A 107,827-nucleotide genomic window follows, 5' to 3' on the forward strand; every position below is an offset into this window, starting at 1 on the left:
GACAACTTTCTTCAAGCTTACAAAGCAATCAAGTGCAACATGTCATTAGAAATCTGCATTAACTCTTGGATTTCTTCCCTGTTAATCTTGGTGCAGTAAGTGATGAACACGGCGAGCGCGTTGACCATGCATTGCCACAATAGAAAAATGTTACCAAGGCTACTGGAATCCGTCAGTGCTGGCTGACTCTTGCTGGACACGAATACGAGATGCACCAGATGTTGAGTACAAATGAAAATCAGCAGCAAAACACTTTCAGCTCATTTGAACTAATGACACTACATTTGTGTTCTGCTCGAATGGGTCTGTCCAGTGATCAGCATGTCTAAGAACAGTGACCTTATTTGCATGAAAACTTGGACTGAATAATACACAACAGTGTGCGATATTCAAGCAGCTGCTAAGGAAGTGGGGAAGGTGCAGAGCCAATAATAAAAAAGGTACAGAAAAAGAAAATTAGTTACATAAAATGTGTGGCATAAAAGATTGTGCGCAGTGTCAGTTCCTCTGTCACTATGTGACCTGTTTTGGTTTGTAAACGCTTTTATATACTTGATTAAACTTGATTTTTCTTATTAACTTCCACCTTCCCCATAAGAAACAAATGTAATATATCATTTCCCTGCTCATTTTTATGCAAAAGTAATTTTATTTGACCAACCTTAATTCTGGTATCATTTTTGCAAATGCCACATTGTGTTTTTGTTTATCTGATGTGTTAAAATCATCAAATGAACAGACATACAAAATGTGCATTAGTTTATGTACAAAATACTGTACATGGTTTAACTATGGGTGCACAAACTTTTGCATAACACCACATATATGGAGGTTCATAGTAAAAGATTTTTCCATCACATTTAAGGTTTAAAGGGGTTAAAAAAAGCATTTTAATACTTTCAAAATCATGTAGTAGTTTGAAACCAGTCACAACTCTGATGCATACTTCTTTACTAAGAAGTATATAAAAATAGTACGCATCTATCACTGCGCTCTATACGCTGCGTACTATCTTACATACTACTAAGTATGGAAGTGTGCGGGCTACGTTTGTGGCGTTACTAAGAATAGACTAGCTAAAAGCAAACTTTACAACTTTTAACCCATTAAAAAGCGAAACCAGTCCCTGTAACCAGATCCAGAGCCCAACCTTCCCGCTACTGTACTATTGTTTACAATTTAACGTGTTTAAAAGCTGCTTAAAACTCATCAATTAGCATTTAATTAGCATATGAGCTAACAAATACGTGTAACGGAATGTTTGTGTACTTGTGTGTGTGTGTGTGTGTGTGTGGCTCACAGCTGCAGATCGTCCACGTTTACACTGAAAGGGGGGCTACGGGAGGACACGGTTGCCAGATTGTGCAAAACCCGCAAAATTAGAGACGCCAGTTTGAATTACTGTACATTGGAACATGTGTAGGTTGGCTGAAATTCTACAATCTGCCAGTCCGATTAGTTCACTAATTGCTTAATCCTGGTCAGGATTCCAGTGGGTCTGGCGCCAGCCGGAACAGTGGGTGCAACACATCCGTAATTGCATGCAAGAATCAAACCTAACTATTCTTAGTCAAGCAAGCTTTACATCTGTATTGGTCTAGAAGTTACCATGCAACACAGAAGCCTCTGCTCTGGCGTTTTATTTGGTAACATAATCAGCATCAAATTAAGTCAAGCCAATTTTGGGGGTAGAGGCATCTTTTTTTGCCCCACAGCCTTCAAGCCCATAGTGATATAATGCTCACTTGACTGTGAGCAGTGTCACAAAACATTTATGTATCCAGTTTATTGCAGAGATGTTTTTTTCTCTGGTGTCTAGATTACATCTACACTTCTGGACATATTTCCATTTAGCCTAAGAGCACAGATTAGGTTTACTTACCGGCCTTGGTAAAAAGACAACTGTTCCATGTACTTTTTACCAGTCACCTGGTATACTACAAGGAATTAGGAGGCCATGCCACGAACCTAAATAACATTATATAACTTCCTGCAGCATCAAATGAATAGTAGTTGTAGCCTAGTGGTTAAGGTACTGGATTAGTAATCGAAAGGTTGCTGGTTCAAGCCCAACCACAATATATAACAGTATAAGGGCATGAATCAGAGAAACTACTACTAAATATTTTAGACATATTTTTATTTTTTGTCTCTAGTAACATAATAAGGCCATTTTATTTTTTATTATTTTTCAACAAAATACTTAACTCCTTCCTTTTAAACCACTGAGTTTTAAAATTTGTCAAAACAACATGCTGTGGCTTGTTCACAGTACACCAGGGCGGAATGTAAAACGGGAATTCCAGATCTGGCAACCTTGCCGGAGGAAAAAATCTCTGCAGCCGATCTCCTCTCTTCCTAAAACACGGCGGCCCGGGCAGATGAGCAACCAACCTTCAGTACTAACAGCACTGTTCTACTGCCAGCTGCGATCCTGTGCATAATGTCTCGTCCGAGGTTGATGCTGAGTGCAGTGTTGGCCCTGTGGGCCTGTGGCTCCTGCAGTCCTGGGCCCGTGGAGGACGTGGTGGTGGACCCATACTCCCGTCCTAAAAACTGCACCAGGGAGGTGAAGAAAGGAGATCTGGTGCGGTATCACTACAACGCCACGTTTACTGACGGGACACAGTTCGACTCCAGGTAGGAGGGGGTTGTTATATTTTTGCATCTGTGTTGTACAGCGTTAGTTTATAAAGTTCAATTACTGACTGTACTGAACGGTAGTCCATCTGTTGCTATGTACAGTGTGTCATCCCCATTTACTCCAATCTATTGATGGTAATCTACCACCAGTAAGCAGATCAGATGTGACTGGTGGACCACTCTCAACGCACTTTTAACACTTTAAGTTTAGTGCTGGTAGGAGTGTATCATGATAGTGTGTATAGTACCACACACACTGCCACGATACACTCATACCAGTAGCAAACACATCACACACACTATCACACTACACTCACAGTACTACAAACACTACCATCATGCAGTTATACCAGCCCCACACACACACTACCACAGTACATTTATACCATTTTACATTTACATTTTCGGCATTTAGCAGACGCTTTTGTCCAAAGTGACTAAGCAACTGAGGGTTAAGGGCCTTGCTCAAGGGCCCAACAGTGGCAACCTGGCAGTAGTGGGGCTTGAACCAGTGACCTTTGGATTACTAGCCCAATACCTTAACCACTAGGCCACAACTGTCCCACAGTACCAGGATGCACCAGTACCACACACACTACAACAGTATCCATATACCAGTATCACACACACTACCACAACACACTTATACCAGTATCACACACACTACCATGATACACTTATACCAGTACCACACACACTACCATGATACACTTATACCAGTACCACACACACTACCATGATACACTTACACCAGTACCACACACACTACCATGATACACTTATACCAGTACCACACACACTACCACGATACACTTACACCAGTACCACACACACTACCATGATACACTTATACCAGTACCACACACACTACCATGATACACTTACACCAGTACCACACACACTACCATGATACACTTATACCAGTACCACACACACTACCACGATACACTTATACCAGTACCACACACACTACCATGATACACTTATACCAGTACCACACACACTACCATGACACACTTATACCAGTACCACACACACTACCATGATACACTTACACCAGTACCACACACACTACCATGATACACTTATACCAGTACCACACACACCACCATAATACACTTACACCAGTACCACACACACTACCACGATACACTTATACCAGTACCACACACACTACCACGATACACTTACACCAGTACCACACACACTACCACGATACACTTATACCAGTACCACACACACTACCATGATACACTTATACCAGTACCACACACACTACCATGATACACTTATACCAGTACCACACACACTACCATGATACACTTATACCAGTACCACACACACTACCATGATACACTTATACCAGTACCACACACACTACCATGATACACTTACACCAGTACCACACACACTACCATGATACACTTACACCAGTACCACACACACTACCATGATACACTTATACCAGTACCACACACACTACCATGATACACTTATACCAGTACCACACACACTACCATGATACACTTACACCAGTACCACACACACTACCATGATACACTTACACCAGTACCACACACACTACCATGATACACTTATACCAGTACCACACACACTACCATGATACACTTATACCAGTACCACACACACTACCATGATACACTTATACCAGTACCACACACACTACCATGATACACTTATACCAGTACCACACACACTACCATGATACACTTATACCAGTACCACACACACTACCATGATACACTTATACCAGTACCACACACACTACCATGATACACTTATACCAGTACCACACACACTACCATGATACACGTACACCAGTACCACACACACCACCATGATACACTTATACCAGTACCACACACACTACCATGATACACTTATACCAGTACCACACACACTACCATGATACACTTATACCAGTACCACACACACTACCACGATACACTTATACCAGTACCACACACACTACCACGATACACTTATACCAGTACCACACACACTACCACGATACACTTATACCAGTACCACACACACTACCACGATACACTTATACCAGTACCACACACACTACCACGATACACTTATACCAGTACCACACACACTACCATGATACACTTATACCAGTACCACACACACTACCATGATACACTTATACCAGTACCACACACACTACCATGATACACTTACACCAGTACCACACACACTACCATGATACACTTATACCAGTACCACACACACTACCATGATACACTTATACCAGTACCACACACACTACCATGATACACTTACACCAGTACTACACACACTACCACGATACACTTATACCAGTACCACACACACTACCACGATACACTTACACCAGTACCACACACACTACCACGATACACTTATACCAGTACCACACACACTACCATGATACACTTATACCAGTACCACACACACTACCATGATACACTTATACCAGTACCACACACACTACCATGATACACTTATACCAGTACCACACACACCACCATAATACACTTACACCAGTACCACACACACTACCATGATACACTTATACCAGTATCACACACACTACCATGATACACTTATACCAGTACCACACACACTACCATGATACACTTACACCAGTACCACACACACTACCATGATACACTTATACCAGTACCACACACACCACCATAATACACTTACACCAGTACCACACACACTACCACGATACACTTATACCAGTACCACACACACTACCACGATACACTTACACCAGTACCACACACACTACCACGATACACTTATACCAGTACCACACACACTACCACGATACACTTATACCAGTACCACACACACACCACCATAATACACTTACACCAGTACCACACACACTACCACGATACACTTATACCAGTACCACACACACTACCACGATACACTTACACCAGTACCACACACACTACCACGATACACTTATACCAGTACCACACACACTACCATGATACACTTATACCAGTACTACACACACTACCACGATACGCTTATACCAGTACCACACACACTACCATGATACACTTATACCAGTACCACACACACTACCATGATACACTTATACCAGTACCACACACACTACCATGATACACTTATACCAGTACCACACACACTACCATGATACACTTACACCAGTACCACACACACTACCATGATACACTTATACCAGTACCACACACACTACCATGATACACTTATACCAGTACCACACACACTACCACGATACACTCAGAGCAGTACCACACACACTACCACGATACACTTATACCAGTACCACACACACTACCACGATACACTCAGAGCAGTACCACACACACTACCACGATACACTTATACCAGTACCACACACACTACCATGATACACTTATACCAGTACCACACACACTACCATGATACACTTATACCAGTACCACACACACTACCATGATACACTTATACCAGTACCACACACACTACCACGATACACTTATACCAGTACCACACACACTACCATGATACACTTATACCAGTACCACACACACTACCATGATACACTTATACCAGTACCACACACACTACCACGATACACTTATACCAGTACCACACACACTACCATGATACACTTATACCAGTACCACACACACTACCACGATACACTCAGAGCAGTACCACACACACTACCACGATACACTTATACCAGTACCACACACACTACCACGATACACTCAGAGCAGTACCACACACACTACCACGATACACTTATACCAGTACCACACACACTACCATGATACACTTATACCAGTACCACACACACTACCATGATACACTTATACCAGTACCACACACACTACCACGATACACTTATACCAGTACCACACACACTACCACGATACACTCAGAGCAGTACCACACACACTACCACGATACACTTATACCAGTACCACGCACACTACCACGATACACTTATACCAGTACCACACACACTACCATGATACCCTTATACCAGTACCACACACACTACCATGATGCACTAACACCAGTACCGCACACACTACCATGATGCACTTACACCAGCACCGCACACACTATCACTCATACTAGTAACATGTGTGCTACCATGATGCACTCACACTAGCAGCACACACTATCACACTACACTCACCAGTACCACAAACACTACCGTAATACACTTATACCAGCCCCACACACACACTACCACGATACACTTATACCAGTACCATGCACAGTACCATGATACACTCATACCAGTAGAACATACAGTGGGGAAAATAAGTATTTGATCCCCTGCTGATTTTGTAAGTTTACCCCCTTACAAAGACTTGAACAGTCTATAATTTTTATGGAAGGTTTATTTTAACAGAGAGAGACAGAATATCAACAAAAAATCCACAAAAAAAAAACATTCAATAAAAGTTATAAATTAATTTGTATTTAATTAAGGGAAATAAGTATTTGATCCCCTACCAGCCAGCAAGAATTCTGACCCCCACAGACCGGTTATGTGCCCATGAGGCACACAAATGAGTCCTGTCCCTGTATAAAAGACTCCTGTCACAGAATCAGTTTCTTCCATTCAAATCTCTCGACCACCATGGGCAAGACCAAAGAGCTATTAAAGGATGTCAGGGACAAGATTGTAGACCTGCACAAGGCTGGAATGGGCTACAAGACCATCAGCAAGAAGCTTGGTGAGAAAGAGACCACTGTTGGTGCGATCATTCGAAAATGGAAGAAATACAAGATCACAGTCAATCACCCTCACTCTGGAGCTCCATGCAAGATCTCACCGGTGGGGTAAGAATGATTCTGAGAAAGGTGAGGTCAGTCCAGAATTACACGGGAGGAGCTTGTTAATGATCTCAAGGGAGCTGGGAGCACAGTCACCAAGAAAACCATTAGTAACACACTTCGCCGTAATGGATTGAGATCCTGCAGTGCCCGCAAAGTCCCTTTGCTCAAGAAGGCTCATGTACAGGCCCGTCTGAAGTTTGCCAATGAACACCTGAATGATTCAGAGAAAGCTTGGGAGAATGTGATATGGTCAGATGAGACCAAAATTGAGCTCTTTGGCATCAACTCCACTCGCCGTGTTTGGAGGCAGAGAAATGCCCGGTGGGGATGGTGTTCTTGGGGTCATATCCAGCATTTCTCTGCTCCCAGCTCCCTTGAGATCATTGACAAGCTCCTCCCGTGTAATTCTGGACTGACCTCACCTTTCTCAGAATCATTCTTATCCCACCAGGTGAGATCTTGCATGGAGCTCCAGAGCGAGGGTGATTGACTGTGATCTTGTATTTCTTCCATTTTCGAATTATCGCGCCAACGGTGGTCTCTTTCTCACCAAGCTTCTTCGCTGATGGTCTTGTAGCCCATTCCAGCCTTGTGCAGGTCTACAATCTTGTCCCTGACATCCTTTGATAGCTCTTTGGTCTTGCCCATGGTGGTCGAGAGATTTGAATGGAAGAAACTGATTCTGTGACAGGAGTCTTTTATACAGGGACAGGACTAATTTGTGTGCCTCATGGGCACATAACCGGTCTGTAGGGGTCAGAATTCTTGCTGGTTGGTAGGGGATCAAATACTTATTTCCCTTAATTAAATACAAATTAATTTATAACCTTTATTTAATGTTTTTTTTCTGGATTTTTTTGTTGATATTCTGTCTCTCTCTGTTAAAATAAACCTTCCATAAAAATTATAGACTGTTCAAGTATTTGTAAGGGGGTAAACTTACAAAATCAGCAGGGGATCAAATACTTATTTTCCTCACTGTACACTACCATGATACTTTCATACCAGTACCACACACACTACCATGATGCACTAATACCAGTACCATGCACAAACACGATACACTCATACCAGTACCACACACACTTAAGATAAGATTCCTTTATTGATCCCCACAGGGGAAAATCCGAGTGTTACAGCAGCTGCAGCACAGAGTAAATACACTATATAGGAGTAAATAAAATATAGTACAATAAAACAAAAATATCGACTATGTGATGCAATTACTGTTATAATTACAACTATAAAGGAAAACACTTTATATACTATATATAAATATATACACTTTCATGACACACTCATATCAGTATCACACACACTACCACGATTTACTCATACCAGTACCACACACACTACCACGATACACTAACACCAGTACCACACACACTACCACGATACACTCAGACCAGTATCACACTCACTACCACAGTACACTCATACTAGCAGCACGTAGTACCATTAGAAGTGCTAATCTTATTCTCTGTGTTTGCAGCTATAAAAGAGACATTGCATTCTTTGTGATGGTGGGTCAGGGCCGTCAGATTGCTGGAGTGGACAAAGGCATTGTGGGAATGTGTGTGAACGAGCACAGAAGGATCACCGTGCCCCCCCACCTGGCCTACGGAAGCCAGGGAGCAGGTAACACTATATTAAATGTATATTAAAGCACCCTGCTTAATTTAGTTAGCATGTTTGTGTAGACCTAATAAAGTCTGTCCTGATGCAATATCACCACATCTTACCTTTCAATCAACAAAGTTTAAATGCAGACGGACATTCTGATCACATTCTGAGTGCAGATTGTGGATAGCTCAGAGATTCAGTGATGTTTGTATGATATTCCAGACTCTGAAACTCACTCTAACTTTTCTGCGGCTCAGGTGAGACCATCCCCCCTGATGCCACCCTGGTGTTTGACCTCCACATGTTGGACATCTTTAACATGGACGACCGTGTGCAGACAGAGGTCATCAAAACTCCCCAGAACTGCACGCGCTCCGTCAAGAAGACCGACTTTGTCCGATTTCACTTTAACGGAAGCCTGTTGGATGGAACCAAGTTCGATTCCAGGTGAGTGGAGCCCCATAGTCACACTAGTCACTACAAAGGCCACCATTATCCTTCAGATGTGGATGTGTCCCAATTGTGTCCCTGAATCTCTGGATCAAATGTGCACTGATCCATGGAGTTCTTTACGCACAACACCATAATGAAAAAACTTTTCAGTGGGAGCAAGGCACACAGTAACACCCTGGACGGGAAGCCAGTTCATCACAGGGCACACACACATACACACGCATACACACACCCATTCACTTATAGGGCAATTCAGTGTCTCCAATTAACCTGACTGCATGTTTTTGGACTGTGGGAGGAAACCGGAGCACCCGGAGGAAACCCACACAGACACGGGTAGTGTATTGAATAATGACACTATATTGAATGTATTGAATAATGACACTATTAATTACAAATAATTAATCTTAAATATTTTTTTCTGCAATATAATCTGTTTCTTTGTTGTGTTAGACCTTTGAAGACAAAATTAGTTAGAAGCTAAAAAATTGGTACGGTGATTGTAAACAACATTTGCTACAGGAATAAATTGTTGGTAATGGAATATAATATTATAATATTATTATTAATATATATATATATAATATTCATATAATGAAATATATGCAGTTCCACGGGAACATGGAACGCATTAACTGGTTTCCCAAACATCCTTATGGGAAAAAATACCTTGAAACTCAACGTCTTTTAGGTACCGCTGTATAGGCCACATAAACACAGTCACCATTATTATTCTTACCATTATTAATCCAATGTTGTCGTGTCCCAAACCACACACATCATTAACCCACCGTGGACATGGACACGTCCTGAATCCCTGACCCTTGGTGCTATTGTGTGATTATGTGTGCCGTTACAGCTACGACCGCTCGCAGACGCAAGACACGTTAGTCGGAGACGGCTGGATGATTAAAGGACTGGATGAGGGAATGCTGGGAATGTGTGTGGGAGAAATCCGGAACTTCGTCATCCCTCCGTTCCTGGGATTCGGAGAGAAAGGATTCGGTAAGACATTTACCAAGCTCATGATGTGTTTTCATTTCTGCTAATAAAAAGAATGGTTAGACTGGTTTTGAGCTGACACGACACATATGGTTATTGAAACAAACACTGTGGTGATCAAAAAGCATCTTGGAATGAACAACAGGTCAGACTCTGATGATATATGAACTACGGCTCAGTCTTGCCAATAACAGGAATCTGAGGCTCAGTGGGCAAAGGCTCACCAAAACTACACAGTTAAATAACATCAGTAAGCTAACGGCATTACGTAGAGCAGGGGTGTCAAACTTATTTTCATCGGGGGCCACATTTGCATCATGGTGGCCCTCAAAGGGCCAATTGCCACATATCCTGCTGTGATTACAGTGGCCTTTTAGGTCTTGGACAATTTGTTCTTTTTCTTGGAGGCTAAATTCTGTGTTTGGTGTCAAAATTCCAAATTTATACTGTATATTTATAATGTATATCTACATTTCTATTGTACTGCTGTACCACAGACACGCCTCATAACACAAGAGACATACCGGTTTCTCTTCTGGAAGGGCAGGTGTCCCATTAAATTATAAGTACGTCTCTGTAACTACACAAACTATCACAACAATCATTCATCTTTTAATCTCTCGCGGACGCATTGACATAAAATGTTCACATTTTTGGATTCCAGATCAGTGTGATGCCACAGTAGCTGTGCTAATGGTTTCAAATGCATGAGGGGTTTAAGCTTAGACATTAATAATGACTGTTACACTTTCCCAACACTGCTGACATCTTGAATCTCAGCAGTGCTATCGGATGGCCAGGCGTCTACACAGACATGATAGGCTGTATCTGTGGGGTTGGATTGGCCCTGTGATGAATTGACACCTTGTCTGCAGAGTCCCTGACCAGTTTAATGTGGCAGAATAAATAAACTAATGTTTATTAAGGTATTAAGGTAACTCTTTACTGTAAATGTTCTCCTGTATAATGTGGTGTTTATTTAGGTAAAGAAATTCCTCCTCACGCTACGCTGGTGTACAAACTCCTGCTGGTGGATCTACACAATCCTAAAGACGACATCAGTGTGGAAGTTCAGACAGTTCCTGACAACTGCAGCCGTAAATCCATAGCGGGAGATTACATCCGCTACCACTACAATGGCACCTTCCTCAACGGAGAAGCTTTTGATAACAGGTGAGCTAACGGGGCTCGTGTGAAACTGCACTTCTGACATTAAAAAAAACAGGGTTTCAAGGTCTCAGGGAAATGAGTTCAATCCTTAACTCTGGTCACTGTAAGCCAGTGTGGCATTTTGTTCCCATGTTGGTTTCCTCAGTAGACTCCCATGTTTCAAAAACATGCAGACAGTGGATTGGTTACTACTTAGTACCCTCTAGGTCAGGGTTTTTTAAACTTGTTTTCAAGCGACCCACATTTTGTCCCAGGCAACCCAAACAAAGCATCAAGTCAAAAAACACTAAAATAAACTTAATTCATAAAAATTGTGGCAATCTGGTCCCACTGTGGTTTACAAGATGTAACATAAAGCCTCCACAAATTGGCTTATTATTTTTCTGTGTCCAAATTTTTTGGCTCATGACCCACTCAAGGGTTTGAAATACTGCTCTAGGTGTGAATGAGTATTCCTGCCTTGTGTACAGTGATCCCGGGTGGTGCCAGACCCACCGCGGTCCTGATCAGGATGAAGCGTTCACTGAAAATGAATGATTAAATAAATAAATGTCAAAATCAATGTGACTCTATTCATGTAGTTCTCACTGCTACTAAGAAAGAATGTAAACAAAAATGATTCATGATTAACACTGATGTTTAAGTTCATGTTATTAATTTAATAAGTATTAAGGTAATAAATCTTTAAATATCGTATAAATTGTGTGTGTGTGTGTTTAATCAGCTATAAGCGTAACGGTACATACAACACGTACATCGGCCAGGGTTACGTGATCTCAGGGATGGATAAAGGACTGCAGGGGGTGTGTATGGGCGAGAGGAGGAGGATCACCATGCCCCCTCATCTTGCGTATGGACAACAAGGAGCAGGTACGCCACCAAGGATAAACAGTGAACACCAGTGTGATGTGATAGTGGTTCCTGAACTGTAGTATAAGCACTATATATGGCAAACCTGCAAGCATCCAAAATATTCTAAACATTTGTTTGCTTACATTGATATTGTTTGAATATAAATAAAGAAAAACATCACAATTAAAACATATTAAATGTGATATTTTGTCAGGTAAGGAAATCCCCGGCTCAGCCGTGCTGGTGTTCGACATTCACGTGATCGACTTCCACAATCCGAAAGACTCGGTGCAGGTGGACGTTGTGTCCAAACCCGAGGTGTGTAACGAGACGAGCGAGCTGAACGATTTCATCCATTATCACTACAACTGCACGCTGATGGACGGCACGCTGCTCTTCACATCGTGAGTTCGCTTCAGCCTCCGTGTTCGACACAGTCACACTGTTCTGGTGCTGCGTATTTCATTTATATCATTACGTACCGTTCCGTCACACTGCGGGTGTATCAGGTGCAGCAGTGTTGTTGGGGTTTTAAAACACCTTTAAAATCAACAGCGCGTTAGCCGAAAATATGAAGCCAGCATAATCATGTGATCAGAAAGTGTCCACTGAGAAAAGACCCCGCGGGACAGTGAGAGCCTAGTTCGAATCCCAGCTCTGCCATGCAGCCTTGAGCAAGGCCCTTAACCTTGTCCGCTCCAGGGGTGCCGTACAATGACCCTGGCACTCTGACCCCGGCATCGGGGATATGCGAAGAGAAAAATTGCATTGTACTGTACACGTGTATCTGTATATATGACAAATAAAGGGATTTTGTTCTCTTCTATAAAAATCCCAACAACACTGCTGCACCTGCTGCACTTATACCAGAAGGCACCAAACCAATTGAATTACTTTTTCTGATCCCCTTGTTCTCCTATATATTTTTATAAATACTAAAGAGCCATTAAACAACATAATCTGACAGATGCAACTTAAATTTACATTTTCGGCATTTAGCAGACGTTTTAATCCAGAGTGACTTACAGTACAGTGACAGTATACTGTCTAAGCAATTAAGGGCCTTGCTCAAGGGCCCAACAGTGACAACCTGGTAGTGGTGGGGCTTGAACAAGCAACCTTTTAATTTCTAGTCCAGAACTTTAACCACTAGGCTACAGCTAGTAGTGTAAGTTTTATTGTTGATAAAATTTTATTGAGTCTCAGCTCTGCCATGCAGCCACTTTTGGGCCCTTGAGCAAGGCCCTTAACACTCAAATAAAGTCACATAAAGTTTGTTTCTATGACTAAATGTGAAACTTTCTTACCCAGTTTGTATTTCGATCAAAGGCTGTGCCCACATAAATAGGGCCTGTCTGACTGCACAGTGGTCTCCTGCCAAGGTAGTGCAGCAGACCCAAACAGTCCAATGTAATCAAATACCACGAAAAATTAAGTGCATTTAGGACCATGTCCAGATAAAGCTCTCTCGACTGTGGACAGTGTCAGTCATGTTTGAGCAGCTTCTAATTCACGGCGGGTGGTTATCGGATTACGTTTATTTAGACGGATGGATGGACGGGTGCATAAGAGACAGAAAACTGGATGGATGATTAAAAATGAGTTTGTTTTGTGCTGTGTTGGATCAGGAGTGATTACGCTGCTCCTCAGGACGTGGTTTTAGGAGGAGATAAAGTGATCGACGGGTTGGACGAAGGACTGAGGGGGATGTGCTCGGGCGAAAAGAGGATCGTCGTCGTGCCGCCGCACCTCGGACACGGAGAGAAAGGAGGTGAGAGACGACCGTGTTTACTATTTGGTAGGGCTGGGTATTTTTTAATATTCTGACCTTATATCACGATATGTTGTTTTGTATTACTGGGACTTTTTATATTTCTGCAGCTTATTTTACTGTCATAAGTACATAGAATTTAAAAAGTTGTAATTTCAGCATGTACAGTGTATCACAAAAGTGAGTACACCCCTCACATTTCTGCAAATATTTGATTATATCTTTTCATGGGACAACACTATAGACATGAAACTTGGATATCACTTAGAGTAGTCAGTGTACAGCTTGTATATCAGTGTAGATTTACTGTCTTCTGAAAATAACTCAACACACAGCCATTAATGTCTAAATAGCTGCAACATAAGTGAGTACACCCCACAGTGAACATGTCCAAATTGTGCCCAAATGTGTCGTTGTCCCTCCCTGGTGTCATGTGTCAAGGTCCCAGGTGTGAATGGGGAGCAGGGCTGTTAAATTTGGTGTTTTGGGTACAATTCTCTCATACTGGCCACTGGGTATTCAACATGGCACCTCATGGCAAAGAACTCTCTGAGGATGTGAGAAATAGAATTGTTGCTCTCCACAAAGATGGCCTGGGCTATAAGAAGATTGCTAACACCCTGAAACTGAGCTACAGCATGGTGGCCAAGGTCATACAGCGGTTTTCCAGGACAGGTTCCACTCGGAACAGGCTTCACCAGAGTCGACCAAAGAAGTTGAGTCCACGTGTTCGGCGTCATATCCAGAGGTTGGCTTTAAAAAATAGACACATGAGTGCTGCCAGCATTGCTGCAGAGGTTGAAGATGTGGGAGGTCAGCCTGTCAGTGCTCAGACCATACGCCGCACACTGCATCAACTCGGTCTGCATGGTCGTCATCCCAGAAGGAAGCTGACGCACAAGAAAGCCAACAAACAGTTTGCTGAAGACAAGCAGTCCAAGAACATGGATTACTGGAATGCCCTGTGGGGAGCTGCAGGTCATTGAGGGAAACATGAATTCCAACATGTACTGTGACATTCTGAAACAGAGCATGATCCCCTTCCTTCGAAAACTGGGCCTCATGGCAGTTTTCCAACAGGATAACGACCCCAAACACAACCTCCAAGATGACAACTGCCTTGCTGAGGAAGCTGAAGGTAAAGGTGATGGACTAAACCCAATTGAGCACCTGTGGCGCATCCTCAAGTGGAAGGTGGAGGAGTTCAAGGTGTCTAACATCCACCAGCTCCGTGATGTCTTCATGGAGGAGTGGAAGAGGATTCCAGTAGCAACCTGTGCAGCTCTGGTGAATTCCATGCCCAGGAGGGTTAAGGCAGTGCTGGATAATAATGGTGGTCACACAAAATATTGACACTTTGGGCACAATTTGGACATGTTCACTGTGGGTGTACTCACTTATGTTGCCAGCTATTTAGACATTAATGGCTGTGTGTTGAGTTATTTTCAGAAGACAGTAAATCTACACTGCTATACAAGTTGTACACTGACTACTCTAAGTTATATCCAAGTTTTATTTCTATAGTGTTGTCCCATGAAAAGATATAATAAAATATTTGCAGAAATGTGAGGGGTGTACTCACTTTTGTGATACACTGTATATAATAATATAAGGTTTTGGGTGCTGTAAGCTTTGCTCGGCCCCACAAAATGACACAATAAATGATGGAATCAGTACGAGTGAAACAGGTGCACGAAATACATTTACATTTTAGGCATCTAGCAGACTCTTTTATCCAAAGCAACTTACAATTATGACATGAACATGATTTTGAGCAGTTGAGGGTTAAGTGTCTTGCTCAGGGGCCCAACAGTGACAACTTAGCAGTGGTGGGGCTTGAACCTTCTGATTACTAGTCCAGTACCACCTTAACCACTGAGCTATTACTGCCCTAATTTTTATTGTTTATTGAATACTTAAGTATTGTACAATTACCACTAGCTCTCCCTTTAACTAATAAAACCATGTTTATAAACTCCACTGTACAACTTGACCACTGGTCTGTTGTAGAAAAGTGGACGACTTTAAATCTCTCCACTTCCAGTTTACATTTACATTTTTGGCATCTCTGGCAGCTCTTATCCAGAGCGACTTACAGAAGAGCTTCCATAGCAAACATTTCATTACTCTAGTTTAAGTAGACAACAGTTCAAGAACACAAATCTGCTAAAACCTTGTTAGAACCAAAGTTTTTTTTTTTTAAAGAAATGAAGTGTTAGTAAGTAAGTACAAGTCCACTTAAGTGTTTAGTAAAAAGGTGGGTTTTTAATTGTTTTTTAAAGAACGATTCACTTATAATGTTGGTTTAGTATTTTCAACCTGGCAAGACAAACCTGGAATCCAGTGTTTTAATTATTTAATTAAGTGGCGAACAATATTATATGATTTGCTGCCTACTGAAGCCTACAGCTGTTGAAATGAACTATGCTGCGATATGGCGATATTGGAAAAATCCATACGGTACGAGGAATCAAAACCGGTATACCGAATGTACCGTCATACCGCTCAGCACTATGTTTGGAAACAGAAAGGTGGCACAGCGCTCTTATGTACCAACTCGGGTTGCAAACGATTTTATTGCTCATTTTAAATTCTCTTTCTCCTGTGTTTTAGCGAAAAACGTTCCGGGCAGTGCTGTTCTGCGCTTCGAGCTGAAGCTCATTTCCATACAGAAGGGGGTTCCTGAAGGTTATTTGTTCATTTGGCTGGGTGAAACACCCACTGAGATCTTCCAGTCCATGGATTTGAATCAGGATAAAGAAGTTCCACTGGAGGAGGTAAAAACTTTAGGAATTCAGAACACACTTACTGTATATGTTAACGTTTATTTCATCTTGTGCTCGGACATGGTGTGTGTGGGTGCTGCACGGTAGCACGGATCCTGGGGGCCACAGACTGAAATGTGAGAACCTCACTCAGCAAGCGCTTTATTAGGAACACTGATCTGCACATACGTTGCTTATTTTACAAGCTACACCAACCATATAGATGGAACTTTGTGGGTATACAATTACTGACTGAGGATCTGTAGTAATCAGATAATGGGTGTTTCAGATCATTCTCAGCGCTGCACCTACACCTAGATGGTAATGACATAGTATGATTGTAGTAGGTACAGCAGTGTTGTTGGGATTTTTCTTTTAATACTTTTTAAACTTATCGGCCTCGTTATCAGGAACACATAGCCTGTTACCCTGTCCTATGAGGTTCCCTTGTGATTGATAGATGGGGTCCTTTGGGGTGGCAAAGTGTATAGAAGCACAGACGTGCTACAGTCAGTAACTGTATCCTACAAAAGTCATCAGTATGTTGGATTATACACTGGTTAGCCATAACCACCTCCTTGTAGCTACACTCAATGTCCATTTTATCAGCTCCACTTACCATATAGGAGCACTTTGTAGTTCTACAATTACTGACCGTAGTCCATCTGTTTCTGTACATACCTTTTTAGCCTGCTTTCACTCTGTTCTTCAATGGTCAGGACCCCCACAGGACCACCACAGAGCAGGTATTATTTAGGTGGTGGATCATTCTCAGCACTGCAGTGACACTGACGCACGTCCTGATATTGTAGAGTGAGATGTGGCCCTGGGTCAACATGGGAGGTGCTTCAATCGAAATTGTTCGACCAATCACAAACTAGCCGCCGCTATGACATCACCACATTTGCCGGGCTTTTCTCGTTTTTCTTTGTTTTATTCTATTTTTCTCCTTTTTTAACCTCAACCAGAGAAAAAGCTCCGTGCCACGCACGCACTGAATCCCCTTGTTATAATACATGCTTAACATATAGTAGTAGCGTTTCTTTTGCTTTACACAGATAATATTTCACATATTGTAGCTAGCCTTGGCTTGGCTAATCTCTCATAGCTTTTTGCTATGTTAGCTAGTAGTAGTTAAGCTAGCTGGCTAACCTAATGGTAAATCTGAGAAATTTATTTCATGCTTTGCACACTGTTAATATTTTGTTTGGCACAATGATTTCCAACATTCTTTCAAATACTGAAAGTAACACAGTTGCCGGATCTTTTAGCTTGCATACTCATTACCTAGCTAGGATTAGCTAGCCCCGGCAAATGTGGCGATGTCATAGCAGCAGCTAGTTTGTGATTGGTCGAACGTTTTCGCTTGAAGCACCTCCCCTGTTGACCCAGGGCCACATCTCACTCTGCAATATCAGGACGTGCCTGCAGGCACACTGACATGGTGGTGGTGTGTTAGTGTGTGTTGTGCTGGTACGAGTGGATCAGACACAGCAGCACTGCTGGAGGTTTTAAATACCGTGTCCACTCACTGTCCACTCTATTAGACACTCCTACCTAGTTGGTCCACCTTGTAGATGTAAAGTCAGAGACGATCGCTCATCTATTGCTGCTGTGAGTCGGTCGTCTTCTAGACCTTCATCAGTGGTCACAGGACGCTGCCCACGGGGCGCTGTTGGCTGGATATTTTTGGTTGGTGGACTATTCTCAGTCCAGCAGTGACAGTGAGGTGTTTAAAAACTCCAGCAGCGCTGCTGTGTCTGATCCACTCATACCAGCACAACACACACTAACACACCACCACCATGTCAGTGTCACTGCAGTGCTGAGAATGATCCACCACCTAAATAATACCTGCTCTGTGGTGGTCCTGTGGGGGTCCTGACCATTGAAGAACAGGGTGAAAGGGGGTAACAAAGCATGCAGAGAAACAGATGGACTACAGTCAGTAATTGTAGAACTACAAAGTGCTTCTATATGGTAAGTGGAGCTGATAAAATGGATAGTGAGAGTAGAAACAAGGAGGTGGTTTTAATGTTATGGCTGATCGGTGTATAGTAAACAGTGTTCCTAATAAAGTGCTCAGTGTAGATTCCTAAGGACAGCTGGAATCTAACCTGGCAGTAACTGATTAGTTAAATCTGGTGAAACTGGTCGGTTAACAATCTCTCGTCTTCTTTCCAGTTCACAGAGTTCATCAAGCATCAGGTAGCAGAGGGCAAAGGTCGACTAAAACCCACCCAGAACGCCGAGACCGTCATCGGAGACATGTTCAAAAACCAGGACAGGAACGGAGACGGGCGCATCACCCCCGACGAACTGAAACTCAAAGTGCAGGAGGACGCCGAGAAGGAAAAAGCTCGACACGAAGAGCTGTGAGAGAAACTCACACCGGTGAGACTGCGGGCGGAGCCCCGGACCAGCATGCACAGCGTTTATACAGTCAGTACAGGCGGTGATGCAGAATTCCTCTCTGAGAACAAACCACTCAGGATTAAAAACAATAGGAACGTTTGCAGCCAAAGTGTATTTGCACTGTAATTCTAGGAATATTTTGTATGAGGTTTGAAACGGGATGAAATAACGCGCCCTTCTTTTTGCATTGCACATGTGGGAAGACGTGACACTTTATATTTTCTTATTTTTATGGTATTATTGGGGTTAGTAAAATGTTTCCTTGTATAAACTGCAATTTTTCATGCTGTACGACGTTCAAATTTATAAAATACGTTTTACGTTATTTAAAAGTGTGATTAAAAGCTGAAACCTTTTTTATTTTGGGGTATTTTTATATATATTTATATGTTTTTTACTCTCTGATCCAGCATGTATGTTTTTAATTCTCGTAAGATGTACACTATATGACCAAAAGTATGTGTACATCTGAAAATAAGCTTGTTGAACATCCTGTTCCAGAACTGTCGTGATGAAGTTTCACATTTATGGGAAACAGCACAAGATTTTAAAGTGTCTCTGTGGAAATTTGTGCCTATCAGACAGGTCAGACAGTGATGTGGCTAATGAAATCCAAAAAAAACATCACTTGTGAGTTTCTAAACAACAAAGGAACTTGTTCAAAATACATTCTGTTGCTTAGAGTTTTAAAAGCAGGGGTGCCCACACGTTCTTGGCTTGAGGTCTAATATTTCAGTCGGCAGGTCACGATCTACATTTTAAAAGAGCTTCAGTTCCTATATTGATGTTCAGCTTTACAGGGCAAGAGAGTGAAAAATCACACTGACCTTATTCTGATTATTTATACTGAATGGTATCAGTCAGGTTTATGTAGTCTGGACAGGAGCTGCTGATACTGATTCTTACTACTTACTTCCAAGTAAGTGTGGAACCATATTTAGACTTTATTATTTTTATGAGGGGAAAATGCTGATTCACACAAGTAGGTTGATCCAAAAATGCTGTAAAATATGTGGCACATACGGAGCCCCTAAGGTGACATCCCCTAAAAAAAAAATTACGTGTGGCCACGACTTATTAACGCGTTCCCACGCCTTAGTAACGCGTGGCCACGACTTACTTAACGCGTTCCCACGCCTTATTAACGCGTGGCCACGACTTAGTAAGGAGTGGGAATGAGATCGTGGCCACGACTTAAAAAGGTTGAAACAGTTGAATATTGTTTACTCTCTTTACTTTCTTGACTATCGTGTCAATAAACAGAATGGACGATTAAAGCATTGTACTTGCTTACTTTATATTTATTACATCTACAACAGTAGCGAACATTAACGTGTGTATAAACATTACTATGACAACCCGCATACATCTGTGTGTGCGTAACAGTTCCGTACTGAAACATAAAACCATCACACGTTCCATACATTAACACGTATTGTTAGCCGTAGATTGTTTGTTTTGGAGCCTTGATGTAATATGCAGTCTCCCTCCTGGGTGTAACAGATGATCACACCATATTCAACTGTTTCCCCTAACAATACGTGTTAATGTATGGAACGTGTGATGGTTTTATGTTTCAGTACGGAACTGTTACGCACACACAGATGTATGCGGGTTGTCATAGTAATGTTTATACACACACGTTAATGTTTTTTTTTTAGGGGATGTCACCTTAGGGGCTCCGTAGGCACATTTTCTCATGTTTGGATATTTTACTTCAGCCAGCAGATTCCAAACTTGTCCAGCAGAGGCGCTTAACTTCATATGAATGTCAGATTGAGGGTTCAATTTTCTCTGCAGCGTTCCTGCCCAAATCGAAGCGTTTTTGGTTCTTTGGGCTTGGTTGTGCTTTTATCTTCACAAACAACAGCAAAAATGGCGCAAACTGGCTACTGATGAATAAAAACTTAATAGATTAGCGGTGCTTTAGGTGGGCTGAGGTGTCATGTCAATCACGCTCACCCGTTCGAATGAGGAGTGATCTACCAGTTGATCGCACAGTGCACGTATTGGGTACCCTGATCTGGAGGTTTTAATATTTGGCATTTGAGACAGATGAGAGAAGAAGCGGATTACTCAGATTAGATTTTTTAATAGAACTTGGGCACATACGAAGCTAAAAACATACAAAACAAGTCTAGAACCACAAACCTGAAACAACTAAACAAGAACCACACTGATAGTGTATTTTAACATCATATTTACACTTTGGTTACATTCATGACAGGAACGGTAGTTACTCATTACACAAGATTCACCAGTTCAAGTTTAATATCAAACACAGTCATGGACAATTTAGTGTCTCCAGTTCACCTCACTTGCATGTGTTTGTACTGTGGGAGGAAACCGGAGCACCCGGAGGAAACCCACACAGACATGGGGAGAACATGCAAACCACACAGAAAGGACCCGGACCGCTCCACCTGGGAATCGAACCCAGGACCTTCTCGGGGTTATTTAGTTCAATCATGTTGGAACAGGAAAGGACCTTCCTCAAACCGTTGCCACAAAGTTAGAAGCTTATTAATGATTTCATATAATTGATGATGTGAACGTTAGGTGGTGGACTTTCTATCTTGTATTTATTTATTCACTGTCTGTTTTACCACCCCTTCAGCCTGGTCAGGGTCACTGTGGGTCTGATTCATTGAGCGAAAGGCAGGAAACAACCAGGACAGGTTGCCAGTCCATCACAGGGCAACACACACACACACACACACACACACACACACACACACACACACACACACACACACACACACACACACACACACACACACACACACACACACACACACACACACACACACACTGGTAGCTCCAATTAACCAGACTGCACGTCTTCGGACTGTGGGAGGAAACCGGAGCACCTGGAGGAAAAATTTAAAATGTAAAATGTCCTACCGAGTCTAATGAGGTGAATTAGGATCTTACTTAATATTTCTGCTCCTGTTTATTAACACAACAAAGTAAATAATGAAAAAATAACAATGAGAAAATAATCGACCCTGTACAGGTCACAATGAACCGAGCTGCACATTTTGAGGCCTCTGCAAAAACAATGTTATATGTTACAGTAGAACATTGTACCTTTTTATTTTTATCAACTGGGTCTGGTTTACCACCTCTCCCAACATCCCCTACTGGCCGATAATGGTCCCAGAAGAGCTCACCTGAGCAATTACCTTTTTTTTTTTTTTTTTTTTTTTTTTTTTTACAAATCTTACAATAAAACTAGGGATGCATCGATACCATTTTTTCCCAACCGAGTACAAGTACATGTATTTTTGTACTCGCCGATACCGATACCTATTTAGAACGATGCAATCTGGAGCATTATGGAATAGTGCAGTTTTTAGTGTCAAATAGTGCAGTGGAACAGCCATCATTGAGAAAGCTTCTGACAAGCTAACGTAAACGTTCATTAATAAACGCACGTAATTAACGTTGTGCACATCATACATGCGATGCGATTCTGCTGATTGAAATATTTACTTTAAAAAGATAATACAGTCCGATCCCATCTGAGCCGATTCTATCAGCACGTACATTCGTGGTTCACCTCGGTAAATCGTAAACGACTCTGAGTCGGCTCCCGCTCTGTGGTAATAACCAGTATAATTAAGCCTGAGCTTTATAAGGTAAGCGAGTCACACAAAATGTTCTGTAGTATTTGGTGTTTATTTACAACCGCATCATTCATTATAACAGTAAACACGGAGAGATGACTGAGAAAAGAAACTTACGCTGAGCTTAAAATGAGTCGACTCCTGAATCACTTGTATCGACACTGTGAACAGAGTATTGAACACAAACACGTCCTATAACAGCGGTCGCTGCTTTTGTAACCGGTTGTCTTCACTGTTAGCTCTATTTTAAAGGGTTTTTTTTTCAAACGGATCTAAATAACATTAAACGTGCGTGTGAGCGTGGTCAGTGAGAATAATTCAATCTGTCTCCCGTGAGTGAAAAATGAATTGCTTTAGTTTTAGTCAGGCACTCGCGCCCCCCCAGACAAGCACTGCCGCCCCACAGGTTGAAAATCCCTGCGTTAACACAGCAACGTGCACTAGGTACAAGGTATCAGATGTTTAGTATCGGAGCCTCGTTTGCGAGTACGAGTACGAGTTAATGAGCGCGGTATTGGGCTAATACCCGATACTAGTATTGGTACTCATGCATCTCTAAATAAGACTAAACCGTACATTATTTGTGGGTAAAATGTTGCTCGTATAAACGTTCATGTTAAAACAGATGCAGTCAATTTGTCCGTCATCCATTCTGTGCCTGAAATGCATCGTTTTCATACAAACTGTAGGAAAACATTCACATTAATACCAGTTCTTCATTGGTCGAGGTCAGTCTGAGGTCCTTTTGTCCTGCGGTGATGTAGTTCAGGATGGCGTTTGGAACGTCCAGGGTTTCGTCTTTCTCCAGGACAATGTCGTAAGACTGGACGTACGATTCCCTCCTTTCATCCACCTTCGGGAAGACAGAAAACCAAAGAATTATGGACGGTGAGGGTATGAACTGTACGACCTGAAGCATGTGGACGTTCCTCATTAGTTCCCAATCCAAGTGTACAAAAATCAAATGATTGGATGGTGATGGGTGAATGGATGGAAGATGGATGGGTGGGTGGATGGATAAAAAGTGGATGGACACATGGGTGGATGGATAAATGAATAGTGGATGGAGATGGATGGATGGATGGAGGTGGATGGGTGGATGAAATGATGAATGGATAAAATGATGGATGGGTTGATGGATGGATGGATGGTGATGGATGGAGATGGATGATGATGGATGGATGGATGAGATGATAAATGGAAGGATGGATAAAATGATGTATGGGTTGATGGATGGATGGATGGATGGGTGGGTGGGATTATGGAAGGATGGGTGGATGGATGGATGAATAGTAGATGGATGGATGGATGGATGGATGGAGGTGGATGGGTGGATGGATGGATGGAGGTGGATGGGTGGATGAAATGATGGATGGATGAGATGATAAATGGAAGGATGGATAAAATGATGGATGGGTTGATGGATGGATGGATGGTGATGGATGGAGATGGATGGATGGATGGATGAGATGATATTATTTAATTAACTATTTTTTATTTATATGTATATATGTGTGTATGTACAGTATATATATATAATTTTTTTTTTTTCTCTCCTTTTGATAATTATTTGTATTGCTTATAAACAGAAATAAAATACTTGTATAAGTATTAAAAAGGGTAGTCAAAATAAGCTAAAGCTTCAGACTACACCTTTTCGGTTAGTACAAATATGGATGTATAAACAATATGGATGGATAAATGTTGAAAAGGAAAAAAAACGAAATAAAATGAAAATGAAATGAAATGATAAATGGAAGGATGGATAAAATGATGGATGGATGGATGGTGGGTGGGATTATGGAAGGATGGGTTGATGGATGGATGGATGGTGGGTGGGATTATGGAAGGATGGGTGGATGGATGGATGAATAGTAGATGGATGGATGAAATGATCAATGGAAGGATAGATAAAATGATGGATGGGTGGGTGTGTGGATGGACGCATGGGTGGATGGATGAATGAATAGTGGATGGATGGATGGTGACTGATGGATGGGTGGATGAATGAATGGTGATGGATGGATGGATGGGTGGATGGATGAGCAGATGGATGGATGGACACCAGGACCTCACACTTAAAAAAAAAAGGGAGGGCAACTCTGTGTTAATCCATTCGTTTTTTTTAATGGGATTATTAAGCAGCTTGTGTCCTGGTGTCCACAAACTTTTGGTCATTTATTATATCCATTTATCCGTGTAATGGTTTTGGGATGTGGATGTAATAAGTGGTCACACCAGACTTTCTGTCCACTCAAATCAGTCAGCTCATTCTCTCCTCTAACCTTTTTTAAGAAGGTGAATCTGCCTCTAAAACTGCTGCTCACTGGATGCTTTTTTGTTTTCCTCTCACATTAAACTTTTTATTTATAAAAAACAGCTGTTTCTGATGCTAGCAGAACACACAGATGTCTGATCAGAACATTAAAGCTCTGGACCGTTGACGCCACACGTGGTCTATTTAGGGGTCGTAGTCCCTCACCTTGTCGTTGAGGTAGCCGATGCGCAGGATGTTCTGGATGTTCTGAACTCCGTCGGCCATGTTCAGATCTCCCAGTGAATCTCCCAGCAGCAGGATGTTGCTGCGAGCGAGCTGGGTGAACTGGTCTCGGTTCAGCAGCGCCCCCTCTCTTTTATTAAAGGTATGAATCATGTCACCCTTAAAGGCGTGGACAACACCCTGAGAAATGAAGAACGGTGCAGAACGTGAGCGAGATCCCATGCTGATACTACAGACCTCTATCTGCTCTACATTAAACCAGATCACAAATACTAGATTACAAAAACCAGATCACAAAAACCAGGTCACAAATACCAGGTCACAAATCTCAGGTCATGAGTGGAGAGTAATGCATGGACATATAAAGTACTGAACAATTTATTATAGACACTGGTGGTCAAAATATGCACACAGATGGAGCGGAGGCTGTTATAGTCGCAGAGGAGGGCAGCTTTGTGTTTGTGTTGTTGATTTAGGGATGATTTAGGGACATACTATGCATATACTGTTGACCATTCAGTTTTTAGTTCATCATTTAGGGAGGAGCGGTAACAATAAAAATCTAAATATACAAAAGTATACGGACACCCCTCTAATTATTAGGTTATTTCAGGTTTATTTGTTTGGATTTTAACGGCATGTTTAACACATATTTGTGTGGCATTATCAGTATTATGTTTGAGTCTGCCTGATTGTATCTTTTTTTTTTTTTATGCATTTTCTCCCCTTTTTCTCCCCCTTTAGCGCGTCCAACGCCCAATTTGCATCACGCATCCTCTCTGCCTCTGCCGATCCCTGCCCTGACCGAGAAGATCGAAGCTAACCCACATCCCCTCCGACACGTGAGCAGCAAGCCGTATGCATCTTGCCCCACACATTGACATTGCACACTGAGACACACCCTAAGAGCACTCCTTCCTCATCTCCGTGTAGGCGCCTCTAATCAGCCAGCAGAGGTCGTAAGCGCACCATTCCGACAGAGAGAGACCCACTTCCGACCTTAGTCCCGCCCATCTGAACAACCGGCCAATCGTTGTTCATATAGCCGCTCAGTCTCGGTCGGTAAGGCAGAGCTGGATTCGATACGACGTACTCGAGATCCAGCTCCGGTTGCAGTGTGTGTTTTTTACCGCTGTGCCACCTGAGCGGCCGCCTGATTGTAACTTGTCTTTATGTTTTGGTTTATATTTTGTGGCACCAACATCTGTGAGCAACAAATCATGTGACCACAGTGGCACTTCTTGTGATTTTTATGTACGTGCAGGTTCTGTGTGCTCACAAACACATCAGATTGTAATGTAGCTGCACTGTTTCATTTCACTGTAATGCGTTTTTGTTTCGTCCGCGACCACAGCCGATTCATTTCCACTGCTTTTGCTGCGGTTCTCTTGCTTATAGTTGAACATGGCGGAAGGGTGGGTAAACAACGTTACTATGGTGATGCTAGGACCCCCTCACAGAATTCTAGGGCCCTATTTGCCTGAGTACCCGAGATTTAGAAATAAAAAAACACTGAACCGTTTCAGAACGGTTGTAGAACCCACTTACATTCTCGTCAAAGTCCATGTAGTTGGAGAAGACACGTACGTTTGGGTGGAAGACTTCATGATGCCGGATCACTTCCTCCAAAATGTCCCCGACTCCAGCTGAGAAGATCAGCAGAGGAACTGAGGTTTGATTCAGCATGTCAAAGAAGCTCTTACAGCCCTCCCTACAACACACACACACACACACACACACACACACACACACACACACACAGAGCAAGATTTCATGTAGGACATCCAGATCTGCTGCTTTACTGAACACCAGAAGCTATTCGTTCACAATGAATGACCAGAAGTATGTGGACACCTGACCATGAGCTTAATCCTGGCCATTAATACTATTTGCATTTTCTGTAGCTACAGAATTTTGGAGTGTTTCTGTAGGATGTTGTTCCCATTAAGTAAAAAAAGAGCATTCCAATTCATCCCAAGGGTGTTCAGAGGGGTTGAGGTCAGGGTCACTAGAGTTCATCCCTACAAGACCTTGTGCACACTGACACACTCATGTTGGAACAGAAAGGATTGTTTTTACAAATCAGTCAAAGCCACTATTGAGATTTCAATCCCGGCTGAATGCTGATAGTGAGATGGTCAAAACAGCCTGGTCTATGAGTCTGGTCTGAAACCAGGATAAAAACAAGAAGGATTACAGCACTTTGGATATTTTTAACAATATATTATCCTTAAAACTGGCAAAATAAACTGGTTGATTAGTTTTGGTCTGATAGAATATGCTGGCAAAGCAGTAGAACAGCAGAGATCACGGCTTTCACTGTGGTTCGGAGGAGTCCTAGAGCTTTACAATCAGCTTTTTCATGCATCATTATGATGCTTGTCTCATCTAAAACACGATGCATTGTGGGTACCAACCTCAACATGGCCCCCGAGTCCTTCACAGCCTGAGCCAGCTGATCTTTTCTGATTTTCTCCTGCACTATAAAATCATGAGCTTTTGTCCACCTGGTATAGAAACAAAAACATCTCAGTGAGACGTGGATGAGACGCTTCTGCAAGACAACTTGTCAGTAAACACACACGGTTCCAGCCACAAACACTAGACGGACAAACACCACATGAACAAACATCAGATGGACAAACACCACATGGATAAACATCAGACAAACAAAAACCACATGGACAAACACCAGACAAACAAAAACCACATGGACAAACACCAGACAGACAAACAGCACATGAACAAACATCAGAATAACACCAGACAAACAAACACTAGACAGACAAACACCACATGAACAAACATCAGAATAACACCAGACAAACAAACACTAGACAGACAAACACCACATGAACAAACATCAGAATAACACCAGACAGACAAACACTAGACAGACAAACACCACATGAACAAACATCAGACAAACACCAGACAGACAAACACCAGACGGACAAACACTAGACAGGCAAACACTAGACAGACAAACACCACATGAACAAACATTAGACAAACACCAGACAGACAAACACCAGACAGACAAACACTAGATGGACAAACACCACATGAACAAACATCAGATGGACAAACACTAGACTGACAAACATCAGACGGACAAACATTAGACAAACAAAAACCACATGAACAAACATCAGACTAACACCAGACAAACAAACACCAGACAGACAAACACCAGACGGACAAACACTAGACAGACAAACATCAGACAAACAAACACTAGACGGACAAACACCACATGAAGAAACATCAGATGGACAAACACCGGACAGACAAACATCAGACAGAGAAACACCATCTGGTCCACTAGACTGACAAACACCAGACGGACAAACACCACATGGACAAACACCAGACGGACAAACACTAGACAGACAAACATCAGACGAACAAACACTAGAAGGACAAACACTAGAAAGACAAACACCAGACAAACAAACACCACACAGACAAACAATAGACGGACAAACATCAGACGAACAAACACCACAAGGACAAACACCACACACACAAACATCAGACAAACATACACTAGACGGACAAACATCAGACGGACAAACACTAGACGGACAAACACCAGACGGACAAACATCAGACGAACAAACACTAGAAAGACAAACACCGGATGAACAAACACCACACAGACAAACACCACACAGACAAACACTAGATGGACAAACATCAGACGAACATACACTAGACAAACACCACATGGACAAACACCAGCTGGCTGTAATCAGAGATTTGTTGTGGTGCGATGACTGACCATTCCACCATTTCGGGAACTTTCTCCTCCACAGATTTGGACTCGTCGATCTCTATGGGGTAATAATGAGCTACTAACCCCGACATCTGAAGAAACCAAAAAGAAAAAACAATAAACGTTTGTTGTTTACAGAAGTTTAAATCAATCAGTTAAATGGTACATCAGCAAAGCATTAAACTACTCTATATGGCCAAAAGTATGTGGACACACCTTTTATTTATTTATTTAGATTTTAACTCCATGTTTAACTCTTCCTCTCTACTGCTTCTGATCTCCACTCCTGACCGTGGAGAGCCGTGACTAACACACGCCCCCTCTGACACGTGCAGTACTGACCACTTCTTTTAACCTGCAAGAGGCGGGTTCATATGGGGCTCAGTATCGCGTACGTACAGTCACGCACTGATCTCCATTATCCCCCGTCTTAGTGCATGCGCCATCGATCAGCCTGCAGCAGTTATGAGGAATCCCCTGACATCCAACCTGATGGACGAGCCAATCATTCTTCCGTCTGTATAGGCACCCAGCCTACTGGTAGCAGAGCTGAGATTCGAACTTACTCACTTTTATATTTGTAATGAATTTGAGGGCTGTTATGCCTCGTCCTGGTTGAATACGTCTTTACTGGTTTTGGTTATGGATACGTACTTGGGGCACTCCATCAGAATGCGTTTCATGATGGTAGGACTCCTTTCTTTTTTTATTAGATGTGAATGTGTCAGTCTGTTATGGTCGATGTGACATCTAATGTATGCGTTTGTTTTATTTGGGGTGTTTGTTATATTAGTATACTAAAATAGTATATTTGTTATTTGATTGTGTGTTAGACCTTTTAACTCAAAATCTGGTGTTTCAACCCTTTACAGTGCTAAGCAGGTCTATAAAATCAATTATAAGCATATAGCAGACAGCATTTACAGAGGAGTAGAGACTGTTAAAGATGAAAAGAGGGGCAGAAATTAATTGCTTACCTTGGCCTTACAGTCTTCACTAATCAGTGAGCTGCTGTGAAGAATATCTGCGAGAAAAAGACAAAGTTCATATTTAACATAAACTTTTTATGGTTGTGATTAGAGAATTTGAGTCTTCCTCTATAATGCTTGATGAGATTGGGAGGAATGTGAAAGCAACTCCTTAATCTGAGATCCTCCGGGCTCCTCTTGTGAACTCTTTTAGGATGATGTTTAATATGTTTCGCCCTGCAAGATCAGACCATCGATCAATTCGAGCTTTTTAAAATCTCCAGGTACTTCATGGAGTCCATGATTATATATTTTATTAATTAAAAAGGGTTTGATGGGAAATCATTTCCAAAGTACACTGTCGAGTCTGGGGAATGTTTTCGTGGCACTCTCAATCAATTTGGGTATGAATCCATCCTTGCAGATCATGTACACCCAAACATGCTGGTCATCTTCCCTGGGGCGGATGGGATCTTCCAGCAAGACGATGTCCCACATTGGTTGGAAGAGCATGACCAAGACTTCCAGGTGCTACCCTGGCCCCCTAATTCCCCAGACTTGAATCCAGTTAAGCATCTGTGGGACCACTTTAATGGTCGTGTTCGCACTGTGGATCCTCCCCCACGCCCCCTCCAGCAGCTGTGGGATGCACTGCAGTCAGCATGGCTCCAGATACCTGTAACGACCTACCAGGACCTTACTGAGTCTCTCCCAGCACGTCTAGCTGCTGTCTGTGCTGCACGCGGCGCTTACTCTGGATATTAGCTGCTGGTCATAATAATGTGACTAAAAAGTGTATTACAGACTTATAATCAGCCGTCACCCCCCACCATCTGGGTTTGTTCTCAAAATGCCTAATTTTTTCCTCAACCGACTATAAAACCAGGTGTCAGTAGGGTCTATTGATCCCTAGGTGCGAACATCTAACATCTGCACTATGATTAAATAGTTTGTCAGCATCTCATTATGTAGATTTTGAGACAGAAATGCTGCCATCTCAGTTTCTTGCAAATCAGTTTCTTAGAGAATTTCTGGCTCACACCGCTAATATCATCCCACAAATGTGTGTGTTCTCTGTGTGAGTGTGTGTATATACTCACTGTGTGTGGTGGGGCAGCGTTTCCCGTTGTGAGCGAACCTGGTGAGGGTCATGTCGAAGTCCGAGATCACCTGAACACACACACACACACACACACACACACAAATTTCACTGACCATAGACATTCAGCTCCACACATCTAAAAATCAAGAACATCAAACACACAGAACAGTCTGAGGCACGTCTGTGTAATCAGAGTGCTATCAGATGCTAGATTGGCCTGTCTGCGGTCAAGACCTGATCCTAATTAACATCTGGATTAATGGATGTCTTTAGTCCTTAAATGGTTAGTTAGATAGATAGTTAGTTGTTGTAGTTGTAGCCTAATGGTTAAGGTACTGGACTAGCAATTAGAAGGTACCACTGCCAGGTTGCCACTGTTGGGTCCTTGAGCAAGGCCCTTAACCCTCATTTGCCAGTAACCCTCTGAATGGACACATGTTACCACAGACAAACACAGGCTCCACATCACAGCCTATGCTTTTGGAATGGTATGTGCATAACAAGTGCATGGTCAGATGTCCATATACTTTTGACCACACAGTCTGTGTGTGTGTGTGTGAGTACCTGAAGTTCACTCGGTCCTGCTGTTTGCATGTTCTGAATTATTTCTTCCACTCGTCCTCTGTCTCTCATCCTGACTGATGCTTTGGCCAGCTCTTCAATCTGAAATTACAACAGGAAAAAAATTAATTAGATTAAATTCTACTCATTTTATTTATTTTATATAAAATTTTAATTGCATTCTAGTCAACTGATGAATCAGGGCTGGATGTACGAAGTTGCTTCTGGTAGTAACTTCTTCATGTTAATTTACTAAAGCTGCAGCTCATCATACAAATTGTGCCTGAAATACTGACTGTTCTGTGATTAACTGCAATAAAACTGGTAAAAATAGCACCGAAACCAAACACAGAACTGAAGAAAAGCTCCAGACAGATTGATTTTAGTGCAATTCACAGCCAACCACGCAATTTCTTCCAGACATCTGATCTCATTAGATATCACAAACGACATCACATGGCCAGTTCAGAATGGACAGCAGATACAGCAGAATTAGGAAACAAATCTAACCTCACACTTAGTCAGCTGATGCCAGATTGCTAGAACATTGCGAACAGGGGCAAAGATCCATGGGGCATGAAAAAGCTGGACACAAAACCAGAGCAGGAAAATTACCAAACTGTCCCAGCACATACAAGGTTCTTCATAAAATGTTCTTCACCTTAAAGCTTCTTTGAGCGTCTTAAAAGGTAGAAATCAGATGAAGCTCTCTCAGTCTCTCAAACACGATCGATTACTCCTCCTCCTACTACACCCTCACCGCTTATAACCACAATATAGTGCAGAAACATTAAGAAAAAAGCCCAGTTTGAAAAAAGTACGTGAAATAACAACAACAACAGAAAGCAGTGATCTTTACATCTACTTTGCCTTAAGTAGAAAATACTCATTAATATCATTTCCTGTATTTTATACAGTCCGGAGCAACAAACTGACTTCTAGGCTGTTTTTGGGACGTCCAGACTTTTATCAAAATGACGACACCAAGCCACATTCTGCATGAGCTACAGCAGCATGTCAGAGTACACCATGCCTGTCTGCGGTCGAGACCCGTCTCCTATTAAAAATCTGGATTAATTTGTCTTTACTCCACTTTATACACATAATTACTTTTAAATTTTCAGCATTTAGCAGACTCTTTTATCCAAAGTGACTTACAATTATGACTGAACACGATTTTGAGCAATTGAGGGTTAAGGGCCTTGCTCAGGGACCCAACAGTGGCAACTTGGTGGTGGCGGAGCTTGAACCGGCAACCTTCTGTTTACTAGTCCAGTACCTTAACCACTGAGCTACCACTGCCCTAATTGTGTTACTTATGGCATGTTCTGTGTTATTTTTAAGTCATTTTTTCCTTGTTTCTATTTCAACTGATTATTAAGTGCTGTTATAACTCAGTAGTAAACATGCTATTGTCCCAACTTCTTTTTCAACAATATCTGCAACCGTTCTTGGGATTTCGACGTTTTTGCACCCATGACTAAATAAGTGGAACATTATGAACATGATCTCTGTCCAAAAAAAGTTTATTGTGGGTTTTCTAAACATATTACTAAATCGGTGTGGTCAAAAATATACATACAGCAACTTATTTGGGTGATTAACTGGGTGACAAAATAGTTTTGTGACAGAGTCTCCTTAATCATTATTATTAATTATAACTGAATACAGTTGGTGACTTCTCTGAGTCCATATAACCAGCTCACCAGCTGACTGCACCCATTAAACTGACTGGAAAACCTTGGAAGCTTTGTACAGATCTTAGAACCCAGATCACAGATTTCTTTTGTCTCTTAGAGTCAATTTAGGTCTGGATGGAACAGTAGTCTCTACATCATCTTACAAATAAACAGACGTTTGTTCAGACAGGGAGATGTAATATAAGAATCACCCACAAACAAAAGCTGCTGACACACTGATCACACTGTCCACAGGTCAAGCTAGTTTTATAGACTGAAAACAAGTAATAAGAAGCAACTCAAAGCTCGACTGAAGTTGTTTTCTGATCACATGGACCAAAATAAGCAAATAAGCAGTAGCAGGAGCTTCTTTCTCAAATTGCAGCACATGATGATGCAAAGCAGACAATAAAGCAACAACCTAATGCATTAATAACTAATATAAACATTATATAACACCAATGAGTTGTCACTGCATGTACATTTCTTGTACAAAACATATAAAAGTAAATGAAACTCTTAACATAAACTGTGTGCTATAAAATGTGTTATATTTGTTTATATTGTTATATTACTACTGTACAGGGCCGGAGTGGGCCCCTTTTTCAGCCCGGGAGTTTCATGCCTAAACCGGCCCACTTTTTCCATGGAGGAGGAATTTAAATAAATGAAACAGCAGCTAGCTCTTACAATGCCTTTTTATTGGGTATATAACAGAAAACACTTCACTTAAACATGTTTAATTAAAATTTAAATCAGATTAAGATTTAAAAGGTAAAAAAATGTGATAAAGATGAAAACGTATTTACATTTCTACAGGAGCGATAAGTTAACAGTTTCATTGTCTATAGACATAAGACATGGTTTATCTACTGCTCTGAGGCAAAAAAACCCCATTTCATTAAGGGTTAGCCTATTTTGCTGAATAACATAACATGCTTGAAGTTTTTTTTTTAACAATTTAGCCTATATTTTGATGGTGTAAAATTGATATTGATTTAGGCTATTTCCCAGCTAACACAGAACGTTCCCGTAACGTTAGATTTTGGTTCCCCTATGGTTATTTTTAGGGAACCATCCCATAACGTTATGGGAACATTCTACTTTCGTTAAAAAAATCAGCGCTGTTCCCGGAACGTTCCGGGAACTATGAAACCTAACGTTCTCTCATGGTTTTATGAAAACTAACAGAGAACGTTATCTAAAAGTTGCCTTAAGGTTTTCTTTCTTATGTGTTTAAAGTAACGTTCCAGTAACGTTCCCGGAAGGTTTTCTTATGATCTTTAAAGTTAGTTTTTTAGTAGGAACTTACCAAAAAAGCAGCCTTTTGCTTGAGACGGTCAATGTAGATCAACCTTTACTTAGTACCAACTATAAAACTATGAAACCTAACGTTCTCTCATGGTTTTATGAGAACTAACAGAGAACGTTAGGTAAACCTTGTATGAGGTTTTATTTCTTATGTGTATAAAGTATCGTTCCAGTAACGTTCCCGGAAGGTTTCTAAGTTAACCCAGCTAGCACAATCATCTGGCCCAGTTCCCACTTTTCTATCGGCACAGTCGGCCGAGTGTCAGAATCGGCCAGAATCAGTGTAGCCAGATCCGGCCCAGTTGTTACCACAGCTGGGTTTGGAACGCGTAGAAACGCGTGCGCGCCGACGCTGGTTGTCCGGCTGTGGTCCAGCGTCCAGTCTCTGATTCAGCGGCGGCAGAACGAGCGTCACCATAGCAACAGTGCGACGCGAGCCGTTGAAGAAGAGGAATCGTTCGTGTGAGGTAAATAAACATTTAATCTTAACAACTTTTTACTTAGTAAAATGTAAGCAGAAAGTCTATTAATGAGTTTTGGATTAAGATAGAGAACAATTTGGAAATGGAAACTGTTAGGTAATGTTATCTAGTGAGTTTCAGGTTAACTGGTAGTCTGAACTGAAACACTTCAGGTAACGTTAGCTAAAAGGCTAACAGTTTCTAGCATTAGACAACAGCTGCTAAATAATTAAAGTTCATTGAATACTGTGGATAATGTAAACTTAAAAGCTACAATAAGCAACAAGAACAACAACAATAATAGTAATACAATAATAAGCAACAGACGACCTACCATCTCTGACTACATCCACAAGGTGGACCAACAAAGCAGGTGTGTATAATTTAAGAGTGGACAGTGAGTGGACACGGTATTTGAAAACTCCAGCAGCGATGCTGTGTCTGATCCAGTCATATAAGCACAACACACACTAACACACCACCACAGTCAGTGTCACTGCAGTGCTGAGAATGATCCACCACCTAAATAATACCTGCTCTGAGGTGGTCCTGGGAGTCCTGGCTATTGAAGAATAAGGTAAAAGGGGGCTAATAAAGTATGCAGAGTAACTGATGGACAACAGTGGAACTGTAGAGCTACAAAGTGCTTCTATAGATAGATAACTTTATTAATCCCATAGGGAAAGTCAGTAAATGGTTAGTAAACTATATGGTTAGTGGAGCTGATAGAAAAAAGAGTATACATACAAAGAGGTGGTTTTAATGTTATGGCTGATCGTATATCATTTTATAACCCAAAGATTGTCGCTTGTATTTTTTGTAGATATTCAAGTGTCCACTACCATCACTGAGCCACATTTGCTTATTCACCTCTCATACATGAGTAAAATCTATGAACACTACTCTGCAGCATCTAACAGCCGGTGTAGATCATCAGCCAAGGCCACAAGATCCAGCAAGAAGGTTCTGGGTTCGATCCCCAGCTGGGTCCTTTCTGTGTTGTTTGCATGTTCTCCCCATGTCCGCGTAGGTTTCACCCGGGTGCTCCGGTTTCCTCCCACAGTACAAACACATGCAAGTGAGGAGAATTGGAGACACTAAATTGTTCATGACTGTGTTTGATATAACCTTGAGAACTGATGAATCTTGTGTTATGAATAACTACCGTTCCTGTCATGAATGTAACCAAAGTGTAAACAGTATACATGTATATATATAGTTTACTTTTATAATTATTATTCTTTTTTGCAATTATATGTTATTTTATAGCATTCATCATTCATATAGCTGTCATTTTGGTTCACTTTTGTAATTGGTCTTATTTATAATATTCTGATTATTATTATTATACTACTTGCTGCAATTATCTTAATAAAATACTTTCTACTGCACAATCTGTAGTTAATCTGTAGCATAAATCTACTATTTTATCTGTGAGGATGTGAAAGGAGAAGAAAATGGTAAATAAATGGTATCGTGGTGCTTTGGGGGCTATTTCGGCCCAGTTATGGGGGAGTCGGCGGAGATCTGGCATCCGGATTTGGGCCAGTGTATTTGGCCCAATTCTGGGCAGTCATTCAAAAAGAGTCAGAGCCGACACGGGCTGCCGGTGTTACCGGAGTGTTATTGCAACGTTGTGTAAAGTTTTCAATAATTTAAAGGTTAGTACAAGGTTCCCTTAAGGTTTCAATAATTTTAAGGTTACGGGAACGTTAGGGGAACGTTCCCACAACTATAATGCACAACCAAACGGGAACGTTCTATTTCCGTAAGGAAAACTTTCCTGGGGAACCAAAGGGCAACCAAAATGATCCGTTCCCGGAACGTTCTGGGAACCAAAAACTAACGTTCCCGGAACGTTCTGGGAACCAAAAATTGTTAGCTGGGTTGTCTCTATTTGTTAAAATAAATTAGACTATCATGCTGACATCTTTCTAAATGTCTAAACAATTTTACATATACCATGTATATTCTCCACATTATATTTTACATTACAAATAACTACCTTAGTTTAAATAACATAATAATGTAAGACTCTCCTCTACCTGTCCCTTCAGTAGTCATGGCCTCCTCGGGATTATCAGTACAGCAGCGTCGGAACAAAAAACATTCCATTAATGAGTTAGGCTATTTAATATATTACACTTCAAATGATGTTTATTATTTTCAGCTTAAAACTGGATATTTGTGATTAATGGTGTGTATTCGGTTTCACAAAATAAACTACGCTAAGTTGACATTGCAAATGTTACGCAATAGCCTTACAGTGACGACACAAAATAATTTCCATATCTCTCTTTACCGGCTGCAGCTGGGGTCTGTCCTCTGGAGAACAGCTCTGTTCATTTGGCACATTTGACAGCTTTCTTTTTTTTAATCTGGCATTTTCGGCTCCACCCGGCCTCTTCCTGCTCGCCATCACCACCGACTGATGGTTGCGCTATTCTGTTTACTTTTACCGGTGTTACGGAGAATTCAGTTCCCCCTGTTTCCCCTTTAACGCGCATGTGCAAAAATCATGACGTCTTTTCAGTCGCTTCGTTGAGCATCGGTTTATTTGGAATATGTGTTTATAGCGGAATATTCTTTTTAAATTTCATGTTGTATGTTAGGTAGTTTGTGATTAAATACATACTTTAAAGTACTGAGTGAACTAGTGTAAGGGGTTTTATTGCTCCACCGCAAGTCAGAGGTTTTCACACTGCTGTATTCAGCCTTGCTGTCAATCAACTAGAATTACCGTGTCAGATTTATTTGTATATAAATCCTAATACAGGACATGCTCTTATTCACACACTAGTTTGTTTCTTCTCGTTTTGTCACACAAGATAAAGTTTTGATGCAGATACAAATAAACTATATCGTACAGGACAATAAGCAGTCTGTGTTATTATTTAAGGTTCCTCATCTCAGCTGCACTACCATTTACTTTCAAGAATAGTTTCATTCATGGTGATCTCTCTTGTTCATTTAAACTTCAGAAACTTCATCCATGTGATTTTAAAATTAACAAACAGTATGTAGAATAAGTTTAACCTATAGATCAGTACATTACACTAACAACACAGGGGGGAACACATTTACCTGGAGACCTGGGGAATATGGTTCCCCACATGTCAAGTCAAGTCAAGTTTATTTATATAGCGCTTTTTACAATAGACATTGTCTCAAAGCAACTTTACAAAATTCAGGACCAACAGATACAAAAACCCCTGTTGAGCAAGCCGAGGGCGACTGTGGCAAGAAAAAACTCCCTGAAAATTACAGGAAGAAACCTTGAGAGGAACCAGACTCAGCAGGGCCCATCCTTCTTGGGTGGCCTGGAGGATACTTTAAATAAATACACGATTTACACAAAGCATACAAACACAAAATTAAATGAACTAAAAGTTATAACTGACAATAGATAGATAAATAAATAAATAATAATAATAGAGTTATTATTCGGTCTAGTTTTCAATAAAGTCTGTAGTGAGTTCTTGTCATTCTTGGTGCAAATACTCCAGACCCGTCACATCCGGCAGGAGCAGCGTCGTTGTCACGGCAGTCTTGACTTTAATCCTTAACCTCGGCGGGTAAACAGGTTTCCATCAGAATGCCCTCGGAGTAAAACAACAGAGAGTGTAGTTAATAAAGTACAATGCTAGTTGAGTAAAACAGTTTTACAGAGAGTTTTAGACTCCGGCATCCCTAATTATTACAGCATAACTAAAAGGGAGAGCGAGCAGGTAACAAGGTCATGAAGGCTTTCATAGGACATCAGCGCCCACCTCCCCTACCCAAACCGGAGTGATCGGACAAGAGAGGCAGAACGACAGCAACCCAACATCCCTGATCACAACAAGTTTCTATGACCAAGAACCCCCAAGCTCTGCTCCTTTGTCTATATTAATCAAAAGCCTGAGAAAATAAATATGTTTTCAGTCTAGACTTAAACATTGAGACTGTGTCCGAATCCCGAACAGTGGCAGGAAGATTATTCCAGAGTTGTGGAGCTTTGTAAGAAAATGCTCTTCCACCAGCTGTGGTCTTTTTAATTCTTGGAACTATAAGTAACCCTGCATCTTGTGAACGAAGTGGACGCGCTGGGTTGTAGTGATTAATAAGTTCACTCAGATACTGTGGTACAGACCATGTAGCGCTTTATAGGTTAGTAAAAGTATTTTGTAATCAATGCGAAATTTAACTGGCAGCCAGTGTAGAGATGATAGAACAGGACTGATATGATCAAATTTTTTAGTTCTAGTTAGCACTCGAGCTGCTGCATTTTGAACTAACTGGAGTTTGTTTATGGATCTACCAGAGCATCCAGTTAGAAGAGCATTACAATAATCTAACCAAGAAGTTATAAACGCATGGATCAGTTTTTCGGCGTCATTAGCAGATAGTATATTTCTTATTTTAGAAATATTACGCAAATGAAAGAAAGCAACTCTAGTAATATTATTGATGTGTGTATCAAAGGAAAGATCTGAATCTATTGTGACACCCAAGTTTTTTACATCTGGGCTGGGAGTAACAGAGAAAGTGTTTAGGTTTAGCACCAGGTTAGACAACTTGTCTCTTGCAGCTTTAGAGCCAACAAGTAAAGAAAATTACACGACATCCAGTTTTTTATGTCGTTTACACTTTAATCTTCTATCTTACTGATTGTGTCAGTATCATTTGGTTTGGCTGATATAAACAGCTGTGTGTCATCTGCATAGCAGTGAAATTTTATGCCATGTTTATGAATAATTTCACCTAGTGGAAGCATATAGAGGGTAAATAATAGTGGTCCCAGTACCGACCCCTGTGGAACACCACACTTTACTTTTGTAGTTTCCGAGCATTTATTATTTACATAAACGAATTGCGAGCGGTCAGTCAAATATGATTGAAACCAAGAGAGTGCGAGTCCTTTAACACCTACTGTATTTTCTAGCCTCTCCAGTAAAATGTTCTGATCGACCGTATCAAACGCTGCACTAAGATCTAATAGAACAAGAAAAGAGACACATCCATTATCAGAAGACATTAACAACTCGTTAACTACTCTAATTAATGCGGTTTCGGTACTATGGTTGGGTCTAAATCCTGATTGAAATTTTTCAGTACAATTTTCATTCAAATAAGAGCATAACTGTTTGGAAACAACTTTTTCTAATATCTTTGATACAAAAGGAAGGTTTGAAATTGGTCTATAATTAGCTAGAACATGTGGATCAAGATTAGGTTTTTTAATCAAGGGTTTAATAACAGCACTTTTAAACAATTTAGGTACGTACCCAAGGCTAAGGGATGCATTGATTAATGTAAGCAGGGGCTCTACAATAGCTGGGAGTAAATCTTTAAGTAGACGAGTTGGAACAGGATTGAGTATACACGATGATGACTTTGATGATTTAATCAACACAGTTCATTTTGGGAGATTGGATTAAAGGAATTTAGTTGGATTACCTTGTTACTATTATCATTACTATTCTCAACAGTGCTGCTCAGAGTGAGTCCAGACTTAACATTGGCAAGTGACACACTCTAGGTTACGCAATACGGTCTCTAGGTTTTGAGTTGCCTGATCTAGTTCTTTAGGTTCTGATGCTGGTATATTTGGTAATTCTGGTAGGCAGTTTATGAATGCTGCTGCAGTTGCAGATGTAATAGTGCGCTTACATTTAAAACGATGTGGTTGCTGTATATTATTGGACAGGGACACTTCATAAATTAGTAGAGAGTGATCAGAAATTAAGTCATTCTGTGGTACAATTTCCAGGTTGTTTATGTTTATACCATAAGTAAGTATTAAATCTAAGGTGTGTTTACAGCGGTGAGTGGGTCCCGTTACATTTTGGGTGATGCCTAAAGATTCTAAAATAGAGTCAAACGCAATTTTGAGTGGATTACATTTATCCTCATAATGAATATTAAAGTCACCAACAATTAAAGCTTTTTTAAAACTAATTTAGAAAGAAAATCGGCAAATTCGTTAAGAAATTCTGAGTAAGGACCAGGGGGTCGATAAACAGTAACCAGCTTAAACATACTAGTTTTATCAGATGAACATTTATTGGCTATGTCAGAGATAAGAACTTCAAACGAGAAATAACAAGGACAGGAACTAGACAAGAGCTTAAACTAGGAAGCAAACCGACATGACAAAGGGAAACCAAAATAGTCTCCAATGCAGGATCCACAGCTGCCTCTTAAATGCCCTAAGCATTACCTCTTAAACAGGGTTGTAACGATACACTCTACCCATGATGCAATGCAATTCACGATACGATTTTTTAAACAAAATGAAATTGAAGACAAATTATGAAGTTTCCTTTTATTATTTCTCTTTAAAAAATAAAATAAACTGTATTTGTGCTTATCTTTTATTTCTCTAAATAATGAACAAACTATGCAAAACAATGCTGCACATTTCCAAAAAAAACCTGAAATAAAATAAATCCAAATTCAATAAATAAATGTATATTACAAATAAAGTATCCTCACATAAATAAATTAGAAAATTCTGAACCTGCAACCCTGTAGTGATGTCAACCATGACAGTTTGACATTTTTCCCAATTTAGTAATTTTCCATTTGCACCTCTCACATGCTGGAGAGGGAGGCTCGCTGACTAGCACCATTTTTAATGACGTGAAGTTGTCAACCGTTTTTTTTACATCAGCCAGTGGTGGATTTTTACAGACAGTGTTGTGTCAAAACCATTTAAACATTGTGAGTAACACCATAACACTGGCACATGCTTAGGTTAAATATCTTCATACCAGTAACAGTGGTAGCCTTGTGGGTAGAATTTTGGGCTATCAACCGGTTCAGTTCATTCAAATCTATGTGTAATGATTAACCTACTGTTTACCGTAGGTTTAACAGTATCATAGAAAGGATTTTAGACTTTTAATCTCTACAATTATTTATTTTATTAAAACTTTTTTTTCTCATTGTTTTTCATCACACACCAAGCCCACATGCCAACATGCAGCTGTGAAATCTCTGCACATAATAATCAGACTGCCATCCAACACCCAACTTCTTACATACAGATAAACAGTCATAGTTTGCCTTGTAGCTGGTCAGACTTTTAGTGTGATATAACAATAATTTAAACTTCTAGTCCAGTTCAATCCATCATAGGTCTTAAAACTCCAATAGCATAGCTCCAATAATAAAAGTAAAGGATAAATGTAAAGATAAACAAAAAAAATGAATAATAATAAATATGGGTCACTTGATAATTGATAACTATGTGAATGTAATGAGTAAAATAACATCAGCAAAATGCTATTAATAACAAAGTAATCAGGTTATTGTCCTTTTATATTGATGAATATGGTGATGAATACGGAGGAGTTTACTTCTTCTGCCCCCTGTGATTTTACACCATGTAGAGAAGCTCGCTGTCTGGCCTGGGAGAAATTTCTAGCACTTCACCAGAACCCACTTTAGTTGTTTTAGGTAATAGGTGTGAAACATCACCCAAAGATGATCTTTTCTGGAAATTGTAGCTTGTTGCACTGGGTACTGTCTGGGTAATGTTGGACATAATTTTCATAATTTATTTATTGTACCAGTGGCACAACACAGCATCCCAGTACAATAATAATCAAACAAGATACCACCAACATTATCCCATTCTAAATAAAATTGTTTTCCATTTGCCAGATAATAGACTACTAAACCATCCCTCATTCTCATGAGCACTTTACAATGTTTAGTTTTTGCTAAATCTGCTCTATATCTACTATATCTATCTACCTGTCTGTCTACCTGTCCGCCTGTCTGTCTATCTACTAATTACACTCATAATAATATCATAGTTTTAGTAGGCGCCGGCATTTACATTTGTGGCATTTGGCAGACGCTCTTATCCAGAGCGACTTACAGAAGTGCTTCCATAGTAAACAACTTAAGTGTTTAGTAAAGAGGTGATTAAGGTTTTTAATAGTTTTTTAAAGACAGCAAGAGTCTTCCTTTAGTCCTAGGTGGAGGATCAAGTCGAGCAAGACTAGTGACTCGGAGGTTGCGCGGTACCGAGTGGGTCGAATCTTCCTGTTGGTTTAGAGGAGGAACCAGCACGATCTTGTCATGTTGGCTATATGAGGAGAAAAGGTCAGCTGGTTATCCAGGACAACACCAAGGCTTCTTACATTATCAGATGGTCTGATCTGGGAGTCATCAAGAGAAATGACTAGGTCCTGGGTTGGAGACTGATCTCCATGAATAATGAGTAACAGCTGGGATTGAGTTTTTGATGATGAGCTGACATCCATTGTGAGATATCTCGCAGACATGCTGAGATGTGAGCTAAAACTTGTGATGAGCTGAGTGTCATCTGCATAGGAGTGGTAGGAGAAGCCATGGGAGGCTATGACCTTACCCAGAGAGCGGGTGCAGATAGAGAAAAGAAGTGGGCCAAGTACAGAGCCCTCAGAAACACTGATTGAGAGAGTTCATGGGAGTTATGGATCCCCTCCATGACACTTGGTAGGAGCGCCCTTCGAGGTAGGAGGCCATCCATTGCCATGCTGAACCTGTTACTCCAAGGTTGGAGAGAGTGGACAGGAGAATGCTGTGATTCACTGTGTCGAAGGCTGCAGAGAGGTCAAGAAGAATGAGGACCGATGACAGTTTGGCTGCTTTGGCTGCATGAAGCTTCTCAGTAACTGCTACAAGTGCTGTTTCCGTAGAATGCGCTGCCTTGAAGCCAGACTGGTACGGATCGTGGAGGTCATTCTGAGTGAGAAAGGCAGATAGTTGGTTATAGACAGCACGTTCAAGAATCTTTGATAGAAAAGAGAGGAGTGAGACAGGTCTGTAGTTGTTAATGTCTGTAGTGTCTAGTGTAGGTTTCTTTAGAAGGGGAATGACCTGAGCCTTCTTAAAAGCAGTAGGGACAACACCTGATGTCAGGGAGTGGTTGATGATGGGTGTGATGAAGGGGATTAGGTCCTGTGAGAGGTATTTGAGGATGGTGGATGGTATAGTGTCGAGTGTGCATGTGGTGGGATTGCTGTGCAACCTCATCCATGGTCAGTGGGGTGAAGCTGGTGAGTGTGTTGGTGGGTTGAGGGTCAGTTGAAAGTGGGTCAGTCAGAGAGAAGGATTGATTGATTTTGTTAATCTTGTCCTGAAAGAATGTTGCAAAGTCAGTAGCAGTAAGAGAGGCAGATGGGGGAGGAGGAGGAGGAGGAGGGTTTAGAAGAGAGGAAAAGATAGCATGAAGCTTACGTGGGTCAGCAGCAGATTGTTCAAGCTTGGCTTTGTTAAAAGATGTTTTTGCAGCAGTCACATCAGATGAGAACCTGGACAGCAGATCGTGGTAGGAGTGAAGATCAACACTGAGCTTAGATTTCCTCCACTTACTCTCAGCTGCCCTTAATTCTCTTCTGTTGCTGCGCAGTGCATCTGAAAGCCAAGGAGCAGGGTGAGAAGGTTTTCCTCGTTTGAGGGTAGGAGGACAGAGCTGATCGAGGGATGTTGAAAGAGAAGAGAGTAGAGTATTGGTAGCAGAGTTGAGTGGAAGGGTAGCAAGCCTGTCAGGGTCGGTAGTGAAGTTAGGATGTTGGAGATCAGCGAGGAGGAAGATAAAGAGTGAAGATTAGGGCGTGTTGTAAGGGTGTAAGTGTGGTTGGAAGTAGAAAGGGTTGGGAGATAGAGCGAGAAGGACACAAAATGATGGTCGGAGAGGTAAAGTGCGGTGACAGTGAGGTCCAGAGCAGAAGCTGGACGGCTGAAGACCAGGTCCAGAAGATTGCCTCCTTTGTGTGTCGGAGGGCTGTGGTTAAAGAGGAGGTCGAAAGAAGAGGAAGAAGACAGGAGGACTGAAGTTTGTCTGTAGGGAGGTTAAAGTCACCAAGAAGAGTCAGAGGAGTTCCATCTGAAGGGAAGAAACTCAGAAGAACATCCAGCTCTTCTATGAAGTCTCCCAGTGCGCCAGGTGGTCTGTAAATGACAATGATATGAAGAGTAATCTGAAAAGTAACAGTAATAGCATGAAATTCAAAAGATGAAATGTTAAGGTGAGAAACATTCACAGGAGTGAATTGCCATTTCCTGGTCAGGAGCAAACCTGTACCTCCACCCCTACCAGATCCTCTCGGTGTATGAGAGAAGGTGTAGGCAGAGGATAAGGCTGCTGGTGTTGCTGAGTTCTCGGTGGTGATCCATGTCTCAGTCAGTGCCAGGAAGTCAAGGCTGTGAGAAAGTGCAAAAGCTGAGATGAAGTCAGCTTTCTGGACGGCTCATTGACAGTTCCAGACCCCACCTACCACCACTGTTTGAGACTGTTGCAACAGTTGGGGGTAGATGAGGTTGCTGGCGTTGCTGTTCCTATAATGTGCCCTCTGATGTCACCTTGTTATGAATTTACACCTTGTCTGCAGAGTCCCTGACCAGTTTAATGTGGCAGAATAAATAAACTAATGTTTATTAAGGTATTAAGGTAACTCTTTACTGTAAATGTTCTCCTGTATAATGTGGTGTTTATTTAGGTAAAGAAATTCCTCCTCACGCTACGCTGGTGTACAAACTCCTGCTGGTGGATCTACACAATCCTAAAGACGACATCAGTGTGGAAGTTCAGACAGTTCCTGACAACTGCAGCCGTAAATCCATAGCGGGAGATTACATCCGCTACCACTACAATGGCACCTTCCTCAACGGAGAAGCTTTTGATAACAGGTGAGCTAACGGGGCTCGTATAAACCATATACGTAAAAATATACTGACATAAAAAAAAATAGGGTTTCAGGGTCTCAGGGAAATGGGTTCAATCCTTAACTCTGGTCACTGTAAGCCAGTGTGGCATTTTGTTCCCATGTTGGTTTCCTCGGTAGACTCCCATGTTCCATAAACCCTCTAGGTCAGGGTTTTTTTTAAACTTGTTTTCAAGCAACCCTCATTTTGTCCAGAATTTTTACCATGACCCAGGCAACCCAAACAAAGCATCAAGTCAAAAAACAATAAAACAAACTTAATTAATAAAAATTGTGGCAAATTGGGGCTTATTATTTTTTTCTGTGTCCCAATTCTTTGGCTCGTGACCCACTCAAGGGTTTGAAATACTGCTCTAGGTGTGAATGAGTATTCCTGCCTTGTGTACAGTGATCCCGGGTGATGCCAGACCCACCTCGGTCCTGATCAGGATGAAGCATTCACTGAAAATGAATGATTAAATAAATAAATGTCAAAATCAATGTGAATCTATTCATGTAGTTCTTACTGCAACTAAGAAAGAATGTAAATAAGACATTGCTGAGTTTATATTATTAATTAGAGTCATAAGGAAGTATTAATTACATCTTTAAATATCGTATAAATTGTGTGTGTGTGTGTTTTATCAGCTATAAGCGTAACAGTACATACAACACGTACATCGGCCAGGGTTACGTGATCTCAGGGATGGATAAAGGACTGCAGGGGGTGTGTATGGGCGAGAGGAGGAGGATCACCATGCCCCCTCATCTTGCGTATGGACAACAAGGAGCAGGTACGCCACCAAGGATAAACAGTGAACACCAGTGTGATGTGATAGTGGTTCCTGAACTGTAGTATAAGCACTATATATGGCAACTCTACTGTCTCGACTACACAGACATCAGACCTACTGTATAGTTTATTACAGAATAATAATTTTAGCTCTGATAGATCAAATACATCTTAAAAATAAGAGGGATGGAATCTCTGCTTGTGTCAGCAAGCATCCAAAATAATTTAAAGACGGTACAATACAATTTCCCAGATTTTCTTTTCAGGGTCTGCTTACATTAAAATTATTTAAATATCAATAAAGAAAAACATCACAATTAAAACATATTAAATGTGATATTTTGTCAGGTAAGGAAATCCCCGGCTCAGCCGTGCTGGTGTTCGACATTCACGTGATCGACTTCCACAATCCGAAAGACTCGGTGCAGGTGGACGTTGTGTCCAAACCCGAGGTGTGTAACGAGACGAGCGAGCTGAACGATTTCATCCATTATCACTACAACTGCACGCTGATGGACGGCACGCTGCTCTTCACATCGTGAGTTCGCTTCAGCCTCCGTGTTCGACACAGTCACACTGTTCTGGTGCTGCGTATTTCATTCATATCATTACGTACCGTTCCGTCACACTGCGGGTGTATCAGGTGCAGCAGTGTTGTTGGGATTTTTAAACACCTCAATGAAGCTGGGAGGAGAACAGTGCACCAGTCAAACATATAATGCCACCAGCACCCGGTGATTAGATAGTGTCCACTGAGAAAATTCCAGTAGAGAATTTAAAAATCCCAACAACACTGCTGCACCTGCTGCACCATTAGTGATCAGCCTCTGTATCACTTTTTTTTTCTGATCTTCTTCGTTCTGCAATATATTTTATACATACTAAAAAACCTTAACAGTACTGTGACAGTATACTGTCTAATAGAGGGTTAAGGGCCTTGCTCAAGGGCCCAACAGTGACAACCTGGTAGTGGTGGGGCTTTAACCAGCACTTTTAATTTCTAGTCCAGTACTTTAACCACTAGGCTACAGCTACCCTTAAAGCATGAAGTTTTATTGTTGATAAAACATGCAGCCACTGTTGGGCCCTTGAGCAAGGCCCTTAACACTCAAATAAAGTCACATGTTTGCTTCTATGACTAAAAGTGCAACTTTCTTACCCAGTTTGTATTTCGATCAAAGGCTGTGCCCACATAAATAGGGCCTGTCTGACTGCACAGTGGTCTCCTGCCAAGGTAGTGCAGCAGACCCAAACGGTCCAATGTAATAAAATACCACGACAAATTAAGTGCATTTAGGAACATGTCCAGATAAAGCTCTCTCGACTGTGGACAGTGTCAGTCATGTTTGAGCAGCTTCTAATTCACGGCGGGTGGTTATCGGATTACGTTTATTTAGACGGATGGATGGACGGGTGCATAAGAGACAGAAAACTGGATGGATGATTAAAAATGAGTTTGTTTTGTGCTGTGTTGGATCAGGAGTGATTACGCTGCTCCTCAGGACGTGGTTTTAGGAGGAGATAAAGTGATCGACGGGTTGGACGAAGGACTGAGGGGGATGTGCTCGGGCGAAAAGAGGATCGTCGTCGTGCCGCCGCACCTCGGACACGGAGAGAAAGGAGGTGAGAGACGACCGTGTTTACTATTTGGTAGGGCTGGGCAGTATGACCCAAATTGTGCATCACGGTATTTTTTAAGATTCTGACCTTATATCACGATATGTTGTTTTGTATTACTGGGACTTTTTATATTTCTGCAGCTGATTTTACTGTCATAAGTAGCATGTATATAATAATATAAGGTTTTGGGTGCTGTAAGCTTTGCTCGGCCCCACAAAATGACACAATAAATGATGGAATCAGTATGAGTGAAACAGGTGCACGAAATACAATTTTTATTGTTTATTGAATACTTAAGTATTGTACAATTACCGCTAGCTCTCTCTTTAACTAATAAAACCACATTTATAAACTTTATTGTACAACTTGACCACTGGTCTGTTGTAGAGAAGTGGACGACTTTAAATCTCTCCACTTTCAGTTCACTTATAACGTTGGTTTAGTATTTTTACCCTGGTAAGACAAACCTGGAATCCAGTGTTTTAATTATTTAATTAAGTGGCGAACAATATTATATGATTTGCTGCCTACTGAAGCCTACAGCTGTTGAAATGAACTATGCTGCGGTATGGCGGTATTGGAAAAATCCATACAGTACGAGGAATCAAAACCGGTATACCGAATGTACCGTCATACCGCTCAGCACTATGTTTGGAAACAGAAAGGTGGCACAGCGCTCTTACGTACCAACTCGGGTTGCAAACGATTTTATTGCTCATTTTAAATTCTCTTTCTCCTGTGTTTTAGCGAAGAACGTTCCCGGCAGTGCTGTTCTGCGCTTCGAGCTGGAGCTCATTTCCATACAGAAGGGGGTTCCTGAAGGTTATTTGTTCATTTGGCTGGGTGAAACACCCACTGAGATCTTCCAGTCCATGGATTTGAATCAGGATAAAGAAGTTCCACTGGAGGAGGTAAAAACTTTAGGAATTCAGAACACACTTACATGTTAACGTTTATTTCATCTTGTGCTCGGACATGGTGTGTGTGGGTGCTGCACGGTAGCACGGATCCTGGGGGCCACAGACTGAAATGTGAGAACCTCACTCAGCAAGCACTTTATTAGGAACACTAATCTGCACATACGTTGCTTATTTTACAAGCTACACCAACCATATAGATAAACGTTAAGGATATACAATTACTGACTGAGGATCTGTAGTAATCAGACGCTGGGTGTTTTAGATCATTTTCAGCACTGTACTTGGTGACATGGTATGAGTGTAGTAGGTGCAGCAGTGTTGTTGGGATTGTTCTTTTAATACTGTTTACATTTATCAGCCTTGTTATCAGGAACACATAGCCTGTTACTCTGTCCTATGGGGTTCCCTTGGGCTTGATATTTGGGGTCCTTTGGGGTGTACAGAAGCACAGACATGCTACAGTCAGTAACTGTATCCTACAAAGTTCATCAATATGTTAGATTATACACTGATCAGCCAAAACATGAAAACCACCTCCTTGTTTCTACACTCACTTACCATATAGCAGCACTTTGTAGTTCTACAATTACTGACTGTAGTCCATCTGTTTCTGTACATACCATTTTAACCTGCTTTCACCCTGTTCTTCAATGGTCAAAACCCCCACAGGACCACCACAGAGCAGGTATTATTTAGGTGGTGGATCATTCTCAGCACTGCAGTGACACTGACATGGTGGTGGTGTGTTAGTGTGTGTTGTGCTGGTATGAGTGGATCAGACACAGCAGCACTGCTGGAGTTTTTAAATACCGTGTCCACTCACTGTCCACTCTATTAGACACTCCTACCTAGTTGGTCCACCTTGTAGATGTAAAGTCAGAGATGATCGCTCATCTATTGCTGCTGTTTGAGTCGCTCATCTTCTAGACCTTCATCAGTGGTCACAGGACGCTGCCCACAGTGAGGTGTTTAAAAACTCCAGCAACACACCACCACCATGTCAGTGTCACTGCAGTGCTGAGAATGATCCACCACCTAAATAATACCTGCTCTGTGGGGGTCCTGACCATTGAAGAACAGCATGAAAGGGGGTAACAAAGCATGCAGAGAAACAGATGGACTACAGTCAGTAATTGCAGAACTACAAGGTGCTTCTATATGGTAAGTGGAGCTGATAAAAAGGACAGTGAGTGTAGAAACAAGGAGGTGGTTTTAATGTTATGGCTGATCAGTATGGGTGGAGCGATATTTAGACTTCATTATTTTTATGAGGGGAAAAAGCTGATTCACACAAGTAGGTCGATCAAAAATGCTGTCAAATATGTGGCACATTTTCTCATGTTTGGATATTTTCCCCTCAGCCAGCAAGTTCCAAAACTGTCCAGCAGAGGCGTTTGACTTCATATAAATGTCAGATTGAGGGTTAAAATTTCTCTTCAGCTTCTTCCACGTATAAATGAAACAGCATCTCTGCGGCGCTCCTGCCTGAATTGAAGCGTTTTTTGGTTTCTTTGTTACTGGTTGCACCCTCATCTTCACAAACAGTGCAGGTTACAAAAGGAAAAATGCAAAAATGGTGCAAACTGGCTACTGATGAATGAAAACTTTCTAACTTTCCTAAGATGGGCTGAGGTGTAGCTATAATAACAAACCTCAAATTGAAGAAACAGTGGCCACATTTCATTTCTACCAGTTGATGGCACAGTGCACGTATTGGGTACCCTGATCTGGAAGTTTTAATATTTGGCATTTGAGACAGATGAGAGAAGAAGCGGATTACTCAGATCAGATTTTTTAATAAAACTTGGGCACATACGAAGCTGAAAACATACAAAACAAGTTTAGAACCTCAAACAACTAAACAAGAACCACACTGATCATGTATTTTAACGTCATATTTACACTTTGGTTACATTCATGACAGGAACGGTAGTTACTCATCACACAAGATTCATCAGTTCAAGTTTAATATCAAACACAGTCATGGACAATTTAGTATCTCCAATTCACCTCACTTGCACATGTTTGGACTGTGGGAGGAAACCGGAGCTCCCGGAGGAAACCCACACAGACACGGGAAGAACATGCAAACTACGCACAGAAAGGACCCAGTCCGCCCCACCTGGGGATTAAACCCGGGACCTTCTTGCTGGGAGGTGACAGTGCTACCCACCGAGCAATGAGTTTGACATTATATAACAACTTTACTTGTTTTCTGTAGAAAATGTGTTTATTTCCAGCAGAACACCGGACACTAAAGGGCATCGAGTCGAGTTTAAAAACTACAACAATGACAAACGATTTGAACAGTTATTCTTTAAAAACCCAGAATAAAACCTGACCTGGTCCTTACTAGGGTGTAAAATGTCCTACTGAGTCTAATGAGGTGAATTTAGATCTTACTTCATATTTCTGCTCCTGTTTATTAACACAACAAAGTAAATAATGAAAAAATAATAATGAGAAAATAATCGACCCTGTACAGGTCACAATGAACCGAGCTGCACATTTTGAGGCCTCTGCAAAAAATTTTTAACAAAAAGGGGAATTGTGTGTAGCTAAAAAATAAAGTAGTCCAAATTATTAGGAAATAACAATGTTATATGTTACAGTAGAACATAGTACGTTTTTATTTTCATCAACTGGGTCTGGTTTACCACCTCCCAACGTCCCCTACTGGCCGATAATGATCCCAGAAGAGCTCACCTGAGCAATTACCTTTTTTTTTTTAAATTTTTTTTAATTTCACAAATCTTACAATAAAACTAAACCGTACATTATTTGTGGGTAAAATGTTGCTCGTATAAACGTTCATGTTAAAATAAACACAGTCAATTTGTCCGTCATCCATTCTGTGCCTGAAATGCATCGTTTTCATACAAACTGTAGGAAAACATTTACATTAATACCAGTTCCTCATTGGTCGAGATCAGTCTGAGGAGGTCCTATTTTCCTGCGGTGATGTACTTCAGGATGGCGTTTGGAACGTTCAGGGTTTCGTCTTTCTCCAGGACAATGTCGTAAGACTGGACGTATGATTCCCTCCTTTCATCCACCTTCGGGAAGACAGAAAACCAAAGAATTATAGACGGTGAGGGTATGAACTGTACGACCTGAAGCATGTGGACGTTCCTCATTAGTTCCCAATCCAATTAAGTGTACAAAAATCAAATGGCTGGATGGTGATGGGTGAATGAATGGAAGACGAATAGATGGATGGGTGGATGGATAAAAAGTGGATGGACACATGGGTGGATGGATAAATGAATAGTGGATGGATGGTGATGGATGGTGATGGATGGATGGAGATGGATGGAGGTGGATGGGTGAATGAAATGATGAATGGAAGGATGGATAAAATGATGGATGGGTTGATGGATGAATGGATGGGTGGGATTATGGAAGGATGGGTGGATGGATGGATGAATAGTGGATGGATGGATGGAGATGGATGGATGGAGATGGATGATGGTGATGGATGGATGGATGGGTGGGATTATGGAAGGATGGGTGGATGAATAGTGGATGGATGGATGGAGATGGATGGAGATGGATGATGGTGATGGATGGATGGATGGGTGGGATTATGGAAGGATGGGTGGATGGATGGATGGATGATGGTGATGGATGAATGGATGGGTGGGATTATGGAAGGATGGGTGGATGGATGGATGAATAGCGGACGGATGGATGGATGGAGATGGATGGATGGATGGATGGGTGGGATTATTGAAGGATGGATGGATGAATAGTGGATGGATGGATGGATGGATGGATGGAGATGGATGATGGTGATGGATGGATGGATGGGTGGGATTATGGAAGGATGGATGGATGAATAGTGGATGGATGGATGGAGATGGATGGATGGATGGAGATGGATGGAGATGGATGATGGTGATGGATGGATGGATGGGTGGGATTATGGAAGGATGGGTGGATGGATGGATGGTGATGGATGGATGGAGATGGATGATGGTGATGGATGGATGGTGATGGATGGATGGAGGTGGATGGGTGGATGAAATGATGGATGGATGAGATGATAAATGGAAGGATGGATAAAATGATGGATGGGTTGATGGATGGATGGATGGTGGGATTATGGAAGGATGGGTGGATGGATGGATGAATAGTGGATGGATGGATGGAGATGGATGGATGAAATGAAATTTTGGTCATTTATTATATCCAATTATCCGTGTAATGGTATTGGGATGTGGATATAATAAGTGGTTACACCAGACTTCCTGTCCACTCAAATCAGTCAGCTCATTCTCTCCCCTAACCTTTTTTAAGAAGTTATATCTGCTTCCAAAAGTGCCGCTCACTGGATGCTTTTTTGTTTTCCTCTCACATTAAACTTTTTATTTATAAAAACAGCTGTTTCTGATGCTAGCAGAACACACAGATGTCTGATCAGAACATTAAAGCTCTGGACCGTTGACGCCACACGTGGTCTATTTAGGGGTCGTAGTCCCTCACCTTGTCGTTGAGGTAGCCGATGCGCAGGATGTTCTGGATGTTCTGAACTCCGTCGGCCATGTTCAGATCTCCCAGTGAATCTCCCAGCAGCAGGACGTTGCTGCGAGCGAGCTGGGCGAACTGGTCTCGGTTCAGCAGCGCCCCCTCTCTTTTATTAAAGGTATGAATCATGTCACCCTTAAAGGCGTGGACAACACCCTGAGAAATGAAGAACGGTGCAGAATGTGAGTGAGATCCCATGCTGATACTACAGACCTCTATCTGCTCTACATTAAACCAGGTCACAAATACTAGATTACAAAAACCAGGTCATGAGTGGAGAGTAATGCATGGACATATAAAGTACTGAACAATTTATTATAGACACTGGTGGTCAAAATGCACACAGATGGAGCGGAGGCTGTTATAGTCGCAGAGGAGGGCAGCTTTGTGTTTGTGTTGTTGATTTAGGGATGATTTAGGGACATACTATGCATATACTGTTGACCATTCAGTTTTTAGTTCATCATTTAGGGAGGAGCGGTAACAATAAAAATCTAAATATACAAAAGTATACGGACACCCCTCTAATTATTAGGTAATTTCAGGTTTGTTTGTTTGGATTTTAACGGCATGTTTAACACATATTTGTGTGGCATTATCAGTATTATGTTTGAGTCTGCCTGATTGTATCTTTTTATTTTTTTTAATGCATTTTCTCCCTTTTTTCTCCCCCTTTAGCGCGTCCAATCGCCCATTTTGCATTACGCATCCTCTCTGCCTCTGCCGATCCCTGCCCTGACCGAGAAGATCGAAGCTAACCCACATCCCCTCCGACACGTGAGCAGCAAGCCGTATGCATCTTGCCACCCACACATTGATGAGGTAGGCAGAGCTGGATTCGATACGACGTGCTCGAGATCCAGCTCCGGTTGCAGTGTGTGTTTTTTACCGCTGTGCCACCTGATTGTATCTTGTCTTTATGTTTTGGTTTATATTTTGTGGCACCAACATCTGTGAGCAACAAATCATGTGACCTCAGTGGCACTTCTTGTGATTTTTATGTATGTGCAGGTTCTGTGTGCTCACAAACACATCAGATTGTAATGTAGCTGCACTGTTTCATTTTCACTGTAATGCGTTTTTGTTTCGTCCGCGACCACAGCCAATGTTTTTCCACTTTTTGCTGCGGTTCTCTTGCTTATAGTTGAACATGGCGGAGGGGTGGGTAAACAACGTTACTATGGTGATGCTAGGACCCCCTCACAGAATTCTAGGGCCCTATTTGCCTGAGTACCCGTGATTTAGAAATAAAAAAAACACTGAACCGTTTCAGAACGGTTGTAGAACCCACTTACATTCTCGTCAAAGTCCATGTAGTTGGAGAAGACACGTACGTTTGGGTGGAAGACTTCATGATGCCGGATCACTTCCTCCAAAATGTCCCCGACTCCAGCTGAGAAGATCAGCAGAGGAACTGAGGTTTGATTCAGCATGTCAAAGAAGCTCTTACAGCCCTCCCTACAACACACACACACACACACACACACACACACACACACACACACACAGAGCAAGATTTCATGTAGGACGTCCAGATCTGCTGCTTTACTGAACACCAGAAGCTATTTGTTCACAATGAATGACCAGAAGTATGTGGACACCTGACCATGAGCTTAATCCTGGCCATTAATACTGTTTGAATTCTCTGTAGCAAAAAAAGAGCATTCCAATTCATCCCAAGGGTGTTCAGAGGGGTTGAGGTCAGGGTCACTAGAGTTCATCCCTACAAGACCTTGTGCACACTGACACACTCATGCTGGAACAGAAAGGATTGTTTTTACAAATCAGGCAAGGCCACTATTGAGATTTCAATTCCGGCTGAATGCTGATAGTGAGATGGTCAAAACAGCCTGGTCGATGAGTCCGGTCTGAAACCAGGATAAAAACAAGAAGGATTACAGCACTTTGGATATTTTTAACAATATATTGTCCTTAAAATTGGCAAAATAAACTGGCTGATTAGTTTTGGTCTGATGGAATATGCTGGCAAAGAAGTAAGAGCAGAAATCATGGCTTTTACTGTGGTTCGGAGGAGTCCTAGAGCTTTACAATCAGCTTTTTAATGCATCATTATGATGCTTGTCTCATCTAAAACATTGTGGGTACCAACCTCAACATGGCCCCCGAGTCCTTCACAGCCTGAGCCAGCTGATCTTTTCTGATTTTCTCCTGCACTATAAAATCATGAGCTTTTGTCCACCTGGTACAGAAACAAAAACATCTCAGTGAGACGTGGATGAGACGCTTCTGCAAGACAACTTGTCAGTAAACACACACGGTTCCAGCCACAAACACTAGGCGGACAAACACCACATGAACAAACATCAGATGGACAAACACCACATGGATAAACATCAGACAAACAAAAACCACATGGACAAACACCAGACAGACAAACACCACATGAACAAACATCAGACTAACACCAGACAAACAAACACCAGACAGACAAACACTAGACAGACAAACACCACATGAACAAACATCAGACAAACACCAGACAGACAAACACCAGACAGACAAACACTAGACAGACAAACACCACATGAACAAACATCAGACAAACACCAGACAGACAAACACCAGACGGACAAACACTAGACAGACAAACACTAGACAGACAAACACCACATGAACAAACATTAGACAAACACCAGACAGACAAATACCATACAGACAAACACTAGATGGACAAACACCACATGAACAAACATCAGATGGACAAACACTAGACTGACAAACATCAGACGGACAAACACCACATGGACAAACATCAGACAAACAAAAACCACATGAACAAACATCAGACTAACACCAGACAGACAAACACCACATGAAGAAACATCAGATGGACAAACACCGGACAGACAAACATCCGACAGAGAAACACCATCTGGTCCACTAGACTGACAAACACCAGACGGACAAACACCACATGGACAAACACCAGACGGACAAACACCACATGGACAAACACCAGACGGTCAAACACCAGACGGACAAACATCAGACGAACAAATACTAGACAAACAAATACTAGACGAACAAATACTAGACGAACAAACACTAGAAGGACAAACACATTAAATGTAAGCACACTATTACATCTGCAACTGCAGCAGCGTTCATAAACTGCCTACCAGAATTACCAAATATACCAGCATCAGAACCTAAAGAACTAGATCAGGCAACTCAAAACCTAGAGACCGTACTGCGCGCAACCTTAGATAACGTAGCCCCACTTAAAACTAAACTGATTAGGGAGAAAAAACTTGCTCCTTGGTACAATGACCACACATGCACACTTAAGCAGGCAGCACGGAAATTAGAACGCAAGTGGCGTCACACTACACTGGAAGTGTATAAGATTGCTTGGAAAGATGCTCTAACTGAGTATAAACATGCACTTATAAAAGCTAAATCTTTATATTATTCGTCCCTAATAGAGAAAAATAAGAACAATCCTAGATTACTTTTTGAGACAGTGTCCAAATTTACTAAAAACGTCAATGAAACTGAATCTAATATACCACCCGACTGTACCAGCGATGATTCTTTAAAATTCTTTAATGACAAGATAGAAAAAATACGACTTCAAAGTCAAAGTGTGTCACTTGCCAATGTTAAGCCTGGACTCACTCTGAGCAGCATTGGTGATAATAGTAACGAGTTAATCCAACTAAATTCCTTTAATCCAATCTCCCAAAATGAACTAACTGTGTTGATTAAATCATCTAAGTCATCATCGTGTATACTCGATCCTGTTCCAACTCGTTTACTTAAAGATTTACTCCCAGCTATTGTAGAGCCCCTGCTTACATTAATCAATGCATCCCTTAGCCTTGGGTACGTACCTAAATTGTTTAAAAGTGCCGTTATTAAACCCCTGATTAAAAAACCTAATCTTGATCCACATGTTTTATCTAATTATAGGCCAATTTCAAATCTTGTCTCTAAAATATTAGAAAAAGTTGTTTCCAAACAATTATGTTCTTATTTGAATGAAAATTGAAACCGCATTAATTAGAGTAGTTAACGAGTTGTTAATGTCTTCTGATAATGGATGTGTCTCTTTTCTTGTTCTATTAGATCTTAGTGCAGCGTTTGATACGGTCGATCAGAACATTTTACTGGAGAGGCTAGAAAATACAGTAGGTGTTAAAGGACTCGCACTCTCTTGGTTTCAATTATACCTAAATGACCGCTCGCAATTTGTTTATGTAAATAATAAATGCTTGGAAACTACAAAAGTAAAGTGTGGTGTTCCACAGGGGTCGGTACTGGGACCACTATTATTTACACTCTATATGCTTCCACTAGGTGAAATTATTCATAAACATGGCATAAACTTTCACTGCTATGCAGATGACACACAGCTGTATATATCAGCCAAACCAAATGATACTGACACAATCAGTAAGATTGAAGATTGTGTAAACGACATAAAAAACTGGATGTCGTGTAATTTTCTTTTACTTAATTCAGATAAAACTGAGGCTTTACTTGTTGGCTCTAAAGCTGCAAGAAACAAGTTATCTAACCTGGTGCTAAACCTAAACACTTTCTCTGTTACTCCCAGCCCAGATGTAAAAAACTTGGGTGTCACAATAGATTCAGATCTTTCCTTTGATACACACGTTAATAATATTACTAGAGTTGCTTTCTATCATTTGCGTAATATCTCTAAAATAAGAAATATACTATCTGTTAATGACGCCGAAAAACTGATCCATGCGTTTATAACTTCTCGGTTAGATTATTGTAATGCTCTTCTAACTGGATGCTCTGGTAGATCCATAAACAAACTCCAGTTAGTTCAAAATGCAGCAGCTCGAGTGCTAACTAGAACTAAAAAATTTTATCATATTACTCCTGTTCTATCATCTCTACACTGGCTGCCAGTTAAATTCCGCATTGATTACAAAATACTTTTACTAACCTATAAAGCGCTACATGGTCTGTACCACAGTATCTGAGTGAACTTATTAATCACTACAACCCAGCGCGTCCACTTCGTTCACAAGATGCAGGGTTACTTATAGTTCCTAGAATTAAAAAGACCACAGCTGGTGGAAGAGCATTTTCTTACAAAGCTCCACAACTCTGGAATAATCTTCCTGCCACTGTTCGGGATTCGGACACAGTCTCAATGTTTAAGTCTAGACTGAAAACATATTTATTTTCTCAGGCTTTTGATTAATATAGACAAAGGCGCAGAGCTTGGGGGTTCTTGGTCATAGAAACTTGTGGTGATCAGGGATGTTGGGTTGCTGTCGTTCTGCCTCTCTTGTCCAATCACTCCGGTTTGGGTAGGAGAGGTGGACGCTGATGTCCTGTGAAAGCCTTCATGACCTTGTTACCTGCTCGCTCTCCCTTTTTAGTTATGCTGTAATAATTAGGGCTGCCGGAGTCTAAAACTCTCTGTAAAACTGTTTTACTCAACTAGCATTGTACATTATTAACTACATTCTCTGTTGTTTTACTCCAAAGGCATTCTGATGGAAACCTGTTTACCCGCTGAGGTTAAGGATTGAAGTCGAGACTGCCGTGACAACGATGCTGCTCCTGCCAGATGTGACGGGTCTGGAGTAATTGCACCAAGAATGACAAAAAATCACTACAGACTTTATTGAAGACTAGAGCGAATAACAACTCTATTATTATTTATTTATTTATTTATTACCAGTTATAACTTTTAGATCATTTAATTCTGTGTTTGTATGCTTTGTGTAAATCATGTATTTATTTAAAGTATCCTCCAGACCACCCAAGAAGGATGGGCCCTGCTGAGTCTGGTTCCTCTCAAGATTTCTTCCTGTAATTTTCAGGGAGTTTTTCCTTGCCACAGTCGCCCTCGGCTTGCTCAACAGGGGTTTTTGTATCTGTTGGTCCTGGATTTTGTAAAGTTGCTTTGAGACAATGTCTATTGTAAAAAACTGTATATAAATAAAGTTGACTTGACTTGACACAGACAAACACTAGACGGACAAACATCAGACGAACATACACTAGACAGACAAACACCACATGGACAAACACCAGACAAACACCAGCTGGCTGTAATTAGAGGTTTGTTGTGGTGCGATGACTGACCATTCCACCATGTAAGGAACTTTCTCCTCCACAGATTTGGACTCGTCGATCTCTATGGGGTAATAATGAGCTAACAAACCCGACATCTGAAGAAACCAAAAAGAAAAAACAATAAACGTTTGTTGTTTATGATAGGTTTAAATAAATCAGTTATGGTACATCAGCAAAACGTTGAACTACACTATATGACAAAAGTATGTGGAAAGTATGTGGATCTGGTTACATCCACCTTTAATACATGTAGTGTTTTGAATCACTGCCTTTGTTGTTGTTTTTTATTGTCTTATTTATGTATTTTTGGATTTTCCGCCCAATCTAGTCGTATCCAATTACCTGATTGCATTTTGCTTCCTCTCTACTGCTGCAGACCCCCACACTCCTGACCGAGGAGAGCCGTAACTGACACACACGCCCCTCCGATGCGTGTGCAGTACTGACCGCTTCTTTTCACCTGCACGAGTTCATATAGGGAGAGTCACACACTGATCTCTATTATCCCCCGTCTCTGTGCAGCACTATTAATCAGCCAGCAGAGGTCATAATTGCAGCAGTTATGCGAAATCCCCTGTGACATCCAACCCGACGGATAAGCCGAACATCGTCCATAATGGCGCCCAGCCTGATGGTATCAGAGCTGAGATTCAAACTCACGAGTTCAGTTTTGTATTTTTAAGGAATTTGAGGGCTGTACTGCCTCGTCCTGGTTGAATACATCTACAATGATTTTGGTTATAGATAGATACTTGAGGCACTCCATCAGAATGTGTTGCACGATGGTAGGACCTTTTTTCTTTTATTATGTGTCAATGTGCCAGTCTGGTATGGACGATGTGGCTTCAACTGTATGTGGGGTTGTTTTTTTGGGGTATATCTCACATTTACAGAGGAGTAAAGACTGTTAAAGAAGCAAAGGGGGGAGCAGACATGATTAGATACACTGATTGCTTACCTTGGCCTTGCAGTCTTCACTAATCAACGAGCTGCTGTGAAGAATATCTGCAGGAAAAAGACAAAGTTAATATTTAACATTAATTTTTCACAATATGGTTGTGATTAGAGAAATTGAGTCTTCCTCTATAATGCTTGATGAGATTGGGAGGCATGTGAAAGCAACTCCTCAATCTGAGATCCTCCAGGCGCCTTCTGTGAACTCTTTTTGGATGACGTTTAATATGTTTTGCCCTGCAAGATCAGACCACCGGTCAATTCGAGCTTCTTAAAATCTCCAGGTACTTCATGGAGTCCATGATATTATGTATTTTAACCCTGTTTCAGAATCAGAATCAGAATCAGAATCAGATTTATTGGCCAAGTATGTGGATACACACAAGGAATTTGTTTCCGGCTGATGGTATCTCTCTAGTAATGGTACGATACAGTGTACAAGCAATGTATACATTAAACATTAAACACAAAATCACAAAAATTATACAAACTATAAGATTATATACACGCAATATACAGATATGTAATTTAGCAGCATCTGAAATATTTACAAAACAGTAAAGTGCACAACATGTAGGATGAGTACTACAGTGTAGTCCATTGGCAGCAGTTGAATGTTGTTACGCTTAAGTCTGTATTATCAGTCATTTATTTATTTAGTAGGGAGATCGCCTGTGGGAAGAAACTGCTCTTGAATCTGGTGGTTTTAATGTGGATGGATCTATAGCGCCTGCCGGAGGGGAGGGGTTGAATGAAGTAATGTCCAGGGTGTGAGGAGTCAGTGATAATTTTCTCCCGTTCTCGCCCGTTTTCTGGTTCTTGAAGTATACAAGTCCTGGAGAGAGGGCAGAGGAGCACCAATGATTTTTTCAGCTGACTTCACCTGTCGCTGCAGTCTGTTCCTGTGTTGTGTTGTGGCTGCACCAAACCAGACTGTGATGGAAGTGCACAGAACTGATTCGATGGCCGCAGTGTAGAACTGTCTTAGCAGCTCCTGTGGCAGACCCAGCTTTCGCATTTTCCGCAGAAAGAACATTCTCTGTTGGGTTTTCTTGATGGTGGAGTTGATGTTATAATCCCACTTCAGGTCCTGGGAAATGATAGTGCCCAAAAACTTGAAGGACTCCACAACTAAAACAAAACTGCCTAAATTTGTGAGTGGGAGCCATGCTGGTGAGTGTTTCCTGAAGTCCACTGTCATCTCTACAGTCTTGAGCGTGTTAAGCTCCAGGTTGTTCTGACTGCACCAGTGCACCAGCTGGTCGACCTCTCGCCGGTAAGCAGATTCGTCTCCGTCGCGAATCAGACCAATGATTGTGGTATCATCTGCAAACTTCAAGAGTTTCACAGATGGGTCACTGGAGATGCAGTCATTGGTGTAGAGTGAAAAGAGCAGTGGTGAGATAACACTTCCCTGAGGAGTACCAGTACTGACTGTCCGAGTGTGAGAAGTGACTTCTCCTAGCTTCACCTGCTGTGTTCTGCCTGTCAGGAAGCTGGTAATCCATTGACACATGGCAGGGGGCACAGTGAGCTGAGAGAGTTTGTAGGAGAGAATTCCAGGGTTGACGGTGTTGAAAGCCGAGCTGAAGTCCACAAACAGGATCCTTACATAAGTCCCAGGGCAGTCTAGGTGTTGCAGGACGTAGTGAAGGCCCATGTTGATTGCATCATCCACTGACCTGTTAGCCCTATATGCAAACTGCAGTGGGTCCAGTAGGTTGTCCAGTGGTTTCCTTCAGATGGGCTAGCACCAATCGTTCAAATGACTTCATGACTACTGATGTCAAAGCTACCGGTCTGTAGTCATTCAGTCCAGTTATGGAGGGTTTCTTGGGGATCAGGATTGAAACAGGAGGGAACTACAGACAGTTCCAGGGATCTGTTTAAGATACATGTGAAAATTGGAGCCAGTTGGTCAGCGCAGGCTTTGAGACAGGAGGGAGAGATGTTGTCCGGGCCTGACGATTTCCTGGTCTTTTGTTTCCGGAAGAGCTGGCTGACATCTTTGACACCTATCTCAAGTGTAGCCTGGGTGACTGGGGGGGAAGGTGGTGGTGGTGTCAGAGGTGAGATAACGGATGCAGCTGAGGTGAGTAGATTGATGGGTGTGAAGTGGTCACTTTCAAACCTACAAAAGTAGTCGTTAAGGTCGTCTGCAAGGTCTTTGTTTGCATCTATGGGTGGGGGGGGTTTCCTGTAACTGGTGATTTCTCCAAGGCCTCTCCACACTGTAGCAGGGTCGTTGGCTGAAAAACGTTTTTTTCAGCTTTTCAGTGTAGTTTCTTTTAGCCACACTGATCTCCCTGGTTAGTGTGTTTCTTGCCTTGTTGTACAGGACCCTATCTCCACTCCTGTAGGCGTCCGCCTTGGCCCGACGCAGTTGTTTGAGTTTGGGTGTAAACCATGGTTTGTTGTTGCTGTATGTGCAGAAGGTTTTAGTTTGCACACACCTCTTCACAGAAACTGATGTAAGATGTTACAGTGTCCGTCAGTTCGTCCAGGTTTGCAGCTGCAGTTTCAAAAACAGACCAATCTGTGTGTTCAAAATAGTCCTGTAGTTCTAGTTTAGCCTCTCTGGTCCATTTCTTCACTGTTTTTACTACAAGCTTAGAAGTTTTAAGTTTTTGCCTGTAATTTGGAATGAAGTAAATTAGACAGTGATCAGAGTTTCCCAGAGGTGCACGGGGAACAGGGCGGTATGCATCCTTAATGATGGTGTAGCAGTGGTCCAGTGTATCGTTATCCCTGGTATATTTTGGCAGTTCGTGGTTTAGGTTTGCTTTGTTGAAATCCCCCAGAATTATTTTTGTTATATTTTTGTTCTAATCCCATTATCTGATCCGCTAGAGTTTGCAGTGCGTCATGCACGTTGGCTTGAGGTGGAATGTAAACACCAGTCAGGATGAATGAAGAGAACTCGCGCGGAGAGTAGAAAGGCTTACAATGAATGAAAAAAGACTCCAAATTTGGACTGCAGTGTTTACTTCATTCTGTGACATCAGTACACCAACCTCCATTAATGTAAAAGCAGATTCCTCCACCTTTCGCTTTCCCAGTGAGCTCCGTTACGCGATCCGCGCGATGTATATGAAAGCCCGGCAGTTGCGGTGCGCTGACCGGTACGGAATCACTCAGCCAGGTTTCAGTGAAGCAAAGTGCTGCGGAGCGTGTAAAGTTTTTGTTTATCCCAGTAAGTAGAAGCATCTCGTCCATTTTGTTAGGCAGAGGGCGGAGGTTCGCGAGATGAATCGATGGGAGCGTGGTGCGAAAGCCCCGCTATCGGAGCTTCACATCTCTGCCGGCGCGCGTCCCTCTCCTGCTTCTCCTCCGTGTCCCCAACAGAGCTGCTGCTCCACCAACAAGGATCTCCAAAAAACTCCCAGAATCAGTAAAAATGGGTGAAAAACCGTTTGAAGTGAACTGTCTTAAGTTCAACAGTTCGTCTCTGGTGTAACTGATCGGGTTTGGGTTACAAAAAACACAAACAATAGACAAAAACATCTTCCACAGGTTCCAAAGGGTTTGATGGGATATCATTTCCAAAGTACACTGTCGAGTCACATTATTATGACCACTTCCTACTTTCTGGTCTGGGGAATGTTTTCGTGGCACTCTCAACCAATTTGGGTATGAATCCATCCTTGCAGATCATGTACACCCAAACATGCTGGTCATCTTCCCTGGGGCGGATGGGATCTTCCAGCAAGACGATGTCCCACATTGGTTGAAGAGCATGACCAAGACTTCCAAGAACTTCCCTGGCCCCCTAATTCCCCAGACTTGAATCCAGTTAGGCATCTGTGGGACCACTTTAATTGTCGTGTTCGCACTGTGGATCCTCCCCCACACCCCCCTCCAGCAGCTGTGGGATGCACTGCAGTCAGCATGGCTCCAGATACCTGTGAGAACCTACCAGGACCTTACTGAGTCTCTTACTGCACATGCTGGTTACTCTGGATATTAGCTGCTGGTCATAATAATATGACTCGACAGTGTATTACAGACTTTTATACAAATACTCAACAAACAACAGAAGTGAGTAGATTCTGTCATGTATAACCAACTGTCACCCCCCATCTTCTGTGCCAAAACGCCTCATTTTTGCCTTAACCGACTATAAAACCAGGTTTCAGTAGGGTCTATTGATCCCTAGGTGCGAACATCTAACATCTGCACTATGATTAAATAGTTTGTCAGCATCTCATTATGTAGATTTTGAGACAGAAATGCTGCCATCTCAGTTTCTTGCAAATCAGTTTCTTAGAGAATTTCTGGCTCACACCGCTAATATCATCCCACAAATGTGTGTGTTCTCTGTGTGAGTGTGTGTATATACTCACTGTGTGTGGTGGGGCAGCGTTTCCCGTTGTGAGCGAACCTGGTGAGGGTCATGTCGAAGTCCGAGATCACCTGAACACACACAGATTTCTATGAACTGACCGTAGACATTCAGTTCTGAACATCTGCATATCAAGAACATCCTGAGGTACTTCTAGCTTAAGGTCAGCAAAACGACACCAACAATCATCTCATGAGCTACAACAGCACGTCTGCATAATCAGAGAGTGCTATCAGATGCTAGACTGGCCTGTCTGCGGTCAAGACCTGTCTCCTAATAAAAATCCAGATTAATTGTCTTTAGTCCTTAAATGGTTAGTTAGATAGATAGTTAGTTGTTGTAGTTGTAGCCTAGTGGTTAAGGTACTGGACTAGCAATTAGAAGGTACCACTGCCAGGTTGCCACTGTTGGGCCCTTGAGCAAGGCCCTTAACCCTCATTTGCCAGTAACCCTCTGAATGGACATGTTACCCCAGATCAACACAGGCTCCACATCACCGCCTATGCTTTTGGAATGGTATGTGCATAACAAGTGCATGGTCAGATGTCCATATACTTTTGACCACACAGTCTGTGTGTGTGTGTGTGTGTGTGTGTGTGTGTGTGTGAGTACCTGAAGTTCACTCGGTCCTGCCGTTTGCATGTTCTGAATTATTTTATCCACTCGTCCTCTGTCTCTCATCCTGACAGATGCTTTGGCCAGCTCTTCAATCTGAAATTACAAAAGAAAAAAAAAAAAAAGATTAAATTCTACATATTTTATTTATTTTATGGTACATTTCAATTGAAATCTCATCAACTGATGAATCAGGGCTGGATGTACGAAGGTGCTCCACATTGCTTCTGGTAGTAACGTCTTTATTTTAATTTACTAAAGCTGCAGCTCATCATATAAATTGTGCCTGAAATACTGACTGTTCTGTGATTAATTGCTGTCAACTGGTAAAAATAGCACCGAAACCAAACACAGAACTGGAGAAAAGCTCCAGACAGATTGATTTCAGTGCAATTCACAGCCAACCACGCAATTTCTTCCAGACGTCTGATCTCATTAGATATCACAAACGACATTACAAGGCCAGTTCAGAATGGACAACAGAATTAAGAATTAGGAAGAATTAGGAAACAAATCTAACCTCACACTTAGTCAGCTGATGCCAGACTGCTAGAACATTGCGAACAGGGGCATGAAAAAGCTGGACACAAAACCAGAGCAGAGAAATCACCAAACTGTCCCAGCATATACAAGGGTCTTCAAAAAGTTTCCAAATTTTTTTTAACTCTATTTCAAAAACAAATTTCATCACTTTTCTACATCGTCACCTTCCGATGCATTTTTCTAGCGTCGTACCAACTTTTTAATGCCATCGGCAAAACATGATTTTGGTTGAGCTTGTAGCCACTGATGCAGCGCTGCTTTCACATCATCATCACATGAAAATTTATGACATGAAATCAGATGGAGCTAAATCCGAACTATAAGCTCTCTCAGTCCCTCAGACACGACCGATTACTCCTCCTACTACACCCTCACCACTTATAACCACAATATAGTGCAGAAACATAACAACATAAAGCAGTGATATTTACGTCTACTTTGGCCTGAGTAGAAAATCCTCATTAATATAATTTCCTGTATTTTACACAGTCCACAGTAACAAACTGACTTCTAGACTAGGCTGTTTTTTGGGACGTCCAGACTTTTATCAAAACTACGACACCAAGCCACATTCCGCATGAGCTACAGCAGCATGTCAGAGTACACCATGCCTGTCTGCGGTCGAGACCCGTCTCCTATTAAAAATCTGGATTAATTTGTCTTTACTCCTCCAAATGATTATTTATTTATTTTTTACACCACTTTATACACATAATTACTTTTACATTTTCAGCATTTAGCAGACTCTTTTATCCAAAGTGACTTACAATTATGACTGAACACGATTTTGAGCAATTGAGGGTTGAGGCCTCGTTCAGGAACCCAACAGTGGCAACTTGGTGGTGGCGGAGCTTGAACTGGCAACCTTCTGATTACTAGTCCAATACCCTAACCACTGAGCTACCACTGCCCTAATTGTGTTACTTATGGCATGTTCTGTGTTATTTTTAAGTCATTTTTTCCTTGTTTCTATTTCAACTGATTATTAAGTGCTGTTATAACTCAGTAGTAAACATGCTATTGTCCCAACTTCTTTTTCAACAATATCTGCAACCGTTCTTGGGATTTTTACGTTTTTGCACCCATGACTGAATAAGTGGAACATGCATCTCTGTCCAAAAAAGTTTATTGTGGGTTTTCTAACAATATTACTAAATCTACGTGGTCAAAAATATACATACAGCTAATTATTTGTATGATTAACTGGGTGACAAAGTATTTTTGTGACAGAGTCTCCTTAATCATTATTATTAATTATAACTGAATACAGTTGGTGACTTCTCTGAGTCCATGTAACCAGCTCACCAGCTGATTTCTTTTGTCTCTTAAGAGTCAATTTAGGTCTGGATGGAACAGTAGTCTCTACATCACCTTACAAATAAACAGACATTTGTTCAGACAGGGAGATGTAATCCAAGAATCACCCACAAACAAAAGCTGCTGACACACTGATCACACTGTCCACAGGTCAAGCTAGTTTTATAGACTGAAAAAAAGCAGAAAATAGCATCTCAAAGCTCGACTTAAGTTGTTTTCTGATCACATTGACCAAAATAAGCAGTATCAGGAGCTTCTTTCTCAAATTGCAGCACATGATGATGCAAAGCAGACAATGAAGCAACAACCTAATGCATTAATAACTAATATAAACATTATATAACATGTGCACACCAGTGAGTTAATGTCACTGCATGTACATTTCTTGTACAAAACATATAAAAGTAAATGAAACTCTTAACATAAACTGTGTGCTATAAAATGTGTTATATTAGTTTATATTTATTATATTACTGCTGTAAACAAAATCACTGATTGACAGAACACTGCTGCAGCGATGTGTTATTTTTCCCACCTGTTTTCAGGCTAATTCTTCCCCTTTGTTAAGTCTTAAAACGGGTGTGAAAAGAACGAATGAATGTGTTTGGATACTAGCTAAGCTAATTGTTACCGTAGCCTAAATGCTAGTGGAGATTCTTACCATTTTGAACAGGAATGAGCGGTTTAAGTGCTGCAGTTTACAGTCGCTTTTATCCAGCAACACTAATAAACAAGTCCTAAACTTAAACCCACTGCCGGTGTAAACACAAAGCTAAGCTGCAAAAAAATCTGGTGTGGTACCGCTTTCTGCACCCCGACACATCCTGCACCCCAAGGACCATTAGGCAGCGATTAACTTTGCCTGAGTTAAAGTCTTATTACATTGATTAATTTACTCATTGTCACTAACAGCAGAAACAACGTTACAAATGTCAAAATTAGGGATTGTAAAAAAAAAAAACGTGACCACCTGGTTGTGTTTGCTGTTGAAGCGCTTTATCCTGATTTGGATTACTGGGTGCAATACGCGATGTTTTAAACGTTATTAGAATATAAATCACCTTATTAGAAGGTAAATAATCTCTCTCTCCCTCCCCCCCTCTCTCTCTCTGTGTGTGTGTGTGTGTCCTGGAATGGATCTGCAACCCTGACCAGACGTCGTTAGAAAGTTGGAATAAATTTTTTTTTTTTTTTTTTTTTTTTTTTTTTAGAAAATAGGTTCCTGAAGATAAATTGATTGAGTGATTGATTGATTGATCTTTAAAGGGAAATTTTTACAGCAGCAATTCAAATATTAGAAGCATCACACAAACACGTCCATGTGCAATAATGACATAAAAGTAAAGTTATAAAAGTACAATAACATGTCATGTAAATATAACATAAAATATACTTAAAAAATAAGAATATAAATTACATAAAAGAACAAAATAACAAAAAAACTAGGAGTAAGACTAAACCAGTATGGTGTGCAAATGTGCGTTGTGCACATCAGACAGTACCATGTGCAATTGTGTATTTCAAATAAAAATGAAAAAAGTTCAAAAAGTATATTTTTTGTTATCGTTATTGTGGTTTATAGCTACTAATAATCAAACAGCGCTAATAAAGCACAGATCCCTGCAACCATATTCAGTTTATTTAAAATATGTGACTCTTGATGTTTTATTTTTAGTTGTAAAGAGCCCTGGTGTTATGTGAGAGTGTTGTTGGGGGTTTTCACCACAGCAAGAGTGAAAGTTAAAGTTTCTTCATTCAGCCTCTGTACAAACGATGGATCGACTGGTTTTAATTCTTCCGTCAGCGTTTATAATCAATTGTGATGGTAAACTTCACTTTTAATCATTATTCTGTTTGTGAGTTTATTGATATGTTACTAAAATATCATTAAATTTGCAATTTAGCTACAGAAAAAAAACAGTCAAATGTAAGTAATCTGTTTCTTTGTACTGCAAATATTTTAACTATTAGATTTTCACTACAAGTTTTACACTCGGTGGCCTTTCTGTTAGAAATAATGAGTCTTTCTGTTAATATGAGCTACAAACTCGTGTTTTTTGTGTTAAATTAAATTATTTGTTAGCTGATTTAGTCTAGACTGCACATACAGCATGAGTACCATCAGTGGTGTAACAGCAGCTTTATTTCCTCATGTGCAGCTTATTTTAAACTGACCATGGTCTGTAAAAATCACCTCATGTCATCAGAAAAGTACACAAGCAATAGTCAAAATGTTAAAAACTTATTTCTTTATTCAGTTGTGTGTGTGTATGTGTGTGTGTGTGTGTGTGTGTGTGTGTGTGCATGTTTGAATTTTCAAAGTTAAACATGTTACTCCCAGAATCATTTCAGAAATATTTCTATTTTTGTATTAATAACTACACACACATCAGATGGAGCGTGTAACGTAACGTTGCAGCAGAATTCTGGTAATTGTAGATGACTAGACTGGGAAAAATATGCATAAATAGAAAATAATAAAAATAACTAAAGCATGTTTTAGTTAACAAATGTAACGAAAGCATGTTACTATATTATTATTATTTCACCCAAGTGTAAAAAACTCACTATTTTCTGTTTTACTAGGGTATAAATAAAAGGTGATGCCGAGCAAATTCCTTTAGTCAATCATCAACATAAAAAGTCCCAAATACCCAAAATATTTAAGTGAACATGAAAGTGAAACTTTTTATTAGTTAATTAGTTGGTCAGTTGCAATTCAGTAGCTACACACCAGTTTAAGTTTAAGCAATAATATATAATGGGACATGCCTGAATGAGAAAGCAGGTTTATTTTCCCTTCCAGCACAGTAATGAGGTCTGCTGTCAAGACCCGTCTCCTATTAAAAATCTGGATTAATTTGTCTTTACTCCTCAAATAATTATTTATTTATTTGAGTTTTACACCACTTTATACACATGATTTACATTTTCAGCATTTAGCAGACGCTTTTATCCAAAGTGACACAGTTATGACTGAACACGATTTTGAGCAACTGAGGGTTTAGTAGTGATGGGTCGGCTCTAAGAGTCGGCTCTTTAAAGTGAACGATGGGATCCGGCTCCTGATTGGGAGCCGATTCGTTTTTTTCCGGGTTTTTTTTCTGTCAAAACCATACGTGATTGGTCAAGATACGTGGTGGCGTTTGTGTGTTTACACTGAGCAGGAGGGGAGGGGTTACACACACACACACAGTGAGCACACGAACAGGGGAGAGAGAGAGAGAGAGAGAGAGAGAGAGAACTCAGCGCTTTACACAGCCAGACATTACACGCTGGAAAGGTGAGGAAAATGAGTGGAGACATAGTAAAGTTTGGACACGAGAATCCCCTTTTACAGAGAAGTTCAGACCCACTGAACCAAGTGTTCACTGGGAGACCAAGTGTTCAGTCTACCCACATCTTCTACATGTGATGGCACATAGACTGTGTATCTGTCCCCTCAGAGAGAATCTATTTTAACAGGACAGATCATAACAAAAAGGAGAAACAGGATCAACCCATCAAAGATGAGCATCTTGTTTTTTCTGAATGCCAATCTTCACTAAATACTTACAAATACTTTCACCTGGATGCTGCTTTTTCTTTTTGTTTTGCACATTTTCATTTATATTTTGTTGAGTGTGAGTGATGCTTCGTTGATGTTGTGTTGTTTTGTTTCACTCTAGATGCTTGTTTATTTTGTTTTGTATATTAGGATTTTAACGTCACGTTTTACACTTTGGTTACATTCATGACAGGAACATTCACCTCCTTGCATGTCTTTGGACTGTGGGAGGAAACCGGAGCACCCGGAGGAAACCCACATGGACATGGGAAAGACATGCAAACTCCACACAGAAAGGACCCGGGCTCTTCACCTGGGGATCGAACTCAGGACCTTCTCGCCGTGAGGCGACAGTGCTACCCACTTAGCCACCATGCCGTCCCACTCTAGATGCAAATGTACAAATAATATACACAATCAGATCTTTTTGTCTAATTGAGATGGGTCTTTGTTTTTGTATTTTATAATTTATTGTTGTAGCGCTGTTCCATGTTGAGTATATAAATAAAGCCATTTAAATAATAAACATTTGATATAATGTTTTTTTTTACATTAGTAATTCATTTTACATGTAATTTGGTAATGAATTAATTTAAGCAACAAAAAAAAATAAGGAGCCACTTGGGAGCCGAAAGAGCCGGCTCTTTTTAGTGAGCCGAGCCAAAAGAACCGGCTCTCTAAAAGGAGCCGAAATTCCCATCACTAGGGTTTAGGGCCTCGCTCAGCACAGTGGCAAATTGGTGGTGGCGGGGCTTGAACCGGCAACCTTCTGATTACTACTCCAGTACCTTAACCACTGAGCTATCACTGGCCTAATTGTGTTACTTATGGCATGATCGATATTATTTTTAAGTCATTTTTTCTCACGTCTCATAAGAGTCAACTTCAGGTCTCACTAGAAGCTCCTGCGACCAAATCAGCATCTCAAAGCTGGACTGAAGTTGTTTTCTGATCACATGGACCAAAATAAGCAAATAAGCAGTAGCAGGAGCTTCTTTCTTGAATTGCAGCACATGATGATGCAAAGCAGACAATGAAGCAACAACCTAATGCATTAATAACTAATATAAACATTATATAACACCAATGAGTTAAAGTCACTGCATTTCTTGTACAAAACATATAAAAGTAAATGAAACTCTTAACATAAACCATGTGCTATAAAATGTGTTATATTAGTTTATATTTATTATATTACTGCTGTAAACAAAACGATTCTGTGATCGACAGAACTCGGGTGCAGCGATGTGTTATTTTCCCACACCTGTATTCAGGCGAATTCTTCCCCTGTGTTAAGTCTTAAAACGGGTGTGAAAAGAACGAATAAATGTGCTAGTCGGTGTTTGGCTACAAGCTAAGCTAATTGTTACCGTAGCCTAAATGCTAGTGAAGATTCGTACCATATTGAACCGGAATGAGCGGTTTAAGTGCTGCAGTTTACAGTAACTTTTATCCAGCAACACTAATAAACAAGTCCTAAACTTAAACCCACTGCCGGTGTAAACACAAAGCTAAGCTGCAAAATATCTGGTGTGGTACTGCTTTCTGCACCCCGACACATCCTGCACCCCAAGGACCCTTAGGTAGCGATTAACTTTGCCTGAGTTAAAGTCTTATTACGTTTATGTATTTGCTCAATGTTACTAACTAAAATAACAACGGTGCAAATGTGAAAATTAGGGGTTGTAAAATTTCGTGACTAACTAAATGTGTCTGCTGCGCAAGTGCTTTCTTCCCGATTCAATTTACTGGGTGCAATACGCAATATTTTAAATGTTATTTTAATATAAATAGACTGTCTTTAATTGCCGTCGGGATCAATAAAGTATCTGTCTGTCTGTGTGTGTGTGTGTGTGTGTGTGTGTGTGCGTGTGTGGTTGTGCATGCGTGACACATACCCTGAACATCGTTAGAAGGTTGGAATGAAATACTTTTTTAAAAGAGTCAACAGGTCACTGGTTCAAGCCCCACCAATGCTGGTTACTGCTGCTGGGCCACTGAACAAGGCCCTCAACCCTCAGTTGCTCAAAATTTATGCTACTGTACTACAAGTTGCTCTGGATAAAGGCGTCTACTAAATGCCAAAAATGTATGTAAATATATTGTGGTTCTCATGACAGGACAGGTAGTTACTGGTTACACAAGATTCATTTGCACGTCTTTGTACTGTGGGAGGAAACTGGAGCTCCTGGAGGAAACCCACCCAGCCTGGGACTGGAACCCAGGATCTTCTTGCTGTGAGGTGACAGTGAAAAAATACCCAGACGCTTCAGTTGCATGATGGGATTTGTTATTTTTACGTTTCAGGTGGTATCACACACTCTTGATCTTTCATTTTCAGTTGTAAAGAGCCCTGGTGTTATTTGATAGTGTTATTGGGGGTTTCCACAGCCCTGGTACAGAGGATGTGGTGCTGAGGTAGAATACAGGAAGTGTGATAGTGAAAGTAAATGTTTCAGCTTCTGTACAAACGATGGACCGAATGGTTTTAATTTTTCTTTTAACTTTAATAATCAACTGTAATGGTAAACCTTGCTTTTAATCATAATTTTACTTGTGAGTTTATTGAACTGTTACTAAAATGTAATTGTGAAAATGTTAACTGGAACCTGCTAACTGGATACAGACAAAATAGTCAAACGAAAGTAATCCATTGTCGTGTACTGCAAATATTTTTATCAACTATCAGATTATTACTACAGGATTTACACAGGAGAAGGTTTTTTTTTTGTAGTAATGTCTTTTTTCTGTTAATACAGGACTATGAATTAAAATAAGATTTGTGTTGTTAGTTTGTGTTGAACTAAAACATTTGTTTGCTGATTTTAAGCCTAAATTGCACATACAGCATGAGTGCCATCAGTTGTGTAACATCAGTTCTGTTTTTTCATGAGCAGCTTCTGATGTGGCTGTACTGTTCAAGTCCAAACTGAAGCAGAAAACCAGTAAACCAAGTGTTCATAACAATGTTTTGGTTTATTTCAGGGTTCCGTGTGCTGGGTCCTTCTGACCCTCTGAGTGTCCAGCTTGGAGGCTCAGTGATGTTACCCTGCTATGTTGAAACTCCTCTACCGATGGATGAGCTGGAAGTGGAGTGGAAGAGAACAGACACTTTAGTTCATTTGTGGCAGAATGGACAAAGTGAATCAGAGTCTCAGAACCAGGATTATAGAGAACGAGCACATTTCTTCTCTGAGGAGGTCAAACATGGAAACTTCTCACTCTTACTTACTAATGTAACCAGTAAAGATGCAGGAGTTTACAGATGTGTAGTTTATACAGAGAAGGAATCTAATGAAGCTTCAGTTGAAATAAAGGAACCAGGTGAGTGAATCATGATTTCATTTGTTCCAGTTTAAATGGTTTCCTGTAAAGATCTTTCTAACAATTCTTCTTTCAGATCATCTGATTGTAACTGGAGGTCACGCTGTATCTGCTTATGCTGATGAAGACGTCACACTGAATTGCTCAATCAAATCTCATTTACCACTAAAACAGATAGAACAGATTGAGTGGAGGAAAGTGGATGAAAGCATCTTAGTTCTGCTGTATGTAAATGGTGAGGTCCTGACAGAATCCAGTGATGAGAGATACAGAGACAGAGTTGAGCTCTTCAGCAATCAAGAAGTTCAGAAAGGAAACTTCTCACTGAGACTGAAGAACATCAGAACTGAGGACAAAGGGCTGTTCATGTGTGTAGCGTTTCATGAAGATTTATCAGCTAACACCACTGTGGAAGTGCAGCAGCTTGGTAAGTCAACATCATCATATGAAGGTTTAGTGGAGCCTAAAACAGCTAAAGCAAGACATCTGGACATCTCAGAATCCAATCTATTCCAAATTTATTACAAGATGTTTATTTGGTTTGAGGTCAGGGCCACTAAAGGTCTTTTACACCAAATTTGTGTAAAGGTTAATGTACTTCACTGTTGCCCCAAAGTTGGAATCATATATTTTATTTTTTATAATTGATTTTATACACCTTTTAAAAAAATGTACAGTACCAGTCAAAAGTTTGGACACACCTTCCCTTCAATGGTTTTTCTTGATTATTTTTATTTTCTACATTGTAGATTAATACTGAAGACATTCAAACTATGAAGGAACACGTATGGAATTATGTAGTGAACAAAAAAGTGTTAAATAAACCAGAATATGTTTTATATTTTACCAACTCTACCTCTGCACAGCACAACTGATGGTCTCAAACACATTAAAAAAGCAAGAAATTCCAGAAATTAACTCTTGACAAGGCACAAACGTTAATTGAAAACCATTCCAGGTGGCACCTCATTAAGCTGATTGACAAAAATGCCAAAAGTGTGCAAAGCTGTCATCAAAGCTACTTTGAAGAATCTAAAACATAAAACATATTCTGGTTTGTTTAACACTTCTTTGTTCACTACATAATTCCATATGTGTTCCTTCATAGTTTGGATGTCTTCAGTATTAATCTACAATGTAGAAAATAAAAATAAATCAAGAAAAACCACAGGAATGAGAAAGTGTGTCCAAACTTTTGACTGGTACTGTATGCCTCAAATATCTGAACCTAATCTTTATTATGGGTGCCCACATACTTTTGAATATTTGGTGTATACATTTTTCAGCATTTCACTTAGAATGGTGGTAGGTAAAATGTGCACAGCCATTAGAACCTAAATTTGTATATTAATGTACTGTAACACTCACTGGGTCTAATTCATAAAAAAGAATGAGGTTAACAGAAAAAGGGGGGCGATCATTTCTGTTATTAAGAATACCATTATCAACACTTTGGGCGGCACGGTGGCTTAGTGGGTAGCACTGTCGCCTCACAACAAGAAGGTCCTGGGTTCAATCCCCAGGTGGGGCGGTCCGGGTCCTTTCTGTGCGGAGTTTGCATGTTCTCCCCGTGTCCGCGTGGGTTTCCTCCGGGTACTCCGGTTTCCTCCCACAGTCCAAAAACATGCCACCAGGTTAATTGGAAACACTGAATTGTCCTATAGATACCTAGCCGCTAGATGCACTAGTGCATTGAAGTGCCGGTCCCAAGCCCGGATAAATTAGGGAGGGTTGTGTCAGGAAGGGCATCCGGCGTAAAAATTGTGCCAAATCAATGAGCGATCATGAGGATGACTCGCTGTGGCGACCGCTGAAAAAGGGAAAAAGCCGAAAGAAGAAGAAGAAGAATTATCAACACTTTGCAAATGAGATGTCTGTTTCTCTTTACTGTGTACAGACATACAGAAAAAAAAATTAGACTTTCACCACCATATTACCATAGACAATTTTCCCACTATATACCATTGACTAGGGCTGGGCGATATATCGAGATTTTACAAAATATCGATATATTTTCATACGCGATATAAGATAAGACAATATCGCGTATATCGATATAGATGTTGCGTTCCAGTTAGATCCGACAGTTCGTCTTTCTCTTCTCCCAGTTTCTCTCTGCACATGTTCACCTGCCCCGCCCCCCTCCCTCACTGCCCCGCCTCTCTCCCTCACTGCCCCGCCCCTCTCCCTCACTGCCCCGCCTCTCTCCCTCACTGCCCCGCCCCTCTCCCTCACTGCCCCGCCCCTCTCCCTCACTGCCCCGCCCCCTCCCTCACTGCCCCGCCCCACTCCCTCACTGCCCTGCCCCCCTCCCTCACTGCCCTGCCTCTCTCCCTCACTGCCCCGCCTCTCTCCCTCACTGAACACAACTCGCCCCTCACCACCGCTTCACCAGTAAGTCCTGCAGGCAGCGATAGCATGGAGACGGATAAAGACATGACGGAAGCTATCGAAGAGGAGCTGCTTAGTAAAAAGAAAAATAATGGCTCAGTTATTTGGAGATGGTTCGGATTCAAAGTGTCAGATGAGCAGCAGAATAATGTATTCTGTAGAGAAAGCCGAAAACAAGTATAGACAAAATCTTCGAGCTCCGTGTACCTTTGGTCATTCGTTTTCACTTCAAATTTGAAAAACAAGAAAACGAGTCGTTATTCGTTTCAAAAACCAATATAAACATACAAGCGCATGCACGGGCTGACATGCACGTTAGTTTATACTGGAGGATATCCCGACGTCCGAGACTCATTTATTTATTTATCTTCTATTATAGTATTTCTTGTTCTCGGCCAATAAACATCCAAAAATTAATAAAATTGCATGAACTAACTCTGCAGTAAACACGGAGCAAACAGCAATTAAACAACAAATAAAGCTGTTAAATAATAATAAAGTGCGTGAAGCAGAACGCTGATTAAAATGCATTATATACTGTAATAGTTACACAGTAACATGAACGATTAGTTCTGCCTGTATTACAGAACTGAGTTCTATACGGTAAAAGAAAATATTAATGTAAATGTTAATGTTGTGGCGACTGATGTAAAATAATGTATAAAGTCCAAACATGTGAGGGGGGGGTTTAACGAGAACGCTACTTTTAATGTCACACAAGCTCAGTGCAAAACACGCAAGCTCACACAAGCACAGCTGGAAACGGTCAATTTCTGTTATCTTCCCTACACACTCGCTCCCTGCGCCCTATAGTACGCTTAACATTCTTAAAGGGCCAGACTATATATTTGTAATTCACGTTACACAACAGGCGAGACGTTAGAAAACAACAAACTTTTTCTTACAATAGTTATTTTTTTTCTTAAGGAAAAATAGTTCTTGTGTGAAGCTTCCCAGAATGAATATTAATAAAAGTGCCTGTAAAAAAATTGGAACATGTAGCTTTGTCTCAGAAGTGTCTTTTTGTTATTACCTTATGGGATGAAAAAATATCGAGATATATATCGTATATCGCCATTCAGCTAAAATATATCGAGATATAATTTTTGATCCATATTGCCCAGCCCTACCATTGACCCATGTCTGTGATAACAAATGAAAAAATAAAAAATAAAGATGTAACGAGTCCCACTGCAAATAGCTTTTAGCAGGTAAACCAAGTTCCAGAAAATCAATTCACAGTTTAAATGTTCCATGCTAATGCCAAGTTCACACTACACGACTTTCTGATTTGTCGGGTCGCTGTACAGTTCACACTACACGACTAGATCTCTGTAATTGGGAGTCTTTCAGTCAGTGTGTATTTCACACTACACGACTGATCAGCGATAGGGGGTTTCACACTACACGATCTATCACCTACTGGAATCGCAGGCGAACTTCTCCGGTCTCACAAATATCGTTGTTTTTTAACAAAAACACACGTGAGAAGTGACGAGAAGTTTAATGATACCACGTCCAAAAATGCACGTCAACAAGTTGCGAGTGATCCAAGTGTTTGTGCGCTGATATAAAGCGTAAAATCAAGGAGGAAAAATAAATGAATCTGAGTGGATTTGGCAACACGAACAGCATGGATTGTTCTGTAGTGAGTTGGAGGTCAATAAATATTTTTGCAGTGTTGGTGTTTTGTTGTTATGTTTTGTAGAGAACGATCAGGTCAGAAATACTGTAAAACGTGTGTCTGCCGGTGTATTCTGATATAAACTATAATATCCCCCTGTCCCACCTGTTTACACTCCTCTCCTGCATTTCCCCTCACACCGTATCCTGCGTTCTCATTGGCTGTTCAACATAGCACTCACTGCCAGTCGCACAACTCGGATCAGATATCTGACATACTAGAAATCTCAATCCAGTCGCCGAGCGCTTGGTGAGCTGGTCGGATCGAGTTGTTGGGTAGTTCACACTTAGCGATTGAGAGCCGAGTTTTGATCGCCGAGCGAACGCCGAGTTGCTCCCGAGCCGGTAAATCTAGCGCCGACCAGCCGAAAATCAGGGCAAGAATCATGTAGTGTGAACCGGGCATAACATGATTGTTGACCCAGTTCACCAGTAATCCATCTGTATCTGACTGCCAGTCTGAAAGCATCTGTAGGATACTTGATGACTGTAGAATAGGTCCTAAACAGCTGAAAGTTGTTGGGCACACAAAACCAGGAAGACCACAGGAGTACAAAAATTCTAGAATTGAATCCAGACCAAGTTCAGCTGTAGAAAAAAACCCTTCTGAAATAGAAAACATAAACAGGTATAACTATATACCTACAAAACCTACAAATATCCAAAAGTTACTGATGTTGGGCTAAAAGAACAGTATATTCGCCCAACAAGGGCCTGAAGAACATGACTAAGGAGCATAAAGATGTCCTGCATGCCATAAATAACCATTTTCCCTCTCAAACTAAACCTTCTTCTCCCTCTTAATTTTAAACCTGAGGGTTTAACACTGCCCCCTAGCGACTGGGAAAAGAGTTTCCCTAATGACAGTGCCTGAACATTGTCACTATTATTAAAATTAGGGCTGTCACGCGATTAAATTTTTTAATCAAGATTAATTGCGATTAAAGAACCTAATTAATCGCAAAATAAGCAAAATTTGAACAGTTATGCACATATTTATTGCAAGAACATGTTTACCAATCAACACATTCATAAAATTATGATAAAATTATTAAATCTAAATTATTTTTAGAAGGCCAGCCAATGCCCTTATAGAGTTGTTAACAACTCTCATCTTTCAGCCAGTTATTTAAAATGAGTCTGTTTACATTAACTGGTAAAAGTGAGGATCTTTACCTGTTCATACCCCTGCCACTGAAAACAGCCGCTCATAATATGAACCATTTCTAGATGCAACACCAGTGGTGTAACCAGGAGCTCATGGGCCCCAGTGCAAAAAAAATTTTGGGCCTCAACAAATTGCATCTGCTGATAGCTGATCAGAATGAATTAAAAGTCACTCAGAAGTTACACTTCAAGTCCAAATTCCTGCCTCTGGCATTTTTAATGCAGTTTTAGTTACTTTAATTTTACTTAATGAAAATATTGTAATATAGTAATAACGACCTGGTGAGTGCAGCCAATGGGGGGGGCAGTGAGGTGAGTGGTTGAGTTCATGTCATGGAGGACCCCCCCCCCCCCTGTGCAACACATATAACGTCATGTCGACCCACATCGTTAACTATGTTAAAGCGTCTACAGTCCATTGCGATCTATTTAACACCAGTGTTTGTAATGTTCCGTGTTCAGTTCATGAGCTTTGCATCCAAATTAATCTGAAATACAGTTAGACTGAGTCTGAGCTCATTTAGCCTGTAACGTGTATCCATGTGCGCAGACGCCTGACGAGACAAATACGGCTCTGACCAAAGATGATATTAAAGCGTCAATTAATAACTGTAATTTTGTCTAGTGATGATTTATCACGCTTTTATTATTTAAAAGACCTGATATTTCGCAATATGTAGCAGCAGCAGCTCGAGTCATTTCTAACTCACGGCCGCAAACTGGAAAAAGACTTGTGTTATCGCTATACAGTATAAACACAATGTTACTGTGTTAAAGCAGCGCAAATTACCACAGAGACACATATTAACATGGCACAAACAGCCCAATGAAATTAGTTTGATTAAAAATTTTAATCTCAATTAATTTTTTTAATCGCGATTAAAATTTTTACGTGTTAATTAATGACAGCCCTAATTAAAATATGAACAGTTTTGGGTTTCATTTACAGTCAGATGTTACATTAAAACAACATTATTAAAATGAATCTCTGATTTCTGTGTTTGCAGGTTTTTCCTCTTTACATTATGGGATTTTTTTCTTGTGTGGAGTTGCATTAGTCTCACTGTTGTTGAGCTGCTCAGCATTTATTTCTGTAAAAAATAATGGTAAGTCACGTCTTCATTTGGTTATTAGTAATTAATTATAGACCCTGAAGTACATTGTTGCATTAACGTTACTTTAAATTTTCAGCATTTAGCAGAAGCTTTTATCCAAAGTGACTTACAGTTCACAGTCTAAGTAACTGAGGGTTAAGGGCCTTGCTCACAGCCTGGCAGTGGTGGGGCTTTAACCAGTGACCTTCTACTTACTAGTCCAGTACCTTAACCACTAGGCTACAACTGCCCTGCTTACTTGTGTTATTAATTGTGTTAAAATGAGGCATCAAAATATAAATATTCTTTATTGTTTATTTTGCAGATTACAGCAGAAGATCTTTGGCTATACAGTGCACATTTATTATTTTACCAAACACAGCTTTATTCTTTGCCTTCATCCTTTGGGGTGTAATTGAGGGTACGTACTGGACTTTATACTTCTAATACAAATAAGATATTTTTTGCATGTGTATTTTTTCAACTGCTTGAGTTTTAATATTTTATATACTTCTAGTAATAATGAAAGTTTATAGTGTCATCAGCCAGGTCTTCCATCCTAAAATAATAATAATAACATTTATAAGCACCTTTCAAGATATTCATGGACACTGTACAACCACAGAACATGAAACAGCATGTTGATGTCATAAATGTAAAAACAATAAACAGCACAAAAGAAACAAAAGTTAAATAATTACAAAAAAACTACAAACACAGATAAAACTCTCATGTCTGAGGAACTGAAGGCCAGATAGTGAGTCTGCTTACCTCTGCAACACCAACGTTATTGTCTGATTTAGGTGTAAGCAGATTTCAGCTTCTCCATGTTCTAAAGATCTTTAAAGAAATCTGCCACCAGCCAGTAAGAACAGGAAGTGATTAAAGCAAGTGATAAACAACCCATACAGATTATAGTTTTACATTTACAGCATTTAGCAGATGCTTTTATCCAAAGCGACTTACATTATACAGTCTAAGCAATTGAGGGTTAGGGGCCTTGCTCAAGGGCCCAACAGTGGCAACCTAGCAGTGGTGGGGTTTGAACCAGCAACCTTATGCTTACTAGTCCAGTACCTTAACCGCTAGGCTACAACTGCCCTACAGCAGTCCCAATAGTAGTAGTAGGTATAGTAACTATAATAACTCTTATATTAACTATAATAACTCCTATATTCTAATGTGAAATGCTATACAAACCAGTAAGGAAGAAAATAAACATAATTGGTCAATAATCATTACATGTGAAATTAGTTAATGATGAGTGACTCTATATTTTATTCTACTGTTTTACAGGCAGTTGTCATCAAGCCAGTCAAAAATCAAAATCATTATTTACTTAATAATGCCATACTACTAAAAAGAATAATAAATCAAAATAATTCTTTACAGATATTTAATAAAACATAACGCTGTTTTGGCTGTTTGGTTTTAACAGCACAATCTAACTTGGTTAAACTCGTATATATATATTGCTACAGTCTGAGAGCCTAAATATTGTACTTTTGTACTTTTTATCGACCGTGATCAGTAGAGTAAATCAAGGTTCTGCTTTACAAAGACAAAATTAACAATATAAAAAAATTTTGTTTGGTGTATTTACTTCATTAAAGATGCAAATTATTAGAAGTGATCTGTGTTTGTTTCAGGGTCTTTACTGGAAGCAGGTAGTTGTTCAGCTCTAAATCTTGTAAGGATTCTTTTTCTATTTTGGGTGGCTCCTTATTTGAAAGAATTTCATGGTAAGTATTTAGGTACTGAGTATTACCGCTAGAAGAGTGTGTTCAGATCATTTAGTCAAATGTTTTCGTATAAATATCTCTGGTGTCTCATTAGTTGCTGTTTTACACAAAGTGTTCCCGATACGTTTCTTATTCCATGTTCCCTTGTTCCTGATGTTATACACTTGTGTTCTGCCTCTTCTGTCCACCGCTTATCAAATTTTGTAGGGGTGCCAGTATTCTCAGTGTTAAGTAAACTAACCTATAGACCTATACCTGACTGTAGTCCATCTGTTTCTCTACATGCTTTGTTAGCCCCCTTTCATGCTGTTCCTCAATGGTCAGGACCCCCACAGGACCACCACAGAGCAGGTATTATTTAGGTGGTGGATCATTCTCAGCCCTGCAGTGACACTGACATGGTGGTGGTGTGTTAGTGTGTGTTGTGCTGGTATGAGTGGACCAGACACAGCAGCGCTGCTGGAGTTACTGTGTCCACTCACTGTCCACTCTATTAGACACTCCTACCTAGTTGGTCCACCTTGTAGATGTGAAGTCAGAGACGATTGATCATCTATTGCTGCTGTTTGAGTCGGTCATCTTCTAGACCTTCATCAGTGGTCACAGGACGCTGCCCACGGGGGGTGGACGATATAGGTTGGTGGACGATTCTCAGTCCAGCAGTGACAGTGAGGTGTCTGATCCACTCATACCAGCACAACACACACTAACACACCACCACCATGTCAGTGTCACTGCAGTGCTGAGAATCATCCACCACCCAAAAATAGCTGCCTTTTGGTGGTCCTGTGGGGGCCCTGACCAATGAAGAACAGCATGAAAGGGGGCTAACAAAGCATGTAGAGAAACAGATGGACTACAGTCAGTAATTGTAGAACTACAAAGTGATCCTATATAATAAGTGGAGCTGATAAAATGGACAGTGAGTGTAGAAACAAGGTTTTAATGTTATGGCTGATCGGTGTATAAACAAAAATGTTATGACAATTTGACAGAAGGGGGTGAAGATGAAATGTGTTAGAAATGTTTTTGATTGAAGGTGATAAAGTAAATGTAATCTAATCATATTACATGTAATTTTTGGAAATATATTTAGTTTTAATTGTATTTTTTTTATTACAGAGTTCAGACATTTCATTATTATGTTAACATTATCACTGGAATATTGTACAATATATAGTGCTGCTGTCTTGGGTAAGTACACGTGATTATTACTGTCTCATTAGCAAGATTTTGCATGAAGCAGTGCTGCTACCTCTGTCAGGTTCCCATTAAAAGATAAAAGTATAGCAGACTGGACCAAGTCCAGCATCAACACTCTCACCTGGAGCGAATTAATACTAAACGAGGCTCAGGACATAATGTAACTGTACACAGTGAGGATCCATTTTTGGCTGATGCAGTGAAGTGACATGCAATTGTTATGAAAAGGAGTTTCCATTTACATTTATATTTTGGCTCATTGTTACACCTTTGGAAGGCTAAAACCCACTCACACCAAGAGACACATTTTTAGGAAGTAAGAAAAAACAGTACCAGGAGGAAACTCATGTGGACAACATGCAAATCTCCCCAGATACTGGAGTCCTTAGAACCCATGTTGCTATGCATTACCCGCTCTACCAGATGTGCAATCGTGATGCCCCAAATTTGATGTTTCCCCTTTAATTTACAGTCAGTCCCAGTACAAAATCCTTTTAAAACGCAGTTCAGATGCAGATTTCAGTTAATTAAATTGAAATGCAAATTCATATTTCAAAATTTTTTCTTCTACTGTACATAACCCTCATGCTTTTATTAAATTACAATCTTAAAACTTAAGCGATTACTAAAATAAACATATTACACCTAGAAATCTGTATAAATTAAATGAAATTAAAGAAACTAAATTAATAATGTATTTTATTAGATTTTTTTAATGATTTGTGGCAGTAGGTACAGAGACATTACATATACATTATTTCTTACATGTGTAAATATATAATTTTATGAATCTGTACCATTGTGTTTTTTTTTTTTTTTTGTGTTCTAGCTTTTATTTTCTCTGTCTGGTATGAAAGAGACCAAAAAGTTAATTATATACTCCTGGCATTACTACTAGATGTGCTCTTTGTGCTTATTGGCAGCTGCTTACAAGGTAGGAATTTCAAGTTTTTCCATATTATTCAATATGAAGACCCTGTAACTCCATCATATAAATAGTGACATATCTTTATGTAACCATTTTTTTTATTTCTCATTTGTATTTGAAAAAAAATCTAATGTTTTATTGCTCCAAAAAATGGCAGCCCTTAAGTCCACAACCAAAAAAAGAAATGTTAAAAATGTTTAAACAACTTAGAACACATAAACAAACCAAAACAAATTGAGGGAATGTATGTTACTGATTTCTTGTTGCTGATTGGTTAGATTGCCTGTCAAAATCATTATTAAGAGAGACTCAGGCTGCGTCCGGAATCGCATACTTCCATACTCAATAGTATGCAAAATGAGGACGTGAGAGCGGTCAGTATGTCCGAATACATAGTATACACAAAGAGGTACGCGAGAAGTACCCGGATGACCTACTTATTGGGCAGCCATGTTTGAGTATGCAAGCGATGCACACTTGCGGTCTGCTAATGTATCCCATAATGCAACTGGAGCTGCGTAGGCATTCAAAGCGGAATAAGAAACAAGAAAGATAGCGGTCCTCTGTTTACAAGTGTAAGTAAGATAAATAAAATACAAATTTTAAAGACGAATAAATAACAAAAAGACGATAAATATCCAGAATTTTGGCGAGTGGGGTTTGTATTGAGTCTGTAACCATGGTGATATTACGTCATCACGTACCCACGTCATCACTTGACGTTGGTAAGATGGCGGATGTAGTGCGTAGAGGTGTTGTGTGTATACTGCACACTTCTGTACTGGAAGTATGTACTTTTTTACCGGCCGAGTAGTGCATACAGTGTATCACAAAAGTGAGTACACCCCTCACATTTCTGCAAATATTGTATTATATCTTTTCATGGGACAACACTATAGACATGAAACTTGGATATAACTTAGAGTAGTCAGTGTACAGCTTGTATAGCAGTGTAGATTTACTGTCTTCTGAAAATAACTCAACACAGCCATTAATGTCTAAATAGCTGCAACATAAGTGAGTACACCCCACAGTGAACATGTCCAAATTGTGCCTAAAGTGTCAATATTTTGTGTGACCACCATTATTATCCAGCACTGCCTTAACCCTCCTGGGAATGGAATTCACCAGAGCTGCACAGGTTGCTACTGGAATCCTCTTCCACTCCTCCATGATGACATCACAGAGCTGGTGGATGTTAGACACCTTAAACTCCTCCACCTTCCACTTGAGGATGCGCCACAGGTGCTCAATTGGGTTTAGTCCATCACCTTTACCTTCAGCTTCCTCAGCAAGGCAGTTGTCATCTTGGAGGTTGTGTTTGGGGTCGTTATCCTGTTGGAAAACTGCCATGAGGCCCAGTTTTCGAAGGGAGGGGATCATGCTCTGTTTCAGAATGTCACAGTACATGTTGGAATTCATGTTTCCCTCAATGAACTGCAGCTCCCCAGTGCCAGCAACACTCATGCAGCCCAAGACCATGATGCTACCACCACCATGCTTGACTGTAGGCAAGATACAGTTGTCTTGGTACTTCTCACCAGGGCGCCGCCACACATGCTGGACACCATCTGAGCCAAACAAGTTTATCTTGGTCTCGTCAGACCACAGGGCATTCCAGTAATCCATGTTCTTTGACTGCCTGTCTTCAGCAAACTGTTTGTGGGTTTTCTTGTGCGTCAGCTTCCTTCTGGGATGACGACCATGCAGACCGAGTTGATGCAGTGTGCGGCGTATGGTCTGAGCACTGACAGGCTGACCTCCCACGTCTTCAACCTCTGCAGCAATGCTGGCAGCACTCATGTGTCTATTTTTTAAAGCCAACCCCTGGATATGATGCCGAACACGTGGACTCAACTTCTTTGGTCGACCCTGGCAAAGCCTGTTCCGAGTGGAACCTGTCCTGGAAAACCGCTGTATGACCTTGGCCACCATGCTGTAGCTCAGTTTCAGGGTGTTAACAATCTTCTTATAGCCCAGGCCATATTTGTGGAGAGCAACAATTCTATTTCTCACATCCTCAGAGAGTTCTTTGCCATGAGGTGCCATGTTGAATATCCAGTGGCCAGTATGAGAGAATTGTACCCAAAACACCAAATTTAACAGCCCTGCTCCCCATTTACACCTGGGACCTTGACACATGACACCAGGGAGGGACAACGACACATTTGGGCACAATTTGGACATGTTCACTGTGGGGTGTACTCACTTATGTTGCCAGCTATTTAGACATTAATGGCTGTGTGTTGATTTATTTTCAGAAGACAGTAAATCTACACTGCTATACAAGCTGTACACTGACTACTCTAAGTTATATCCAAGTTTCATGTCTATAGTGTTGTCCCATGAAAAGATATAATGAAATATTTGCAGAAATGTGAGGGGTGTACTCACTTTTGTGATACACTGTACTTCCTCCAATCTAGTACGTACTCTCTAAGTATGCGATTCCGGACGCAGCTTCAGAGATGGTTTGAACAGACACAGGAAGTTCATTTTACCACCTGGGTGCTGCTGGTCTTCCTCGAGTTCTGATTGGTATTTCAAGACAAACTAGACTTGTTTCTTAAGGGTTATGTTGTACAGAACAAGTTTTGATCATTCTCTAGGGTTTGTTGGCCGTGGTTCATATTCTGCTTTGTAGCAAGCATTATTATTTTATATTGGCTAGGGTAGCTCAGTTAGATGTCTTAATAAAATGTTGTAGAGGGTTCTTGCTACAATGTTTGCTGGTCTTTGAGCCCTCTGGGAACAGGGCGCGCCTGACTGTATTAGCGAACAGAGCTTTTCCCGCGCTATGCAGTACACCTTTTATAACCCCCGGGGGGAGGGGGGGGGGCACTAGACCTGTGGCAGAGTATGTGATCATTTTTCAAAAGGAGCTTAGTAAATGCATAAAGGACGAACTGGCCACAAGAGACCCTCCAGACACATTAAGCCAGTTGTATGACATGTATATGCATCGACACCCGGCTTCGTCATGGTAACCCAAGAACGGTTGGCCAGCCGTCGGGGCCCTGAGGGACCCTGTCCGGAGGTTCACGGTTCCTGACGCTCCCCCTTTAGGAAGCCTCCCCCCAAACCCATGCAACTAGGGGGGGGGGGACAGGTCCCAGGGCAGAGTTGCTCCTCAGGAATGTAAAGCCTACGCCACCAGGGAAACAAGTTGGCCAGTCTCGGCGAGGGGAGCCAGGACTAGGCCGAATTTCCTTCCCCATCGCAGGCATGCAGGTATCTGTCACTTTGAGTTGGAAAGGACACAAGGCAGGGCAGTTGCCAACCTGCATAGACTCTGGGCCTGCTGATAACTTTGTGAATGTGGTCTGCCCACCCAAGAGTTGGGTCGAAGCCTTTGATGGTCGACCCCTGGCCAGTGGTCCCATAACACATTGCACCGAACCTGTGACCATGTGCCTAGGCGCCCATATAGAACGCATTACGTTCTTGGTCACACAAGCCCCCCAACTGCAATTGGTATTGGGGTATCCCTGGCTAGAAAAACATAACCCCCACATAGATTGGTCAACTGTGTATGGGGGCCACGGTGCAAGGGGGATTGCCTTGTCGGGTTTACTGACTCACATAGGCAGCAGGTCCCCAAGTTGGCCCCAGCACCAGACCTGGCCCAGGTTCCAGAGTGGTATCGGGATTTGGGAAAGGTGTTCAGCAAGGCGCATTAACCTTCTCCCAGGCACTAGTCCACCCAGAGGACGCCTATTCGCCCTTTCAGGCCCCGAGCAAACGGCAATGGAAGAATATATTCATGAAGCCCTTCAACTTGGCTTCATTCATCCCTCCTCTTCACCGGTGGGGGCAGGCTTCTTCTTTGTGGGCATGGCAGATGGTACATTGCGACCCTGTATCGATTATCGAGGACTAAACGTAATAACGGTCAAAGACCGTTATCCACTTCCCCTAATGAATACAGCTTTTGAAGCATTGCAGTTTTTACAAAATTAGACCTGCGCAGCATGTACAACCTTTCGCATTAGGCAGGGGGACGAGTGGAAGACTGCGTTTATCACCCCGATGGGTCACTACAAATACCTTGTTATGCCCTTTGGGCTTATGAATGGCCCAGCGGTGTTTCAGCGGTTTATCAATGAGGTACTCAGGGAGACCCTAGACCACTAGGCGTATGTGTACCTCAACGATATCCTGATCTTCAGCCAGTCTTTGCAGGAGCATGTGGGACATATTAGGTGTGTTCTCTAGCTGTTACTAGAAAATAACCTGTATGTCAAGCTGGAGAAGTCAGTGTTTCATGCAACGTCAGTCTCATTTTTGGGATTCATTGTGTCCAGTGGCTCGGTACACATGGACCCGGCAAAGATGAAAGCCATTGCTGAATGGCCTCGTCCAGGGTCCCTTCGTCAGGTTCAGCAATTCTTGAGTTTTGCTCATTTCTTCCGGAGGGTCTTGAGAAGCTTTAGCACGATAGCGACACCCCTCATGACCCTCACCTGGAAGACCCCTGGACCATTTCGCTGGACCGATGAGGCGCAAAAGCCGTTTGACTCCCTTAAGGAAAGTCTGACATCGGCTCCGGTCCTCCAAGTCCCCGATCTGGAAGAACCATTTATAGTAGAGGTAGACCAGGCATGTCCAAAGTCCTGCCCGTATCTGATTTTATGCGGCCCATGCATTCTGTCTTAAATTACATTACTTGTGGCCCACCAGCACAGTCAAACAAAAAAAGTAAATTATCGTTGCTGTCTGATTAAAAACACTTTTAGCGGTTTTCACTTTTTTACATGTGTTGATTGTGGGTATAAATCTCTGTCTGTCCATAGCAGCGAATATCAAAATAACCAATGAAAAGATTAAATCATGCAAGCTCTTTAACGAGTATCTCCATTGGCTGCTAGACCCGTCCATCAAACCGCGTATCTCCGCCTCCTTCCCCTCCGCTACTGTTTGAGAAAGAAGTGAAATTCGTTTGATGTATGATGTTTCATCTCTACAGTTTATTCAGGTTGTTCAATCACATGGTTGTAAACATGATTTATATTTTTACAACTGATGTTTGTAGATTTTAAAAACACATTTGTATCTGATATTTATATGGACTAAGCGTTTACATGAGCTGTATTATTTAACACAATTGAACTTTTTTTTATAACTATAGTCAATAACTTAATTTACAAAGTAAAGATATTGTCTGGAACCTTGACTGTTTCAGGTGTTTATAGGTGTTTAAATGGTAATTTAGAACAGTATTTCCCGGTCTTGTTTCTGCACAACACTGTATTAAAAGTTTTCTTAATAGATCTATGAAATAATACTATCTGTGTTTTGATGTTTTATTAATGCACAATATTAGATCAAAATATTTTGAAAAGCATGATTTCTGAGTTAGCCAGATAACTTAAGCACAGTGTCAAGGATTGTTCAATATGAATGTCTTTTTTCTCTTTTGTCTTATGGTTATGCATGCCAGGAAATACTCCAAAGGTAGCCATGCATTGTTATAGTTAAACCCAAACCATGTTTGGCACCTGAATGTTTACATTTGGTTGTTGTTCGCTGTGTGAAAATAAAATGATTAAATAACAGCGTATTATATGCATATTTTATTGTTTAAAATAATGTCATCAAGGACTGTTGGCCCTTGGGCACTTTCACATTATCAAATCTGGCCCTCCTAGAAAAAAGTCTGGACACCACTGAGATGAGGTAGATGCTTCAGAGGTGGGGGAGGCGCTAGAAGCTCCATCCCTGCACCTTCTTTTATCACAGACTAACCCCCACAGCGCGAAACTACAGCATAGGGGACCGGGAGCTTCTAGCCATGAAGTTGGCTTTAGAAGAATGGTGCCACTGGCTAGAGGGAACAAAACATCCCTTTCTAGTGTGGACTGACCACAAAAATTTAGCCTATATCCAACAGGGCAAAATGGCTCAATCCCCGTCTGGCTCGTATTGTTACAGCTCTAGAGTGGGGGATTGAAAAGTGTGAGAGAGGCCCAGCAATGTGAACCGGACCCAGAGGGTGGCCCTTCAGGATGCCTGTTTGTTCCATCGGGAGTTAGGGTTTGAGTCATGGGCTGGGGACATGCCTCACCTTTTTCGGCCCATCCAGGGGTCAATAGGACCCTCACATTTTTACAACGGATATTTTGGTGGCCAGGGATGGAGCAAGATGTGCAAAAGTAAATTCGGGCAGTGTGCTTCAGGCAGAAAGAGCCACCCATGCCAGCCCGCCCCTGGTTGCACATAGCCATCGATTTTGTCACCGGGTTGCCTCCTCCGAGGGGCAACACAGTCATCATGGTCGTGGTAGACAGGTTTTCCAAAGCATGCAAATTTGTGGCATTTCCCCACTAGTGTTAGTTTTAATTACTGCAAGAATTCCTAAGATTACACCAGTCTGCTCGGTCCGTGCATTTGGGTCCAAACCACACTTCCCCACGTAACATGTATAGGTTAATTGAAAACCAGTTCACCTGCCCATTGTGGAATGTTGTATAAAAAAACTGTACTTTCAATATTGTTTTTTACTTTTTACTCTTATTTTGCCTCTGTTCCAACTTTTTTATACACAATGAAGTTCAAGTCAAGTCAAGTCAAAATTATTTATATAGCGCTTTTTACAATAGACATTGTCTCAAAGCAACTTTACAAAATCCAGTTTTAGATGCCGGCAGCCCTAATTATTACAGCATAACTAAAAAGGAGAGCGAGCAGGTAACAAGGTCATGAAGGCTTTCACAGGACATCAGCGCCCACCTCTCCTACCCAAACCTGAGTGATCGGACAGGAGAGGCAGAACGACAGCAACCCAACATCCCTGATCACCACGAGTTTCTATGACCAAGAACCCACAAGCTCTGCGCCTTTGTCTATACTAATCAAAAGCCTGAGAAAATAAATATGTTTTCAGTCTAGACTTAAACATTAAGACTGTGTCCGAATCCCGAACAGAGGCAGGAAGATTATTCCAGAGTTGTGTAGCTTTGTAAGAAAATGCTCTTCCACCAGCTCTTCTTCTCTAGCTCTCGTGGACGACGGACGCACTTTTCCCTCCTCCTCCCTTATCTTCCCTGCTTGGCGCTTCTCCTGTATCGTATTGTCTTGTCTACCCTGCTCTACAGAGATTTATCTAATTTGAGCTTAATTCCACCAATACAGCAGTTGGTTACTTTTCCGACCCCCCCATCCCTAACCCGTGGCTAGTTGTGTGATGTTTTTACATGTGCTTGTGTGCTGTATGGGGCTGTTTTTTTCGTGTTACCATAATGTGCTCCTAAAGGGAGCACAATCTGGTTGCTGTTTTTTTTTTATCCCCTTCTTTCTTTCCCAATGTGTTCATTATTTCTTGTTTCTGCGAAAGATGCCGCCGGTGAGGTCGGCTGCCGTCACGACTGCTCCGGCAACTACTGTGGTGGATTAGTCTCTAAAGCATTTCACTGCTAGTTGTACTGTGTGTATGACATGTATGTGACAAATAAACCTTGACTTGACTTGATATTTTTTAATTCCTGAAACTATTCGTAACCCTGCATCTTGTGAACGAAGTGTATGGAAGTAAATCTGTCTCATCAGATTTTGAAATGTAAAAGCCTTTGAATTTTGATTACTGAACTTATTTACTTCCATAGAAGTGGGTGCGCTGGGTTGTAGTGATTAATAAGTTCACTCAGATACTGTGGAGCCAGACCATGTAGTGCTTTATAGGTTAGTAAAAGTATTTTGTAATCAATACGGAATTTAACTGGCAGCCAGTGTAGAGATGATAGAACAGGAGTAATATGATCAAATTTTTTTGTTCTAGTTAGCACTCGAGCTGCTGCATTTTGAACTAACTGGAGTTTGTTTATGGATCTACCAGAGCATCCAGTTAGAAGAGCATTACAATAATCTAACCCAGAAGTTATAAACGCTTGGATCAGTTGTTTGGCGTCATTAGCAGATAGTATATTTCTTATTTTAGAGATATTACACAAATGATAGAAAGCAACTCTAGTAATATTATTAATGTGTGTATCAAAGGAGAGATCTGAATCTATTGTGACACCCAAGTTTTTTACATCTGGGCTGGGAGTAACAGAGAAAGTGTTTAGGTTTAGCACCAGGTTAGACAACTTGTCTCTTGCAGCTTTAGATCCAACAAGTAAAACCTCAGTTTTATCTGAATTAAGTAAAAGAAAATTACACGACATCCAGTTTTTTATGTCGTTTACACAATCTTCTATCTTACTGATTGTGTCATTTGGTTTGGCTGATATATACAGCTGTGTGTCGTCTGCATAGCAGTGAAATTTTATGCCATGTTTATGAATAATTTCACCTAGTGGAGGCATATAGAGTGTAAATAATAGAGGTCCCAGTACTGACCCCTGTGGAACACCATATTTTACTTTTGTAGTTTCCGAGCATTTATTATTTCCATAAACGAAATAATAGTGAAAAATCACTCAGATAGGATTTAAACCAAGAGAGTGCTTTAACACCTACTGTATTTTCTAGCCTATCCAGTATGTTATGATTGACCGTAACGCTGCACTAAGATCTAATAGAACAAGAAAAGAGACACATCCATTATCAGAAGACATTAACAACTCATTAACTACTCTAATTAATGCAGTTTCTGTACTATGGTTGGGTCTAAATCCTGATTGAAATTTTTCGTGAATACAGTTTTCATTCAAATAAGAGCATAACTGTTTGGAAACGACTTTTTCTAAGATCTTAGAGACAAACGGAAGGTTTGAAATTGGCCTATAATTAGCTAGAACATGTGGATCAAGATTAGGTTTTTTAATCAGGGGTTTAATAACAGCACAAACAATTTAGGTACATACCCAAGGCTAAGGGATGCATTGATTAATGTAAGCAGGGGCTCTACAATAGCTGGGAGTAAATCTTTAAGTAAACGAGTTGGAACAGGATCGAGTATACACGATGATGACTTTGATGATTTAATCAATGCAGTTAGTTCATTTTGGGGGATTGGATTAAAGGAATTAAGTTGGATTACCTTGTTAGATAAGTCCCTATTATCACCAGTGCTGCTCAGAGTGAGTCCAGACTTAACATTGGCAAGTGACACACTCTGACTTTGAAGTCGTATTCTTTCTATCTTGTCATTAAAGAATTTTAAAAAATCATCGCTGGTACAGTCGGGTGGTATATTAGATTCAGTTTCATTAAAGTTTTTAGTTCATTTGGACACTGTCTCAAAAAGGAATCTAGGATTGTTCTTATTTTTCTCTATTAGGGACGAATAATATAAAGATTTAGCTTTTATAAGTGCATGTTTATACTCAGTTAGAGCATCTTTCCAAGCAATCTTATACACCTCCAGTGTAGTGTGACGCCACTTGCGTTCTAATTTCCGTGCTGCTTGTTTAAGTGCGCATGTGTGGTCATTGTACCAAGGAGCAGCTTTTTCTCCCTAATCAGTTTAGTTTTGAGTGGGGCTACGTTATCTAAGGTTGTGCGAAATACAGACTCTAAATGTTGAGTTGCCTGATCTAGTTCTTTAGGTTCTGATGCTGATATATTTGCTAATTCTGGTAGGCTGTTTATGAACGCTGCTGCAGTTGCAGACATAATAGTGCGCTTACATTTAAAACGATGTAGTTCCTGTATATTATTGGATAGGGACACTTCATATATTAGTAGGGAGTGATCAGAAATCAAGTCGTTCTGTGGTAGAATTACCAGGTTGTCTATGTTTATACTATAAGTAAGTATTAAATCTATGGTATGTTTACAGTGGTGAAGTTCATTGGTGAAAACATTGGAAATAATTTCTTTCTAATTTGTTCAGTAAACTAAAGATTCAGGAGAATTAACAATAACTGATTCTTATTTTACTTAATTTTACTACATCTCAATTTTTCTGAAAATGATGGTAAAGCAGACAGGTTGTGGGGTTGATGGATGAGAGTAGTCAAAATTCTTTAGTGGAAAAAGGAGAGAAGCAGGTAAGTGAGGATCAGCAGAGTAACAGTAGCTGGAGAAAAAGAGTGGTTGGTTGGTTGGACTGTTTAAGGTTTTTGTAGCTTTCTCATCAAATGAGAACTTGGACAGGAGTGTGTGGTAAGAAAGGAGAAAATGATTAAGATTTAGATTTTCCGCACCTTCTCCCATCTCTACAAGTGTAAAAAGAGTCCACAACATTTTACCAATCAAAGGAACAAACACAGTTATAACTAACAAAAGTAACAGTGCATAGAGTAACAATTAAAAAGAAAGAGAGGAACCCAAAGTTCTAAGACTGTTTACATTTTACATTTTCAGCATTTAGCAGACGCTTTTATCCAAAGCGACTTACATTACAGTTACAGTATACAGTCTGAGCAACTGAGGGTTAAGGGCCTTGCTCAAGGGCCCAACAGCAGCAACCTGGCAGTGGTGGGGCTTGAACCAGCGACCTTTGGATCACTAGTCCTGTACCTTAACCTTATAAATGTTATGTCTAAATATTAAAAACAAAAATCAAGTGGGGAGTTTATAATCAGTCAGTACATTTATGTGTTTGATTATGCAGACTAGATATTTGGGATTAATTTTTAGTTGAACATGATTGGCTTATGTGTGTGTGGATTAATTCATGCGTCATTTGCAAAGACAAATCTGCCTGATTCCAGCCTTGCTGAAGCACCTCCAGATCTATACTGATCTAATTTTGTATGGCAATGATCAGCAAACTTGCGTAACTCTGATCAAATTATTTGTGTTTGTTTTCCTCAAAAATATCTTTTGAACAACCAAATAATGACCAAATAATTAAATTAATAATTTACTTTTTTACATACAGTGTATCGAAAACAAATATATATGCTGCAAAATTACTTCATTAAAGAACTGAGCAACTGGTCTCGAGTGATGACGATGCTTCTCTTTTATGGACTTAATCTTGGTAAGTAACATTAATTAGTAACTAATGATTTATTGCCTTTAACATCACAGCCTGAATCCTTGATTCTGATTGGTCAGAAGGTGTAAGTTTCTATAACACAGATCTAATGTACAAATCTTTGAAATATTGATATTTGCAGGATGAATTGCAGGTACAACTGAGGTCAAAAGTTTACATACAGTTGTACAAAATGTTTTGTCTTTGAGATTTCAATGTTTTTTGCTACTAATATTTTTCTATATTTGCCTACAAATGATTAGTTTGTAAAGATGATAAAAACCTTTTAGAAATGGCTCAGTGACATTTGATACCATGTTTATGAATAATTTCTCCTAGTGTAAATGTAGAGTAGAGTGTAAATAATAGAGGTCCCAGTACTGACCCCTGTGGAACACCATATTTTACTTGTAGTTTCCGAGCATTTATTATTTCCATAAACGAAATAATAGTGAAAAATCACTCAGATAGGATTTAAACCAAGAGAGTGCTTTAACACCTACTATATTTTCTAGCCTATCCAGTATGTTATGATTGACCGTATCAAACGCTGCACTAAAATCTAATAGAACAAGAAAAGAGACACATCCATTATCAGAAGACATTAACAACTCGTTAACTACTCTAATTAATGCAGTTTCTGTACTATGGTTGGGTCTAAATCCTGATTGAAATAGCTGGGAGTAAATCTTTAAGTAAACGAGTTGGAACAGGATCGAGTATACACGATGATGACTTTGATGATTTAATCAATGCAGTTAGTTCATTTTGGGAGATTGGATTAAAGGAATTTAGTTGGATTACCTTGTTAGATAAGTCCCTATTATCACCAGTGCTGCTCAGAGTGAGTTTATACTTAACATTGGCAAGTGACACTCTGACTTTGAAGTCGTATTCTTTCTATCTTGTCATTAAAGAATTTTTAAAAAATCATCGCTGGTACAGTCGGGTGGTATATTAGATTCAGTTTCATTGACATTTTTAGTTAGTTTGGACACTGTCTCGAAAAGATTAGATTTGTGAAAATGTATCACCTACTTTCTGACTAGTACAGAACCTCCTAAACTTTATTACTGTAGTGATACAGCTGATAATGATAGCATTAAGGGCACAGAGGCATCATCACCAAATCAATAACAGTATAAAACGTTAAGCATTACAGAATTTAGCAGACACTTTCATCCTAAGAGACTTGCAATTATAATGCATTCAAGGAGGGGTGAGGGCCTTGCTCAGGGGCCCAACAGTGGCAACTTGGTGGTGGTGGAGCTTGAACCAACAACCTTAATAATAGTAAAAATAACAAGTATTATTATTATTATAAATTAAACTTTTTAGTGCATTTGTTATACTTAAGGTCTGTTTGGCATTTTATTTGTAGGTCACTTTATGTGATCCTATAGTTGTAGAGGATCGTTTGAACGAGTTGGCAGTTATCCTGGTCAGTGGAGAGTCATTTTTACCCTCTACCTGTGTTCACTTTATTGTCTGCTGTGTCTGTTGCCTGACCCTATTTTAATGAACCACCATCTTTCAAAATTTGATGAGTAAAGCCATCACTGGATGCACTGGTGTGCCTGATGGGGTGGGGGGGGGGGGGGGAGCTCACCAGTAGGGGGCTGGACTCAATTGCAGGGAAGGAAAGTGCTTGTGCAATAACAAAAGTGAATTTATTAAGCGGATGAGAGATAAACTCCGCCAACCCCTCACTGTGGTAGGCCACAAAAACACACTAAGAGAAATCAAAGGAGAGCGCTAGGTGGAACCATAACCATGGTCAGTACCCCAGCTACTCACCAGGATACCAACACACAGTCGTGGCCCCAGTGCTTCTCTTCTAATCTAATCAGAAAACAAAAGTAACAATCGCGAGGGAGTCGATTACGGTATCGACTCCGAATCGATTCGCGCAAAACTACTCCGAACTAGGAGTCGACTCAGCAGCGGAATCGCTTGCGCAGAAAAAAGGACTTCCTGAATGCGGAAGTGAACGCTAAACGCGTTCGTACTTTAGAACGTTAACAAACCACTGGCTTAAGTATAAAGTTAAGGAAGTAAGGAGGAACACACACCGGCCAACTACCTTACCGACTGAGTATGTCTCCGCACTGCTGAGTATGTCTCAGGTGCTGCCAATTAGCGCAGATTGGCGCTGCCGCAGCTCCTGAGATTTGCAGACGAGGCTGAAGTTAGTTACTTATTCGCGGCTTCCGATTCGTTTGGTTACTTATTCGCAGCTTCATATTTAGCGGCTGAAGTTGGTTCCTTATTCACAAAGGGAGCGTTCGCCATGGATATTTGCTGCACACTTTATATTTTACCGACATCAATCAACTAAATGAAGACGTGAACATAATTTTTTTGCCTGATTCTCATCGTGATGTTGTCAATGTAAAAATGTGATTCAAATATAATTAAAATATTTACTTTGTAAAATATTTTTTCAATTCATTCTTTCAGGCTGCATTTCCACTGTAAGGAAAACCTATTTTTATTCAGAAGCATACTGGTGGCATAATTCAAGTTGGGCCAGACAAATAACAAATCCATCATACAGAACTGGTCCCTCTTTGTAAGAAAAAGTTGATTTTAGACTGGCCCAAGTTCATTTTATACCTAAAATCTAACTGCCAACATGGCTCACTCAGCAATAATGCACATGAAAATTGATTCAAAGGGGCAATTTCAGAAGCATACTGGTGGCATAATTCAAGTCAGGCCAGACAAATAACAAATCCATCATACAGAACTGGTCCCTCTCTGTAAGAAAAAGTTGATTTTAGACTGGCCCAACTTCATTTTATACCTAAAATCTATAGCCAACATGGCACACTCAGCAATGGTGCACATGAAAATTCATTCAAAGGGGCAATTTCAGAAGCATACTGGTGGCATAATTCAAGTCGGGCCAGACAAATAACAAATCCATCACACAGAACTGGTCCCTCTTTGTAAGAAAAAGTTGATTTTAGCCTGGCCCACGGTTCACGTCTTCATTTAGTTGATTGATGTCGGTAAAATATAAAGTGTGCAGCAAATATCCATGGCGAACGCTCCCTTTGTGAATAAGGAACCAACTTCAGCCGCTAAATATGAAGCTGCGAATAAGTAACCAAACGAATCGGAAGCCGCGAATAAGTAACTAACTTCAGCCTCGTGATTTGCAGTTCCTACAACGAGTCGACCTGCGCTTCCGACTACGTGTGGAAATGGCTGCAGGTAATCGACCATTACAGAAAGCAACCTGACACTCACTGTATCCCTCTGCTAGTAAAGCCAGAATTAAACCCTTTTCCCTCAGTCAAAGCTTTTCTTTTCCACACTTTTGCTATGGTCAGCAGTGATTGTTCCTTGCAGAACCTCCGTTTAATAGATGTTTTTGTTTTTTGTATCATTCTGTATAGAGATGGGACGATCGATCGACTTTAAATCGATATCGGCCGATTTTCAATCAAAATATGCTATCGACGATCGGACGATATTTCCTAAATGTAGCCGATCCGATCACTTGATATATAAAGATCATGTTAAGTTAACAGCTCAGTGGATTGATCCAGACTTTGCGCTACAAAACACGAACCATCACATCACCATTCATCAACCATCACACAGAAACCATCATGAAAGCTCTTCATGACCTAAAATAACATCATTAACGTTGTGCATCATACATACCATGTCATTTTGCTGACTGAAATATTTACTTTAAAAAGATAATTCAACCCGGTCACATCCGAGTCGATTCTATCAGCACATTATTCAAACTCGTGTTCAGTTTGGTAAATCGTAAGCGGTTCTTACTTGTGATGTAAATGAGAACAGAAACGTTACAGAGCCAATCAGAGGCAAAAGTTTATTCATTACCAAATTCATTAGTTCAGGATCATCTGCTGAACTTTTAGGGTAATCAGAACTTTTAGCTCCACAGACGGAACGAGTCTGACTCGGTGATCACTCTGTGGTAATAGCGGTTTAATTAAGCTTTTTAATGAAGCTTTTTAATGTAAGAAAGTCACACAAAATGTTCTGTAGTAGCTGGTGTTTATTTAAAACCACAGCATTTATTAATAACAGTAAAGAAACTTACGCGTCACATTCGACTCCTGAATCAGAATCATTTAAAGCGACACTGTGAACAAAGCGGTTTTTTTAAGAAACACACACACACGCTGTTGCTTTCGGTTTATCTTCACTGTGAGGCTCTTTCTAAGTTTTTTTCAGACTAAACTGGATAACATTAAACCTGCGTGTGTGTGTGTGGTCAGTTAGACTAATAAGATATGTCTCCTGTGGGTGAAAAAAATAATTGTTTGGTTACTTTATTATTTACTGCTGATTTTGCGCTAAAAATTGCATGTCACTAAGTAATTACTCAGTAATTACATGAATAAGCAGAATAAGGTGTTTCTAATAAAGTGGCCAGTGAGTGTATATAAATTTACTGTATCAGTACAGCTATCAATATAAATACGTTATTGATAAAATTTAATATTTCTAGCATTTCTGAACCACATAAATATAATTAACTTTCTGTTTTTCAGCTTGGTTTTCCCTGATTATATTTCCATTACTGGAAACCTGTGGCATGTTGTTACACATCAGATATAAAAGTAAGTGAATGGAAAACATTTTATATGAATAATTTTCACAAATTCAAACCTGCCTTTTTAGAAATATTTACATTTAAAGCATTAAAAATTATTAATTTCTCTTTCACAAATTTAACAAACTGGTTTAGGTTCTGTTGATCAAAAAATAATAAAGGGGATATTGGTATATGTTTGGTTCATGTTTTGAGTTTTTAGTCATCTTTGAGAACAGCTTTACTATCTGTAATTCTAAAATAGGGTCAGGGACCACTGCCACCCTGACCAGCCTATAGGTGGTATCATAGAGCAGATGAAATACTGGTTTTCCTTTCCCACTGTAACCGGTGGATGTAGATTCCGCTGCCCCCAATAAACAAAGGAACTCTGTGTCGTGTTTTGGTTGGTTTTATTAACAGAAATAATACAGCCTTTAGTATTGGTTAGCGAGCCCCTGCTTCGTCTCTATTCTCCTCACCTCCTCATATGAAAAGAATATAAAAGAATTAGCTCAGCTGACTGGTATACTGCATGGACCATGCTATATAATGCTAGCAACAGGTGCAGAAGTATAATTCACTCTTAAATTGCCCATGAGCAAAATATAATACAGCACAATTGCTGATATGAACCCAGGAACACACACACACCACACACACACACACGCGCGCACACACACACACACACACACACACACACACACACACACAAATCAAAAAGGAGGATGCAGGGGAAGAGGAGGAGACTTTAAGAGAGGAAAAATGGGAATGGGCTGTCCCAATGTAAACTGCCCAGCACCAATACAGGCTATATTAAAGAGAAGAATTTTGTGTAATTATAACATTAATACAAACAGTATACAGATTTTTGACTCTGTGACACCATCTCCGACCTTTGTGAAGCCACTTGAATTTGTCTTTACCAGCCAACAGTAACTCCTACATAGCACACCATAGACCTAGTATTAGTACCTTGCTTGTGCCATTCCCCAAGCCAGACAGTAGGAGTTTCTGTTGCATTGGGGTGCAATGAGGTGATACCATATCCCCCATCGCTCCTTCAGACTGTCTGTAAACTGCCTGACCACACCAGTGCACCACTGAGACTTAGCCCAGACTCCATGCAGTGGTGGGCAAGCGAATTAGACTCCTTGCCTGAACATTGCAAGTTCTAGTTGGAATAATAGCATAAACTCCTGTTATATAACTGATCTAACTGAGCTGCTGTTTTATTAGAAATGTGTTATTTCCTATCCTCTATAAAATCTAGTTTTTCTAGCCAGTCAGGATCTGTTAAACTCTACCATGAACCATAAACACCTACAAATCTGTTAATAAAAAGTTTCTTCAGTCTCCTTTGTTACATTTTCACCTGCATTGCCATCGATATCTACACTGTTTGAAATGGGTGGGATTTTGTAAGCTGTATCAGCATCTTGTGGGAGTTTTGTGGTAATTTAGGATTCTGGTCTGCACCAAGTTTATTAATAAGTATTAAATAGAGTGTTACATACAAACTGAAATATTTTTGTGTTTTTGCAGAATTAGGCTGGACATTGTTATTTTTAATCTTTGAGGTCTTGGGTTTATCACTGGCGGTCTATTTTCAATATACAATTCTGAAAACTGAAAGGTAAGAGCCAGTCACATTCCATTGTTTGTTTGTTTGTTTGTTTATTAGGATTTTAACGTCATGGTTACATTCATGACAGGAACGGTAGTTACTCATTACACAAGATTCATCACTTCACAAGTTTATATCAAACACAGTCATGGACATTTTAGTTTCTCCAATTCACTTTACTTGCATGTCTTTGGACTGTGGGAGGAAACCAGAGCACCCAGAGGAAACCCACGCATACACAGGGAGAACATACAAACTCCACACAGAAAGTACCCGCACCAGTCGACCTGGGAATCAAACCTGGGACCTTTTCACTGAAAGACGACAGTGATACCCACTTAGCCACCAGGCTGCCCTAGTCACATTCTATTATGTTTCACTGAAAGAGGAAGCAAAGTTGTTTTTCTTTTCTTTTATGATCTCACAATCAAAAATCAGATAAAATCAAACATTATTAGAAGATAGTTCATCAAGACAGAACTTCATCATTCTTGCAGCAGCCAAATACACCATGACTGTTTGGAGAGCTAAATCAGTTACAGCCAGGAGTAAAACTTCACCTTATAAAAAATAACTTTCTAGTTCTATAATCTTATTGTTCTGCTGTAAACAGACTTTAGTAAACCTCAGTAAAGTGTTCTGGGTGTGACCCAATACCACTCTCTATATTAAATTCTTCACTAAAGAGTAACGAAACATTTCAAGTTGTCTGTGTTCATAACAGTGTTATACATAATATCTTTTGTTTTTGGCTGAGAAATTTTTAAGTTTGGTATTTTATATATCAATCAGTTTTATTGATTTACTGTCTGCACTAAGACTTGAACTCGTGAGCTTGAACTCTCATGTTTTATGATTGAATCAGTAGATTTGTAGTTGATATTTTATTGAAATTTGTGTAAGAATGTATTTGTATTTTTTCCCATTTTGCAGAACGTGATGCATTGATCTGTATGAGTGTATATCTCCACATTTTGACTTTGATGGAAGCTTTTAGCCACCCAGTTCAGTCATCAGGTATTTAACTTTTATTATGAACATAGGATACATTAATTAGAAATAGATTAACTAAGTAAACAGAGGTAATTAAATTTAAAAATATTTAAAAATAACCAATTTATTATTATTTTCATTTGTCCATTACACTCGCTTAGTGGGATCTCTAAACACAAATGAAGAAGATACAACATTAACAGTGAGGTACAGGTGTAAACAATAATCAGGAATCAGAGCTTGAACAAATAAAAACCAAGAAAGAAAAACAGGAGAATTGTGGGATTGTACAGTATGATTATAAATATAAAGCAACACCACTAAAATACTAACTAGTTGGTTTGTGAATAATAAATTATATTATGCATTACAATATTATTTGTTTAAAATATTCATTATTTTATAATAATAATTAATCATTCTGTCTCATTACAGAACTTAAGTTTGTGTACATGTTTGGTGCAGTGACTCTGATTATTGTGAACACTGTTGCTTTGTTAGTCGAGCTGATTCTAAAAGCACGTGAGTAAAATCTACAGCAGTAAAATCACATACAGTAACTCTCATCACATAACATCTCATCACACAACATCAACTCATCACATAATAGCACCATAACATCACCTCATCACATAACACCACCTCATCACATAACACCACATCACATAACAGCACCATAACAGCACCTCATCACAAAACAGTGGAGTTTGCATGTTCTCCCCGTGTCTGCGTGGGTTTCCTCTGGGTGCTCCGGTTTCCTCCCACAGTCCAAAGACATGCCAGCAAGGTGACCTGGAGATCATAAATTGTTCATGTTTGACATTAAACTTGTGAACTGATGAATCTTGTGTAATGAGTAACTACCGTTCCTGTCATGAATGTAACCAAAGTGTAAAACATGATGTTAAAATCCTAATAAACAAACAAACATCACATAACATCACCTCATCACATAACAGTTACTTTAACAACTGATCCACCAACCCAAAGGATTCTAGTCAGATCAATAAACTGTAATGACCCAACAAAAATAGAATTCATTACTAAATTAAGTAATAAAATGTTTTATCACATGCACGAATCAATGATTCTTATAACAGTTTGTTTTACAGATACAATCATTGAAATGTATTTTTCTTTATAATAATTAGAAAATGGTGAACGAAATGTGAAGGATCTGACAGTTATAGTTCTACCATCTGAAAGTGTCCTTGCTGTTTGCTGTCTTATATTACAAATAAGGAGTTACCTGCATGATCTAGCTGTAAACAGGTACGTCAATAAAGACACACAGACCAGCTGGAACTTAAACACTTAAAATAGAGACAAAGAAACTCAGTCATAATCACTGCAGACCCAAAATAAAATGAGCAGGAATGTTGTTCAACATGAATCAGTGTTTCTCTACAGTTACTTTTTATCATATATCACAAAATAAATGCTTTTATGTTTTCATACAGGACTGAAACAACCCAGATGAATGCACTTTATACTGCAGCACCAACTGCACCAGAGTTTCTAGAGGTAAGAGGTTTCACCATTTACCATGTACTTATTATTTGAACTTATTACTACTCATTTTAAGTACTTCTTATTAGTGCACATTATTAGTTCTCATTATTTCTGTATAATATGAATTTACCCATACAAATTGAGCCTAAAACGTGTATTGTGTTTAATACATTACTTACTTTTATTAAATGCTTAAAATATTAAATAAAACATTTTAAACAGGCAATACTGTACTTGGGTATAAAAAGACATTGAGAAAAGTCGTACTGCTTTATGAGCAACAACGGGTTAAGATTCGACACTTTGTAAATAATCCAAAAGATGAACAACAAGGTTCTTTAACAAGTAATTCAGAGGATTTTAAAAGTTTCACCCTTCACAGTAGATAATATTATTATTTTAAATTTAAAATATTTGTGCTTAAAGTGAAAGCAGAAAGAACAACATGATCTTCAGATGTCACTGTGTTATAACCCGGCTTGCTTTAGTGTGAAATAAAACCACATGAGATCAGAAATAATTAAACAGATCTTGGTCAGTAGAAACAGTCTGAAGATGCATGAACTAATGCAGGTTAAGATTTGTATTGTGCATCACAGAATTTGCATCTACAAACATAAACAGTGCCACAAAATCTGAAGCTGTGATGAGGTGTGTTGTGATGTAACAAGTCGGACGTTCAGATCGCTCATGGATTTGTGAAAATTGTTATTGGCAAATTTTCAGTTTAATTCAGGTCGATAAATCACTTATTTTTTAATCAAACGTTTTAATAGATAAACAAAGAAATTAATAAACACAAATGAAATAATGATATAAATAGGTACTATATTGTCTGTAGTCTAGACTCTGTAGTGTCTAGTGCCGGGGCAGTGCTTCACAATGAAATTAATAATAGCCCAATTCAATTTGTGATTTTGATTTATTTAAATGTCTTTATACATTATATGTGTTACAGGGCGCCAGTCCATCACAGGGCAGACACACACATACACACACCCATTCACCTATAGGGCAATTCAGTGTCTCCAGTTAACCTGACTGTATGTTCCTGGACTGTGGGAGGAAAGTTCAAAGTTCCAGGAGGAAACCCACACAGACACGGGGAGAACATGCAAACTCCACACAGAAAGGACCTGGACCGCCCCACCTGGGGATCGAACCCAGGACCTTCTTGCTGTTAGGTGACAGTGCTACCCCTTTAACCACCATCTTTATTCATTAAAAGTATAAAAGTATTAAGTATAAAAGTATAAGTATACAAAATATTATGCCAAGAGGATCAGAAAAGCATGTATTATAATAAAAAAAGTAAAATTTTGCAATTCTTGTGCATTTTATTTTACAGTGTAGTTTAAAATGGTACTGGAGAAAGAAGAAACTTTGTATATGAGCATTGTGTATGTAACAATTTAAGTAGGAAAAGGATGAAATATGTGTGTATTTACATATTTTCTACTTCAAATAAATATGATACTGTGAAATCTAAGCTCAATGTTATTATTGCGATTTTTTGCATGTTGTATGTAAAGTCAATATGTGCATGAAGAGATGATAAGAAGTTGTGGACTTGATTGAATCTCTAAAGGTTTTTATATGTAAATAGCATTGCCTTTATAACCAGTAGCTAAAACAGGTCTTGTAATTAACTTGGTACATTTTTAAAAATGCAATAAAAAACATGAATCTGATTTCTTTGTTTTAAATCCTTATTTAACTGAATGTGTATTTTGTAAATAGAAACACATTTTAAATTCTTATTCATACATACACAAGTCACCCATGCTGTGGTAACTGATGCTCCCCTATACCCTGACAGATGTTGGCTTTTGCACATCGCTGATAACAGTCCTGACGTCTGTTTTTCCCTGAAACAAGCTGAACTGTGGACTCATCTGAGCTCATCATGATTCTTCTCTGTCTTTCAATCAATCCAAGATGAGCCTCAGTCAGTAGAGACCTCAGCGGGATTAATGTGTAGATTTGATGTATGGTGGAGAGGAGCAGCTATATTAATAATTAAAACTTTAAGTTGTATAATTACTTCTCACTGCGAAGTCCTGGGCAGCATTAATGTTTCCCCTTGTAATGCATCATAATAAATCAGGACGTCTTTAAAGAAATATAAAAACCTTAAAGACGTATAGAAGATCCTCCTGACTGTGGTTCCTGCTCTTGTTCTGCCTCCTCAGGAACCTTCATCCTTCCTCAGGAATCAGCCTGTTTGCAACCAATCAGCCCCACCACCACACCCATTACCCTCATCAAAACCCACAGATACAGCAGCCAACCCACAGAGAGCACCATACAATACAATCTGTGTCCTCTGCAACAAGATTAGCCAGGACTGATCTGACTAACAATGGGTTTAGAAATTGTTGGACAAATAATTATAATAATAATAAACACTATTTATTAAAAACATAAAATATTTAATATACATATTGCCCCAGTTTCTTTTTTCTACATGCTACAGTTACCAATAATTGTGCAATAAAATGTGCAAAAGTTTGTACTTATGAAGGATGTAGACTGCTCTTCCAACACAGTGGTGCAATGCAGTGTGAAGTAAACCCTTGATGTTAAACTCCTAATGATATGGGTGCAAGTGCTTGGCACTCAGGTTTAAATTTAGGTGCTGATCTGTTTTCTGGTGGTTCTTGGGTTACATCTGACCATGTGGGCAAATTTTCACCAAGCATGAGGTCACAGTTTGTGTTTTCTTCCCAACCTTGGAAAGAGACGACTGTTCCACGTGCTATTTAATAGGTGCAGTTGAACTTGCTCATTTATCACGTGTAGAGAGGTCTGACCAGCTGTAGTAAATCATAAACACTAATGAGAAATTAGGAGGCCATTCCGCAAATGTAAATGATTTTACAATTTTTTACACCACTAATGATTACAAACCCTGTTTCTGAAACTGTCTCCTTTTGTCAAATCTTAACACACAGCAGCCAAAGCCACACACACACACACACACACACACACACACACACAACATGCAAAACGTCTCACACTTTTGGACAAAGCAAACACTTCATATAAATTGACAGCTTTTGCTACATAACAACTACACATCAATGTGATAAAAATTCTGCTGTAAAATGTTATTATAGTACTCATGTGTACATGTATTATTACAAATATACAAGTTATCTATGTTAATTCAGTACATACTGTATATACCATAACTAAAACATTACAATGGGAAATGATTTTGTTAT

General features: G+C 40.4%; 5 protein-coding genes across 11 annotated transcripts; 3 read left to right on the forward strand and 2 right to left on the reverse strand.

Annotated features, from left to right (window-relative positions):
• The first annotated feature begins 2,333 nt into the window (after positions 1 to 2,333).
• fkbp10b (FKBP prolyl isomerase 10b) lies at positions 2,334 to 19,909 on the forward strand. Its single transcript, XM_063003891.1, has 10 exons — positions 2,334 to 2,640; positions 8,996 to 9,141; positions 9,384 to 9,573; positions 10,439 to 10,584; positions 11,565 to 11,754; positions 12,476 to 12,621; positions 12,818 to 13,007; positions 14,232 to 14,374; positions 16,988 to 17,151; positions 19,324 to 19,909. Exons 1-10 carry the CDS (start codon positions 2,444 to 2,446, stop codon positions 19,516 to 19,518), a joined length of 1,707 nt encoding a protein of 568 aa, XP_062859961.1. The 5' UTR covers positions 2,334 to 2,443; the 3' UTR covers positions 19,519 to 19,909.
• Positions 19,910 to 21,630: 1,721 nt separating this feature from the next.
• On the reverse strand, positions 21,631 to 37,997 carry LOC134321507 (7-methylguanosine phosphate-specific 5'-nucleotidase-like). 7 transcript variants are annotated; one of them, XM_063003291.1, is made up of 11 exons: positions 37,846 to 37,926; positions 37,589 to 37,610; positions 32,096 to 32,194; positions 31,530 to 31,599; positions 30,439 to 30,485; positions 29,468 to 29,553; positions 28,101 to 28,190; positions 27,232 to 27,394; positions 25,666 to 25,863; positions 23,893 to 24,036; positions 21,631 to 22,424 (listed from the first exon to the last, which is right to left on the reverse strand). In XM_063003291.1, exons 3-11 carry the CDS (start codon positions 32,162 to 32,164, stop codon positions 22,245 to 22,247), a joined length of 1,047 nt encoding a protein of 348 aa, XP_062859361.1. In that variant the 5' UTR covers positions 32,165 to 32,194; positions 37,589 to 37,610; positions 37,846 to 37,926; the 3' UTR covers positions 21,631 to 22,244. The 7 variants fall into 7 exon arrangements, with proteins under 7 accessions (XP_062859361.1, XP_062859362.1, XP_062859358.1 ...); XM_063003292.1 differs by lacking the exons at positions 37,589 to 37,610; positions 37,846 to 37,926 and adding exons at positions 32,603 to 32,677; positions 32,754 to 32,854; XM_063003288.1 differs by lacking the exon at positions 37,589 to 37,610 and having other exon boundaries at positions 37,846 to 37,997.
• Positions 37,998 to 44,499: 6,502 nt separating this feature from the next.
• LOC134322115 (peptidyl-prolyl cis-trans isomerase FKBP10-like) lies at positions 44,500 to 49,588 on the forward strand. Its single transcript, XM_063003985.1, has 6 exons — positions 44,500 to 44,560; positions 46,022 to 46,211; positions 46,874 to 47,019; positions 47,367 to 47,556; positions 48,499 to 48,641; positions 49,386 to 49,588. The coding sequence occupies exons 1-6, from the start codon at positions 44,500 to 44,502 to the stop codon at positions 49,586 to 49,588; spliced, it is 933 nt and encodes a 310-aa protein (XP_062860055.1).
• Positions 49,589 to 51,338: 1,750 nt separating this feature from the next.
• Positions 51,339 to 68,681, reverse strand: LOC134321509 (7-methylguanosine phosphate-specific 5'-nucleotidase-like). Its single transcript, XM_063003294.1, has 9 exons — positions 68,602 to 68,681; positions 66,078 to 66,176; positions 65,467 to 65,536; positions 61,128 to 61,174; positions 60,179 to 60,264; positions 56,196 to 56,285; positions 55,381 to 55,543; positions 54,044 to 54,241; positions 51,339 to 52,614 (listed from the first exon to the last, which is right to left on the reverse strand). Exons 1-9 carry the CDS (start codon positions 68,602 to 68,604, stop codon positions 52,504 to 52,506), a joined length of 867 nt encoding a protein of 288 aa, XP_062859364.1. The 5' UTR covers positions 68,605 to 68,681; the 3' UTR covers positions 51,339 to 52,503.
• A 5,086-nt stretch (positions 68,682 to 73,767) lies between these two features.
• Positions 73,768 to 82,032, forward strand: LOC134322116 (butyrophilin-like protein 2). Its single transcript, XM_063003986.1, has 6 exons — positions 73,768 to 73,797; positions 73,879 to 73,933; positions 74,473 to 74,811; positions 74,888 to 75,238; positions 81,060 to 81,158; positions 81,950 to 82,032. The coding sequence occupies exons 1-6, from the start codon at positions 73,768 to 73,770 to the stop codon at positions 82,030 to 82,032; spliced, it is 957 nt and encodes a 318-aa protein (XP_062860056.1).
• Positions 82,033 to 107,827: the final 25,795 nt, after the last annotated feature.

This window comes from Trichomycterus rosablanca, chromosome 10 (genome assembly GCF_030014385.1).
Source record: "Trichomycterus rosablanca isolate fTriRos1 chromosome 10, fTriRos1.hap1, whole genome shotgun sequence".
NCBI classification, from domain to species: domain Eukaryota; kingdom Metazoa; phylum Chordata; class Actinopteri; order Siluriformes; family Trichomycteridae; genus Trichomycterus; species Trichomycterus rosablanca.

Coding starts and splice junctions, on each gene's coding strand:
- fkbp10b (XM_063003891.1), top strand. CDS start 2,444: ATGTCTCGTCCGAGGTTGATGCTGAGTGCAGTGTTGGCCCTGTGGGCC. Junction 10,585..11,564: donor ATTCGGAGAGAAAGGATTCG/GTAAGACATTTA, acceptor GTGTTTATTTAG/GTAAAGAAATTCCTCCTCAC. Junction 14,375..16,987: donor CGGACACGGAGAGAAAGGAG/GTGAGAGACGAC, acceptor CCTGTGTTTTAG/CGAAAAACGTTCCGGGCAGT.
- LOC134321507 (XM_063003287.1), bottom strand. CDS start 32,725: ATGTGCTGGGACAGTTTGGTAATTTTCCTGCTCTGGTTTTGTGTCCAG. Junction 29,554..30,438: donor GTGAAGACTGTAAGGCCAAG/GTAAGCAATTAA, acceptor TGGTTTCTTCAG/ATGTCGGGGTTAGTAGCTCA. Junction 28,191..29,467: donor GTTCCCGAAATGGTGGAATG/GTCAGTCATCGC, acceptor TTTCTATACCAG/GTGGACAAAAGCTCATGATT.
- LOC134322115 (XM_063003985.1), top strand. CDS start 44,500: ATGGTGGATGGTATAGTGTCGAGTGTGCATGTGGTGGGATTGCTGTGC. Junction 46,212..46,873: donor GGAGAAGCTTTTGATAACAG/GTGAGCTAACGG, acceptor GTGTTTTATCAG/CTATAAGCGTAACAGTACAT. Junction 48,642..49,385: donor CGGACACGGAGAGAAAGGAG/GTGAGAGACGAC, acceptor CCTGTGTTTTAG/CGAAGAACGTTCCCGGCAGT.
- LOC134321509 (XM_063003294.1), bottom strand. Junction 55,544..56,195: donor GACTCGGGGGCCATGTTGAG/GTTGGTACCCAC, acceptor TGTGTGTTGTAG/GGAGGGCTGTAAGAGCTTCT. Junction 54,242..55,380: donor ACATGGACTTTGACGAGAAT/GTAAGTGGGTTC, acceptor TTCATTTCTCAG/GGTGTTGTCCACGCCTTTAA.
- LOC134322116 (XM_063003986.1), top strand. CDS start 73,768: ATGGGATTTGTTATTTTTACGTTTCAGGTG. Junction 74,812..74,887: donor AGTTGAAATAAAGGAACCAG/GTGAGTGAATCA, acceptor TTCTTCTTTCAG/ATCATCTGATTGTAACTGGA. Junction 75,239..81,059: donor TGTGGAAGTGCAGCAGCTTG/GTAAGTCAACAT, acceptor CTGTGTTTGCAG/GTTTTTCCTCTTTACATTAT.